We start from the raw sequence: 144,179 nt of genomic DNA, 5'->3' as shown, positions 1-144,179 counted from the left end.
CGAAGGTCGAAGTAGCCCATTCGATGGTCGAAGTACCCAAAAAATACTTCGAAATTCGAAGTATTTTTCATTCGAATCCTTCACTCGAGCTTAGTGAATCGGCCCCTAAATAAACCCAATAGGCTGGGTTCACTTCCAATACGGGTTCATTAAATCGTAGTTTGAATCAAGTAAAAGGTACTGTTGTATTATTACAGAGAAAAGGGAAATTATTTTTAAAAATTTGGATTAATTGGAAAAAATCGAGCCTTTACGTAATTTGGAGCTTTCTGGATAACGGATCCCATACCTGTATTACAGAATGCCCTATTAATGCCAAATTTTCAATTTTATAATTTGGAATTATTTGCTTTCCTCCTCTGCCTTGCCATTCGAAATGCTATCGGGTTCTTGGGGAGGGTCAGTGACCCTGGCAACCGAAAAACTGTTGTGAGGTTAAAATTGTATTTTTACCTTTTATTACTTAACCTTCTATTCGGAGCCTCTCCTATTTATCTTATTCGTTAATGGGACTCTAGCGTAGCTGCTTGATTTCCAAACTGTAGAGCTGCTGAACCAAAAGCTAAATTACTCAAAAATAACACAAAAAATAAATGTGAAGCCCAGTGTGCGCCAGCCCCCCATCCTCCCGCCCACTTCCCGTCCCACCTTTGTCCCGCCTCCACCCTGCCCACGTACTGCCCCAACTCCGCCCACTCCCACCGACTTGCTTCCTAGCCGTTAAGAGAGAGCAGCTGGGGAGGAGGAGGGAGTTGATTTTTAAATATAGAGGGCGCAGACCCCACAGTCAGGGCTCCCCTGCGACTGCGGGGTCTGCTTTCTTTTTAGTTATGGCACTGGTGATGGCCAGTTTCCAATTGTCTTAGAAGATCTACATCATACTAAAATTTAATTTCAAGGTGACTTACCCCTTTAATAGGTTACCAGTTATTACTTTAGCGTTTGTCTGATTACAAGTAGATAGGAAGTGAAAGCAGAACTATAAACACAACAATTATCCATAGTGTGTATGTGAACATGTGAGTAAATGATGTATAAATGACTCAGAGCTTGAGAACTTCCCCTTGATAAGAGCTACCTTATATGGTATTTCCCGGGACGAGCCCTACCATATAGTAACTCTGCCTCCTGAAAACGTGGGTAAGTGCATGGCTGCTGCTCCTGGTGTTGTGCGCTAAGGCAGGTACAGGAACTGACTGGGTGAATCACCCTGTGATCATGAGTCGCTCTGAAACAAAGGATGACCAACCTAGTTATGGTATTTAAGATAATAAGGGATTCACCCAGTCAATAAGGGATGAACCCAAGCATTATACAGACACACACAATGCCGGGCACACCTTCTCTGTCTGGTTTTGCTTTAATTAGGAGGCAATGTTTTTATATTAAAGGTTACTAAAAAAAATAAACTCAGAGGGAAGCCTCCCGTGTTTTAATTGCCCAGAATGACTGGCAGGACAAATATAGTGCCATAGACAGCATAGCGATAAATGTCATGTATAACATACAGTAGTGTAAACGAAGTGCCAAGAACACACCGAAGAGTAATTGTAGTGTCAAGCCTTAATTCAAATTCATCATGGTTACCCACTAAAAATAGTATTTTCATTTTTTTTTTTAAATCAGTTGTTTCTCTTGAAAAACATACAATACACAGGGATACGAATGTTATAATTCCTATTCACCCAACTGGTTTAAGGCTCACTTGACTATAAAAGCCAAAGAGACCCATTGACAATACAATTTGTCACATTTCAATAATGTCAACTTTCCACCAGAAAGTGCTTTGCAGTTACCGCTTGATAGGAAACTCTATTGTCTTTGGTCTGAGAATATAGCGGTTAATCTCCTCTTCTTCGGGGCGACAATCTCCCTAGCCGCTGGCTAAAATGAAAATCGCCTGGGGGAAGGCACATGCGGCACGTCGTTTTCCGAAGCCGCCCGAAGTTGCCTCACGAGTTGCTGGGGCGACTAATCTCCCCAAATCTGCTTGTGTGGCCAGACCCTTAAAGGGCGCCTGTTGGGCAAAAATATCATCCCCGACCAAAGGTGACTCCAGTTGGGGGTTACAGTAGGTTTTTGCCAGCAAGTCATGGCACTGGCTCATTATGCTTATGCACGTGCCACAACATTGTCGCTCGCATCTGGAGCTCCCTCCCGGTGTAGGTGGCTTAGCGCTGGTGGGAGGGATAATATTTTTGCCCAACAGGTGCCTTATAAGGGGGCCCGGAGTGCAGAGAAAAGGGCAGGGCTTCTCTTGACCTTGAACAGGGTCGGACTTGGTTCGATCAGGGCATTGATTGAGCAGATTGTGGTCATGGTTTGAGCAGATTGTGGCGTGGTCACATGGGTGTACAGGGTTCCCCAAAATTTATAATGACAAACCTGGTAACTGAAAACAAAACTTACAGCAGTGTAAAAGCCATATTGGAAAGGGGTGAAAGCTAAATAATTAAACTACTAAGAAAGAAATTAAAAATGAAATGCAATTGCACAAAAACTTTGTCTAAAATTGAACTTCAACTCCCAGCACCCCTTGAGATCCTTTGGGATGCTCGCTGGTAAAATATTTTTTTTTTTGGCATTTTCAGTATCTTTTGTTGTGTATAAACATATTATTGACTGACCAGATGGCAGACAGGGCAAAATAAAAATAGGGACGCACTGAATCCAATATTTTGAATTCAGTCGAAACCCTGAATCCTTTGTGAAAGAATCAGCTGAATACTGAATGGAATCCGAATCCTTCCGGGTGAGAAGTGGAAAACATTTTTAACTTCTTTGTTTTGTGACAAAAAGTCACGCGATTTCCCTCCTCATCCCTAATTTGCATTTGCAAATTAGGATTAGGTTCGGCCAAACAGAAGGATTCGGCCGAATTGAATCCTGCTGAAAAAGGCAGAATCCATTACCGAATCCCAAACCAAATCCTGGATTCAGTGCATCCCTACATAAAAATAATAACAGGAATATTAACCATCTGAGAGCTGTGAAACTCTCTAGCCCAATTGGTATTTATAACAGTTTTATTGTCCTGTTTGTAACTGATGTAGCGAGAGGTTTGGAAGGTCCGTTTTGCAGATTAAACAACTAAAAGGGCTTGTCATTTTATCTCCTGGCAGAACCAGCCTGACAGGTTCTGTCCAAGGCACTTATTGAGATATAAGCATCAGAGTGATGTAACATACTGGTATACTGTAATAAAGAAAGGGATAAAACTGCAAACAACGGAAGGGCTTTCCCTTTCTCGGCAATAAGAAGGTATTTTCTAACTAATCAGAAAGCATTACATTAGGTTTATTTTCAGTGCACATAATTATACCTAAAAATGATCATTAAAGTCTGCCAGAAAACTATAATAAATGCAAAAAAAGGGGGAATTTGTACTAGGACAGGGGTTCCACCATCAACCCTTTCAATTGCAATATATTTTAAATGAATAATCCAGAGAAATAGAAGACCCCTCATCCACAGATGTGCCGGATTAGCCTATGATAGGCCTATGCACACCTCCTGGAAGAGGACGGCATCAACAACCTGTTGGGATTCTCATGGATTTTCAAAGCTGCCTGACAGATGTTAGTTAATCAGACTGGGTCCCAAAAAGTTGCCAACTCATCTGGAGTCACCAGACAACTATGTCCAGCTATAATAGTGAGGGTGCAGAATGAGCCCCTGAGGGACAGCAGGTGGCACCAATATAAGGAGAAAGGAAGAAGCAAGAATTTTACCTACAATGGAGAATACTGGCAATAGTGACCGTATTACATGGTTCCGTAGCATTCGCTTGTGCCAGAGCAGGCTGGGCAGGTGCAACTTCCCACGAATATCTTCAGTTTGCCAAGAGCATATACTGTATGGGTGCAAGTACGTTCTGAAAACATGTCAAGGCATGCTTCATTTTGCTTTCAAACTAACACTTTGCACATACTTTTTATTGTATAAATGAAGCTAAAGTACTCAATGACAAGAGCCCGCTGCAGAAGATGCTGGGAAGTCTAAGGTCAAAGTATGAAAGGGACACCACCGGCAAAGGTCAAGGGAACTAGATAAGAATGAAGGAACAAGTACAAGAACTGGGGTAATGGAAGGGGATCAAGAACTAGATGAGATCTCAGGACAAAAAGAACAAGAAGGGGTTTAGTTACGTTACTGGATAAACTCTATTACCAGATTTGTCCTGAGAAAAATAGACATTCCAAAAACCATTGCCCTACTCTTAATGACCACCTCGTATCAGTCCCATCCCTTGCGATACATGTGGGTGTTATTTGAAAACTGAATGAAACTGAAAACTGTACAGTAAGAGCTTCTGTTATTCAAGAACCTTAGAAAAGTCACCATTATTGCAGCCTGTGATTAGGCTAAGGTGATGGAGGGGTGAATTTCTGTGACACCCACTCGCTGCTATTGAGTTAATTATAGTTTATATGAAGAATAAGCATCAGTAAATAGGATAAACAGCCAGTAACAGAAACACTTTAATAATAGCCTCCAGAAAATAGCTTGTTATAGAGTTATGTCTCTCGGCAGCTCGCTAACACAGTCTCTTGCAGTTCCTTTTTTAAAAGAGTACAGTGTTCTATTTCACCAGCTTTACAAGCCCACAAATCGCAATTTTCTTAACCATAATGCAGCAGCGCCCAAACCCCCTTCCCACCCCCATAATTATAGTGTGATTTTGGGCTCTTGCTAAATAGCAGGGGAGACAACTCATCATCAATGCACAAATAGATTTGATAAATTGCTCACAAGTTGTGATGTCCTACCTTAGGTTTAAAACTGCTTTCTGCACAAGATCTCGGCACAGCTAGAAGCCAGTAGTAACTCATTGTGAGTCTCTTGGTGAGTCTACCCCTCTGGCTGAACCTTCTCATGGTTCTCTTATAACCCCACTTAACTTGGTCATCACTCTTCCAGCTTTCTGCTTCTCTATCCAACATGAATACTACCAAACATATCCTAAATTTCACCTATCAATACTAATTTCAACCCTTAATAAATCTGCCCCCTAAAGTTCCCACTATATATATTGTATATTTTATAAAAGACATGACTTCAAATTGGCTGAGCATTCAGTACAGTCTGCAACCTTATGTGAAGGTTACAAATCAGCCCTGCAGCACATTGGGTTTCATGGGTGTTTGGTCTAGCAGGCATGAGTTGGCAAGCCTAGCCATAATTAGGGTGTGTTTTTACAGACTATGAGCCATTGTTGGTATCACACCAAAATGATTTGAATTAAGGTTTTAGCCCTGATAATATGCACGTCCACAGCAGCTTGCATTGCAATAAGCCCATTGCAAGTACAGAAAGGCCCAAACAGCCCCACAAAGGCCCAATAAATAGTAACTGTCTATGGCTGCCCTTCTGGTATTGGCCAGCTGGGGACTGGGCCGCATCATCCACTGCTGATTTTTCCAGCACCTATGGAAATGAGTAGAACTATGACCTAATATTCACCAGGACCCATTCAGGCCTACAGTGTACAGCTTCAGCATTGCCCGTCTTATCAGAGCTCAACTTACTGCTTGGTCTGCTGGTAAAGAAATAGCAATAGGGTTGTAAGGGGCTCCAGATATTGGGATTTATTCTGGAAACATGCTCCACCTTTGTATAATAATATGTAGGAAAAAGCACCTATTGACATTCAGTTGTCATCACTACAAGTTCAATCAATATTCCTTCTCATTTGGTCTGTTAAGACTATTAACACTAGTAGGTGCACATTTAAATAACGCTCTTGGTCTTGTGAATTGACTGGATGAAGAGACCTGGGTGGAGCTTTGGCAGATAGTTTGGCCATAGTCCCTTCAACATTCATCCCTTACTAGGACTGTCCTGAAAGCCACATGTAATAACCAACAGCCTCTAAAACTTAAGCTTATCAACACCCTTAGTTTACAATGATGATAAAAGTCATAGATGAAGTCCAGTCAAACATTGGTGCAATGTAAAATTTACTATTACAATGGCAAAAAAAAACCCCATAGGCACCTCATGGGTTCCTATCACATATCTATTTTCCTTTGCAACTGCCTAGATGTCTCCTAGGAACCTTCAAGCAACCTCTGGAATCTCCTCTATTATACAAGGTCACAAGTTGACCTCTTTCTCGTATTGTCCATTGTGAAATGTGCTACCACTTCAATTCCCTCAATCACCCATGCGTGCTGTCTATGCATTTTAAATCAACGAGGCCTTTAACATTTCATTAGCCCAATCTTGCTGCTGGCACCTGCACTATCTATTTTCTCTACCTCAGAGGTTAGTGTAAAGGACAATTTAATATTTGCATGTTCATGCTATCATTAGTTTACTGTCCAGGTATTAATTACCCAACCTTACATTCATTGTTCTAAATTTGCTATTTTACAACTCTTTGTCTTATAAACTGTTACACGAGTAAGGTCAAAGCACCTGGCAAAGTTATTTTGTACAATGGCCTTACATTCCTTTATATATAGGGTTTGTATAAAAAGGTTTGTGTTTGGAAATCAGTTACTACACTTATATTAATACATGAAATACATGACGATTGCGCTGAAGACCACCTTCTGCTTAGACTGGATCCCACACCTTCAGAGCAATGGCAGGAGGAGGAAAAGTTATCAGATCCCCTAAAAATGACACCCCTTACATTGAGCACTTCTCATATTTTTTGTTTTGACTATTCTGCATCATTTCAGTTGATTTCTAAAAAAATGTTGATGAACTTTTCAATAAAATGTTCAACGAAAAGGTTCTCCACCAGATTTGGCGAGGCTACCAGGGCAACCCTCCCGTATGCCATAAAGAAATACATGAAAATATACCAACTCTTGTCAAGTCAAGCTCATTACAATGGTATAAAACAGTAGGATATCACATAGAATATTTATTTTGATGTAATTTGCATTGCTCTGCCTACTAATCTTCCACTTTGCATTAGCAAACCAGGTACCCAGAGAATCCAGATTGAATCCCAAGCATTTTTTTAAATGGGGGCATTAAAGGACAAGTAAAGTCTAAAATAGAATAAGGCTAGAAATGCTGTATTTTGTATACTAAACATAAGCATGAACTTACTGCACCACAAAGTCTAATCAAACAAATGATTTATGCTTTCAAAGTTGGCCACAGGGGGTCACCATCTTGTAACTTTATTAAACATCTTTGCCTGACCCTGACCCTGCACATGCTCAGTGTGGTCTGGGCTGCTTAGGGATCGTCATAAACAAAGCTGCTGGAATTCTGCACGGCTGGGAAGTAAGGCATGGGCTCCCCCTGCTGTTCATAAGTATGATTGTTTCCCTGCTCAGCAGTTAGGGACCGTCTGACAATTCCTATCCACAGCAGTAAATGAAGGGAGAATTTCACTGCATACAGTCAGGTTTCTTATAAAAACGGTACACATTTTATCATTGAAGTATATTGGAGATAGGTTTCTCTTTAATTAAAGAAAGTAAAAATTGGATTTTTTTTTTTGCTTTTCCTTATCCTTTAATGTTACGTCACTTAAAAGCATTGGAAACGTTTCAATGAATTTATTCTAAATATTTGGCATTCGGCCAAGTCCAAAAATTACAGATTTGGTGCATCTTTCATTACCATCAATTTTATTTCTCAAAAAAGTGCTTGGAAGTAGATTGAGCTTATTCTGAATGCTCATCATTCCAAATGTATGCTTGCTAGCACAGCTATGGGGGTGATTTATGACCTTCGGCTCAGCTGTTTGAAGGATCTGACAATGCCGTTCCATTAAAGCCAGCCTGAAGCTGGTAGAAACCTATATTAAGGAGAAAAATAGCTGGATTGAAAAAATATGAGAAATGGAAAATGCAATTTTAGGTGTCATCTCTTACTGTACTGTACCTGTATCTCATTCATGCACGGACCAAGTGTTCAAGTCCAAGGTTAAGGAGTCAATATCTGGAACACATAAGGCTGACCTCTTCAGTGTTGTCACACTGGGTGTCCTTGTCACATAATCTAGACACAGTCTGGCTGAAAAGCATAGGGGTTTGTCATTTTTTTCCAGATCATTTTAAGTTTTTGTCTCAGCAACAAAAGAACAGCAAAAGCTTAGCATTCCTGGACCCTTCTCCAGCCTCGGTTTTGTAAACCAACCCAACAGATAATGCAAGTTAAAATATCAAATTCATTATATGCTGTATTTATATAACTGTAGGATTTTAAAAAGGCATATATATGCCTGTAAATGTATATATCTTTGTCATAAAAAAATCTCCTCTCATTTCAGAGAAAGGAAAACAAAATACCTACTAAAGATGGCAAATCAGTGATAAGAATCAATACTTTCCGACTCAACAAAGTCTGATATAACCCAGACACCATATACTTTTATTACTTGCAATGGCAATAGATTTTCATAAGAATAATGTTACAAAGGTGACGTCTTACAATAATATGAGATGCATTCTACAACTTATCTTCTAAATATGATACTTTTTTGTCCAGTGTACCACAAATTCTTGATGCAATGTAAATCACAGTCAACCATTAGCACATATTTATATATATATATATATATATATATATATATATATATATATATATATATATATATATATATATATATATCTCTCTATCTCTTTGCACCATAATGATAAACACACTTGCAATTGGTCTTTGACATGGGTTGACTTCATACATTTCCCAGGACCAACAATGACCACGTTCAAGACTTAGTGTGTCAATGTTAATTTACAGTACCCTTGTGTCTGAGCCATTCTTAGCACTAGTAAGCTCCTGAGAAATGATTTCTTGAGTTTGTAAGCTTCCCTAACATCTGTACTTTTCTCTTAAGCTTCTAATAGAACAAATACTGTCTTACTTCCAAGACTAATATAACCTTATCCCTAACCAGTAGACCCCAAAATCATCTGACATAGAGAAAGGTCTATACTTAGACTCAGAGCCTCTATCTATCTATTTACACACACACATATATTTATATATATATATATATACAGTATATATATATATATACTAGTATATATAATAGTAGCCAATTTGGCCTAAGTCTGGTAGCTCATAATATCCAGTCAGCAATAAATTTTGATGTGTCTAATGCTAATAGAAGAATGAAAGCAATTTTTTGATTGGTTACAATGGATTATTGTGCTGGGATCAATCTGACATCCAAGTTTGACTTGAATCGAAAACCAAAATTACTGGTCTAGGGGGTCAATTCTGGTTGAAAGGACCTAATTTCTGTACATTGTACCCTCTTATAGCTAGCCATACTATGGCTGACCTTCCATGGTATCCATAACAACCAGGTCAGACATACAGATAACTTATGAATGACCAGACACATGAACATGGGACAACAACTAATTGGAGCTGAGGGTAGTAATGAGGAGCTGTGACTCTTTGCCCATGGCTGTGTCAACATGGCACCCCAGCAGGTGACATTTTCAGTTTTGGAAGGATAAAACTTATATAAGCTTAGAAAATTCTCTATGATCTTTGGCTCATAAATGAATAGAAAAAAAATACACTGAAAACCTAGAAATCAGCTGTGTGGGAGATATTTGTATCTGCTTCCCTATTTTATGTGCTGATGCAGAATCTGATAAAGTTCATGGTGTATTTATATCTGCACTTTCTCTGCTCTAACAGATCTATGGGTGAAAAAATCTCATCATGTGTGAAACGATACTCCAAACAAGTTGATAAAGCATTAACACGCAGACGGATGCCTGCACCCTCGTTGACTCCATTTTTTTTCCCCTCCGAATCAATCATCCCATGGAGCCGACAAAAATATTTAAATTCAAACGAGTCAAACCGCAGAGTCAAACGATTACATGCAACATTTACGTGTTTAATACTTACAGCCCTTATTGTCTGGTGCCGGATAGCAATCTGCTGGGTGAACAGCTCAAGAAATATATTCATGTATCATGCATTTGTTGCTTGTTAATCAACCGGTGAACTCACCCTGGATAAGAGAATAAAGACTCCAATAAATACATCCAAGAATAGAACAAATACCTATAAACTAGGAAGGTTTGTCTTTATTGCCGATAAGGGAAAGTTGACCTTATCAGAGTCTTTATTGAAGGAAGAAAAATAAGCAGCTTTGCAGTTGGTCTTAAAATTTGCATTTTTTTAATCAGGTCTGGACTGAAAAAATTGAAATAGGCCGTGGCATTTCAGGTACACAGACAGTGGCGTAACTAGAGTGTGCCTGGCCCCCCTGAAAAAAAATCTTCAGAGGGGCCCACAGAACCCACAGATTGCCAGTCCGGGCCTAGTTGTTTTTATAACTCTCAGCAACCCCCAGCCTGGGCAACTTCTGTTGTTGGGAAGATTTCTGGAACTTTTAATCCAAAACAGCTAGAAAGTACGTTAGACATACTCACCATAAGTGTATCTGTCAAATGGGCATTTTATGAGGTTAGGAACTCAAGACAAATAGTCTCTTTGGCTACATGTTTTTGCCCAAGTTTTGAGACTAAGAAAGGACTCTGGCCCTTCAATAACCACAATTATCTCAGGGTTATTCAGGTAGTGATGGCCCCATTCAATTTTCTGACCAAGGTGACCAAGCCTCGATCATATATTGGTTAGAAAGGCCATTGATTTGACCATACACCTAAGCCAGTAAGCCGGAAAGTCACTCAGAAGTGGCAGAGGTAGCAGCCGTTATATATAGTTGGGTTAAAACCCGTGTAAATCCGTCTCACTCAACCCTTCCAGAAGACTAGATGTAAATCCATCTCATTCAATCCTTCCAGAAGACTAGATGTAAATCCATCTCATTCAACCCTTCCAGAAGACTAGATGTAAATCCATCTCATTCAATCCTTCCAGAAGACTAGATGTAAATCCATCTCATTCAACCCTTCCAGAAGACTAGATATAAATCCATCTCATTCAACCCTTCCAGAACACTAGATATAAATCCATCTCATTCAACCCTTCAAGAAGACTAGTTGTAAATCCATCTCATTCAACCCTTCCAGAAGACTAGATGATATTCATAAATGTGTAGATATGTTTCATTATCACTTTAAGTAGGAGCCCCAGCTGTTTGAGTGCATTGCCCCAGGGCCCTAACCCTGGCCCTACATTCCACCTCTTATATCATCTGAGTGATATATTGTATAGCAAGTTGATCTCCAGAACGTAAGCATATCTTATGTCTCCTCAATGCTCTTTGATTATTTCTTTACATTCTCAAAGAAATGCCTCCCAGGTCTTATTTAATGCAAACATCATCCTATTTATTGAAGCTTTAAAGGGGCATTACCCTGGGCTCTAATGGACTTTGAAAACAATGCATGTTTTGTACGGCTTTCCGTGAGAGCAACTCAACCCATGTATCTTAACCTATTTTTCAGAGACCAGAGAGTGAATCATGTTTCTTTTTATCATTTTCTATTAATTTCAGGTATTCTATTGTTATAAGACAAGATTTCACTGCCATAATGGAAATTATGGTATTGCACAATAAAAGGGGATCTAAAACCAGAAAATTAATTGATGTATAGTCAGTGTATCTCAGAGACATTGACTACGTGACTTTCAGATGCAGCTTTTCAATCAAAAGCTTGGCTTTGGTAGCCTAAAACTGCTAATATCTTATGAAACACTGGGAGAAATCACATCGCCATTCTCTTCCAGTGTCCAAGTATCCAGTAAGCTGCCCTGGGCATGCCCAATGGAGTACAGAAATGATTTTGCTGATTTCTGTATTGGGCTAGCACAGAGCTTGCCGGAGGTCCAGTAGAGTATGGACTGACTATAATCACTGGGGGTGGTGCCTAAAAACTTTGCACCTCATAGTGATTCTACCTTTTCTTGTTCTTTCAAGTCAAATGGGTTAATGGTTTGGATTTGGTTTGGCTGTACTCTCAATTCAGCTGAGTCCCTAATTTATATTCCCTTTGATCATAAATAATTGACCAACCTTGAGTAACCCTGAAACTGAGTCACCTTTCTATAATTATACACGCAATGCCAGGTTTCTACAAGAGACGCATTCCACCTACAGGAGATATACATTTTATAAATAATCTTTCCCTCCCAAGAGCTTCCTTCCAGGTTTACTCACACTATGATCACATGATTGTGCCATAGGGAAATGACTGGGATGCCTTGTTGTAGCTAAGATGGAAGATTCTGGAATGTTTTTGAGAAAAGCTTTAGTGATGGGCGAATTGGCGCCGTTTTGCTTCGCTGAAAAATTTGCGAATTTCCCGCGAAATTCGTGAAACGGTGAAAAAATTCTGGAATGTTTTTGAGAAAAGCCGGGCTTTAGTGATGGGCGAATTTGCACGGTTTTGCTTCACCGATATATTTGAGAATTTCCCGCGAAATTCGCGAAACGGTGAAAAAATTGCGAAACGGCGATCTAAACCATTTTTTGCCTTATGACAAGCAACATGGACAGGGCTGAGTTGTACCTCCTAACACTGTGCTCTTCACTGCGTGCCAGGCTTTTCAGCCTCCAGGCTCTAACATCACCTTGGTGCTCTTGCACATAGATCAAGAATGACCCCTAGTAACTTCAGCAAAAAAATATACATCCCTATATGTATCATGCTGTGATATCATTAAGTGAGGAATGTATGATAATGTTTCTGTGCCAATCAACAGCGTGCTGAATGGAGAACATTCCTTGGAATAAACACACACTATATTGTAAGGCATAGAAGTAAAACAAGGTCCCAGATGTTCCAGGGATTAGAGCAATATTAACCCCTTTGCCGGCAGATGGCTGGGTCCTGTTTTGCCGCAGTAGTTCTGGGTTAATCCCAGTTACAGTAGAAAGTCATGTCATTAACGGTAATCGGTGAGCATCAGAGATCCTGTACATTGTCTGCGCTGCGCAGCACTGACAATCAGCTTTGCTATTTATAAACTCGGCTTGAGCCCTCGTCTCTGCTGGATATATCTCTAAGCACGGCCAAGCCAAAGTGAGGTTAGTATTCTAATAACTCCTCTCTTACCCTCAACGAAATTTACTACAATAGCCAAATGAAATTATCAATGCATGCCGCTGACGTCGGCTGCTTTCTTTATCCGAGCAGACGGCCTCATTGAGTGCAGATCACAATGACCTTACTGGCAGCAGCGGAAGCACAATAAATAGCATTTACGCATCTGCAAGTTTCATGCATCAGACGAACAGCCTTGATTAAGAAATGTAGGTAATAAGGAATGAAAATGGTGGAATCCTGATTGATTTTACAAATATTCACGGCTCTGAACTTCTTTTAATCCGTTTCAGTGGTCTGTTTAGGGACCATGCATGTGCCCTTTAGGCTAAGGTGACCCTTAATTGAAAATTCTTTGGAGCAAGCACTCAAATAAAGGCAATATTTCACCAGGCAGTTGATCAAAGTGAAACAGTTTATTATGTCCACAGCCTTACGCGTTTCGTGTTACAAACACTTAGGGGCAAATTCACTAAGTGCCGACGCGCCTAACGCTAGCGTCAATTCGCTAACGTTGGGCATTTTCGTTACTTCACAAATTCGCTAACGAACGCTGGCGTAACTTCACTAGCGTAACTTCGCACCCTTACGCCTGGCGAATTTGCGCAACGGACGTAACTACGCAAATTCACTAACACGCACATTGTACTGAACGCTACCTTTTACGCTAGACTTCCTTCGCCACCTCAGACCAGGCGAAGCGCAATAGAGTAGATAGGGATTGCTTCAAAAAAAGTTCAAATTTTTTCCAAGTCCCAAAAAACGCTGGCGTTTTTTCTATATTATGGGTGATAGGCTGAAAAAGATCGAAATTTTTTTTGGGGCTCCCTTCCTTCCCCCCTACATTTCCTAACTCATGGCAACTTAACTATACAGTGGGCACATGTGTAGGGCAAAATAAAAATTTTATTTGATGTTTTGAAGGTTTCCCAGGCATTTGTAGTGCTGATACATATTCCTCCATTGAAATTTGAATTTGGCGCCGTATGCAAATTAACCATCGCTAGCGTAACTTTGCTTCGCTTAGCGAATCAACGCTAGCGCAACTTCGCAACCTTACGCTACCCCTGAGCGCAACTTCAGATTTTAGTGAATTTGCGGAGCGCTGGCGAAACTACGCCTGGCGCAACTACGAATCTTAGTGAATTTGCCCCTTAGTCCTAGGCACTTAGTAATGTGGCCCTTAGGCTTAAACACAGCAGCCCCTAGCTAGTTCCAGCCCCTCATGCATCTGCACCGGAGCCGCTGTGTTGGCCTGGGTGTAGGCACATGGAGTGGATTTTGGCACTAAAATGCGGATCCAAGCAAAATTGCAAAGGATACAAGAAGCTAATATGGCCCTTAATTGAAAATTCTTTGGAGCAGTCACACTAATAAAGGCAACCTGTCACCAGGCAGTTGAATCAAAGTGAAACCGTTTATTGTGTCCACAGCCTTATGCGTTTCGTGTTACCAACAATTAGTCGTAGGCACTTAGTAATGTGGCCCTTAGGCTTAAACGCAGGCTGAGGATCAGCCCCTAGCTAGTTCCAGCCCTCATGCAACTGCACCGGAGCCACTGTGTTGGCCTGGGTGTAGGCATATGAAGTGGATTTTGGCACTAAAATGCGGATCCAAGCAGAATTGCGAAGGATACAAGAAGAAATGTTGGAAGTGGGGGACACATGGGCCTAAAGTAGGGGAAGGTGGCAGAAGATGTATTTGCCTAGTGTCCCTCCAACTTTGCGCCTAAACCTATTTCTAGCCCTGCTCACCAGTTTCGGCATTGAAGTTCCAAGTGGTTGTGAGCAGTCAGGTTTTTCTTGGCCTGCATCTTTCCACAGGCCTAGAAACAGCCTGTTGTGATTGTAGCTTAAGAGCTCCTTCCACTAAAACAGTGGTTCTAAAACTGTGTCTTTAGTTCCCCTTAAAGGAAGACTAAACTTATTGCTCTTCTAGATGCACCTGAAGACCCAGCTTGGAGATCCGATCCGAGTGAGAGTTGGGGTAAAAACGGTATGTATTTGCAATCCTAGATATTCTTCGATTTTTGTATTGAAAAAGAGCAAGTACTTCCAAAGACCAATCTTCCAGACTTGTAAGATAATTAGTAGTTTATTTCGGTAAACAAGGATACATCCTTACGCATTTCATATCTTTCAGAAACTTAACCATAGTCCTAAGATAGTGTCCGAAAGTTACAAAACGCGTAAGGCTGTATCCTTGTGTACAGAAATAAACTACTAATTATCTTACAAGTCTGTCTGGATGATTGGTCTTTGGAAGTACCTGCTCTTTTTCAAAACATTTATCGCCTCCCTCAGCTGAAGGTTCAGGTCGGTGCACCTGGACCTCTTCTTGCAATTGGTGAGTTTTTACATTTTGAAACTTGAGAACTTCATTCTAACTGCAATCAACTTGTGTTCATTATATAATTTGAAATTCTTGGATCTTTGGCTGAATGATATTTTCCAATATCTGTAGCAATTTCATGGGGTAAAAGGGGCCTTACCAAAGGTCAGACCTTCATGGGGGGCCTCACCAAAAGTTTGGATCTTCAAAAAAGTTTCTAAAAACTAGCCAAACTCCCTGCCTTGACCCGGCTTAATAAAAACATAAAACACAAGCCACATTTCTCTCTTTTGCATGCCATAGGCATCCTGAATGATAAGCAAATTAGTCACATACCAGAGGACCCATCTACTGCCTAAATCTCATCCATTCTTTATGTACCTGCTTAGAGACAGAGGAACAACTCTGCAATTCAGGTCTCTGGGCTGGAAGAATATTTTTCTTATTGTCAGGAAATTGTTACACAAATTTGATCAAATTTAAACTGCTGGATCCCTAAGGAACCCACAGCTTGATATAGGTGGACATCCAGGCATTTGCCTATCCTATATAACAACTGTGTAGGCAACCGCCAGGGGCCTACCTGTTATAAATATCATGGCACTTTCATGCCTGGAGTTGGCATCTGGTTTGTGCAATATTCCCTGGGAAATGTTGGGCAAATGAAGAATCCACATTAACATCTGTTCAAGGGACTGTGTAATCGCACAAGTGGTTTGTCAAGCTTTCAGGTGTGACAAGGACAAATATCTAGAACATTCTGTGCAAATATATTTGACTACATCAGCAAAAGTGGACAACAAACTGGCAAATGAAGTTCAATGTAATGAGCTTTGGTAGAAATGAAATCATTGCTAGTTAAAGACTAAATAGTAGTATTTTGGGGGCCTCAAAATGTGCACTCAGGGTCATTTGGAGGAGTTGAATTTGTCTTGACTTGTTTTACTATTGTCTATGTTCAACCCAAATTAGCTTTGTCACCACCCAGGCCTCGCCTAATGTAATAATGACTTGTGAAACTCTAATTGGCTTTACAGATGTCTGCAGCTATTAATGACAATTATCCTCTTTATATATGCCAAAATCATAAGCAGAAGGGGAAACTTGTTATATAAGTAAAAATATAACGGGATGAATCTTATAATAAGCCACTGATGCCTAATTCACTGGAAGAACTTTTTGGAGGTCCCAAGACCTTCATCACTTGAGATTAAAAGGATTGAGGTTTTATCTTAAGGTGTCAAATAAGTGTGTAGAGTTACAGTATATTGGAGGATACATTAGATAGTTTGAAGAAGGGATCCGCAACTTATTTCACCAGTGAGCAACTTTCAGATTTAAAAAGAGTTGGAGCAACAGCAGCGCGGAAAATGTGGTGGTGCCAAATAAGGGCTGTGATTGGCTATTGGTAGTCCCTATTTGGACTGACAGCCTACAGGAGACTCTGTTTAGCAGTACATCATGTTTTTAAGCAACCAAAACTTGCCTCCAAGCCTGGAATTCAAAAATAAGGCCACTGGAAGCAACATCCAAGGGGTTGGAGAGCAACATGTTGCTCACGAGCTACTGGTTGGGGATTACTGCTAGAACAAGTAAGAAGATATAAGGCTACCAGCATTAACACTGTCTTTTCTTTTGGATTCATAAAGGGACTGTCCCTTCTGTTTCACCTACAGTTGTTTTGTTTTCACTTTCCTCTTGAAAATAGGGAGAATGTAACTGAACTACGTGGATGTAATTTTTATCATAGAACAGGGTTTGTCTTGCCTGCCAGAGGTTACTGACCCTAGTGGGCCCCATTCAAGATCAGTTCTTTTCTATTTCAACCACAGACAACATCTATTACATTTATCACTGTCTACATCTAAATGTCATGAGAGTGGGCCTCTTATGGCTGTGTGAGAGCAATAGTTCAAACCACTGCTCTAAGGTGAAATTGTATGAGTGTAGGTGTGGCCTCCAAAACTAATAAATTGGCCAATCATCCTTTGGAACAATGACATCAAAGTTGATCAACGAAACAAAATTATATCAGCCCAAGGCTTTACTGGTGACCATACGTGGAGTTATTGATCAGTCCAAGTTGACGACAGACAATCATTGGGGTTTTAGATCCTGAGACCAGTCAGATACAGTGGAAACTGGAGTGCTGGATGCTGCTCACTGTAATTGTTTGGCATGTTACATGAGAGTCATGGGAACATTATGGCACCGTGAAGCCTTTTCTCCAACAATGGAGACGATGCTGCTCACCATTGTCGGACTGGGATGCCAGGGGTCCACCAGAAAACCTTAAGACCATGAGCCCACTTTCCAAACTGTTATTTCTCCTCTCCTCACTCAACCTCTTTATTCTCCTAGTATTTTATATCTACTTACTATACTCTATTCTTCCCATAAAGAAATAGGGAATGACCATGAATTTGGCCAAATGTTTAGAAGCAAGAGGCCCACTGACACCTGGGCCCACCGGGAGCTTTCCTGGTATCCCAGTGGGCCATTCCGACACTTCTGCTGACTGTTTTTTTTGTTTTCAACACATTCTCATAGGCATAAAACTTCGGTGACACCTATTCAGAGCAGATAAAGTCGTCAAGGAGCCTCATCAACCCCATCAGTGTCATAACTGCAAGCCAGGGCCGATTTCATTGCATTAGGTCACTTTGCATGTGGTTGATTCTTCTGATGTTGTTGGGGGTATCAGCAGAACAAATGATTTGCTCTTTTCCACTACATACCTTTCTACGTTGTTTAACCTGTCAGTGCCTCTAATAAAATGTGAATCCCTGCTTCCTCCTTGGTCTGCACATCAAACTTGGACTGGGCTTAGGACTATATGGATGTTGTGCATCAATCTCTATAGTTATGGTCCCTAGATCTACCCTATGTATTTTTATACTCATTTTCCCTGCCCATCATGCCTCTCTGGCTTGGCACTGGATACTAGAATACCTGTGGTCATTTCACCAGTTGCTGCCCATTATTAAAGAAAACCCTTGAATAGCAGTCATGAAATAAATGGCTGTCACAAGGGAGCAAATATCATGTGGTGTTTACAAATTGTTGGCATTTCTTGCTGCAGATGAATAAGTTCATATTGAGTCTATGCATGTGGTATATTTACAAAATATTTATGAAATCTGTGTTATGCCGTGACTCATTGTAAATCTAAATGCAGGCAGGGTTGAGAAGTAACTGATCCAGTTGATCTGCTTTCCCTGCTATACCTTACACCAGTTACCAATTTTAACCATTTCAACTCCACTAGGGCCACACACATCACATTTTCATAGTGAATGCAGCATTATAGCACTGAGTTAGTGAGTGAGTGAGGCGATGTGCATTATTTTGCATTATGGGCATGCATATATGCATTTCTCTGCGGTCCATATCTTTAATGGAGACAAGAGCATCTAAAGGGAGTTCTAATAAACCAAGGGATAATGAGTGTGTCCTGCAGATCCAAAATACTCCCTCCAGCCAGCACACATATAGTAATTTTTTTATTATAAAACAAACTTACATGAATTAATTAAACAGAACATGTCAGCAAAAAATAAAAACAAAACAACAAACACCACAATAATACAAATTCCTTATACCCACCCCTACCCCATCCTGTCCACCTTTCTGTCCATAGGCAACATTCCAAACCTTCACCACCACCCAGGGCCGCCATCAGGGGGGGACAGGGGGGAGAGTTGTAGGGGGTCCGAGGGTAAGGAGGCCCGGCCAAGCCACACTTACTTGATTAGCCGGGCCCCCCATCTTTCTGAGAGCTGCTGACTTTGGGAAGGCATGGATGTTTAAGGGGCCCTAGCCACCAATTTTCTTATAGTGTGGGGGGGGCCCTGGCCACCAATTTTTTTTACTTATGTGGGTTCCTAGCCACCTATATTTTTAAAAGGGGGGCCTTGGCCACAAATGTTTTTTTTATGGGGGGCCCTGCCCACCAATATCATATATAAAATATTTTTTATTAACATGTGGGAACCCTAGCCACCAATATTTTTTTTGTTTTTTTACTGTGTGGTGGGGGCAGACCTGTGGGGTGGGGAGGGCAGACCTGTAGGTGGGGCTTGCGGTGGGCGCAGCCCAGGGGGCCCAGGAAATGTTGTCGTATGGGGCCCTGCGATTTATGATGGCGGTCCTGCCACCACCACCAAACCAGGCCTGGACTGGGAGTCAAAATAGGCACTGCCATTCCAAGTACACAGAGGCCCAAACAGCCCCCTACCAGCCCAAATAGCCCCCTACCAGCCCACTATATGGTAACTTTCTATGGAATCATACAGCAGGGCCTGCACCAAACCCCCTATTCCAAAAGGCCACACTTACAAAGTCTCGTTTTTGTCCATACGGCCTTCCAACACAATTCAATATCAAGTAAAACTCATCCTCCAAATTTGCATGAAAACCAAACCAAACCAAAAATTTGCTGGACATATCTCTCCTTGCCAGCACACATAGGATAGGTTGTATAGAAACTTGCATAGAAGCTTGTGTAGAAGTTTTCAAACAGTCTTTTACACAATGGACCAAAGTGTGTTCTATATTAGAATTTAGGTGGGCCAGTTCAGTGGAATGGGGGTGCAAATTATTATGTAAGAATAAAAGGCAAAGGCTAATTGTATTGGTCATGTTTTGATATATCTAGAATCTTGTTATAAATAATAGGGAACCACAAAGCAAGGGCCTGAAGCCAAAATATCTGAAAACATCTATACAATCACCATCAGTCATGTTTACAGAGCCAGTACCAACAAATGTATATGTAAATAATATGTCTGCATCCTGATCACAAGGGAAATGTATTATACAACATTCCTTGGTATGCCCATGACTCATTTATGGTCTAAATTGACAGAGCATAGGGGTGCACCTGGCTTGGATCAACTAAGTCCAAATTGTTTATTTACTTTGAATGGTTGAATGCTATCTGGGTGACGGTGGGGCGATGTCCTCAGGTTGGTCGGCATCTCTGTTTTCACTCTCATTCCTAAATCAGCCACAATACTGAATTACTGTTGAATGTCAGGAAACAGAAATAGTCACATGACTCCCAGAAACTAGATTTTTTCCCTGTAAGCACAAAACTTGAAATTTGGTCTGGAGAGTTGAAATTCTGCTTAGGTGGGTCAGTCATCCCTGACTTCACAATACTTATTAGTGAAGAAAACATTGTCTCATCAACTCTCATGAGGGTGCCACTACCTTTACATCATCCATGGGGTCCCTGCTCCCATGAATTTAATGTTTTCCGTCTAGGACTCAAAATTTGGTACTGGGGCCTTCTTCAATAGGCTTCCCCACACATTCACTGATACTAGGTGGAGACCAGTGAAACCCACAGGACCCTCAGGTTTACCCACAAGACAGGGAGGCTGAAATTTAGGTGATCATTTATGATTCAGGTTGGATGTGGGTCACACCAGGAAAGCACTTTACCTCTGCTCATGAAGATTCCCTGTCTTGGAACCAGAGGTACAGGCTAAGTAGCAGAGAATAGAGTGGGAAGATGTGGGGGTGTTGGTCCCACAATGGAAATATTTTGTAGATTAGGGTTAGGTGGGGTTGAGTTTTTCTGACCTGCAAATTATTAGTGGAGACTAATGAGGGCAATGTACCTCCCTGTATACTGTATATACGAGTAACAGGAACAAGTCACATTATCTATGGCCCAACTGAGAAACCTCTACAGGGAACTTCATGAACTGCAGGGAAAGATAACCTTTGTATCCCCTATAATGGATTCTTCTCCCTCAGCACATTGAAGGGGGCACTGGAGAAGGGGGCAGAAAATCTATGTACAACCTGAACTGAAAGCTGAGCAAAGGGTCAGCTTTAAGAAACAGACCTCGATTTACAAGCTTAAAAGGGCCAGTGAAGCCTATCAATCCTTATTAATAAATTTGGCTCAAAGGAAAACCACCTTAAGTCCATTTGTTCCTTTTATTAAAAAAAAGACTTGCCCATGTGCCAATTGTCTTCTTTCCAAACTGGTTTTATTGGATTGCACACAACATCTTGCATTCAGCATTCTCAGCATCAAGAAAACAACAGGATTCAGTAATGAAATACCAGCCAAACTGGCATTAAATCAAAATAAGGGCTCCGGGGAGAGACCGAGAGACTGTTGGTATAGTGGTAGCTTGATAGGAAAAAAAGAAAAGGTCTCAGTATCAGATGAGCTGCTTACACAAGTCATTTCCACTAAGTGGCAGTTGTTGTTACTGTAATAATACAATAAATAAAACAGTTATGACTTGTGAACCTTTTCACTGTGCATAGGTACAACACAATCCATCTGTGGTCAAACCAATGGTTGTTCAGATCAGCAGTACCCAATAGATTAATAATGGGGGGGCTACCCGATCCACAGCCTTCAACTATTGTTGACTTTTAACAATAGAAAGATGTTATAGAAAAGAAATGGGCATACTGGAATGCTGCTTATAAGGGATGAGCAAAATATTTTGCAGAGAAAAAAGTAAAAAAATGCAGGGTTTGAAAAATGTTGTGCAAAAAAAAACTCCCATTGACTCTAATGCGTTTGGTGAATTTACGGTGAAGCAAAACAGGTCAGATTCGCCCATCACTACTACTTATGTAACCTGGATTGCACAAGAAAGATATGTGGGTCCCCGGCATTGCAGAAAGTCTGGGGACACTATCCAAGGGGGTGGGGAAGTAAACTTGGGGATGTTCATCTTTGAGTTAAATTAGAATGATACAGAGAATCTGTCCCATTTCACTTCGCTGAAAAATTAGCAAAACTCAAAAAAATTAATGAAACTACGTAAAATTTGTGAAACGCATTGAAGTCAATTGGCGTCAAAATTATTTTAACGTGCATCAAATTGTACACGCGACTTTTTGCAGCAGTTTCAGGAACAATTTTGCAGGTGGAGCAATATGGAAATTCGCTGCGAATCCATGCCTGCCGAATAAATTTGCCCATCGCTAGTAGAGAGTGATATTGTGAGACAATTTGAAATTGGTTTTCATTTTTTTTTTTTTATCATTTGTGGTTTTTGAGTTGCTTAGCTTTCTATTTTAGTGAATAGAAATAATAATAAAAAGTAATATAAAAGCATCAATAACAATACATGTGTAGCTTTACAGAGCATTTAGTTTTAGACGGGGTCAATGACCTCCCATTGGAAAGCTGGAAAGAGTCAGAAAAAGAAGGCTAAACAAGTAAAACAAACTATATCTAAAAAAAAATAATAAAGAAGAATTGAAAAGTTGCTTGGAATTGGATTTTCTATAGCATACTAATAGTTAACTTAAAGGATAAGTAAACCTTTAAAATAAGTGAATGTAAAATTGATGAGGGGGCTATTCTAAGAACTTTTGCAATGTATATTCTTTATTTATTTTCTTTTTATTCCAAGATATTAAGGGATACATGTACTGTTAATATGAATGAATTTTGTTACAACAGCGCCACCTGCTGGTCAGTTTCCCACCAGTCTGACCACCAAGTAGTCAAGGAAGTTGTCAGGAGAAAGAAAGAGGCTGCTCTGATGTTCTTCTGCTTAGGAAAACAATTAGAAACCTTTCTCAAATCTTTCCTAAGCAGAAGAACATCAGAGCAGCCACTTTCTTTCTCCTGACAACTTCCTTGACTACTTGGTGGTCAGACTGGTCAGAAATTGACCAACAGGTGGCGCTGCTGCAACAAAATTCATTCATATTAACAGCACATGTATCCCTTAATATCTTGGGATTAAAAATAAATAAGTAATGAATGTAAATTACAAAAGTGCTTAAAATAGCCCCCTCATCAGTTTTACATTCACTTATTTTTAAGATTTACTTATCCTTTAAAGGTGAACCACTCCTTTAAAAACCGACAACCAAAGTCAGCAGTAATGTTAGGGTCCCTAGTCTAAAGCTGGCCATAGATGCAAAGATCTGATTGTACGAATCCTCGATTCGTACGATTTTCGGATCATATGTGGAGTGTCCCGACATTTATCTTGCCATGCCGATCGGTCGTTCAGTCGATCGGGCAGGTTAAAAGATTTCTGTCGGCTGACGATCTTATCTCTGCATGTATTGCCGATCTGACGATCTTCAGTGAGAGACTGTCACGGACAGCTTTGTCGGACAAAAATTTTCCTATCATTGCTGTCAGGGGCAGAACATCGGCTGTTCTGTTCTTTACTGCTTTGTTTGATCTGAATGGTTAGTGGCAGGTCGGGAGATGAGGACGTATGATCGTTCGTCCGATATTGCAGGGAAATCTTTGCTTCTATTGCCAGCTTAAACCTACTCTAAAACAAACAGCCTGGCCCACTGGGATACCAGGAAAACTCTCGGTGGGCCCAGGTGTCAGTGGGCCTCTTGCTTCTAACCATGTAGCCTATTTCTGGGTCATTCCCTATTTCTTTATGGGGAAAAATGCATAATATCTACTAAAAGTAGATAAAAGACTAGGATAATAAAAAGGTTGAGTGAGGAGAGGAGGAATAATAGTTTGGAAAGTGGGCCCATGGTCTACGGTTTTCTGGTGGACCCCTGGCCTCCAAGCCTGGAATTGAAAAATAAGCACCTGCTTTGAGGCCACTGGGAGCAACATCCAAGGGGTTGATGAGCAACATGTCGCTCGTGAGCCACTGGGTTAGGGATCACTCAGGCCTGGATTTGTGGAAAGGCCACCTAGACCCGGGCCTAGGGCAGCAGGATTTTAGGGGGGCGGCATGCTGCCCAACCACACCCACATTGGTTCAAAACCACTGGGGATGCTCAGGAGATATGTAACCCTCTGTTTCTGTCACACCGACCCACGTGGCCCTCTATTCCACACACTCCACCAGTGTAGGGGTTGTTACTGCAACAGGCATAAGGACTCGAACACAGGCAGAGATATCATAACTTTACAATGCTTTATTGATTGGCACTGTCTGCTGGGGACCTGTAAAACAGTAAGGAGAACGCTGCCAATTTCAGGTACATCACAGGCCACCAGCCCACCTCTTCTGTGGAACTAAAGCACTCAGGAACAGAACAGTGATCGTATAGTGGATTTTACATAACAGAGGAAGTTTAACATAAAGTATAAACATACCTGTAAAACAGTAAGGAGAACGCTGCCAATTTCAGGTACATCACAGGCCACCAGCCCACCTACATTACAACAGGCAGTTAATTCAATACACCCCCACTGACATATTACAGGAAAATGTAAGGAAAAGCAACATAGCTAATATACATAGCACATTAGTACATAACAACCTCAGCATAGTACAATAAGCAGTTTATAACTGTGAGGATTACAGCATACAGGTTTTCTCATGGCAGACATTTTAGATCCCATGTGCTCTGCCTGTCTCCATTAATCACTTTGGGAATATGCTACACACTACTAAACCTGATAAAAGCATAAGGCTGCTATAGCTGGAGGTAAGACAAGTTGATTCACCAAAAGAATAACTCTTAAAATCAACCATAAAACTTTTGAGGTGATTAGAGCAGTAACAGACATCTTACCTCTTCTGTGGAACTAAAGCACTGAGGAGGGACCAGACCAAATGGTAGGATATAGACAGGGGGTAAGGGAAAGTCCATTAAGGATTATGGTCTGGTAAAGATTCTGTTTAGAGTGTGGCTATGATCTTTCCCACAGAAGTTAGCTGCTCTGTTAGAACTATTTATTTCTTAACTAGAACATAATTAACAGTAAAACATTCAAAGGTATATTCTGCACTTTTGGTCAGTATTTTGGTACAGTCCAAGTGATTCTTCCTGTCAGGAATTTAACCTCTTGCAGATCTGAGATATTTGGCGAACATTTATATATTTAAGTTAACTGTGTTAACTGTGTTACATTCACCCCTCCTTAATTTCGCCAAATATTTGTTACACTACCTGAATCAAAACTTTACATAGTATGTTGTGAGACTTACCAAAATTCACATCTACTCATTAAATTGGAATAATATAACATAGCGTTCTTATATTACAATAAGCTATATAGGTATCTGTGCTTACAATATAAGGTAATAGAGCCTTTTTCTCAGCCCTTTAGCAAAGGTTCATTTAAGAACTACTTAGAGGGTGTGCACTACCCTCGTACAGTAGGTAACACAAAGTGCCATTTACACAATGCTTAAATGAGGAGATACTATTTACATATGGTACTAAACCCCTTATCAATTTCTGGTTTTTATGCCACTAAACTATGCATACACACACCATTTGTCTTGCCTTATTTTTGTAAAATAAGCTCTTACATATTCCTATCAAAGCGCTAGTAGAGTGATAGTTTGTTCTATCCTTTATTTGTTAAGGGCATTGCCTAGCAATTTAAGTACTTCTAGCAACTGACTTTCAGTTTGGCAGCTAGATATTATGGCATTCATTGAGCAAATAAGTCTGTCCACTGGCTTTACAATCCTACCAGACCTTGTTTGAGTTACACCTTCTACTGGACTTTGTGGAACTCTGGGTAAATGGGAAGATTCTTTGTCACTTGAAGCGTGAGTAACATCACTTTGCCTATCTGACTGGAAAACAAAGTCACCTTGTTGGTTACTAAGCTGTGAATCCGACAAATCATTGGGTACTTGTAGGTCAAATAAAACTTCATTTCCAATGCCTTCTGTTTGTGCTGTATTTATATCATTACATGACTGTAGTGAATCTCCTCTCTCTGTATTGTTTATTGGGCTACTACTCTCTTTATTTTGCAAAACCCAATTCAGGGTACTTTCAGTATCTCCATCCTCACCAAAAGAGTCATGATGCTCTTCTGCTTCCAAACTGGACACAGTAGAAGAATTGTCTGATGAATCTTCATCAGGGATCTCTAGAGGCAGAAAATTAACTGGTAGTATTAAGTTGCGATGCACTACTTGGATCTTTCCAGTTTTTGGATCACGTATCTGAAAAATGTGTATTTTTGGATTGGCCTTGACAACTTCATACACTGTAGACTCCCAAATGTCAGCTAGTTTACGTTTTCCTCGTTCTTTTCTGTTTACAAGTAGAACATGATCACCAGTATGAATTTGAAAGCCTTTTACTTTTTGGTTGTATTTCCTGGCCTGTCTCTTTTTTTCTTGACTTGAATGTTTCTGCGCTATACTTATTGCTTCCTGCAAACATTTCTCCATAGATGCAACAAATTCATCATGGCTTGTAACTGTCTCATCCTTTAATACACTTCTGAACAAGATGTCTACAGGCAACCGTGGGGTACGTCCAAACATAAGAAAAAATGGTGGATACCCTGTGGTTTCATGCACAGTGCAATTGTATGCAAAGGTCAGTGTTTGGATCATCTGTGGCCATTTACTTTTTGCTCTCGGAGTTAAGGACCTTAACATATTTCCTAGAGTACGGTTAAAACGTTCTGCTTGACCATTTCCCATAGGATGATAGGGTGTTGTGTGAGATTTTTCTACTCCAGCAATTTGTAGAAGCTCATTGATCAGTTCACTTTCAAAATTTGATCCTCTATCTGAATGTAATCTTTCAGGAAATCCATATATACAGAAGAAATTATCCCAAAGTTTACGGGCTACTTGCTTGGCTGTCTGGTTTAAACATGGGAATGCATGAGCTATTTTTGTAAAATGGTCTGTAACAACTAGAACATCAACACTTTCATTATTTCTGTCCTCAGCGGACCAAAAATCAATACATACAAGTTCCATTGGGTGGGTAGTAAGAATGGATTCAAGAGGCGCTCTTCCTTCTGGTTCTAGAGTTTTACTGACAACACATCTCTTACATTGTCTTACATATGTTTTAATATCGTCTTCCATCTGAATCCAGAAAAATCTTTCACGCGCTAGAAAGTTTGTTCTGTCTTGACCTTGGTGTCCAGCATCATCATGGATTCCTTTCAGAACTTCCTTTTTTAGAGAAGAAGGGACCACAAACTGGTATCTCTTAATTCCAGACCTGTTCCTTGAAACTCTGTAAAGAATTCCATTGTCCAACTTGAGCTTATCCCAGTGCTTTAGCAATCTCAAAGTCTGTTGGGATTCATAAGAACGTTCCCTACGGGATGGTCTTCTCCCTCTTTGGACAAAGTATATGGCCCTGGAAAGGTCATCATCTTCACTCTGCTTAGTTTGAAGATCCTTTAAGGAGAACTTTGGAAGTGGAATTGATACTTGCTGTATCAGAGTATTCACTCTTGGTTGTATCAGTACTGTGTGGCGTATTTGACCATATGCAGGTTGCAAGTGGTTTTGCATTACTGCTTTAACTTCTTCACTTGTCATCAAACAGGAATTAGGGACTGTATGAAGTGGCGTATGCTCCACTCCTTGGACACTCACTGAAAGTCTAAATGATTCCTGAACTGCATCCTTATCAAAAGTTTGGCAAGTTTCCAACAGATCTTGGTAGGGTTCTGCTACGATTCTGTTGTTGATTCTTGTCTTTACAAATGGTTGACGACTTAGGAGATCAGCTGGTATATTCTGTGTTCCTGGCACATATTTCAAGTCAAAATCATACGGTGAAAGTTTGGCAACCCACCTCTGCTCACAAGCATCCAACTTTGGTTTGCTCATTATGTATGTGAGGGGGTTGTTGTCAGTCCATGCAGTGAAGCGGTGTCCTTTTAACCAGTGGCTAAACTTGTCACACACTGCCCACTTTAGAGCTAGGAATTCAAGGCGATGTGCTGGGTACTTTGACTGGGACTTAGTTAGAGCCTTGCTAGCAAATGAAATAGGCTGAGCCCTCTTCCCGCATTCCGACATCTGACTAAGTACTGCGCCAAGTCCATCCATAGATGCATCTGTTGACAGTATAAAAGGCTTGCTAAAGTCTGGGTGTGCTAGCATCACCGTGTTTTGGAAATCTGCTTTCAAATCATCAAAAGCCTTCTGACACTCTATAGTCCAGTCTTCAGGGCAAATTTTCCTTATAATGGTTTTTCTTTGTCCATTTCTCTTTGACATATGCCTGCCTTGTTTTGGCTCAGCTGTTAACTGGTAAAGTGGCTTAGCTGTTTTCGAAAGTCCTGGAATGAAATGAGAATAATAATTTGCTAGTCCTAAAAATGACCGTATTTTCTTTACTGATGGTGTTCTCTTATCCATCTCCATCAGGTCACTCACAGCAACATTGGTTATTGCTGAGATTTTCTCTGGGTCAGCTTTTATTCCTTCCCTTGTGATGAAATGTCCCAAAAACTTGACAGATTGCCTTAATAGTTTACATTTCTTGGGAGCTAGTTTCAGGTTATGTTCACTAAGCCGACTAAAGACCATCTCGATTCTGTCAATGGCTTCCTGTTCAGTCTTTCCAAACACCAAGAGGTCATCCAAATAACATAACAAACTTAGGTAATTTTGGTCACCGAAGATTGATGTCATCATACGGGCAAAAGTTGCAGGGCTATTGCATAATCCCTGTGCCATTCTGTTATACTCAAACAGTCCAACAGGTGTAATGCAAGCGGTGTACTTCTTGTCATCTTCGTGTATTGGAATGTTATAAAAACCTGATGTTAAGTCCATAGTGCTAAACCAGCAATTCCCACTAAGAGAAGCTAGAGCATCTGTTTGATTTGGTAAGGGATATGCATCCTTTATTGTACGAGCATTCAGCCACCTGAAATCTGTACAAATCCTGGGTTCCCCAGACGGTTTCCATGCTAAGACAAGTGGTGAGGCCCACTCGCTATTGGATTTCCGAATAATTCCCTTCTCCTCCATTTCATTCAAGACTTCTCGCATTTTTTGAAAATGTGCAGGAGGGACTCTTCGGTATGGAAGGCGAAAAGGTTGGTCATCTGTTAGTCTTATACGATGTATAAAGTCTTTGGCATCACCACAGTCCAACTTCCCCCTGGAAAAGATCTGTTCATAATGAGTAATTAGTTCTCCCAGTTTTTGTTTCCAGAACTCTGAGACCTCACATAAATCTATATTCAACTCTTCCAAGCCAAGATTTTTCAGTACGATCCTCATATCTTCATGAGGTTTATACTCCTCAGGTATGGAACATTCTCTTTTCATAGAATTACCAGTGCAAGTATTTTCATGTACTGTGTGATATTGTAACAGCTTTGCTTTTTCCTGACAGTCCAGTTCAAGTCTTCTAAAGCAATACAAGGGTGGACATCAGCAATTTTTGCATTTCTCCGAATGGTTATTTGCTTATCAGATGTATTAATCACCTTCATGGGAATCCATCTGTCACCCCATAATGATGTAACTGAGCGCCCTACCAATACATTACGTGGGCAAGACTTGGAAGTAGTAGGCTCTATAATAACTGTGCTCCCAACTGATAAGCTACACTTCTCTGGGAGTTTACCCCATACTAAATGTTCCTGATGGGGTTGTAAGACAATACAAGTATTAAGCTTTACGGTGCCTACTTTCTCTGGGATCATGTCACCTTTCCATCGGCTTACATTAGCTAAAAGGTGTAAAAAGGAATTTGAATCTTCATTGCTATGCTTTTCAGGAGCCGCTAGCACTTTCCAAAAATTGTCATCTTTTTTTAGCTGATGGATAATATGTTTGATAACATTTGTACCAATAATTATATCATCAGTTTGCCCTGGCACCACTAGTATTGGCACAATCATTTTACAGTTAAACATTTCTAACAGTATTTCGTACTGAGCTCTTGGGTTTACTCTGTTGCCACCACAACCTACAAGTACAATACCACTTGGTGAACCAGAACATTGTTTTAGTAAATTAGCTTGCACTAATTTCTCCTCTACTTGTTCACTGATTGTACAGGCCATTGAGCCACTATCAATCATAGCATTTAGTTCACATTTTTCTTGAACAACAACAGTAGTATAGAACAAGTTGTCATATGGTGCGACCCTTTGTGTTCGTTGAAATACTACCAATGTCTTGTCAGTTATGGATTGAGCATATTCCCTATAGCAATTCTCTAGGTCATGGACATCATGGGAAATTGGGGTTTGTGAATTTGTGCCCACACTACACCCCTCTACATGCAGGCTTTCTAGTTTAACTGATGTGTCAGTTTCCTTTTTTGGACATTCCTGCCTCTTATGACCTGATTGCCAGCACAGGAAACATAAATTGTTCATCATACAGTGTGCTTTTGTAGAGTGTTTGCCATCTTTGCATATATCACAAGTATTGTGCCTCCTTGAATGGGTTAACCCAGCTGTTACAGGCAGCACCGGGTGCTGATAGGCCCCTTGAACTGGGATTACCTTCTCTAGCAATGTAATTAATCTCTCAACATTTGTATTATCTTCCTCTTTAATATAAGATGGAAGGTTCTCTTTTACTGGAGGTTCAGAAAAGTGGGAATCAGTTGATACATTTAAGATCTCCCCCTTCTTGCTAGCTATGGTTTTGACTGGCTTACATTTGGGCCTCAGTCTCTTGTCTCTATGATAACTATCCATCATTTCTTGAACCTCACCCACAGTCCACTTTTCAGCGGGTTTACACCTGAATACACACTGCAAATCTGGCTCTGGGCAGTGTCTAATAAACATCATTGCCACCTCGTGACCTGGGTCTTCCACACATTTCCCTTGCCTTTTTAAACACTCATTGGCAAGATCAATGACTTGATTTAAATGAATCCAGTAGTCTAGACTACTCTCACCAAGCTTTGGGAGTGTGGAATAAAAGTCTGCTAATGGGGTTGCGGAGGATATGGCTTCCCCAAAATGTTGCTTCAAGATACTGTAAATCGCTCTTGGGTCACGTTTAATATCTATAGATGGGTTATTTCTGACCCCAATTTTCACTAGTTCTTTTGCACGACCCATAAGTCTATCCATTATCTCTTTACCATGCTCAGCAAGTTGGTAACCCTTTTTAGTAAGGTAAGACTGCATAATTTCCTCCCATTCATATACAGTACATTTATCATTTTCATCTCCCCTAAATACAGGGGGTTCCTTTACTTTTGCATTGAGTATCCAATTTAATTTAGCCCACTCCTCAGTTTGCTTGTCACTCACTGGCGCAGTGTCACCAAGTCTGGTGTTTTGGGCTGCTAACCCTGTTATAATTGAGTGGCTAATCTGTTGTCCAACTTCTTTTATAAGATCGGACAAAAACTGAGGGTTTTCAGATGTACCCTGCATGTAGCTAGCTGCACCTCTGCAATAAGGGTCACTATCTTGTATTATTCCTCCTACCTGTGCAGCGTGCTGATGTTGCAGTTCAGCTACACCATGACTAGTTAGTGCAGGTGAACCAGACCTGGTCAGTGAACTTTCAGGCTGAATTGCTGACATGCCAAAACTTAAATTTACATTACTTATTTTGTCACGTGATTGAATACCTCTTCCCCGTGGTGCAGGGGTTGATTGTAAGTGCCCTGGAGGTGTTGTGCGACGCTCAGACATATTGTCTTTCTATACCACTTACAGAGTCCTTGTAAAATAGTCTCTCAAACCTTTGAACAAAGTCCACTTATTTGTTTATCAGCTGCAGTTACCACTGGCGAATATGAAAATCCTCACTGGTCACCGGTGCAAATCGATGAAATCCGAGTCACGGCACCAAATGTAACCCTCTGTTTCTGTCACACCGACCCACGTGGCCCTCTATTCCACACACTCCACCAGTGTAGGGGTTGTTACTGCAACAGGCATAAGGACTCGAACACAGGCAGAGATATCATAACTTTACAATGCTTTATTGATTGGCACTGTCTGCTGGGGACCTGTAAAACAGTAAGGAGAACGCTGCCAATTTCAGGTACATCACAGGCCACCAGCCCACCTCTTCTGTGGAACTAAAGCACTCAGGAACAGAACAGTGATCGTATAGTGGATTTTACATAACAGAGGAAGTTTAACATAAAGTATAAACATACCTGTAAAACAGTAAGGAGAACGCTGCCAATTTCAGGTACATCACAGGCCACCAGCCCCACCTACATTACAACAGGCAGTTAATTCAATACACCCCCACTGACATATTACAGGAAAATGTAAGGAAAAGCAACATAGCTAATATACATAGCACATTAGTACATAACAACCTCAGCATAGTACAATAAGCAGTTTATAACTGTGAGGATTACAGCATACAGGTTTTCTCATGGCAGACATTTTAGATCCCATGTGCTCTGCCTGTCTCCATTAATCACTTTGGGAATATGCTACACACTACTAAACCTGATAAAAGCATAAGGCTGCTATAGCTGGAGGTAAGACAAGTTGATTCACCAAAAGAATAACTCTTAAAATCAACCATAAAACTTTTGAGGTGATTAGAGCAGTAACAGACATCTTACCTCTTCTGTGGAACTAAAGCACTGAGGAGGGACCAGACCAAATGGTAGGATATAGACAGGGGGTAAGGGAAAGTCCATTAAGGATTATGGTCTGGTAAAGATTCTGTTTAGAGTGTGGCTATGATCTTTCCCACAGAAGTTAGCTGCTCTGTTAGAACTATTTATTTCTTAACTAGAACATAATTAACAGTAAAACATTCAAAGGTATATTCTGCACTTTTGGTCAGTATTTTGGTACAGTCCAAGTGATTCTTCCTGTCAGGAATTTAACCTCTTGCAGATCTGAGATATTTGGCGAACATTTATATATTTAAGTTAACTGTGTTAACTGTGTTACAGATACAATCTTTTTTTAAATTTGCCACGCACCAATCTCCATTGCTCCGGTTCAGATGATGAAAATTTGCACAAATAAAGTTGAGGGGACAGGGGCGGGCCTAGGGGTGCCCACTATGTAAATCAGGCCCTGGGATCACTGGTCTAGATACTTAAGTCTCCCCTCTATTGAGGTACACACATTGTATGTTATTGCTAAGATGGGGTTTCACACAAATATCAGAAATGTTAATGAAAAGCACACCGCACAAAAAAATGTTTTTTACCCAAAGTTCAATATCCTTTCCCAACATACCATGAGAATTAAATCATCTTAAATTCAGCACAAATTCGTTGTGCCAAATAATGGAGGCATGAAGATTTGTGGTCATTTCCATGATCTCTACATCCATTGAGTAGAACGTGTGGGTCGTGCGTCGCAAGTGAAGATATTTCAGTTGCTCTCCTGGATCGATGACAAATCATAACGCGTTGTTCGATACTTTGTGTTGAGCACATAAGGACAGACCTATAAAGAAGTGCGTTGGCTGGCATATGACTGCACTGTGTGCATTTATAAAAGACCAGATAGAAGTAGCCGCCATCTATGCTTTAGTAGAAAAAAATAAGTGTAAAGTCTACAAAGGTCCCATATACCTCTGACTATACTGTGGCATCAAGTACAGGATCCCTCAATCTCATTCTAATTTAATTGCTTCCTCATACGCTGACACATCATTCTGCTTTTATGGATTATCCTTGGTTTCCCCCCACTCTAAATTAGTTCAAGGACAAGAGAACCGACAACAATTCAGCACAAACGTATTGTAACACGCATGCGATGTTTATGAGGTTGTAAACTCCTGCAGAAAATATTATTATAACAGGCAATAAGCATTAACCTAAATATTTTTTATAGTGTTTACAACTGTCCTCAGCAGTATTTCTAGAACAAGAATTCCAGTAATGACAAGAAGCAGAGAAGGAATGCAGGAACGCAAGGGAGGGTACAGTATTTGATTGAACTGCAAAACAATTATTACCAGGGAAGGACCCTGGTGGGGAAGTAAAAGTATTTGGGCAGAAAATTGCTACTATTTTCTATTAAAAATTTGGGTTAAAAACATAGAGGCTGGTTTCTTGACATTAGAAGAGGTAAGTGGCCTTATGGGTTCACAGGTTCCAATGAGTCCTGTGGTAGAGTGGCCACAGAGAAGTGTAAAAAAGGGGTGTGTTGCCTTTAATTTCTCCATAGTGGGACATGTTTGCTGTCTGGCCCTGGAAGCTATAAGGGTATATTTATCAAAGAGTGAAGTTAATAGTGAAGTTCCGCCACTAGAGTGAAATTCCGCCACTCTCCATTCATTTCTATGGGATTTTTATAGGCGTATTTATCAAAGGGTGAACTTTCACTTCACCCATTGATAAATACGACTTTCAAAATCCCATAGAAATGAATTGAGAGCTGCGGAATTTCACTCTAGTGGCGGAACTTCACTCTTTGATAAATTTACCCCCTAGTGTTCTGGAAGGAGCAGATGAGCCAGGTAACCCATTCCAGTGGTCCAGTTCAAATGTTGGAGCTCACTTTCCAGAGGAAGGCTGCCCTGTGGAATGGTATTTAATGAAAATGAGAGCGTTATAAAGGTCTCTCAGAACAGGGCACAGAATAGGAAGGTTACCTGTCTGTTTTAGGAATTCCCAGAGGGGCTGTGGGTGCTGTCTGCCACTGCAAGGAGCAGAGGGTGATGTGACCAGGTGATTGAGTCTAAAGTGACAGAGGTGCAGCCAGAAGGTGAGACAGGCCAGAAGCTGGTAAATTGGTGCCCCTGGAGGGGAGAATCAGAAGGGATTAATGAGAAACCAGAATATTCTAGAGTGTGGAAGCCAACCTGTATGGTGAGAACCCCGGAGTGGAGAAAAAAAATCTTGAATGCATGCTGTTGAAATGCTAATGAACTGTGTTCCTGTAACACTTGTTGTGAAGAGTTTGCCAAAATAAACCTGTGTTTTTGCCTGAAGATGCAGTGTTCCTGATCCTGCACTGATCCTACACTTTCCTGTCTACCATAGCTAATTTCCCCCCAAATTACATGTACAGGCGGCCAGCTTGTCACAGCCCATACTAAATAAAGCTGGCCATAGATGTTGAGATTTTTAAAAGATCAGATCCTGATCGTGAGACCACGATCTTCTCGGAACGATCGTACGATCGTACGAATTTACCATCAACTAAAAAGACCAATTTGCCAGGAAAACAAAGGGGAGCTGCCTGCTTGGCCCTGCAAACATAGATACATTGCACTGGGACCGACAAAGATTTTTTGACCTGGCCGATCCATTTCCTGACAGATGTCGGCCGAAAAATCGTAAGATGTACGATTGTTCGAATCCCACTAACCGCACGATAATTTCGAAGGATTGGTTGGGCTTCCCTAAAATCGGTCGTTCGGCAAGAGAAATCTTTGAGTCTATGGGGACCTTAAGGAGCACATACTAAAATAATCTATCCCTGTCTCTTATTGCTATTTGCTTCAATGTATCCTCTCCCAACCTACACCATATGGCCAGAAGTACCCAGGCACATTGTTGGCCAAAACGATGTAGTCGCTCCATGTAAAATGACATCATCAGTTGGATTGGAGTTGGATGCATGAGGAATAATGGTACTGGGCTGTTTTCCATGGTTTGGGCTATGGCCCCTGATTCTGTTCAATGCAAACCATAAGGCTACAACATACAATGACATTCTTGAATTTTGTGCTTTCCAGTTTCCTTTTCCTTTTTTTCTGTCTCAGTACTGTTTCTGTTTTCTGTCCCCATGCACAAAGCCAGGTCCATAAAGAATGGGTTTGCCAAGATGATAGTGGAAGAACTTGACTGGCCAATACAGAGCCCTCGCCTTAACCCAACTGAACTCCTTTGGGATGAATTGGAACAACATGCAGGTACAGGAAGAACCTCCAAACTCATTACAGATAAGGTCCAGGTTAGAATTGGATTGGACCCCATCATTCACTAACTGACACATGCATGGGGCTGCTAAATTGCACCAATGGGATTAACCCTAGCATCCAATAAGATATTTATATATATATTCATATACTAACTTGTAGTAGACTGTGCAAACCCAATTGCTGATTGATTGCTAGTTATTCAGTCCCATGGTCTCTCAACTATTTGTGGAAGTAAAAAAATAAACATTCACTACAGTTTTTTTTGTGTGTGTGCATCTCAGGGAAACTTCCCCTTTATGGTTTGGGAACTGGTTACAGGGATGTCAAAACTGAATGCATGAGGCTTGGGGCAATTATGTGAGGGTTGTGGTCATGCCTGTGATGTCATAAAACATGACATCATAAAATGGTTGTAAGAAGGTGGCCGGCAAGTTTGCATGACTTTTATGCCTTTTATTATGAGACCATGTGTAAATGAGTTACTAAAGCTTTAAAGGATAAGTGAACCTTAAAAATAAGTGGATGTAAAACTGATGAGGGGGCTATTTTAAGCACTTTTGTAATTTACATTCATTATTTATTCATTTTTAATTCCAAGAGATTAAGGGATACATGTACTGTTAATATGAATACATTTTTGTTCCAACAGTGCCACTTGCTGGTCAGTTTCCAACCAGTCTGACCACTTAGTAGTCAAGGAAGTTGTCAGGAGAAAGAAAGAGGCTGCTCTGATGTTCTTCTGCTTAGGAAAGATGTGAGAAAGGTTTCTAATTTTATTCCTAAGCAGAAGAACATCAGAGCAGCCTCTTTCTTTCTCCTGACAACTTCCTTGACTACTAAGTGGTCAGACTGGTTGGAAACTGACCAGCAGGTGGCGCTGTTGTAACAAAATTCATTCATATTAACAGTACATGTATCCCTTAATATCTTGGAATAAAAAGAAAATAAAGAATTTAAATTGCAAAAGTTCTTAGAATAGCCCCCTCATCAATTTTACATTCACTTATTTTAAAGGTTTACTTATCCTTTAAATGCTGGATAGACGTGTATGCTAGGCCCAACCACATTTAAAAAAAATGGATCAATGTGGCTACAATACTATAAACAGAATATACAGCGCTGACCTCTGTAGAAATAGGAAAGAAATATTCACTCGGTCGTCTTTCAATATTGATGAATTACTGCTTTTTCTGTTGTTCCCTTTTTTGACAATGGGTTTCTATTTAAAGGTTCAGAAACCACAAGAACAGGTATCGGTTTCCAAGAGCCGAGAGGATGCATCAGATCCTAACATTATCCTATTAACCCATTCTGTTTAAGAACCTTCAGTGCAGATCAGCCAGTGGTTTTATACAAGGTGGAGCTGATTACAAGGATTTATTTTATAGAATAGGATTTACTTAGCTGTACTTAATATTAAATCTAATGACTTATTACAGCCATACCTAATGCAGTATTCATTAGTATAAATACTCTAAAAAAAAGTAAAGAATCCATTTTTCCTCTTAAAGAAGCAGAGTTTTTATTTAAATTGTTTTAAAAGTATGGGATCTGTTATCCAGAAACCTGCTATCCATAGACTCCATTTTAACCAATAATTAAACAATTCAAACTAAGATATAATTAATCCTTATTGGAAGCAAAACCATTGGGTTTATTTAATTTTTACATGATTTTCTAGTAGGCAAGTTATGATCCAAATTATAGAAAAATCCCTTATCTGGAAAACCCCATGTCCCGAGTGTTCTGGATAACAGGTCCCATACCTGTATTTAAAAGTTTTTCTAATTTCTTCTTATAAAATTTTAAAGTAGACATAGATGGAATCGGTCAGCCACATAAATATCATGAAAATGCCCTGTGCGTCTTCCAAGCTTGTAATTTGGTCACTGTTAAGGCCTCCATACACGGCCCGAGTCGGCAGCTTATTAGCCCATGTGTGGGGCCATCCGACGGGCTTCCCTGATCAATATCTGGCTGAAAGTCGGCCAGACCTTGATCGGGCAGGTTAAAAAATCCCGTCTGTGTGTTTATGCGGACCCTTGATCTGACCACCCATTTTGGATGCATTATGATCCCATCGTTTGGTGACATCATCAAACGAGTGGATCTCTGCATCTATGGCCACCTTCAGTGTCAGACTGGGACACCAGGGGCCCACCCAAAAACCTTTGAGCAGGGGCCCGCCAATTAATTTTAGACAAGGGGCCCACTTTCAGTATTATTATTCTTCATTTCCTCACTCAACTTCTATTCTCCTAGTCTCTTCTTTACATACTATAATCTATTATTCCATCTATTTAGCCTCTTTGTTCTTATAGAAATAGGGAATGGCCATGTAATAGGCCAAATGTTTAGCAGCATGAGGGACCACTGACACCTGGGCCCACCGGGACTTTTTCTGGTATCCCAGTGGGCCAGTCCAACACTGGCCACCTTTACTGAGTCAGATGGGTCACCTACTTTAAATATTCGGTGGCCTTTGGAACACAGAAGTACTGGTCTCTGTATGATATCACACGGACGAGTACAGCTTTAAAACAAAGTAGAAAATAGGAAAAAAGCTCGGTATTTTTTGATTGATAGTTTCTGCCTTAAGAAATCTAATGACTGTTGTCCTGAGGAAGGCACTGAGGTCACCATATTTGCAAAAATAAACCAAAAATAAACAATCACCTTCTTTATTGCTGTTAATTAGTCTGTGTTGATTTAGCCTAGATAGGGAAGAGCAAATATCTATTGTCCTTAAAGCTAATGCCACACTGGGCTATTTTGGCCTGTGTATAAGTGCAGGTTGCAGCCGCTCCACTCCTAAAGGTGGCCATATATGCAAAGAACTGCTTGTTTGTAGAGGTTGCCGAACAAGCAGACATTGTTGGACTGGGGGGTCTGGTCCCATTGGGGCTCCCACATCAGGGGCCCACACACTCACTCCAGCCCCCTACTTCAGGACAGCCACTTGCAACCAGCCTCCACCCCGCTAAGAACATCGAGCACAGGCCCGGACTGGCAATCTGTGGGTTCTGGCAAATGCCAGAGGGGCTGCTATAAGTTGCCATAGACAGTCACTATATTTTGGGCTGGTGGGAGGCTGTTTGGGCTGCTGTGTGGCCTATTTGGGCCTCTGTGTACCTGTAATGCCAGGGCCTATTTTGAATCTCAGTCCAGGCCTGATCGAGCACCTGCAATTTTCTTCATGGCAGCGACCTTCTAATCTTGTGCCACTTCCACCTGAATGCCCTCCTTTTTATATACTCATGCTGACATGCCCCGCCCCTTCAGTGATGTCACAGCGTGGCAGGGGCAAAGGTGCAACGAGTTAGGGCCGGGTGCGGGTTCTCTAGGGTTGAGTTGTCTCAACCTGCACATCACTACTGCTTGCCGTTGACTCTTTGCCTGGTTAACCCCTTGTGTACTGCAAACTGGATGGTCCCGACTCCAAACTTCTACAGCCACTAGGCCCTGATACTGGATAATTATCAGCCAGATAAAAATCGGGAAAAACCGAGGGTCCCCTACATGGGCCAATAAGCTTATGTCTGTCTGTTGGCAGCTTTTATTGGCACATGTATGGCCACCTTAACTTCTACTTTCTTTGTCTGCACTTGGAGCAACTGTGCTGGCCCAGGTACAGACACACAGAGCGGATTTAGGTGCCACGTGAGTGTGAACATAGAACATTATACCTGTAACAATTGTAAGATATTTTCACTGTACACATTAGGTTGTCCCACGTCTTCCATTCCTGTATAATTGCGCTCGGGGTGTCTGGCAAGTGCAGTTGACACTTCCGTTTCAATTGCATTGGATTACACTGAATTCTGGGTAAAAATATGGCTCATATTTCCTATGTGGATTTCCTATTCCACACTCTACTCTGCAAGCACTAGAGTGATTAGTACTTTATAGTTCCAAAAGATTCTGAAATGAAATTCAGGACATTTTATACCTCACCACCTGGTTCTTCCATGGTCACACTCAGCTTCAACCAAATCAGTCTAAAACCCTTACCCTTTCTAGTACCCCCTCATTTTATGTTTGCAATTAAGGTGTCCATAAAATCAAGGCAATTTAGACAATTGCAAACTATGATCTCACTGTTGCAATTTTCTTTATCTAAAACCCATGTATTAAGGCTCAGCATGTGCAGCACAAATATCTTATCCTACACTGATCAGCTAACAAGGGTAACGCTTAGTCTGTAGGTGGATTCTGACTCAGCATTTTCTCTAAAAACCTCCTTGCCATACCCTTCCTTTTGTCATGAGAAAACTTAATTGAACATTAACTGAACCGATAACTCATTAATTTTGTTATTCAATGTAACTGGCAGAACGGCTCCATCAGCTTTCCAGAGAACCATCTTTAAGGGGCACATTTACTTAGGGTCGAAGTAAAATCCTTCGACTTCGAATATCAAAGTGGAAGGATTTACCGCATTTCCTTCGTTCGTACGACCGAAGGAAAAATCGTTCGATCGAACGATTAAATCCTTCGAATCGAACGATTCGAAGGATTTTAATCCATTGATCGATTTTCCTTTGATCAAAAAAAGCTAGGAAAGCCTATGGGTACCTTCCCCATAGGCTAACATTGATGCTCGGTAGGTTTTAGGTGGCGAAGTAGGTGGTCGAAGTTTTTTTTATAGAGACAGTACTTCGACTATCGAATGGTCGAATAGTCGACCGATTTTTAGTTCAAATTGTTCGATTCAAAGGTCAAAGTAGCCAATTCGATGGTCGAAGTAGCCAAAAAAATACTTCGAAATTCAAAGTATTTTTTATTCTATTCCTTCACTCGAGCTAAGTAAATGTGCCCCACAGTGTAGGATCACCCAACCTCCGGCCCTCTGGGTGTTGTCTAAGTGCAACTTCCAGCACCATTTGACCATAAATGTTTGGACAACACTGATACTTGAAGTTCTATTTGAACAAAACTTAAAGTTTGGACAACACTGCCATGGAACACTGATATATGATACCAATTTGTTTTGCTCTACTTCTGTCTGGAGAGGCCTTATTCTTTCATAAACAAAAAGTTGCCCATATTTTCTATGTGTTAACGTCAGCTGCAGATCTGATGTTCATGGACCCCAAGCTTTGCCCCAGAGCCCCCCGCAATGTGTCCGACTTCCCTGACTCCGTTAACATAACAAGTCCCACTTAAGGTTGCATTTGTGCATTCTTTTTGCCTTTTCATCAACTAGTCACTTCATAAATCTGATTAGCCAGGAAAATATATATATATATAATAATATATTATATATAATATATATATAATGACAAGCTCACATCATTAATATTACTACAAATTCTCATCTACAGTTTCTAATTGCAATCAGTTCCATTCAAAGATTTTCAAGTAGTTATTCAAGTAGTATATATATATATAATATATATTTTTTAAGAAGAATGGCATGGCAAGGACCCTGTGTGGACCGAAACGTCACGTCGGCTATTCATGCAAATTTGAATACACTTCTAACTTTGATGCACAAGATATCTCAGTGTTGCTGGTCTTTTTCGTGAATATATATATATATATATATATATATATATATATATATATATATATATATATATATATATATAATTAGAAAAGAAGTCTGCACACTCAGGTCTTAAAGAACAAAAAATATATTTAAGTTTATTACTGTGAGACTAATGTTTCAGCAATCTAGCCTGTTTATATATATTTATTGTTATGTCAGCAGGTATAGAGCACGTTAACCAGGTCAGGGTTATTTTTCTCTCAGGTAGGGCACAGCCACTCCTTCCCCAAGTGCCGTTCACAGGGAAATTATACTTATTATGCTCTTCTTCACACATCTAGGTTAATCTCTCTAACTTCATTCCAAAGAATAAAGTCTATGGCAGGGGAGACGCAGATAAGGTGAGGCAGTTGCAGGAAGGGAAACTGACAGTTTAGGGGAGGGGTGGCTGTGGGTGTGGCTGTGGGAGGGAGGTGTGGCCTGATGGCTGTATAGGTGAGAATTGCTGAGCTATTGTAAACAGACTGTCCAGGATCCAGGTGAAGTGAGGACCTGCTGACCCAGAACTAGTTCTACACAGAAGGTAGGATTTCCCATTACAGGGTTCAATGGGGAGTTGAGGAAAGGAAATGAGACAATGTATAAGAACTTTTAGTATAATATATTGTATTCACACAAAACCAATAAACCTGCCTCTGTAACTTGTGGGAGGAACTGGAGTACCCCGAGGAACCCCCCACGCAGGCACAGAGAGAACATAGAAATGTTTATATTTAGCAAAGCATGGCCCTTTGGCTGCCATTAAACTACTCTCCTCTGGTGTCTGGGAGGTCAGGGGCCAAAAGTATTCAATTGTAACAATGAAGTTATAATGTAAGGAATTCTTTCTAGGGAAACAGACAAGTGTTGTCCCCAGGGTCAGTAAAGCTGCCAGGTATGTAGGAACCTGCCTTGAGTTTATTGGGGGGATATGCCTGAGTGAGCCGGCATGCGGTTAGCACCATACTGCATCTATCTCTTTCTTTGGGGTACATAGCTCACTAGCAATTGCCTTAAATAGTGTCTGATCCAGCCCAGCTACAGGTTGTATATTACTATTGGAGGCTGGAATTCTTAAAAAGTGTCTTAAGACTGAAAGCAAACTAGTGCAGTGTTTAGCAGTGTCCAGGTTCAGTTCCAGCCAGGGATTTGTATTTTCTCCCAGTGTCTGCATTAGTTTTCTCCAGGTACTTAGATATGTCCCATACCCCAAATACAGGCAGGTTAACAAGCTCCTGATAAAGCAGTGCGTGTGTGTGTGATAGATAGATAGATAGATAGATAGATAGATAGATAGATAGATAGATGATAGATAGATAGATAGATAGATAGATAGATAGATGATAAATAGATAGATAGATGATAGATATATGATAGATAGATAGATAGATAGATAGATAGATAGATAGATAGATAGATAGATAGATAGATAGATAGATAGATAGATAGATAGATAGATAGATGATAAATAGATAGATAGATGATAGATAGATAGATAGATAGATAGATGATAGATAGATAGATAGATAGATAGATAGATAGATAGATAGATAGATAGATTGATAGATAGATAGATAGATAGATAGATAGATAGATAGATGATAAATAGATAGATGATAGATAGATAGATAGATAGATAGATAGATAGATAGATAGATGATAAATAGATAGATAGATAGATAGATAGATAGATAGATAGATAGATGATAAATAGATGGATAATAGATAGATAGATAGATAGATAGATGGATAATAGATAGATGGATAATAGATAGATTGATAATAGATAGATAGATAGATAGATAGATAGATAGATAGATAGATAGATAGATAGATAGATAGATAGATAGATAATAGATAGATAGAAAGATAGATAGATAGATGATAAATAGATAGATAGAAAGATAGATAGATAGATGATAAATAGATAGATGATAGCTAGATAGATAGATAGATAGATAGATAGATGATAAATAGATAGATAGATAGATAGATAGATAGATAGATAATAGATAGATAGATGATAAATAGATAGATAGATAGATAGATAGATGATAAATAGATAGATAGATGATAGATAGATAGATAGATAGATAGATAGATGATAGATAGATAGATAGATAGATAGATAGATAGATAGATAGATAGATAGATAGATAGATAGATAGATAGATAGATGATAGATAGATAGATAGATAGATAGATGATAGATGATAGAATAGATAGACTAGATAGAAATGATAGATAGAATTGATAGAGTATGATACTGATAGATCGATGATAAATAGATAGATAAAATAGATAGATAGATAGATTAATAGAATAGATAAGATAGATAAGGATAGAATAATAGATAGATGGATAAATAGATAGATTGATTAATTAGATAGATAGAATAGATAGTAGATATGATAGATGATGATAGATAGATAGATAATGAGATAGATAGAACAGATAGGGATTAGATAGATAGATAGTAAATGAGATAGATAGAAAGAAGATAGATGCTGATGAAATTAGATAGATTGATAAAGATAGATAGATTAGATAAGATTAAGATAGATAAGCCATAGTAGATGATATATAGATAGATAGGAATAGATAAGGATACATAGATAGATAGATAATAGATAGAAGATAGATAAACTAGATAGATAAGGTACGATAATAGATACATAGATAGATTGATAAATTAGATAGATAGATGATAGATCCGGATAGATAGGTAGATAGGATAGATAGATAGATAGATGATAGATAGATAGATAGATAGATAGATAGATAGATAGATAGATAGATAGATAGATAGATAGATAGATAGATAGATAGATAGATAGATAGATAGATAGATAAATAGATAGATGATAGATAGATAGATAGATAGATAGATAGATAGATAGATAGATAGATAGATGATAAATAGATAGATAGATAGATAGATAGATAGATAGATAGATGATAAATAGATAGATAGATAGATAGATAGATAGATAGATAGATAGATAGATAGATAGATGGATAATAGATAGATGGATAATAGATAGATTGATAATAGATAGATAGATAGATAGATAGATAGATAGATAGATAGATAATAGATAGATAGATAGATAGATGATAAATAGATAGATAGATAGATAATAGATAGATTGATAATAGATAGATAGATGATAAATAGATAGATAGATAGATAGATAGATAATAGATAGATAGATAGATAGATAGATGATAAATAGATAGATAGATAGATAATAGATAGATAGATAGATAGATAGATAGATGATAAATAGATAGATAGATAGATAGATAGATAGATAGATAGATAGATAAATAATAGATAGATTGATAATAGATAGATAGATAATAGATAGATAGATAGATAGTAGATGGATAGATAGATAGATAGATAGATAGATAGATAGATAGATAGATAGATAGATAGTAGATGGATAGATAGATAGATAGATAGATAGATAGATAGATAGATAAGAAAACATAAATCCAAATTAAGCCGTACAAAGGCCCATTAGTGCCTGCTAATTAGACAGCATAATTATGACAAAATCAGTGACACACTGGACTTACATCCATTCATTATTGCAGCACTTCCCTAATAATCTGACATGCCATTTAGACACAGTATAGTCACAGTATAATTGCACCATAAAGGCAATCCTGGAGTCGCAGACAAAATTCCCTGTATGATTAACACATTAGCAATTGGTGCCTAAATGAATGCAATGCTGAACAGCCATACCATAGATATGATCTAATACACGGCAAGACTCAAGCCACACTCCACGAACAGGTTATAAAACTCCATAACTGAGACTTGCCACGTTTGCTGCTTTCAAACACAGTATATTAATCTATGTTGCGGCAGCAACATAGATTGCACATTTCTGGATATCACTGAATGAAATGCAATCCGGACTGCTGGCAGAGTAAGGGTTAATTATTGGCGTTATTAAAAGAGGAGAACTGCAAGATTGTCAGATAATAGATCAACGCCTAGCACCGGAATATACTGAGTTGTGTTCGCGTGGCTACAGCATATGGGGGGTTACATTGGGCAGGAATAAGATGGGTACAGGTATATTTGCTCTTCTCCAATATCAGAGGAACAGAATTGTGCAGATCATATTCGCTCTACTCTGATATCACACAGGGACAAATATAAGGATGTATATTCATGACATTGTGTGCACTCGTGTATAATATTCAATGCTGCCATAGCACAGACTGTTCATTTGTACAGAAAACACTATACTGTCTTTACCTTAAAATAGATATAAGCTATTTCGAGCCCACCGCAAGGTTAATGTCAATGCTTTCCATCTCCTTGAGCCGTATTTATTCTCCATAGCTCTTAGAACATAATCTAACATTCTGCATTATCTTTACCCTTTCTTTCTGCATAGTTAATTAACCCCAGGGTCACCCGCACTTTGGTCATTCTTGATTTCTGCAGAGTTTTTCATGATCATTTCTTAACACCTAATTTAGCAAATCCCCAGACGCAAGTGCAAGAGCACAATGGGGTGCAAAATGAAGACCTTGTATGTCAATTACACAGCACTTGCCTCGTGGGCTCTGCAGTCTTGAACTTACCACCTGCCATAGGCAATCACTGCATTGCACCCAAATAACCCTCAGCAATCCCCAGACAGCACCCAACTCTACAAATGTAGTTCAACAATAGCTTTGGGGGGTGCTTAATTAAAGCATTTGTCTTTAGCTGAGGTTCCTCTATCTGATGTCATGCAAATACCTAGAGAAGCAGGTTCCATTCACGCTGTTAGATTTGCAATCATATATAATTTTCAGCGAATCGCCAATACGTCGATGTTATTGCAGCATTGCTGAGCCAGCGGCTAAAATGCTATATATAATGCCTATATTGATTGTTCAACAGATAAACATGAGAAATCTGTGCTGAAACTGACGTGCAAGCTTTTTATTCCCCTCTGTAGGGCGACGTCGTAAGCAACTTCGGCAAACCTGCAAAGCAATGAGAAATGCTCCTTTAAACCATTAATTATCTTTGTTGCTGTCTAATTAAGCAGAACATAGTAAAGTCAAGCGGAAATGCTTAAATAATATTATAGGAGCCTAGTTCTAGTATCTAGAACAAACAATGTCCCCCCTCACTCACTCTAGATTTATATTTATAAAACACCAACATATTGTGCAGCTCTGTACAACAGAAGGGAGTATACATCAAAAACGTCAACTCTGATTGATACTAGATAGATTTCTTGCTGACGTTTGGGCCTCGCATTGAAGTCTGTTTGCTGAAGTGAAAGCCAAGACTTGGCTAAGGTACCTGGAGACTCAAATTATAAGTAGGTCAACAGACAGGCAACAAAGCATCCAGAATTACATCCTATTCACTTCAGTGGCAATTTTCTGGACCCTGGCAGTTCACTCACTGGTCAGGCCAGTTGCCCTTGCAGAAAGTGGGAAGCAATTCTGGGATGGGGAGTCAGCAAACACTCCAAATTGATTCAATAAAGAACACCCATATGTAAGAGCTCTTAGTGGGCTCCTGCCCACTGAGTTTGCTCACTCTATAGTTATGACAATGTGTTATAGATATTATGACTCCTTTTCTTAGAGCCCTATGAGGGAGCTCCTGCACTGAACAGCCAGAAAAAGATATAAAGTTTTTAACTTAATTGGCTTTTGGCAGAGAGCCCAGAATAGATACTTAGATAAGCAGGTCTCTTGGGAGAACTTAGACTCACAGCTTAAAGGGCAATTCACCTTCATTAGCAACACTGTTATAACACATAAAAGCCACAGAAACCTGCCAATTTTTGTAAAATGGACATGGGAATTAGGGGGTGTGGCCACAAAATGGGCATGGTCAAAAAAATTGCCGCGCAAATCTTTTTGTCCCTCTTTCTATTTTCAAAATGTTGGGAGGTACGCATTGGGGTGTCAGAACTTGACGGTGTGAAGGGAGTGAGGCCTAGGGATCACAAGTTACCTGCCCACCCCAAAAAAATCTTCAGCAAGGCCTGGTAAACTCAACAAACCCACCATTGCCACTACTCCCACCACAGCCACCCTCTACCTGCTCCTGCCAAGGTAGGAGAACAACTGGAGAGATCGAATTTTCTTAACTATAGAGCAGGGATCCCCAACCTTTAGAACTTGTGAGCAACATTCAGAAGTAAAAAGTGTTGGGGAGCAACACTAGCTTGAAAAATGTTCCTGGGGTGCCAAATAAGGGCTGTGATTGGCCCCTATGTGGATTGTCAGTCTACATTGAGGCTCTGTTTGGCAGTGCACCTGGTTTTTATGCAAGTAAAACTTGCCTCCAAGACTGGAATTAAAAAATAAGCAAGTTTTGAGGCCATGGGGATCAACATCTAAGGGATTGGAGAGCAATATGTTACTCACAAGCTACTGGTTGGGGATCACTGCTATAGAGGGAGCAGACCCTGTGCTCCAGGCCCCTCTGTCCCCCAGACTCCCCTGTGACCACAATGGGGTCTGTTTCCTCTATAGTTAAGCCAATGCCCCTGCCAACGTGTGCCATTGCCTTTAGGCTAATGGAATTGCTATCCAGAATTTCCTGCCTTCCATCCCCTGTATGTGTCTGCATTGACATAACAGTGGCACAAATATACCGTACAGGCAAGGCAGCATTTTGGGTTTTCTCCGCATGTGTATTTACCTTATCTGCTGCCTTGTGTCCCTTGAATGTGTATTTACACCAGCAGTGAAAACAACCTGTGTGCCACTAGTTTTGTATCTGTCCGACCAGCTAGAACTGAAGTTTGTATTCTGTAGTTCTATAGAGAGCTAAAAAGCATCTGGCTCTTGCAAATGTCCCTGGCTAAATGCTAAAACCATTGTTTTCTACACAGCTTCTCTGTTACCTGCTGTCTCTGGATTCAGCTTGAATTGTTGCCCCCACAGCAGCTTATTTATATAAACCATATTCAAGATCCAATTTGTACAGGGAAGGGTAAAACTACATTATACTGAAATACTCTTGTTGTTGTTTTTTTTTGCATCAATGGTCCCTTTAAGAGCAAGGGCATTGCTGGAACCGCATGTGACAACCATTATCCTTGGCCAGTCAATAATAATGCAGGAATGCCACAAGGAAAATAACAGAACCATTAAAGAGTAACAAATAAAAGAAAGTCAATTGCCAGCAAACCATTAGACATTTTAGGGTTTTAGGGAAATAAATAATAGACTATAGTAGCTGTTTGGCTTTTCTCTGCGCAGTATTTAGGCAGGGTCAGAGATAGAAAAGCTTCCCCCATCAAACAATCTGAAAATAAACAACATTTTTTTCCTGAATTGGACACGAGCTTAACAGAATATTATTGCAAAGTGGAATTTTAGAGGTTAAACCTCAGACACTGAAATTCATTAGTGAGCAATCCTGCTATGCATGGCATGCACAACTGCCAGATAATTGCGCTGATTTCTAGACAATGTCTTGTGGCTTCTGACACACCCCATGCACAGCTCACGCCCTGATATATGTTATAAAACTTGTACGAAAAAATGGTCATATTTTATGTAACCCCTTTCATTGCCGCTGTTGGCTCTTTGATGCTTTTATAAAATGCTGTCCAGAAATGTAGAACCTATGCCACTGGCCCTATTATTCATAGGTTTAAGGTGCATTTGTATTCGGATGGTCATTGGTTGAATGGGAGCAGTTTTCTACTGCATGGGGAAGTTTGTTTTGGCTTTTAATATAGTATTTTATATATATATATATATATATATATATATATATATATATATATATATATATATATATATATATATATATATATATATATATATATATATATATATATATATATATATATATATATATATAGGACCAGAGAGTAGCACGCACACCGAATCTTCTTTACTCCAAAAGATTTATTAGAATACAAAAAGCATTACATCGGATTGTATGCTTTTTGTATTCTAATAAATCTTTTGGAGCAAAGAACATTCGGTGTGCGTGCTACTCTCTGGTCCTGTATATATATTTATATATATATATGTATATATATATATATATATATATATCCTGTACAACGTTCAACTACAGCATAGCACCCGACACATACTCAATACCAGATAGTGTGTGCGGATATTGGAGTCCTTTATATATATATATACACACACATACATATAGGTATGGGACCTGTTATCCAAAATGCTCGGGACCTGGGGCTTTCCAGATAACAGATCTTTCTGTAATTTGGATCTTCATACCTTAAGTCTACTAACAAACCATGTAAACATAAAATAAACCCAATAGGCTGGTTTTGCTTCCAATAAGGATTAATTATATCTTAGCTGGGACTGTTTTATTATCACAGAAAAAATGGAAATCATTTTTAAAAACTTGGATTATAAGGACAAAATACAATCTATGGGAGATGGCCTTTCTGTAATTCAGAGCTTTCTGGATAACGGGTTTTCAGATAACGGATCCCATACCCATATTTATTTATATACATCGGCATTTGCTGCTTGTGTGTAGATAATGAGTAGTTCATTGTACAGGGGTTTAATTTGAAAGGCGAATCTGATTAAATACCTTCTCCTCCTTCAACTGCTCTTGAGAACCATGTTGTAAATGAAAGTGCTTTACAAATGAATTCTTCTGCCCTATTTAGTCTGGCAAATGACCCAAATGCCCCAGCAGCAACAACTACTGCACAAAGTACAATGGGGGCCATGAATAACATTGCCTGACCCGCAACAAATAATGCGCTATAAATAATGCTGCGTTGTATAAACAAAAAGGTTGCATTGTTCTGTTACCTGAGCCATAAATAAATGCGCCGAAGGAACAATAGAGATCACTCCAGAAAGGCATATGATATTGCATCACTGTTGCGGCCAAGGTTACAGAGGTTAAGCGCATACAATTCCCGTATTGATATCAGATTGCCCAGTGACATCATAGGCCTCGGGGGTCACTCTCGCTCCCTGGCACTGCTTAACTTTAGAAAACTTATCTTGGCCAAGTGTTAAATACTAATGTGTGGTTTCTTTCTGTTTCACTTGCAGGAGGATTACAGGACAGAAGCAGAGAACTTTCTATTTTCACATTTCTTCTATCCCTTTGAGCATCATGGAGGTAAGAACATCTCTCTCTCACTATATATATATATATATATATATATATATATATATATATATATATATATATATATATATATATATATATATATATATATATATATATATATATATATATATATATATATATATATACTGTATATATATATATATATATATATATATATATATATATATATATATACACATTCCTGTATACAGTCCTGTATATGTAGAATGATTTTAATTCAGGTTAAATGTGAGTGATTTCAACATGCTGTATGATCATTTGGTGAGTCTGCCAGCTACACCGTTATTATTCCCAGTTGCCGATCTGTGTTGGCAGCTTTAAAACAGATGTGAGGAAAGACAGACGTGAAATATATTATAACATTTTCTACCCGGGGTTGGCCGGCCTGTGGCACACAATGCTGAATCTATAGTATTCAGCACAGAGGTAACTAATAAATTACCCCTTTAATAGAAAGCTCTAGGGGAGATCTAGGCTGCACTTAATCAGTAACTATTGCCATGTGTATAGGGCAGAAACAATGACACCCAAATATTGGGAGAGCTGGGAAATCCTGATTGCCTATGGGTTGCACGGACCCTGTGTAGTTTTAATGGGAATCAAGTTGACTGATTGAGATATTTAATGCCTATCCTCATCCATGAGATTGTGCCTGCTGTCCATGGTGCTGAACAGTGGGCAACAACCTAGTAACCCCCGATCAATGGAATCAAACCCCAAACTAAATTCAGTTAATGATTTGGTATTGCCAAATATTTAGTCTTGGTTTCTATTTTATTGTTTCCTGTGCATTGCAGGAATACCTCTTCTGTTGGTAAAGCAAACCCCAGCCTGTGTGTTTTACCCATTGAAGCCTTAGACCAGCTATGCATTGCCAGTGATTGTCACATATGACGTTGTTGTTGCTTGTTTCAGGCATTTCACTGTTTTAGCAGGAGAAAAAATTAGGGATGCACCGAATCTACTTTTTTGGATTCGGCCGAACCCCCGAATCCTTCACGAAAGATTCGGCCGAATACCGAACTGAATCCGAACCCTAATTTGCATATGCAAATTAGGGATGGGAAGGGGAATTCATTTTTTACTTCCTTGTTTTCTGACAAAAAGTCACGCAATTTCCCTCCCCGCCCCTAGTTTGCATATGCAAATTAGGATTTGGATTCGGTTCGGCCAGGCAGAAGGATTCGGCCGAATCCTGGATTCGGTGCATCCCTAGAAAAAATGTTCTGAGGCCACTCCATGGCCATGGGCTTGCCTTGCCCCCAAAAGTCCTGCAAAATGAAACCCCAATAGGGATTCCTGGTCAATGAAGGATGTTGTTAATTAGATTTCTACCATGGTATTTTCAGTGGCCCCTCTCAAGTTGTGTCTCCCAACCCACATACTCTTTCTACCTTGCCTTTAAATACCCTTTCTAACCATATTTTTCTTCTTAATGCCACATCCCCACCCCACCCAATCTGGTCCCTATTTTTGTCCTTCAAACTGCACCATCTTGGGCCCATTTTGCAATCTGGTGGCCACTATTAGAATTTTCCAACCTCAAATCATATACACGTGTTCAAGAGTTTCCTGCAAAGTTCCTCTAGGACTAGATGACCTATAAATGCATTTGATAAAGATTTTATAATATATTCAGCCTATGGTGACTGAAGCTTGATCTTCAGTTAAGACTGAATGCTTCTAGTGGCTGCATAATCAAATAGGTTTATCTTACTTTTATACGGAAGCCTTTCTCATAATTAACAAACAGCCAGTGGCAAGCTGTTAGAAACTAAGCTTGACTTTGAAAATACTCCCCAGCCTCTTATATTATTGTAGCTGTTTCACTTATTATAATTCTAATGAGAGACATTTAAAACAATAAGGGTTAGTTCACACGAGGAGATTCGGGGAGATTTAGTCGCCTGGCGACTAATCGCCTCGTCTTCTGGGCGAGAATCTCCCCGAACTGCCTCCTCGTTTCTTCCCATCCGCTATAATAAACAGTCGCCTGCGCTAAAGCCTCACGAGGAAACTTCGGGCGACTTCTGAAAATGCAGCACCACGTGTGCTTTAGCGCAGACGACTTTTCATTATAGCGGATAGAAAAACACGAGGAGGCAGTTAAGGGAGATTGTTGCCCAGAAGTCGAAGAGATTAGTCGCCAGGCAACAAAATCTCCTTGAATCTCCTCGTGTGAACTAGCCCTAAACCTTTCCTATTTGTTCTGCAATGTTTTTTACTCAATACCTAATAATAACAATTAGTGAAAGTCGTCTTTAAAGCAATTATAATGATATATAATAAGGTGTCTGAAACGAGGAAAGGTTGAGCTCTAGGGGGAGCTGTTACACAGTGGAGCTGGAACCTCTGGGCCACAAATATTTCTCTACAATCTGCCTGGAAACTAAAGGTTCAGTAAAATAAAGCTCTGTTTTTGACGCTGGTATGGAGTTATGGATGAAACAATAAGTTTAAGATTTTTCCATATCCCGTTATACTTATACTTAACTGGAGCAATAATTTTGTCTTTAACCTTTGCATCAATTAAAGTTTGCAGAACCTAAATTGATTCATTATTAAATAAACCACGTTGAGTTAAGACAGGAGACAAGGGTTCTGACTGATATATAACAAATCCTCCTGAAGGAGTAATTTCTTCTAATTGGGCATGCATGAAACATGGCTGCATTTGCCCTTTAAAAGCAAAGAAGGGAGAGCCAAAATTACAAGAAAAAAAAAAAAAGTCATGAAATTCTAGAAATGTGTTTGTGTCATTTCCCCCCCCTCCCTTGAACTGTTCCTAGAACTAGTGTTTACCTGTTACACATAAGCCGTTGTGTCCACACATTAGATATCAGTTGTTTGTTTCTATAAGAAGGCAAACTCTTTGCCAATGAGGAATATATTTCATAGAGAACAAACATAATTAAAATACTCTAAAGCAGTGATCCCTAACCAGTGGCTCGTGAGCAACATGTTTCTCCCCAACCCCTTGGATGTTGCTGCCAGTGGCATTAAAGCAGATGCTTATTTTTGAATTCCAGGTTTGGAGGCAAGTTTTGGTTGTATAAAAACCAGGTGTACTGACAGACAGAGTCTCTGTAGGCTGCCAGTCCACAAATGGGGCAAATTCACTAAAGGGAGAAGTGACTAAAGCTGGAGAAAATTCGCCAGCGTTACGTCATTTCGGTATTTCGCCGATTTACTAAACGGCGCTGGTGTAAATTCGCAAGTGAAGGAGATAGACTCTAGCGCTACTTCGCACTCTAACGCCAGGCGAATTTTCGCTCTGGCGAATGGACGTAACTGCGCAAATTCACTAAGATGCGGATTTTACTGAATGTTACCTCTTGCGCCAGACTTGCCTTCGCCACCTCAGACCAGGCAAAGTGCAATAGAGTAGATAGGAGTTCCTCAAAAAATAGTTGGCGACTTTTCAGTTTTTCAGGGTGATAGGCTGCAAAAGAGCGTAAATTATTTTTAGTAAATACACAAACAAGAGGACGGCACTCCGGTAAAAAACAGGTTTTTATTGCTGAGTACTGTAGAAATACATGTATTTCTACAGTACTCAGCAATAAAAACCTGTTTTTTACCGGAGTGCCGTCCTCCTGTTCGTGTATTTACTGTTGGCAGTGGGGACACTGCGGACTGAGCACCCGGCACTACAGGGGAGCAGCTAAGTGGTGTTGAGTTGAAGCGGTCCTAATTGGTTTTGTGTAAATTATTTTTAGGGTACCCGGCTGCCCCCCTACAGTTTCCCCCCCGAAACGTTGATGTTTGGTGGCTGAATAAAAGGGGACAATCCCCGACTGCACTAATCGGTGTGTGTGCGGATCCGTTTCTTTTACACGTTGGCCCCTACATTTTCTAACATATGGCCCATAAACTATACACTGGGCTCATGTGTAGGGCAATATAACAACTCTATTTTATTTTATTAAGGTTTCCTGGGCTTGTGTAGTGTAATATATTTCCTGCAACATATACGTCCATTCAAATTTAACTTCCCGCCATATGCAAATTAGCCAACGCTAGCGCAATTTCGCTTTGCTTGCCGAGTTCGCCATTGTTCGGCGCCCTGGACGCAACTTCGCATTTTTGTGAATTAGCGTTGTCCTGGCGAATTTTCGCTTGGCGAAGTGTTGCGATGTGAGCGAATCCGTCGCTGGCGAATTTTCGAAGGTTAGTGAATTTGCCCCATAGGGGCTACCATATAGCCAATCGCAGCCAATTTGGCGTACTTGTGTTGCTCCCCAACGCTTTTTACATTTAAATGTGGCTCAAAGATAAAAAAAAACAAACTTTGGGGACCCCTGATCCCGCCTGTAGTTAGTCTATGTACCCTCCTGAGACCCTTGAGCGTTGATAGTAGGATTTGACTTACTAAAGTTATTATTTCCGGTTTCTTCATCAATTCCTGAGCAAAACCCCTTATCACATGATTTTATAGGTCAGTTTCATCCTATGGGGGAGCCCCAGCAACTGAAAGGCCTCCCATTCCAATGGGTCAATAAAGGATATTTTATCAGCAGCGATTTCCTATATGATATTACTTGTTATACATTACTCTTCCCCCACACATGTATCTCTATTTGAGCATTCACGTAGGTGTATTTCTATGTTGACTCACACTGATAAGATCCTATGATATTAATAGAGTGGGCTACAATGGAACTTACTGACGGACATTTTTAAGGAGACGGAAGACTTATACAATACTTTATTAGCAACAACAGAAATACAGTGTGTATATATATATATATATATATATATATATATATATATATATATATATATTCAGTATTTTGTGAGTGTGTCACTAAGCTCAGCAAGTGACAGCAGCACAGAGCATGTGCAGTGAATCAGCAGAAAAGAAGATGGGGAGCTACTGGGGCATCTTCGGAGACACAGATCTTTACTGCTAAAGGGCTGTGGTTGCCTTGGGCTGGTACAGAAGCTCAAAACATCTTGTACAACTTTTCTACCTACTTCTTTAGTTAAGCTTTAGTTCTCCTTTAAAGGTGAACTTCCCTTGTAAAGACTGGATTTGTTCCTACATTGACAGTAATGCTCTTACACTGCAAAACAAATGGTCGCTGTGGCTCTTCTTGTAGCGAATGAATGCGTCGATTATTAGGACTTGGCTTCCCTTTGTTCTGCAATTATTTATAACCTCACCCTATTAACGTACTGTGTAAATGTCCAGTATGGCTTAAAGGGAATCTCCATTCATAAAGTAAGAAAATAGAATTCTAAGGGGCAGATAGCGCCTTTTCGCCAGAAATCACATCCGCAAGGACATCGCCAATTCACCAACAGACGCAGTCATCAATTCGCTAACATAGGAGACCGTCAATAGCGTTCTTTCACACTATATCGCCAGGCGACTTTTCGCTCTGGCGAATGATCGTTACTCCGCAAATTCATTAAAGTGCGGATTTTACTGAACGTTACATCTGATTTGACTTCAGACCAGGCGAAGTGCTTAAAAGAAGCAAGATCTTCCTCAATCTTCTGTCACTTACATCATATCCTGTCTGCCCAAAATACATTAAAGTTTAAAAAAAACGCAGGCGACTTTTCCTTTTTTTAAGCGGGATTGGCTGCAAAAGTCCTGAAACTTTTTTTGGGTAAACGGTTTTCTCCAGACATTTTATAACATATGGAACATTCATTTTACAGTGAGCTCATGTGTAGAGCATTCTATTAACTCTCTTGTCTTTATTAAAGGAAAACTATACCCCCAAAATGAACACTTAAGCAAAAGATAGTTCATATCATATTAAGTGGCATATTAAAGAATCTTACCAAACTGGAATATATATTTAAGTAAATATTGCCCTTTTACATCTCTTGCCTTGAGCCCCCATTTCGTGATGGTCTGTGTGCTGCCTCAGAGATCACCTGACCAGAAATACTGCAGCTCTAACTGTAACAGGAAGAAGTGTGGAAGCAAAAGACACAACTCTGTCTGTTAATTGGCTCATGTGACCTAACATGTATGATTTGTGGGTATATTTGTGAGTACAGTGAATCCTACGATCCCAGGGGGCGGCCCTTATTTTTTAAAATGGCAATTTTCTATTTATGATTATCCAATGGCACATACTACTAGAAAAGTATATTATTATGAAAATGGTTCATTTACATGAAGCAGGGTTTTACATATGAGCTGTTTTATGCAATATCTTTTTATAGAGACCTACATTGTTTAGGGGGTATAGTTTTCCTTTAAGGTTCCCTGGACATTTGAAGGAAAAAGTGATAACTTTAAGCATTTGCACCAACATTTATAATAAAGACGTCCATACAACTTTAAATTACCCGCCGTATCCAAGATCTAAGCGCAAGATCACTAGCGAATTTTTGCAAGGCACAAACGAACGCTAGCGCATCTTCGCTATGAAATGTTCACACTGCCGAAGCACTGTGAAAAGTCGCCATCGTTCGGCACCTAGGGCGCAACTTCGCATATTAGTGAATTAGCGTAGTGCCTGGCGAAGTGGTGCAATGTGTGCGAAGTGGTCGCTGGCGACAATTTGCTCTTTAGTGAATCTGCCCCTAAGCAATTTCCCAAAATGTACATTTTTTAAAAATGGCTTTAAAGTTATTTGTAGATGTAACTGCTACTGAAAGCAATGCTTTATTATACCTTTCTGTTCCTCCAGGGCTATTGAGCTGATGGCTTCTGATACATTCTCAGCTGAGAATATACAGTAAATAGCCAGACATAGACTAAATTAATTAACTATTTCAATTAAAACTAACTTACAAAACACTGAACATGTTATTGAATGTATATTGGAAAATTGCTTAGAGTTCTGTCAGTTACCCTTTAATGATTGATTATTCAGTTATATTAAGCCATTAAATGAAGGTTGATAAAAGAAAGAAATGATAAAGGGTCCCCTATCTGAAGAGGTAGGGAATATACAGTAGGTATAGGACCTGTTATCCAGAATGGGATTCTATAAACTGTCACTTGAATCGCAAGATTGGGTTCCTGTGCTTTGTAATGTTTACCTGCCTTCTGCGTCATGGAAATTGATAAATTATGGGTGACTAGGTATCTGATAATAATCTGTAACTGCTGTATCTTCCCAGTGTGGAAGCATCTACCTAACGGATAACAAGGAAAATGCTTAAGAAGGTTATTGAATTTCCCTAAATATCTGTTATTTGTTATGTATAGTAGATTGATGAATGCTAGCATCCCAGCTAATGTAATAGGGAATAATGGACTGACCCAGACACAAGGTTAACCGGTGTTGTTTTGTTCCAAACACCTGACAGTTGTTATTCTCACCTTGCGCTGGCCTGCAGCAATTTCACAAGAAAATGTAAATTGAGAGACAAACGTGACTTGTGTCTGTTCTACCCACTGTTACAAAAAGCACCGAAGAGGAAGGGTCAGAGATCACATTACCTCATTGTGTGGAGGATGTGCCCTTTAATCAATCTCTGTTACAAGAAAACTAAAGTTCATGTGGCTGTTGTTGTTTCAAAGTTGTTTTGCCTAAAGAGGCTTTCAGGTGTCTGAAATCTACACCTATGTTTTTAAAAAGAAAGTTCAGCTATACAATTAACTCTCATTGTGACAGTGATATTTCAGAATAATTTTCAATTGCTCTTTGGTTGTGTGTGTGTCAGTTTTGAATGATTTAAAGTTTTGCACCCTGCAATCCCCTTCTTTGGCATTTCAGGTTGCTAGGTACTATGGATTTTAACCTAACAAGCTTTCAGGCATAGAAGTATAGTAGGGAGAGAAGAACCTTGTAAAAGTATTTAGGAGATCCTTTAGTACCAGTGGGATAATAGTCTCTGGGAAGGGAGTGTGACTGTGGGATAGCAGGTATAGTAGGGAAAGATGGTGTCTATAGTAACAGTGGGATAATAGTCTCTGGGAAGGGAGTGTGACTGTGGGATAGCAGGTATAGTAGGGAGAGATGGTGCCTATAGTAACAGTGGATAATAGTCTCTGGGAAGGGAGTGTGACTGTGGGATAGCAGGTATAGTAGGGAGAGATGGTGCCTATAGTAACAGTGGGATAATAGTCTCTGGGAAGGGAGTGTGACTGTGGGATAGCAGGTATAGTAGGGAGAGATGGTGCCTATAGTAACAGTGGATAATAGTCTCTGGGAAGGGAGTGTGACTGTGGGATAGCAGGTATAGTAGGGAGAGATGGTGCCTATAGTAACAGTGGGATAATAGTCTCTGGGAAGGGAGTGTGACTGTGGGATAGCAGGTATAGTAGGGAGAGATGGTGCCTATAGTAACAGTGGGATAATAGTCTCTGGGAAGGGAGTGTGACTGTGGGATAGCAGGTATAGTAGGGAGAGATGGTGCCTATAGTAACAGTGGATAATAGTCTCTGGGAAGGGAGTGTGACTGTGGGATAGCAGGTATAGTAGGGAGAGATGGTGCCTATAGTAACAGTGGGATAATAGTCTCTGGGAAGGGAGTGTGACTGTGGGATAGCAGATATAGTAGGGAGAGATGGTGCCTATAGTAACAGTGGATAATAGTCTCTGGGAAGGGAGTGTGACTGTGGGATAGCAGGTATAGTAGGGAGAGATGGTGTCTATAGTAACAGTGGGATAATAGTCTCTGGGAAGGGAGTGTGACTGTGGGATAGCAGGTATAGTAATGAGAGATGGTGCCTATAGTAACAGTGGGATAATAGTCTCTGGGAAGGGAGTGTGACTGTGGGATAGCAGGTATAGTAGGGAGAGATGGTGCCTATAGTAACAGTGGGATAATAGTCTCTGGGAAGGGAGTGTGACTGTGGGATAGCAGGTATAGTAATGAGAGATGGTGTCTATAGTAACAGTGGGATAATAGTCTCTGGGAAGGGAGTGTGACTGTGGGATAGCAGGTATAGTAATGAGAGATGGTGCCTATAGTAACAGTGGATAATAGTCTCTGGGAAGGGAGTGTGACTGTGGGATAGCAGGTATAGTAGGGAGAGATGGTGCCTATAGTAACAGTGGGATAATAGTCTCTGGGAAGGGAGTGTGACTGTGGGATAGCAGATATAGTAGGGAGAGATGGTGCCTATAGTAACAGTGGATAATAGTCTCTGGGAAGGGAGTGTGACTGTGGGATAGCAGGTATAGTAGGGAGAGATGGTGCCTATAGTAACAGTGGATAATAGTCTCTGGGAAGGGAGTGTGACTGTGGGATAGCAGGTATAGTAGGGAGAGATGGTGCCTATAGTAACAGTGGATAATAGTCTCTGGGAAGGGAGTGTGACTGTGGGATAGCAGGTATAGTAGGGAGAGATGGTGCCTATAGTAACAGTGGGATAATAGTCTCTGGGAAGGGAGTGTGACTGTGGGATAGCAGGTATAGTAGGGAGAGATGGTGCCTATAGTAACAGTGGATAATAGTCTCTGGGAAGGGAGTGTGACTGTGGGATAGCAGGTATAGTAGGGAGAGATGGTGTCTATAGTAACAGTGGGATAATAGTCTCTGGGAAGGGAGTGTGACTGTGGGATAGCAGGTATAGTAATGAGAGATGGTGCCTATAGTAACAGTGGGATAATAGTCTCTGGGAAGGGAGTGTGACTGTGGGATAGCAGGTATAGTAGGGAGAGATGGTGCCTATAGTAACAGTGGATAATAGTCTCTGGGAAGGGAGTGTGACTGTGGGATAGCAGGTATAGTAGGGAGAGATGGTGCCTATAGTAACAGTGGATAATAGTCTCTGGGAAGGGAGTGTGACTGTGGGATAGCAGGTATAGTAGGGAGAGATGGTGCCTATAGTAACAGTGGGATAATAGTCTCTGGGAAGGGAGTGTGACTGTGGGATAGCAGGTATAGTAGGGAGAGATGGTGTCTATAGTAACAGTGGATAATAGTCTCTGGGAAGGGAGTGTGACTGTGGGATAGCAGGTATAGTAGGGAGAGATGGTGCCTATAGTAACAGTGGGATAATAGTCTCTGGGAAGGGAGTGTGACTGTGGGATAGCAGGTATAGTAGGGAGAGATGGTGCCTATAGTAACAGTGGATAATAGTCTCTGGGAAGGGAGTATGACTGCGGGATAGCAGGTATAGTAGGGAGAGTTGGTGCCTGTTGTTGAGTTGTAGCTGCTAATCCTTATACCAATTATGGCTGTACCCAAGTACTTAAAGCTGCAGAAAGCTATGCTCCCATATTTTATTCTTTCCCCACCACCGTGTCTGATTCCATCAAAGCATCACACCACACACAGGCTGTGCATCATGATAAGCTGTCTGGAATCTCATATATTCAGATAAGATGCTACAGAGATCCCATACATTAACATTTTAAATGTCAGGAGTTTCAGACCTCATTATTCTTGAAACCAAACATCAAACATGTTTTGTTTTTATAAAACATTGTTCTCAGGTTTAATCAACAGTGATTACAGTAATGACAAGAAACTGCTACAACAGTACTATACCTAAGTGACTGTGCTACAAAGATGCATAAAGATATATCCTGAAAGCTGTGTTTTTTCTGAGAAATGAAGAGGCATGATGACATTTCATTCTTCCTGTGTCTAAAATGAATTTCTCATACAGTACAGGAACTGAAACTTAAAGGAACAGCATCTCATTATTATTATTATCGTCTCTTAATTATATTAGCAGCTATGCATTGATGTGAATAAGAGACTGGAATATTAAAGGAGAGGCCCGAATAGAAAGTTGAGTAATAAAAAGTAGCAATAACAAAACATTTGTAGCTTTACTTTGTTTTTTAGATGGGGTCAGTGATCCCCATTTGAAAGCTGGAAAGAGTCAGAAGAAGATGGTAAGTAATTAAAAAAAACTATAAAAAATAGTTAATTGAAAAGTTGCTTAGAATTGGCCATTCTATAACATATTAAAAATGAACTTAAAGGGATTCTAGCATGATTTTTATAATGTAGTTTTTATTTCTAAATTACACAGTTTACACTGCAGATAATTCACTCTACAACAGTGATCCCCAACCTTTTGAACCCGTGAGCAACATTCAGATGTAAAAGGAGTTGGGGATCAACACTAGCATCAAATATGTTCTTTGGGTGCAAAATAAGGGGTGTGACTAGCCATTTGGTAACCCCTATGTGGACTGTCAACCAACATGGGGCTCTGTTTGGCAGTAAATGTGGTTTTTATGTAACAAAAACTTGCCTCCAAATCAGTAATTCAAAAATAAGCACTTGGTGTGAGCCCACTGGGAGCAACATCCAAGCAGTTGGAGAGCAACATGTTGCTCACGAGCTACTGGTTGGGGATCACTGCTCTACAATATAACATTTCATTCCTGAGCCAACAAGTGTATTTTTTAATTGTAATATTGGTGTGTAGGTGCATCTCAGGTCATTTTGCCTGGTCATGTGCTTTCAGAAAGAGCCAGCACTTTAGGATGGAACTGCTTTCTGGCAGGCTGTTGTTTCTCCTACTCAATGTAACTGAATGTTTCTCAGTGGGACCTGGATTTTTCTATTGAGTGTTGTTCTTAGATCTACCAGGCAGCTGTTATCTTGTGTTAGGGAGCTGCTATCTGGTTACCTTCCCATTGTTCTGTTGTTAGGCTGCTGGGGGGAAATGGAGGGGGGTGATATCACTCCAACTTGCAGTACAGCAGTATCACCCCCCTCCATTTCCCCCCTCCATTGTTCTGTTGTTAGGCTGCTGGGGGGAAATGGAGGGGGTGATATCACTCCATCTTTACTGTACAGCAGTAAAGAGTGACTGAAGTTTATCAGAGCACTAGTCACATGACTGGGAGAAGCTGGGAAACTGGCAATATGTCTAGCCCCACGTCAGATTTCAAAATTAAAATTAAAAAATATGTTTCTTCTTTTGAGAATTGGATTTCAGTGCAGAATTCTGCTGGAGCAGCAATATTAACTGATGGGGTTTGAATTTGTTTTCCGCTACAAGGGAAATGCCCTTGTAGCTGTGTGCCAATGTCACTCAAAGCATTTTACAGCAGTCAAGCAGCACTCTAGGACCTATGAAATGCATATTTGGGACACTATAAATTTTGACCTAAAAGGGGAGGTGGTGTCAAGGTTCTAAGAATGAAAAAAAAAAAAACCTCCACAAACCACTGCTTTAAAAACTTTATACGGATCCCTGAATGAGCAGCAGGACCAACCTGAGCTGTAACCAGTACATAGCTGTTGGGAATATTAGTTGCACACACCATTGTGAGCGAGGGACAAAAATAGCAACAAAAAGGTGTTTGCCTTGCTCCCTTTTCCTCCTCCTTAAATATTTAAACCTTTGTACTGACATTCATATCTAAGGTTACAGTCCTGAATAATTACATAGCGGCCCTTCCACAAGATAGCCTTGTTTCCATGTTGTTTGAGTTGTGTTAAAGTATTCATTGTAAGTTGCGTTTCAATGACACATTTGCACATAGTGTTGGGTGTGTAACTATGGTTCCCTGGAAGGTTCTTGAAAGGACAGATAGTGCGAGATTACTACAAGAAACTCAGGCCCATGGATAGCCCCCCGTTAGATGGTGGACATTTGTCCTCAGAAGAAAAAGTCTCATCTCTCAGAGTCCAGAACACTGAAAGACTTGATTAGCATTGCTTCAAAATTACTTTAGTGACTCAAAATTAAATTAGTGATCAAGAAGGCAACATAACTGGGCCCTTTATCAAGTCTGTCCAGTATCTGAGGGCTACAACTGCTAGTTGACAGTTGTATCCCTCAGATACTGGACAGGCTTGATAAAGGGCCCGGTAATGTTGCCTTCTTGATGACTACTTTAATTTTGAGTCAATCAAGTAATATTGAAGGGAGGCTAATAACAGGATTTATTGCCCAGTGCCCCCTTCTGAACGATCTTCCAACACATGTAGAATTCTATAATACAGGCCAGAATTATCTTTTTTTCATTTGCTTACTCAGGAGATTGATTTGTCCGTCTGTTTTCCATTGCCAGTTGTGTGAGTGCACTGCTCAGTACCTGCACATGACCTCAAAAATGACTTAATTAAATATATATAATGAATGACAAGAGCAGGTTCTGCCCTGGAGGAACTTTTGCAGCAGCAGCTTTGTCTCCTTGGGTAACAGTTTATCTCATATTTTTACAGACCTCTATTAATCTGCTTGTGGGAATAACCTTGCCTTACCATAATAACCCTATTTCAGTTCCCCTGGCACAATCTTGCCTTCCAAAACCACTGCCCTACAGTTGCAGCCCCTGCCTAGAAAGAGAACATCTCTGGGCAACTATGGAGATTGTTTGGTATACCCCATAGTATAATAACTGCTTACTTTGTTAAATCCCAGAAACAGTGGGGACTGGGGCAGTTGTCTCTCCTTGAACCTACTAAAGACATGAGTTTTAAACTAGACTGGAGATGTTGTATTCAAAACAAGATGACCTCTTTAGCAGTTTCCTGAAATCAGTTTTTGGAATGACTTAACACTGGGGGTATTGTGCATGTAGAATTCCTTTTCTTAAAAAAGTTTATCTCTTTGTACATATCAGTTGAAGATGCCAACTTCATCAATGCAGTTTTACTTTCCTTTCCACTCCCACAACCATAGAAATATTCTGCGTAAAATCCATAGTACCCTACACTCATGCATCTCTGCAGTTCCTGGCAAACGCATTCACTTTCAACTAAAAAATTCAGCAGAATTTGTGATGGTCTGATTTAAGTGTAAGGTAAAGTAGGCGTTGGGGTTTATGTTGTTAAAAGCACAAAGAGCAAAGTGCCAGGCAGCCATAGGCAGATTTTCATTAAGGCTTGGAGATACTAAGCCTCCCCAAACATGTTTGCCTAAAGAATTAAAAGAAAAGTTAAAAGAAAAAAATTTAAAATCCTTCTGTCTCACCAATGTATCTATTTGGGACAGATGGTGCTGCTGACTAGTGTCTTTAGAAAAAAATCCCTATCTGGTGACTTTAGTTATGTCATCATGAGATTTTGTGATATTTTGGATGGGAAAGCTTTTGATCTGATCTTTGTGCCAAGCACAGTAGGGAATGGGTAAGACTGAGCTTTATCCAGGATGGTTGTAGGTTCTGGGGATCAGGTCCAAGAGACTATGGAGCTGCTAATCCTCCACCTGCTTGTCTGGTATGTGCAACTTACATTGCATCTCAACTCATTCTAGATAAGTGGTTTTGGAAGGAGTTATTGAAAGGGGTCATTGGCACAAAACATAATGCTCAATGGTAGTTCCATTAAACTATTCAGGTAGGTGTTAGCTGAAATTGTGAAGATGTGATGCAGTCGTTATGGTGCCATTGAGACCAGATAACACTTTTACACCTATCTGAATTTCAGCCAAAACCTACCTGAATAGATCAAATGGAACCGTTGTGATTGGATATTGGTGACTTTTTCCTTAAAGGGATACTGTCATGGGAAAAAAAAAAATTTCCAAAATGAATCAGTTAATAGTGCTGTTCCAGCAGAATTCTGCGCTGAAATCCATTTCTCAAAAGAGCAAACAGATTTTTTTATATTTAATTTTAAAATCTGACATGCGGCTAGACATTTTGTCAATTTCCCAGCTGCCCCAAGTCATGTGACGTGTGCCTGCACTTCAGGAGAGAAATGCTTTCTGGCAGGCTGCTGTTTTTCTGAACTGAATGTGTCTCAGTGGGACATGGGTTTTTACTATTGAGTTCTGTTCTTAGATCTACCAGGCAGCTGTTATCTTGTGTTAGGGAGCTGTTATCTGGTTACCTTCCCATTGTTCTTTTGTTTGGCTGCTGGGGGGAAAAACGGAGGGGGTGATATCACTCCAACTTGCAGTACAGCAGTAAAGAGTGATTGAAGTTTATCAGAGCACAAGTCACATGACTTGGGGCAGCTGGGAAATTGACAATATGTCTAGCCCCATGTCAGATTTCAAAACTGAATATAAAAAAATCTGTTTGCTCTTTTGAGAAATGGATTTCAGTGCAGAATTCTGCTGGAGCAGCACTATTAACTGATTCATTTTGAAAAAAATTTTTTTTCCCATGACAGTATCCCTTTAAGGGATTCAAGGCCTTGTATCCTTAACTGCCTGCCAAATAAATATGCCATTCCTTGTTACTGGAGTGCTGCCTTCATTTGTATCACAGTTTAGACTGCAGCACCCATGACTTTAATGTATTTCCCCATTCCTCTGGGTCAGCTAGCCGATCAGTTACACTTCACTAAACAAGCAGTCACTGTTTTTTTGCAAGGGGGCCAAAATATATCTCTATTACTTTCTGCATGTAAGATTCATGTCTCATACATGAAACAGCAAATCCCTTGTGTTTTGTGTGGAAGTAGATCAATAAACATAGTTTAATGTTAAACAACCCAATGATTAGCCCTGATTTCCAGTAATGTGGATGAACTGAACTATTTCTATCTTTTTGATAATGAAAGAGAGCTAGGCCCGGACTGGCAATCTGTGGGTTCTGGCAAATGCCAGAGGGGCTGCTATAAGGTGCCATAGAAAGTCACTATTTAGTGGGCTGGTGGGGGCTGTTTGGGCCTCTGTGTGGGCAGAGTGGGCCTCTGTGTAGAGAGCGCTATGATTATTATTTTCAACAAAGTCCGGACTTCGTCCATGGCAAGTGGAAAATCACTTAGTACTTAACAATGCAGTCTGTGGAATCATCAGTTAGTTGCTTTAAGTCAGCCCGTGTATGGGACAGATTTCACATTGTAGTACATTTTTAGATAAAAATTCTACCTGTGTTCTCAGACAGGTGAATTACAAATCTTGCCATTGCTTATAATATGGTACGGAATCAGCTGTTTCTCTGCCAGTGGAAAATTTCAGGTAAAGAAACTGTTGTAGTAACATTAGACTAAAGATGGCCATAGACGCACAATTTCGTACGATTTTTGGGCCGTGTGTGGAGTGTCCCGGCATTTTTTGTGAGATGGCGATCGGTCGTTCAGACGATCAGACAGGTTAGAAAATTCCTGTTGTCAACCGATAGGGTTACCACCTTTAAAAAAAAAAAGAAAAATACAGGCCAGTGGTGGGGGCGGGTAATAAAGGGGCGGGCCGTGACGCAAAAGGGGGCAGAGCCGGCGGTCAGTAAAAAGGGCCGGGCCACATCGCAGAAGCCAAAGGAAATGTAAGTTTTTACTGGAGGACAAGGGCTTTTGTAAAGGGTATTACAAATTACCGGCAGCTACATTGCCGATAAATTTGTAATACCAGCCCCTGGCAGGTGTTTTACCGGCTAGGCCGGTAAAATACAGGCTGGGTGGCAACCCTAGATACCGATAATATCTCTGCATGTATTGCCGATCTGACGATATCAGTGGGAGACTGATTGTCGGACATAACTTTCGTACGATTGCTGTCAGGGGCAGAACATCGGCTGATCTGTTCTTTTACTACTTAATTTGATCTGAATGGTTAGTGGCAGGTTGGGAGATGGCACCAAACAATCGTTTGTCCAATATGAAGGTAAATCTGCACGTCTATGGCCCTAATAAAAAAAATCACCCTCCCCCATGCAGGCAGCATTTCATACGTAACATGGTTCAACTCTTTGTGCTCTTTTCCCCGAAGTGCAAATAGTCGCACCACTGGAAGCAACGCACGGGCAAAGTGTTAAAATTAGGATGAGTTCAATGTAAAAGTAAAATGAGGTTAAAAGACTGTGCAAAATAAAAATGTTTTCTATATATTTACTTAGCCCAGAAATGTAATCTATAAAGGCTAGAGTGAATAGAAACCTGATAGGTTACTCCCCTATGCCTGGATCCACCACCAGTTTAACCTGTACATAGAATACTTTTTATGCTGTATCGAAAAACAATACGGGTCCCATGGATCTGAGGCTGACCCTCATTTTGTGATTGCTTACATTACCCACATCTACTTGCAGAGCTGGGGTCTGAAATTTGATTTCCACCAGGGGAAAAATAGGTTGTATGTTCCTCCGGGTACACTGGTTTTAATGTCACACGCCAAATACAATAGGCAGCTTAACTGGCTCCTGATAAAACTGACCCTAATGTAAGATTGTAAGCTCCACTGGGGCAGGGAATGATGTATAATATATAAAATTTTGCAGAATATGCCGGCATTATAAAAATGAAATATGCTATTGTATTTTTGCACAAATGGTGATGTATCCCTTACAGCAATATATGTAGTTTACATGTGTGCCTGCTTGTATACAGGAATGATTTGCTAGGGGAAGGGTCATTTTCTACTCTAGTATCCTGGAGGCTGCTGGCAGGTGATCACACTTGAGTAGCATGATCTTCTACTCACATATGCATGAGTCTGTAGGGGGGATGCACATATTTTCCATCGCTGTCCTAGCATGGAGCGTGACATGCAACAGCTGGAGAAGACCAATCGGAAATTCCCTATCACGCCACCCATTTGTCAGTCAATATTTGCCTTTTCAATGCTGTGAGCACATAAACACATTCCCAGGTGTTCTAATACTTGCCTTAACCATTAGGGATGTCGCGGACTGTTCTGCGGCGAACTTGTTCGCGCGAACATCGGCTGTTCGCGTCCGCCGCAAGTTCGCGAACGTCGCGCGACGTTCGCCAATAGGCGTTCGCATCAAAATCGTTCGACCATTCGACCATTCGGTCGCTAAAATCGAACGATTTTCGTTCGATTCGAACGAAAATCGTTCGATCGAACGATTAAAATCCTTCGATCGTTCGAATCGAACGATTTTCGGATGTTCGAAGTTCGCGAACTGTTCGCGAACTGTTCGCATTTTTTGCCGGTGTTCGCGAACGGCGTTCGCGAACACATTATCGGCGGTTCGCTACATCCCTATTAACCATATATCTTCCTTGTTCATATCCTATATATTAGATATTTGGGTTACCATTATATGATCGTGCGGCTGAACCAGTGAATTCTTTGAAAGAAATGTATTGTGCCAAATGTTCAGTGAAATTATCTGTACATAGGAAGCTCCCAAAGGCCCATGCCTGAGGCAGCATGGGGTTGCCTATAGAGAAAAGATTGTTTAAAAAAAATAATAATAATAATATCCCACACCAGACCTAGAATTATGTCGTCAATGCGGTGCAAGCATGTGAATTATATTTGAGTGTTTTTTTTCCCCAGATATTCCCTCATTTGTTCTTTCTATAGTACTGGGTACCCTAACAAGCATTGTTTCAGGCCCTTATACCGACCTTTATTCAAGCTTGAGAAAAGGCTGGTATAAGGGCCTGAAACGATGATTGTCTGAGATCTGAAGCCATGTGATGTGAATAAAGTAAAAATCATAAAAATCATAAAATCGTGAATGGTGTTGCGCTAATTATTGCCTTGTTAAGGGCTCTTACTGACGAGCGGTTGAAGCTGCGCTCCCCTGCGCTCCTTTTTTCTGCGTTCAGCCGCAGGGGAGCGCAGGAATAGACGCATTTAGCTTTTTTCAATGGGGCTGTACTCACACAGGCGCGTTTAGGCGCAGAACGCAGGAAAAATGTTGCGTCTCAACCTGCGTTCGGCGCCTACACGCGCCTGTGTGAGTACAGCCCCATTGAAAAAAGCTAAATGCTTCTATTCCTGTGCTCCCCTGCGGCTGAACGCAGGGGAGCGCAGTTTCAACCGCTCGTCAGTAAGAGCCCTAAATGTTGGTTGGATTGGACACTGAGCATCGTAGCTCCCGTTTCTTTAAATTTAGAAAGACTGTTAGTGCTGACTGTATCTAATTGCTGCTGGGTAACCTAAACCAACCTGCTGTGCTGCCTTAGGTGGACGACAAATATTAATAATAATGTTTTTGCCAATAATTTATTCAGACAAAAACATAGTTTTTCACATTATATTCCCAATATTACGCAATATTGGGTGTGTTTGCCTCATTGCTTTTCTTTTTTCTTCAGGACAAAACAATATGTATTTAGTCTGAGTTATCATGTTTGTGTTACTGCATGGGTGCCATTCCTGTCATTCTCCACCTGCCCAGCCCAAGGGCTGAGGTCCCACAGAGCAGAACTGCTTAGGGTTGTGTTACAATTGTGTTACATGTCGTTCATGCCCCCTATCCGCAACCTCCTCCCCATCTATGGCTTTAGGGCTGTGCCCCAATTATGCAACATCTCCTTAATAGACTACCTGCGGCACAACAATAGACTAGGCATAAACCATGAGTATAGAGAATAAGTGGTGGGTTCTGACTAATGAACAGTTTTAATGAAACGGCAATGTTCATCTTCTGGATGGTGGGGCACATTAACTTCTGGTGAAGCCCAACTCTAATAAATCTAGTACAAGTACAGCTGCCTTTCTCGATCAGCTGGATCTAAACCAGATATGAGGAACTGCTCATGTACCATGACATATTCCTGAGATAAATGGGCCTGAAGATAAACCACTGAACTGCTATCATTTCCTGGGTTTACAATGGCATCCTGCCCAGCCTCTAGGATGTAATGTTCAGGCCAGATAGGATATCTGTAGCCAGACAGAAAGCATTAGTAAAAGGAAAGGGAAACTCTTATCTTACAGTTTCCTGGGCTTCTTTGTTTGACAGGAAACCATTTGTGATCCCAGGTTGCTTAAGGGCCACCATTTGCCACAGTTGTAACTTATGGAAGTAGCAGAACCAACCATAGGTCAATATGCAGACAGCACCACTTTATATTAGTGCTTGTTGACTTACATGTCCTCGCACCCAACTCGCAGAGCTGTATATGATTTTCAGTACGTGTAAAGTGACCCAGACAATTGCCATCTGGGCAGGTTTGAACATGCCATTTGTCAACGTGATGCCATGGTGCATCTGTAAATGAGCAGTTGGAACAGGAGTTGCAGCATCTTTGCTTTCTGCTGTTTTGATTGTTGGGGCTGTTGAGCTTAACGTGTGGGACAATAGAAAGACTGCCAGGTATCGGTCAATAGGTCAGATGGGACTGGCTACTGTTGAACTGCCTTAGGCGTTTAACAGTAGCTGAAGAACTACAGGTTGGATTTTCCCCACCGCTTTAGATGGTCAAGTTTCCACATATCTGCTTTTTTACCACTGGTTGTACGTGCAGCTCGGCATGCCTGGGATGAAGGAAATATTAGCTCGACCACTGAAAACAATGAATGTTTCTCACAGTCTCAAATGAAAGAAAGGAGTGTAGAGAGGTGCTAGTCCTTGCCATTAAATGGGTGGCAACGCCCTTCCCACGCTCAAGGTCATGGTTAATGAATTTTATTGAGAGCAATGCCCCTGTGGCTGGCATTGGTTCCTCGTGGAACCCCGTGGGTCGGGCAGGTTCAGGTCAACCTCGCTGTGCTGTTTGGGTGTGTGCGGGTTGAGCTCTTCTGCCTGCTCTCTCCGCCCATGACCTTACACTGCCGGCTTACAACTTCCGGTGATGTCATTGCAGGGCGGGTGGGTGCAAGTTGGGGTTCGTCAAGTTTTTCTCGATCCGCACATCACTAGAAGTTAACCAGATAACAGCTCCCTGGTAGATATAAGAACAGCACTCAATAGTAAAAATCCATGTCCCACTGCAACTCCTTCAGTTACACTGAGTAGGAGAAACAACAGCCTGTCAGAAAGCAGTTCCATAGTGGAGCACTGGCTCTTTCTGAAAGCACATGATCAAGCAAAAAGACCTAAGATGGCTGCCTACACACCAATAATACTAAACTAAAGGGTGGGCTCATGTCTAGGGCATTAGACAATCTCTTTTATCTTTATTTTGCTTCCTTGGATGTTTTTAATAATAAGTGACCACTTCAAGCATTTGCACCAACATCTCTAATAAAGACATATATATGACCAAGATAGGGTTGCCACCTGTCCGGTTTTGACCCGGACAGCCCGGTAATTTGAAGGACTGCCCCATGATTGACACAACGCTCGGCCAATTGCTGCATCATACCCCTGACTTCACAGCCTTGCCCCCTGGCAGATCTCCACTGGCAGAAAATGTGGCAACCCTACACCTCCATATGTATATAAGTACCCGTCCTATTCAAATTGACCTAAGCGCAAGTGTGTTATTGAAGTTTCACTAGGTAGGAATGATCGTTATTAAAAGTTCGTTATGAAATGCTCGCACTGACGAATTTATGTTAGCGAAACTTGCCAGCGTTTGGCTGCAGAGATGGAACTTCGCATTTTAGTGAATTAGTGTAGTGGTAGCAAATTTGCACCTGGTGAAGTGTGGCGGAGCCTTCTCTCGGACGAAAATTAGCCCTTAAAGGATAAGTAAACCTTTAAAATAAGTGAATGTAAAATTGATGAGGGTGCTAGTCTAAGAACTTTTGCAATTTTTATTCTTTATTTATTTTCTTTTTATTCCAAGATATTAAGGGATACGTGTACTGTTAATATGAATGAATTTTGTTACAACAGCGCCACCTGCTGGTCAGTTTCCCACCAGGCTGACCACCAAGTAGTCAAGGAAGTTGTCAGGAGAAAGAAAGAGGCTGCTCTGATGTTCTTCTGCTTAGGAATAAAATTAGAAAGCTTTCTCAAATCTTTCCTAAGCAGAAGAACATCAGAGCAGCCTCTTTCTTTCTCCTGACAACTTCCTTGACTACTTGCTGGTCAGACTGGTGGGAAACTGACCAGCAGGTGGAGCTGTTGTAACAAAATTCATTCATATTAACACTACACGTATCCCTTAATATCTTGGAATTAAAAATGAATAAATAATGAATGTAAATTACAAAAGTGCTTAAAATAGCCCCTTCATCAGTTTTACATTAACTTATTTTTAAGGTTTACTTATCCTTTAAGTAAATTTGCCCTTAAAGTCAGAGTGGAGCTGGTGCTAATTCCAGGGTTGTCTTACTGGCACCTATAATGACACTGGGGTCCTGGGGTGGAAATAGGGTTGCCACCTTTTCTGGAAAAAAATACCGGCCTTCCTATATATTTAACTTTTTTCCCTATTAATAACATTGGGATCAAGCATCATTTTTACTGGCCAGGCTGGTGGCAACCGTAGGTGGAAACTAAATTGTGAGCACTGCAAGTTGGGTCCATATTTTTCACATTTCTGTTGGGGGCCCATGAGGTAAATGGCCAGGGTGTGAGGCGCTTACTGACAAGCAGGTTATATGATAAAGACTATTGCCTAAGTTTATGTGGCCCAGTAGGGCCTACATCAGGGGGCACAGGGGTACTCCTGTACCAGGCCCAGGCCTGAAGCGGGGCCCAGCTGTGCCCGACCACGCTTCGCCTCTCGTGAATCACCGAACAGCCAAAGCCGCAAAAAGACCCGAAGTCATGAAAACACCCGTAATTGAAGTCCTGAAGCAGCGAAAAGACCGAAGTCACGAAAGGAGGCGAAGTTGAAGTCCTGAATACTCTATAGGCCCCTGCCGCCAATGTTTATTTAAAAAATATTCTCTAGGGCCCCAATTTTTTTTAAATTATTATTATGTTTTTTTTTTTAACTTATATGGGGGCCCTGGCGCCAAATATTTTTTTTAACTTTTAGGGGGGCCCTGACCACAGTTTTTTTTAACTTATAAGTGAGCCTTGACCATAATAGCTTTTTATTGTGTGTGTGTGGGGGGATTACCTTTTTTAGCACTGTCTGTATGGTCGTTTAAAGGTCCAGCAATGCCAAAAAAAAATTTCAAATATGCATTTGTATATAACGAAAAAAAACCCACCAGGACATATTTAACTTTAAAATCGCAAAGTCTCCGCTTGCTCTCCTCTTTAGAAAGCGATCGGACGATCCATCGTGCGGCCCACGATTTCTCCTCCTTACCTTCCTTAAGGAGATAGCCAGGGAGGAGAAATCAAGCGCCGCATGATGGATTATACTCCTGTCGCCTTTTCTGAAGAGGAGTTTCGGTAAGTTATTTCTTAATAAAGACTTAGCGATTTGAAAATTAAATTTGTCTTGTGTTTTTTTCCCCGATGTATTCGAATTTTTTTCGAAACGAATTTTTATATAAAAAAGTTTGAGGTTACTGGTCATTTAATTGTGGTGTGTAGTGGGCGGGATCTGGGTGGGGCTTGGGGCTGGAGTGGGCGGGATTTGGGTGGGGCCTGGGGCTGGAGTGGGCGGGCCTGGTGGAGCTTGGGGCTGGAGTGGGCGGGGACCACGTGGTCCCTTAAATTTTGCTGTAAGGCCCAATGATTTCTAATGGCGGCCCAGTAACTTCTAGTCAGGCCACTGTCTCTTTTTATTGTTTATTACCACAAGTTTGTGAGGAGGAGAAGCAGCAGGTGGGTTTTATAATCCCCAAAAATATGTCGTGTTCAGCTGAATGGTTGCCATTCCTATAACTCCACACAAAGCCCTAGGCCTGGGGCCCCTGTGTTGGTTGCTCCCTGGGGGACTGCACGTCTCTCTTTAATAAGGCAGCGTGAGCGCGCAGAGAGAGGACGCACGTCCCGAGTGAAGGAGGAGGGGCGAGCGCGCGCCTTTGTTGTTTCATGAATGAAATCCAATGGGGCAGACAGAAAGAGCAGGGGCGGCCGCTGACGTCACGGGGCGCGGCTACTGCAGCAGCTGGAATGGGGGGCGGGGACAGGAGGGAGGGAGATGGCCAGTGGCAGCGGGTAATAGAAATACTCGCACCCTGAGCTTGGATAGTGCAGGGGGTTCTGCTGTCAGACAATGGCGCTTCTTATCTGCCTCTAGAGATCCATAAGTGGGGAAGCGTCGCGCAGGGCTCCGGGGGAAGTGTCACTGACACACACGGTAGGTTCCCATGTGTCTTCTGCACCTGCCAGGGATGAACTGGAGCGGCTCCTGCATGTTATTGTCTGTGGCACGTGATCTCTGTGTCCTGCATCGCCCACATCCTTGTACATTTTATGTCTAACCTGGTGCTGCTTGTTAGGGAATGCTGGGAGTTGTAGTCTAAACTGCTTTTATTCCCCAGCTTTGTGTCATTGATGTACATTGCACAGTATGAGCTTGGCACATGACCTGCCTGCATGACTGTATATATATATATATATATATATATATATATATATATATATATATATATATATATATATATATATATATATAGGGTAAACTGCAGCTCTGGCTTTTAGGGGATGCTGGGAGTTGTAGTCTATTTCTGGGAAGCCTTGATCTGCATTTGTCAGATGGCACCCTCTGTGCTAGTGTTGAGCGGCCGTGCCCAGCAGCAGCAGCAGGAGGCTGTTAGAAATTAGTGGGAGTTGTAGTTAAGCAACAGCCGTGCATGTTTAGCTTTGGTGAGGTGTGTGGTGTGAGGTTGTGGGTCAGGGCGGGTGGTGAGTTGTAGTTCTGTCCCAAACAAAGGGAGCCACAGGTTTCCCTGTGTTATTCATCCCTACTTGCCCTGCCTGCACGGCTCTTCCCGCCAGCACTTGCTTTCATTATATATTCATTGCGTTGCATTTCTACGACTGGCATGTGCTGGAGGGCATGGCGCTGAGCACCCTGTGCTATTGTTATTATTGCCATTGTTTATGTATAAGGGGCCTGCCGATTACATTACACGAACTTCTGCAGGGAGGGGGTGCTGCTGGGAGTTGTAGTTCACTGCCCATGGCCAGCTGACAGTCTAGACACTTACATGTGTGTGTGTGCGGTGTATATAATGCTGTCACATCAAGCATGCAGCCTCCATCTGTCGTGGATTAATCCTCCAGCCGAGGATGCTGGGATTTGTAGCGCACAACAGTTGTTGGGTCACATGAGGTTAAACATTAATACATCCCATGCGGCAGGAAAGGATCATGGGAATCGTAGTCTTATAAACGGTACAAAGCACTCCAATAAGTGCTCCCCGCATGTATGACCATCACTGTATCACGCTATGTGCATGTCTGTGTAGCAGGGGATTTGAATGGATTCCGGGTACAGGCAACTGGTTGCTTTGATGGCAGTTGCTTTGATGGCAGTTGCACAGGGACGAGGGCTCTTTGATGTTGGCAGGTTGAAATAAAAAAAAAAAGGGGGCGGACGACAGGTTCATTGTGGGCTGCCAGGAAATAAAGGAGCTCAGCGCCGATGGAATGAGGCTTTGTGTGGCCTCGTTATCCCTGGCCGCCTCTAATGAGGCTCGTTACCTCGTGAAAGGGCAAAGGCTAAACGCCTGCTGTGATTGTGCAAAACAAAGGTGTGTGTGTTTGGGTGATGTGTTCACTGTATGTGTGTCAGGCGCTCGGCAGTTTATGCAACTCATCGCTCCCCTCGGGGGTTTGTTGGCCCTTGGAAGGGGCCACAATTATCAGCATTGCCTCAGCAGCGCCAGTCGCATCAGCTGCCTATGGAGTATGTGGTGTGTTACCATGGCGACAGTTGTAGGCAGTCAAGAAGGGGGGCATGTAAACAGACCCAGGACGGGCTGGGCCTCTGACACTGACTCCACTGGGAGCTGTTTATATAGTTACAGTGTTAAGTGCTGGCGTACCAGTGGTTAATTGAAAAAGCACACCCTGCGATCGATCGCTGGGGTTTTAAGGGGTCATGTGGGGAACTGACTGATAGAGCCGTCTCCAAATCTCTTATCCTTAAGGGTCAGGGCACACAGGCAGATTCGGGGAGATTAGTCGCCCGGCAACAAATCTCCTCTTCCTCGGGGCGACTAATGTCCTCGAACTGCCTCCCCTGCCTTCCCGCCGGCTAAAACGAAAATCGCCAGCGGGATGGCACTCGGCACGATTCATTTTCCGAAGTCGCCCGAACTTTCCTCCTGAGGCGATTTTCATTCTAGCCGGCGGGAAGGCAGTTCGGGGAGATAAGTCGCCCTGAGGAAGAAGAGATTTGTCGCCGGGCGACTAATCTCCCCATATCTGCCTGTGTGCCCCAACCCTCAAAGTTAGCGGGATCCTAAAATGAATTTGCTTTGGGGCCCGGTAACTTCTAGTTCAGCCACTGTATGAATCGTCTTTTCCTTGCTTCATTTGGGGGGCACTATGCAGAGAGCTGGAGAGACACAGTTACTATCCCACAGCACCGCTTGTCTACTACGGGGTCATGTTGAGAATAGGACTAAATACGCATAGTGGTGTAAATACGGATCCAGTTTGCATGAAAATATGGGGGGTTGTTTAAAGGAAGGGATGCACTGAAGCAGGATTCGGTTCGGAATTCAGCCAGGATTCGGGCTTTTTTAGCAGGATTCAGATTCGGCCGACTCCTTCTGCCCAGCCGAACCGAATCTGAATCCTAATTTGCATATGCAAATTATTATTGGTTGGGGGTAAATCGTGTGACTTTTTGTCACAAAACAAGGAAGTAAAAAATAGTTTTGCCTTCCCACCACTAATTTGCATATGCAAATTAGGATTCGGTTCGGTTTTCGGCCGAATCTTTCACAAAGGATTCGGGGGTTCAGCCGAATCCAAGCAAGGCCTGCAAGACTTTTCCCCTACAGGTGCATCCCTATTTAAAGGGTTACTGTCATGGAAGAACATGTTTTTTCAAAACGCATCAGTTAATAGTGCTGCTCCAGCAGAATTCTGCACTGAAATCCGTTTCTCAAAAGTGCAAACAGATTTTTCTTATATTTAATTTTGAAATCTGACATGGGGATAGACATATTGTCAGTTTCCCAGCTGCCCCCAGTCATGTGACTTGTGCTCTGATAAACTTCAGTCACTCTTTACTGCTGTACTGAAAGTTGCAGTGATATCCCCCCACCCCCCATTAGCAGTCTAACAATAAAACAATGAGAAAGGTAACCAGATAGCAGCTCCCTAACACAAGATAACAGCTCCCTGGTAGATCTAAGAACAGCACTCAATAGTAAAATCCAGGTCCCACTGAGACACATTGTTACATTGAGTAGGAGAAACAACAGCCTGCTAGAAAGCATTTCCATCCTAAAAGTGCTGACTCTTTCTGAAATCACATGACCAGGCAAAATGAACTGAGATGGCGCCAACACACTAATATTATAAATAAAAAAAAATACACCTGCTGGTTCAGGAATGACATTATATATTGTAGAGTGAATTATGTGCAGTTTAAACAGTTTAGAAATAGAAACATTAAGAAATAAAAACCACCATAAAAATCGTGACAGATTCACCCCCTGCCCTTTGATGTCCAATTCAGTAAAAACCCATACCCCACTCTAATCCTGTTACGCTCAAGCCATTCTCTGTGCATTCATATTCAAATTGCATTGGATTATATAAAAAAAAAACTGATTTTATTTTCATCTCATTTATTAAAATATATGTGTTAATCCTAACATTAAAAGAAAGCATTTTAAGTAAAAGCTTTTTAAACCAAGATAGAGTCTGGAAAAGCACCTGTTGCACTTATGACTGGGAGCCACATAGACTGCCATTACTACTGGATTTGTTAAAGGATAAGTAAACCTTTAAAATAAGTGAATGTAAAATTGATGAGGTGGCGGCTATTCTAAGAACTTTTGCAATTTATATTCTTTATTCATTTTCTTTTAATTCCAAGATATTAAGGTATACATGTACTGTTAATATGAATGAATCACCTGCTGGTCAGTTTCCCACCAGTCTGACCACCAAGTAGTCAAGGAAGTTGTCAGGAGAAAGAAAGAGGCTGCTCTGATGTTCTTCTGCGTAGGAAAAAAATTAGAAATCTTTCTCAAATCCTTCATAAGCAGAAGAACATCAGAGCAGCCTCTTTCTTTCTCCTGACAACTTCCTTGACTACTTAGTGGTCAGACTGGTTAGAAACTGACCAGCAGGTGGCGCTGTTGTAACAAAAATGTATTCATATTAACAGTACATGTATCCCTTAATCTCTTGGAATTAAAAATGAATAAATAATGAATGTAAATTACAAAAGTGCTTAAAATAGCCCCCTCATCAGTTTTACATTCACTTATTTTTAAGGTTTACTTATCCTTTAATGGGTACAAAATGCACCCCCTTGACTGGGGCCCATTAAGTTCCTATGGTGCTCTGGCAGGACAGTCCGAGCCTATGGGGCAGATTTATCAAGGGTCGAATTCGAAAATTCGAATTTTCGAGTCTTTTTTTATGGTCAAAACTGTCAAATTTGACTAGGGAGTTATTCAATTTCTATTAGAGTTTTTTTTTTAAAAAAAAAAAACAATTCAAATTCGATAATGGAGATTAATTATATTCAGAATTATATTCTGGCCCTGTAAGAACTCAAATTCGACTATTCGCCACCTAAAACCTGCCGTATTGCTGTTTAAGTCAATGGGAGAGGCCCATGGATCAATCTGGAGTTGTTTGCAGCCTTCCTGACATTTGAAGGGGGTTTTTCGGAGAAAAGACTCGAATTGAGTTTTTTTAAATTCTAATTGAGAAATTGAGTTTGAAAATTCAGATTTTCTTTTTTTTTTCATATATTTCGATTGGTTGAATTTAGGGTAGCTTTTAAAAACTTGCATGAATTCGAAATTCGACCTGTTATAAATGTGCCTCCCCTCGTATCGTCTGGATAGGCTCGGCTAAAACTTCCTATTATCCATGTTAGCAGTAACTGGCGGCTGCAGGGCAGTGCCACATGACAGTCGGTGTGACCATTGGGATCGGAGCTGCTGAACTGCTTGGAACTCACGTGGCACTTGTATATACGGTTTCATCGGTGGTGCACGTGGTTACTATAACTTTACTAATTCGGAAGTGGCCTGGCATTGGTATTAACAACCTTATTAAATCCATCCCAGGATTAATGTTTCTTGTACATTTTGTTGTTCTTGGAAGTATTGGATTAAACGCATAAGGAATTCCATGGAAGGTTTTGCAATTTTTATGTAAGGTTATTACACCCTGATCCCTTTCTTTGCTGGGCTCCTTCCAAAGCTGACAGTTCCTTCCATGTGTAACAATGTATATATTCAACCTTCCGTTTCATGGCTGGGTTTATTTGTTACATAAAGTCATTGTTCTTACAGTTATTTAAGTCTTAACAAATCCCTAACGTCCGCGTTTATGTGTGATCTGTAAGTACTGATTTATAGGGCATAAAATCCAGGATTTGGTTCCGGAGTTGGCACAGTCCAAGCAAATTTTGAAGCATATGGCTGAATCCTAAGTATTCACTGAACCCAATCCCAACCCTTAAAGGAGAACTAAAAAAAAATACCATGTTTTATATAGTGAACTTATTGCACGAGGCTAAAGTTTGAGCTTGTCAATAGCAGCAATGATCCAGGACTTCAAACTTGTCACAGGGGGTCACCATCTTGGAAAGTGTCTGTGACACTCACATGCTCAGTGGGCTCTGATTGGCTGTTGAGAAGCTAAGCTTAGGGCTCGTCACTAATTATCCAGCAGAAAATGAGCTTCCCCTGTAATATAAGCTGATGCTACAGGTTTGCTGATTATTAAATTCTGATGCTAATTGCACTGGTTTCTGTGCTGCCATGTAGTAATTATGTGTATTAATTACTAATCAGCCTTATATTGTGGCATTTCTATTTTATGTGAACTGTATATTGTGAGTGGCTCCCTAAGCTCAGTTTACTTTCCGAAAAATTACCAAAGAGAAGAAGATGGCCCCCGTGAGCGCCACTGCGCTTACTCTGTTAGGCGGGGTAATTACAGGATTAGGGGCAGTTACTGGAGTTATCACCTGTGCGGGTGGGAGCAGGGAGGGGGACTATGTAGGGTAGGGGGTAGTGGGTTTTATTATATGGGGGGTTGAATTCTCCTTTAAATTCATGTGACTTTGAACCTCCGGAACACTGAACACAAAAATTTTAAAAAAAAAATATTGGTGCAGATTTTGAAATCTTCTAAAATGTGCAAATTAGGGTTCTGATTCAGTTTTTGTTGCAGACTCTTTGGGTACATATCTGGGGGTACGCAACATGGGCATAACTAGTACAAGAGCAGTTGCGTTAATTTTACACGATAAGCTGCAGTTGTGTCCACCTGGCAACCAGAACACTGCACTCTGGGTAAAAAACATGCCAATTGCATCAGATTTTAAATGCTGGAATGCTCCAAAATGGCCCTCCCTTAACTTTGAATTCGTGCAGGTGAATACCACTCAAATACACGGCTACATTTTCAATGGTAATGGCTAGCACAAAACTGTACCGCTATTATGCGATTACAGTTGCATTTTAATAGAGGGCCAATTTGGACTATTTCGTCCTCCCAGTCTACTTAACATTTGCTTAATTGTAGGTAGGGATGCACCGAATCTAGGATTCGGTTCAGGATTCGGCCTTTTTCAGTAGGATTCGGCCGAACCAAATCCTAATTTGCAAATGTTAATTAGAGATAGGAAGTGAAATCACCTGACTTTTGTCACAAAACATACATTTTTTACACTTTTTCCTTTCCCATACCTAATTGCATATGCAAATTAGGATTCGGTTCGGTATTCGGCCAAATCTTTCACGAAGGATTCCCAAATAGTGAATTCGGTGCATCCCTAATTGTAGTGGGGGAACCTCATTAAGTGTTTAGTGGTTAATCCTAATCCTCACCTACTGCGGCCCCAAACTCCACTTCCCAAACTTCTATGTAGTTGCCACGACTGCAACTAACTAGCCTTGTATTTTTTTATTTATTTTTTTATTTTCAAATTCATAACTGTGATTTATAATTGTGCGTTATTTAATATCCGCTTAATGAATTAATAATAAAGGTTGGAAAGTGAAATTAAAACTTCAGCGAGATCCACCTAATGAAATGGAAGCCAGTGATTCATTGTTATTATACCTTCTGTATTCCTTTAAGGCACGAGTTATATCTGTACTGTATTGGGGCCGTTAGTGCCGTAGAGTTTACAATCTATTCCCAGCGCCAGTAGATCCTTCAGCTCACTTGCATTGCAGTAGGGAACATCTCTGGAGATTGAGCTGAAAATATACCGAGAACATCAAGGTTCAAAGGCTGCATTAGAATTACAGCGTCCTGTCTGTTCTCAACTTTGGTGAAGTAGAATTACAGGATAATCCCTGTAGGGCTGGTTGCTACTTTAATCTGATGGACGGGCATTTTTTTTATTTGGAAAACAGAGCTCAGGGACATGATATAGGGGGGGGGGTTCCTCGGGTTTAAAAAAATGACCAACCAGCTGAATTTGTTCTCTGCTTATCAGTATGGCAGCTCCGTGTCCCCAAAAAAATGAATTAAAGGGACTTGGAGAGATGTGAGTGTTTTGACGTACCTAGAAGATCACTGAACACCAAGGGATATATTTATGATGGTAAACGGATTGTAGGCACAGACCAAACACGGGTAATCCCGCGTATTTGTGTCAGACGCAGGCACACATAGCTTTATCTATTGATCTTGTGCGTCTGACACGGGAATTACCTGTGACCATCTGGGTCCGTTTTCTGCTCGCTCGCCATCTTGAATATTCACAATAACGTGCGTGGGCAGAACGGAGCGCACAGCTTGTGTTGCTGGCCCCTCTAACGGGACCCAGTCGATAGGCCTGATGTACATTTAGGGGCAGATTTATCAAGGGTCGAATTTCGAGTTCATGGAAGCTTGCAAAAACTCCCATGAACTCGAAATTCGAGAAAAAAAATGACCAATTGAAATTTATAAAAAATAAAAAAATCAAATTTTTCAATCTCGGGTGACCCATTCACCTGAGATTGAAAAATTAGATTTTTTTTTATTTTTTACCCAGGGCCAGGCCGGCCGGGCACCCCAGGCAACCTAGCCGGCCCCACCGCAGCGAGCGATTACATGAGCGTGCGCACAGACCGGCGGGGTCACCCCCCTCACAGCTCGTACGTTCATGCAGGCGCACAAGTAGCCGGACTTTGCAGACAGGACTGGGGTAGGCAGCAGTGAAAGGTACGAATTCGATTTTCAAAATATATCATGTACTGGCCCTTTATGAATTCGAATTCGACTATTCGCCTCCTTAAACCTGCCAAATTGCTTTTGTAACCTATGGGGGCATCCAATTTGGAATTGTTTGAAGCCTTCCTGGTCAATCCAGGGCCGGAACTAGGGGTAGGCAGAGTAGGCACATGCTCAAATTTTAACTATTCCCTAGTCTAATTCCACTTAAAAAAACTCGAAAATTTGAATTTTCACTTCGCCCCTTGATACATCGGCCCCTTAAAGTTCCGGATAGTCTTGAAACCATAGTAGAACTAAGATTGCATTGAGAAGGGTCCAACAGAGGAATGGGTTGAATGATGGTGAAGGTTAAAAAAACTGATGATTATGGGGGGGCAGTGGGAGCCCTTGGCTCGTCTTTTAAGGTGGCCATAGACATTACAGTTATGATCTTTTCTGGAAAAGATGTTTCCAAGAAAGATTGTTCGTTTCAATACACACGTGTAGAGCTGAATGGTCAGATATACAGATAGAAACAATAGAATTCTACCTGTATCTGATGATTCAGCACTAACAATGGCCGATGTTCAGGTGCCTTCAAAGGTGCTCAATCAAAATTTTCCAGCCTGTCCGATCGACGAGCCAACCGATATCCAAATCTTCTGCCAATATTGGTCGGCTCTTCTCCCACCAAACACGCACGGAATATCGTATGAAAACTCGCTTCATACCATATTATCGGTGCATCTATGGCCACCTTTAGGCTTTCGATGTTCCTCTTAGTGATGTGTGGGTCGTGCTTTTCCTGACCGATGCCCACCCTCCCACCACCTGGGCCCGCCCAAACCTGACTTCCGGGTTCCGTTTTATAGACCCGCTCCGCCGATGACGTCACAAAAGGGGCGGGGTGAGAGGCGCACGTCTATAAAAGCTCAACCTGGAGTCCAGAAGCCGGCATTTGAAAGGTCGGAAAGGAGCGTGAGAGGTCAGCCTGAACCCACCTAACCCGCGGGTATCTGGCCCGGCCCGCACATGGCTAGTTCCTCTAATATCTAAACACAGTCATAATGCTTGTGAATCCAATAAAAATCCAATATAAATTTAAGGGGCTAATGTAATAACTTAAGCAAATTGGGGCTCATTTATCAACACTGGGCAAATTTGCCCATGGGCTGTTACCTATAGCAACCAATCAGATTGCTGCATTCATTGTTCTTCTTGTCTGGCTTAAAAAAGCTAATCACTGATTGGTTGCTATAGGTGACAGCCCATGGGCAAATTTGCCCAATGTTGATAAATGAGCCCCAGTGTCTGGCAACTCACAGCAACAAATTAGATACTTGCTGCCAACACCAAACCTTCTTTTGGTTTCTATTGGTTACTAGACCTGGAAAAAACTTTGCACCTGTTTATTACCTTACACCAGTGGTTCCCAAGTTCAAGGGCTGCCCCCCTAAGCAGCCTAAAAGCCAGTTAAGTGACATTTGGGAAGACTTTTCAGCTAAGGCCAGCATGAAGGCCAATTGAGTTGAGATTTGGGGTGAAAGCATATTTCATCCAGTAGAGAAGCACCAAATATTACCTGCATTCCCCCCTCTCATTGACACAAATGAAAACCGCCTGTCACCTTCCAATACTTCGAATTACACAAAGGGACATCAAGTGTATCACCGCCAGCAAACGTCAAGGTCCATTTTCCCATTAGAAATGTCAATCTAACCAGGTATCACTCGCTCTGAAAAAAATTCCCTCCTGTAAGCAAATAGTAATATTCAGCATCAGCTCTCCTGGCGCCGTTTAACAAGCTCAGAGAATAGATAAGTCCACTAGAAAGCAGAGGCGCTGAAGTGCTATAATAGAGCGTTTCCCTTGGGAGAAGAAAGCAGTAGGAACAGGTATCATTAGCTGCACTGCAGTAAAACACTAAAGCAGTGAATGTACGTTGGGGGGGGGGCTTGGGTTAATGCATGACTGTTTATTCTACTCATATTCTACCTTTATATAGGAGCAATGTTGTACAGGTATGGGACCTGTTATCCAGAATGCTCGGGACTTGGGTTTTTCCAGGTTAATGGATCTTTCCATTAGGTGGATCTTCATACATTAAGGGGCAGATTTAAAGGGTCGAAGTGAAAATTCAAATTAAAAAAAAATCGTATTTCGAGCTAATTTTTGTGGACTTTGGAATAGTCCAAATTCGATTCGAATTCAAAAATTAGAATATCGAAATTTGTACTGTCTCTTTAAAAATTAGACTTCGACCATTCGCCATCTAAAACCTGACCTAATTAGCCTATGGGGGATCTCCTTTTGGAGCCAATTGGTTTTTTTTTTTTTTTTGGAAAAAGAATCTAATTCAATCGATTGCTTCGACTTCGATACGTATGATTAGAATTCGAAGGAAAACAGCCTGTTCACCAGAAATATTGATAGGTTTCGGTTGGCCTTTTTTTATTCGAATTTCAAAGTTATGGGAGTTCCCGTTAGTTTGAAATTCGACCCTTGATAAATCTGCCCCTAAGTCTACTATAAAATCATGTAAACATTAAATAAACCCAACTGTCTGTTTTGCCTCCAATAAGGATTAATTCTATCTTACTTGGGATCAAGTACAAGCTACTGATTTATTATTACACAGAAAAAGGAAATTATTATGTGGATTATTTGATTACAATGGAGTCTATGGGAGACAGCCATTCCGTAATTCAGAGCTTCCTGTATAATGGGTTTCCAGATAACGGATCCCATACCTGTACTTTTATTTGTGCGGTTATCTGTATACATGTATAGGGTGTTGCTGTAATACAAATCCCAGCATCCCCATGCAGCTCAGAGAAGTATTCTAAGGGGCAGATTTATCAAGGGTCGAATTTCGAATTTGAAAAACTTTGAAATTCAAATTCAAAAAGAACAACCAAAATTAAATCAAAGGTTTTTTTTGTCCGAATAGGTCCGTTTTCGATCGAGTACGAAAGTAATAGCGCATTCGAATCATATGATTTGACGTTTTTCCAAAAAAAAAATTTTTAAAGTCCACAATTGACTCCAAATTGGTTCTAGGAGGTCCCTCATAGGCTAAAACAGCAATTCGGCAGGTATAGATGGTGAACGGTTGAAGTTGAATTTTTAAAGAGAGTACATGATACATTTTCAAATTTTTTTTTAAATTCGAATTTGGACTATTCCTAGTTGAAATACACAAAAATTAGTTCAAAATTCTTATTTTTTTTATCGAACTTTCACTTTTTAAATCTGCCCCTAAAAGTTCTGGTTCCTTCTAGATATGCCCTCATTCTACTCCTTATTGTGTATAGTGAAAACAGGGGCAGGTGGGAGGTTTGTTTATATGAAAACAACCTTCAAACTCTTGGAATGTCAGTTGGTGTAAAAGGAGAAACTTGCTTTGGTCTGGACGGGTTCAATCAGTGTGAAACCTAAAAGGATTGTTGCTTCTGTCTCTAAGGGGCCAAATCGCTGAATTCTCTTTCTTTCCTTTCCAGGGCTGTTTAAATGGACACTGATATGGATTACGAAAGGCCCAACGTTGAAACCATAAAGTGCGTGGTGGTGGGAGATAACGCAGTGGGGAAGACTCGTCTGATCTGCGCAAGAGCATGTAATACCACCTTAACGCAGTACCAGCTGCTGGCCACTCACGTCCCTACAGTATGGGCAATAGATCAGTATCGAGTCTGCCAGGAGGTGAGTCATTCTCTAAACATGGTTTCCTGATGCATTTCATGCACATCTGTCTTCTCTGTAGGTTCTTGGGCCTTTGTTTGTTATAGAAGGTATAGGTTGTATTTATTTCTAGCTGTAGCAATGCGTTGTATAATAATCAATAGAGCTTATAAAAAGGGGGTGTTCAGTTTCGTATACAGTGAAAAATGGGGTGAACTTACCCAAAAGGACAGGGGGTCCAGAAGCCCCAGACCTTCAGCTCAGGGAGGCAAATATTGCAAATCGACAATGAAGGGCTGGCACATACCAGACCACACTCTGTGAATTGAAGTTCAGGTATAGGATCCCTTATCCGGAAACCCGATATCCAGAAAGCTCCGAATTACAGAATGGCTGTCTCCCATAGACTCCAAAAATAATCCAAATTTTTAAAAATTATTATTTTTTTTCTCTGTAATAATGAAACGGTAGCTTGTACTTGATCCTAACTAAGATATAATTAATCCTTATTGGAAGCAAAACCAGCCTATTGGGTTTATTTAATGTTTGAATGAATTTCTAGAAGACTTAAGGCATGAAGACCCAAATTACGAAAGATCCATTATCTGGAAAACCCCAGGTCCCAAGCATTCTGGATAACAGGTCCCATACCTGTAGTAAAACATCACAGCAAAGCCTAACGCGTTTCGTGCATTAGGGGCACTTAGTCATAGGCTGAATGAGTAAGGCCATCTTGGGTCATTTTGCCTGATCCAGTGCTTTCAGAGAGAGCCAGCACTTCAGGATGGAACTGCTTTCAGGCAGTGGCACTCCAAGGCTGGTGCAAGCAGGGACAACCCTTGCATATTTATTAGCAGAAACCCAACGTTTCGGGAATATACCCCTTTGTCAAGCATTGACAAGATGCTTGACAAAGGGGTATATCCCTGAAACTTTGCTGTTTCTGCTAATAAATATGCAAGGGTTGTCCCTGCTTGCACCAGCCTTGGAGTGCCAGTGAATCTTTTTTGGAACTCCATTTTGGAGGGTGCTGATCACCGTGCACCAGGCGTCCATTACAGAAGGCCAGGGTGTGTGAGCGGTGCCTTTTATCTGAACTGCTTTCAGGCAGGCCATTGTTTCTCCAACTGAATACCATTAAATGAGTTGCAGTGGGACATGGATTTTCACTATTGAGTGCTATTTTCATATGTACCAGGCAGCTGTTATCTTGTGTTAGGGAGCTGTTATTTGGTTACCTTCCCATTGTTCTGTTGTTAGGCTGCTGGGGGGAAATTGGTTGGGTGATATCACTCCAACTTGCAGTACAGCAGTAGTGAATGAAGAGTGAATGAAGTTTACATGACTGGGGGCTCCTGGGAAACGGTTAATATGTCTAGCCCCATGTCAGATTTCAAAATGAAACATACAAAAATCTGTTTGCTCTTTTGAAAAACTGATTTTAGTCGGGAGCAGCACTATTAACTGACGCGTTTTGAAAAAAAAACATCCTTTCCAGTGACAGAATCCCTTTAAGAGCAGAGACTCATGGTGAGATTTGGGGAGATTAGTCGTCCGGAGACAAATCTCCTCTTCTTCGAGGCGACTAATCTCCCCGAACTGCCTTCCTGCCGGCTAGAATGAAAATCTTGAGGCAACTTCAAGCGACTTCAGAAAACGAAGCGCTCAGAGTGCCATCCCGTCTGTGATTTTTATTCTAGCTGGTGGGAAGGCAATTCAGGGAGATTAGTTGCCCCAAAAAAGAGATTTGTCACCAGGCGACTAATACCCCTCTGAATCTGACCGTGTGTCTCTGCTCTAAGGCAAGTGGCTGTATAACAGGTATAGGGGCAGTGTAATGCTTAGATGTACAGCAGCCTGATGAAGGTCTGAACTGTGATCTCTCCCACAAGCAGCCTCATCGCCTATAGTAAAGTGGTAGGTTTGTTGGGGAGATCGAAGAGCCATAATTTCCCATTGAAAATCGTAACAAATCCGAACTCATAACTTTTTTTTTTTTTTTTTCATGTAGGTCCTTGAACGCTCTCGGGATGTTGTAGATGAAGTGAGCGTCTCTCTTAGGCTATGGGACACGTTTGGCGATCACCACAAGGACAGACGCTTTGCTTACGGAAGGTAAATAACTGCACGGCACATAAAGATGTATGAGTAGTGGTATAGATGCAGTGCAGATATTAATAGAACATTGTGTACAAGCCAGCGGCTTGTATCACATTACGCAACGTATGCATGGCCATTGGCACAACTTTGAGAATTGGACGGGGGAATATTTCGGAATGTTTTTCAAAACTGTGTGCATTAAAGGAGAAGGAAAGCTACCGAAGCAGTTTACTGCCAATAGATTAGCCACAATAGTGCAAGCTATAACACTATATTTATTCTGTAGAATGCTTTACCATACCTGAGTTAACCGCTCTAGAAGCTCTCTGTTTATTTAGGATAGCAGCTGCCATATTAGCTTGTTGTGACATCACTTCCTGCATGAGTCAATCCCTGCTCTCTCATAGCTCTGGGCTCAGATTACAGCAGGGAGGGGAGGAGTCAGGGGGAGAGGAGCAAACTGAGCATGCTCAAGCCCTAGCCCTGGAGGTTTAAGCTGAAAACAGGAAGTCTGATACAGAAGCCCATGAGTACACAATAGATGGAAAGAAATGTGGTGTTTCTTTTGACAGAGGACTCAGAGCAGCATTACTTTGAGGGTTTACTGGTGTATTTAGGTGGACCTTTCTGATAAAGCTTACTTAGTTTTAGCCTTTAAACCATGTCACTGTCCTTCCTAGTCCATTTGCTGTTGGTTGCTTTTAAATGCAACCTCCACTAGCCATGTCTGTGCCCCTTGAAGGGCCCCTCCAGGGCACTCAAGGTTCATACAAAATGCAGAAAACTATATGGTTGTAGCTAGGTTTAGTTAATGAATTATAACTCTCAATATTTTTGTCAGGTCCCTGCTGCATGATGCTTTCTACAAATGCAACACTTTGGCCTGAAGTGTAGAATATATGGCAGATTAGGATTCATTGGCCCAAATCTCTTCCCACCTCCTGGCACAGCACTCAAGTAAATCTCCATATGTCAGGAGCTGGAGTAAATCCTGCAAATCAACTATTAACAGAGGCTGTCCCTACCCAGGGTCACTTTCCTCGAATGCAGAGTAGCTTCACAGTTTAATGATTTAACACAATTTACCTAGGATTAAATTATAGGCTGGGAAATGGTTCCTTCCCATAGACAATTATTCCACTGCTACTATAGGCACATTCTCTCCCTAGAGACTATTATCCACTGTTACTATAGGCATCATCTCTCCCTACTATACCTGCTATCCCACAGTCACACTCCCTTCCCAGAGACTATTATCCACTGTTACTATAGACACCATCTCTCCCTACTATACCTGCTATCCCACAGTCACTTCCCAGCGACTATTATCCACTGTTACTATAGGCACCATCTCTCCCTACTATACCTGCTATCCCACAGCCACACTCCCTTCCCAGAGACTATTATCCCACTGTTACTATAGGCACCATCTCTCCCTACTATACCTGCTATCCCACAGTCACACTCCCTTGACAGAGACTATTATCCACTGTTACTATAGGTACCATCTCTCCCTACTATACCTGCTATCCCACAGTCACACTCCCTTGACAGAGACTATTTTCCACTGTTACTATAGACACCACCTCTCCCTACTATACCTGCTATCCCACAGCCACACTCCCTTCACAGAGACTATTATCCCACTGTTACTATAGGCACCATCTCTCCCTACTATACCTGCTATCCCACAGTCACACTCCCTTCCCAGAGACTATTATCCACTGTTACTATAGGCACCATCTCTCCCTACTATACCTACTATCCCACAGTCACACCCCCTTCCCAGAGACTATTATCCCACTGTTACTATAGGCACCATCTCTCCCTACTATACCTGCTATCCCACAGTCACACTCCCTTCCCAGAGACTATTATCCCACTGTTACTAAAGACAGCTCTGAATTAAACACTTACATCCAACCAGTCACACTAACTTCTTGCTTTCCTTTCATGCATCTGGGTGAATTGGTTAACATAAATACATAATACATAAATAAATGAGATTCTTCCACTGATGCCAACTCCTGTGGTCTCCTGGGCATCATAATAAGCCACATCAGGATATAATTGCATTTTGATATCTTGGCAGAAGCCATTGCTGGTTTCTCTTGACTTTTTGAAATTGTTGCTGGGTTTGAAAATACGCCCACAAACCATTTCTGGTTTGGCACAAAAACCTGTTTGAGATAAAAAGGCAGATTTACTAGCATAGGTGCTGACTTGGCCAAGCAATATATTTTGAAAAATCTTTGGAGTTGTAGTCCAGAAATATCTGGAAATCCAAGATTAAAGGGATACTGTCATGATTTTTATGGTGTAGCTTTTATTTCTCAGTTACGTTGTTTACTCTGCAAATAATTCTACCATGTGAAATTTTATTCCTGAACCAACAAGTATATATTTTTACATGTAAATTGGTGTAATATTGGTGTGTAGGTGCAAGCCGAAGGAAACGTAAGTTTTTACTAGAGGGCAAGGGCTTTTGTAAAGGGTATTACAAATTACTGGCAGCTGCATTGCCGGTAAATTTGTAATACCGGCCCTGGCAGGTGTTTTACCTGCTAGACCGGTAAAATACTGGCCGTGTGGCAACCCTAGTCATAACTATTTGCTTTTGAATCTGAGCTGAATGCTGAGGATCAATTACAAACTCACTGAACAGTTATGTCCCATGTGGCCCTCCTTATAGTCACTGACTAACTCAGAGTTAGAGAGCTGAAAAGCAGGAAGTAGTGTTCTGGCTATTATGTTACACATCCAGTCACTCCAGCCTTTATACATTAAATTTTTGCCTAAGAAACTCTTTATTTTGCACAGCCTGTCTATTTACCCAGTTTTTATTTTTACACTGATCTGTTCCTTTAATCAGAGACAAAGTTCCAGTACTTAGCTTTGTTTTATCTATAAGTTATTTTTAGGTAAACTTGCCCCTTAATAGGATTTGACAGTGTGCCCTAGATTAGTGTCTAGTATAATGCGGGGGGATGTGTGTGTGTGTGTGTGTCTCTCTCTTTCTAAGGGCAGAGACATACACTCAGATTTGGGGAGATAAGTAGCCCAACGATAAATCTCATCTTCCTCGGGGCGACTAATCTCCCCAAACTGCCTCCTGCCAGCTAGAATGTAAATCGGCGGCGGGAAGGCAATCGTGCGCTTTGTTTTCCGAAGTCGCCTGAAGTTGCCTCACGAGGAAATTTTGGGTGACTTATGTGAATTCTTTATATTAAAACATCTCAGGGCCACCCTAGCTGGCACATCTTTGAGGCATGAAACCCGTTGCTGTGCTTTATTTTTGGCACAAAGCGCGTTCTCTTCCCCATTGCGAGTAGCAACCTGCAGTGCTGTGGCATTAGCATATTATTTATAGAAACCCTGCGCCTGGCATGAAGTCCTTGTCATTCCGGAGAAAAATACAAAATGAGCAAATCTATTCGGGCTGTATGTTTTAGGGATAGCGGCACCAGCAGATACAATGCTTAGGGCAGAATCTGTATGTTTCATAAGCGGGGGTGCAATGAGGCTGTGACCACAAAATTCATTTAGACAAATACAAGAGTCCATATACAGGTTGCATGCAAACAGTGAATTGCTCTGTGTGCCAAAGCTCTTATTATGCCATTTCATGGCAATTTTAAACAACCAACTGATCAAAAGATGATCCTGTCTGCAGAACACTGGTTATATCCGCGTGCTTCCATTCTCTTTCAACAGGTCCGACGTTGTTGTCTTGTGCTTTTCGATCGCCAATCCCAACTCCTTGAACCACGTGAAAACCATGTGGGCTCAGGAAATAAAGCATTTCTGTCCACGTACACCGGTTATTCTGGTTGGGTGCCAGCTGGACCTGCGATATGCCGACCTCGAAGCTGTCAATCGGGCAAGGCGCCCATTAGCCAGGTATTGTTTTCTTCTGGTCTGGATTGGTTTATATAATGTATAATGAACCAGAATAAGTATAACCTGTACTAAGCACATTTCAGCAGATATTGGTATGTTCTTTAGCATTCCTTCTAGTTATATTGACATCTGTATAAATAGTATATTGCTTCCCTTTTAGTTGTATTTTGTAATAACTATTCTTCCCTGCCTATAGATAGACAGAAAATATGCAGAGTATGAATTGTCTTCCTATTGTAAAGGTGGTCATATACATAGAGATCGCGAAACAAGTGGATGTCTCCCCGATATGCCCACCTTGAGGTGGGCGATATGGGGCTGATCCGATTGTGGGCCCTAGGGCCCAACGATTGGATCATAATGAAAGGAATACGGGCAGTCGGATTGCAGGGCCGCATCAACGAACAGATGCGGTCTGGGATCCGACTGGATTTTTAGCCCTGTCCGATTGACATCGGCCCAACTGTCGGGCAGATATCGATCAGTGAAGCCCGTTGGAGGGCCCCATACTCAGTCTGTCGCCAGCTTTTATTGGCCCGTGTATTGCCTCCTATCGTCCACAGGCACATAACAAAGGCACTGAGCAGGCTTCCTCTTCAATCTAGCAGTGCAGGATTTTCCTTGACCAATGGCCTAGTGTTTGAGTAATTTCCGATTGTAGAATGGTGTTGGTAGAAGCATTCCACATATAAACAGGTGGGCAGCTCAGCGGAGAGCGGCATATCTGTCTCCTGCTGCCAAACCCATCAATCCACAGATAAATTCACGTATTTTCTGAACTCGATAATAACCAATTTTCTCTCCTTTCAAATGTGCCAGAGCTTTTATATGATCCCTCGTGGCATCTGTCCTTGTGAAAGTGCGAGAAATTGCATTGAAAAAAAAACAGAAATCACCTCTGGTTATCAAATCCAGAGCTGATAGAGATATTAGAGATGTATATTCAGACAGATACTCCCAGCTCCTAATTACAAAAAGCAGATGTCACTGCAGGCATGGCTGGGACCAGACATAGAGAATTAGGGGCCCCACATTATGCAAGGAGTTTGGGTTAACTGATTAACAGAGCAGTGAAGAAGAATGAAAGGCTGACTTATGTTATGCTGTTTCAACCACAATGAGAAAGGGTTCTGGGTTCAGTTTTTGCATGTGTATTTTCTCCCCCCTGTGTTTGCTTTGGTTTCCTCCAAGTTTAATTGGCCCCAGATGAAACTGACCCTAGTGAGTGTGATAGGGACCTTAAATTGTAAGCTCCACTGGAGCAGGGACTAATGCGAATGGGAATATGTCAGCACTATATAAATAATAATAATAATTGTGTTTTCTTGTTATTCTCATAATGACAAGCAATATTGTTCTTCTTTACCATTCTAGGCCTATAAAAAGAGGAGATATTTTGCCACCAGAAAGAGGGCGGGAAGTGGCCAAGGAGCTGGGGATACCCTACTATGAAACAAGCGTATTTGACCAGTTCGGCATTAAGGATGTATTTGACAATGCCATCAGGGCGGCATTAATTTCAAGACGGCACCTCCAGTTTTGGAAATCTCATCTGAAGAAGGTTCAGAGACCCTTTCTACAAGCTCCGTTCCTTCCCCCTAAAGCCCCGCCGCCAGTTATTAAAATCCCTGAGACCCCTTCTGCCAGTATGAACGATGCCGGTGACTTGCTGGACAATCCTTTGTGTTCTGATGTCTTATTTGTTCTGCAGGACCAAAAAAAGATTTTTGCTCATAAAATTTACCTTGCTACCTCCTCTTCAAAGTTCTACGATCTCTTTTTAATGGAACACGAAGAGTCCCGCCATTCTGTCGACAGGTACTGCAAGAAGCTCAATAAGGACTTGCTCATGAGGACCTTAAGCCTAGATACTAATGAGGACGGCGACGCGGCTAATTTGAAACCGGCAAATTCCTGTCTACGGACATCAAGGAGCGATGACACTTTGCTTACAACGGACTTTGGGGAGAACGGGTGCGTTTCTTTGTCCTCTTGGAGTAAAGGGTTCCACAGCTTGCACCAAGAGGTGACTGTCAATCCCGTATCAAACAGAACTTGTCCAATGACTGTCATACGAATGGATTCCTCTATTCAGTATGGGCCTTTCAAAACTGTCCTCCGTTTCCTTTATACGGGGCAGCTGGACGAAAATGAAAAGGGTTTAATGCGAGTGGCACAGATTGCGGAGATCCTGGAAGTCTTCGACCTGCGCATGATGGTGGAAAATATTACAAATAAAGAAGCTTTTATGAACCAGGAGATCACAAAAGCATTCCATGTCCGAAAAGCTAATAGAATAAAGGAGTGTCTTTCCAAAGCAACCTTTTCTGGTAAGTGCATTTCTCTAACTCAGTGATCCCCAACCAGTAGCTCGTGAGTAACATGTTGCTCTCCAACCCCTTGGATGTTGCTCCCAGTGACCTCAAAGCAGGAGCTTATTTTTGAATTCCAGGCTTGGAGGTCGAGTTTTAATTGCATAAAAACTAAGTGTAGTGCCAAGTAGAGCCTCCTGTAGGCTGCCAGTCCACGCAGGGGCTACCAAATAGCCAATCACAGCTAGCGTTGCCACCTTTTCCGGAGAAAAATACCAGCCATCTTATATAATTATAATTTTTCCCTATTAATAACATTGAGATCAACCATCATTTTCACCGGCCGGGCCGGTAAAATACCGGCCAGGTGGCAACCCTAGTCACAGCCCTTATTTGGCACCGTTGTTTGATTTGTTCCCAAAATCTTTTATTTGCAATGTTTATAGCAAATAGAGATTCCGAAATGTTACGATCACCAAACAATTTAACAAGCTGCCTGCAACAGTTATCCGCAAAGAGTAATTTGACCCCAGAAAACCATATAATTATGCAAATAATTTTTTTTTTGATAAATCCAAAATACGGCTGCTCCAAACTAGTCTTTACATTATATCCTTCTTAAATATGCCTAGTGCCGGCATCTGTTTCAGACAGATGATCTCGCGTGTGATCTCACATTTTTTAATTGATGTATATTGCAAAGTTGCTTGAATTTATGTTTACTTTCCAAAAAGCTTAAGTTATGTGTTTGTAGCGTTCCCCTTTAATGTCCTTGTATGTTACATCAGAGGGTACGCTACTATATTACTTCACCACACATTACTATATAATGGAAGTAGAGAATCTGGCTTTTATGTGGGAACTTTTTACTGTACCTAATTGCCTCCCCCGTGCCCATCCCTCATGAATACAGCATTGTCGACCCAAAGGCAGAGCTGTATTCATGACCCTGACATAGTTGTCTGTCCTACGTGTTTTAGTTAGAAGACCTAAGGCAATTCTATCTGCAGAACATGGCATAAAGTGCAAAAAAACATGGTGAATTACCTTGTCCTGCAGTTAGTAAAGGACTCAACATGTTGTTGCCCTACACACGTCTACTCAAGAATAGAATGGAGAGAATACAACAAAGGGAGGGCACCCATGTGTACAGTAAGCAGAGCATTGTATTATCAGTGCCTTAAGTTTGTGCAGCGCTGCTATTATATAAATAATGAGGCAGTGACAGAGGCTTCAGGTCCAGTTTGTGTTTATATCACACACTCGCCTATGAAATGCTTTACTGCCCTTCGCTGCTTGCTCGGTGTGTGTACATCTCATAGAGCTGCTTTGTTTTTGATCGGAGAAAGGTGGCACCTTCACATCGGTGCCCTCTCCTCATTAACACGATCAAAAGTCATTCTAAAAATACTCTCCTCTGAGATATAAAAAGACAGATTGCATTTTTAACAGCAGTGGGAGGCCAGCGCAATGAGGGAAAGCTAATGAAGTAGGGAGAGAGGGTGCTCACGCTGCACTCACAGACTGAAATGAATTTCATGAGAAATTGCAATAATTCATGGCTCTAGGCACCGACCCAACCAGCCAAAATGTACTATTGGACTATGTGCTATTTATGTGTGTACACATGTACTTGGCTGGTTACTGCTGATAGAGTCTTGCAGCGGTTCGGGTACAAAAACCTGCAGTACACGGCGGGTTGCGGGTAGAAGTTCCGGGTGCGGGTATAGTCGAGGGTCGGCGGTTCTACGGGTTTGTGGGTCGGGCCGCGGTTCTTCTCAATAGCTTTTTTTTTTTTCCTGATCACACCTACTTCTGATGATGTCACTTCCGGTTTACAATGACAGCACTTCCTGATTCTTGATGGTTAGCGGGTCCGGGTTGCAGATAAGGTCGGGTAGCGGGTCCAAGCTTGTAAGAATGCGTGTCCGGATTGCAGGTTGACTGTACGGGTGCCGGTTCCAAAAAACGGACCCGCGCAGGACTCTTAACTGCTGACCACTGAATTTGCTTTGCATAACTTATTCAAAAAGCTCATGCATCGTGGGTGAGACTGTGCTTTGGACCTAGCACTGCACCCCTCTGATCTTTACATTTAAACTCATCTCATACCTCCGCATTAAGAGGCACATTTAGCAAGGGTCGAATTTTTGAATTCATGTAAGGTTTTTTTTTTTTTTAAAACTCCCATAAATTAGAAATTCGACTTTATTAATAAAATTGAATTTTTTTTTATACTCGGACGAATTTAAACAACCGGAAAATTGTAAAATTCAATGCGAATTCTATCAAACTCGATTCGAGTTATTTCTCCGAATGTCAGGAAGGCTGCAAACATCTCCAAATTGAACCCTGCACCTCTCCCATTCACTTAAACAGTAATTCTGCATGTTTTAAGTGGCAAATAGTCAAATTTGAATTTGGAGTATGATGAAAATCTCGAAAATCAAATAACTTTTTTTTTTTTTAAACCTCGAATCGAATTTGGATAACTCCCTAGTGGAATTTGACAGTTTTGACCATAAAGAAAATTTGAAAATTGCAACTTTCAATTCGACCCATGATAAATCTGCCCCTTAATGGGCCTTTACCCCAAAATGAAATGCAGCCCCTATTGCCCTGTTTTCCCTTGTATAAATTCCATAATACCCTATCAACCCATGGGAACTGTGGAAAGTTCATCCAAACTTGCAGCCAATGCTTAATGGCAGCACCCTTTAGGGCAGAGACACACTGGCAGATTCGGGGAGATTAGTCGCCCAGCGATTAATCTCCCCAAAGACGAAAATTGCCTGCAGTATGGCACTCAGAGTGCTTTGTTTTCCGAAGTCGTCCGAAGTTGCCTCACAAGGAAACTTCGGGCGACTTTGTGTGTCTCTGCCCTAAAGGTCACAGTGATGTTTGGGATGGTGAGACTGTACTTCAGTTCCAGCTTGTGTATCCTGATACAAGTACATCTACACACAGAGTAATAACCTTAAATTCTATTTGTACCAAACCAAATTTCTGGCCAGGGTCCCCAATTAGCCTTTCAGGTTCCCAAACTGTAGGACATGGAAAGTTCAATTCTGGTGCGGTTTCATTCACTTTATTTTCCCTCCCCAGATGTGACGTTTAAGTTGGACGACGGCAGCATCAGCGCCCATAAACCAATTCTAATCTGCAGTTGCGAATGGATGTCCGCCATGTTCAGGGGGTCGTTTATAGAGAGTGCGAGTAATGAGGTATGGTTATGGCTTCAAACTAGGGATGCACCGAATCCACTATTTTGGATTCGGCCGAATCCTAAATGAAAGATTCGGCCGAATACCGATCCGAATCCTAATTTGCAAATGCAAATTAGGGGTGGGAAGGGGAAAACATGTGTTACTTCCTTGTTTTGGGACAAAAGGTCACACGATTTCCCTTCCTGCCCCTAATTAGCATATGCAAATTCGGTTAGGCCGGGCAGAAGGATTCGGTGCATCCCTACTTCAAACCTCCTTACTGTCATCTGAAACAAACCGCTGCCTGGTGCAATGGCGGGACACCATCAGATGTGATGTAATAAAAGATATAAAGTTTGCACCAGGTCTAGTAACCCATAGCAACCAATAAATGGTGTTTCATTTTATTAGTATAGTGACCCCCAGTGGTGTATAGCATAAACAGTGGATCTCGTAGAGTAATTATTTGTTTCTTGTGTTTATGTAGGTCGATCTTCCCAATGTGAGCAAAGCATCAATGCAAGCTGTACTCGATTACCTATATACCAAGCAGCTGACTTCCACCCCTGAAATGGACCCCCTTGAGCTGATCGCAGTGGCCAACAGATTGTGCCTTCCTCACCTTGTGGCACTTACAGGTAGGAGCAGGTCTTTAGTTTTACTATGCTATGGCAAGTCTTCCCAAATTGTATTTACCATCTGTTTCCATCTCACTTTACCATAGTTTAAAGGGTAAATATGCCTTATTTATAAATAGCATTTACTATCATCACGGTACATGGCTTTTCTACATATGTGCATGTGTTATATATATATATATATATATATAAATGTCTTCAGTGCATAAAGTAAATCCATAGACTAAAGTAGCAAGAGAGACACATCTTTACGGCCACAAGAACATCCAGTGAGAATATGTTATACTTCCCTTAGTAAAAAATAAGCTATAGGGCAGCACAGGGTCGGACTGGCGCAGTCGGGGCCTACCGGGTTGTGAACCTCGGGGGCCCCGTGCGCATGCGCAAAAACTAGTGCGCATGCGCGAACGTCAGGCCCAACGCGCGCATGTGCAATCGTCAGGCCCAATGCGCGCATGCGCAACAGCGTCGATCAACTTTAATTGCTGTTCGGGGGCCAATCTAGGAGCGGGACTGGGCCGGCGGGGGCCCAAGAGGGCCGGGGCCCACCGGGTTTTTTCCCGGTTCCCGCCGGCCCAGTCCGACACTGGGGCAGCATCAACCCAAGTATAGCTACTTATATTTATATGTACCTGAGCAATACCTTAAAGGATAAGTAAACCTTTACAATAAGTGAATGTAAAACTGATAAGGGGTCTATTCTAAGCACATATGCAATGCACATTCATTATTTATTTTTATTTAATTCCAAGACATTAAGGGATACATGTACTGTTAATATGAATGAATTTTGTTACAACAGCGCCACCTGCTGGTCAGTTTCCCACCAGTCTGACCACCAAGTAGTCGAGGAAAGTTGTCAGGAGAAAGAAAGAGGCTGCTCTGATGTTCTTCTGCTTAAGAAAAAAAATTAGAAACCTTTCTCAAATCTTTCCTAAGCAGAAGAACATCAGAGCAGCCTCTTTCTTTCTCCTGACAACTTCCTTGACTACTTGGTGGTCAGACTGGTCAGAAACTGACCAGCAGGTGGCGCTGTTGGAAAAAATTCATTCATATTAACAGTACATGTATCCCTTAATATCTTGGAATTAAAAATAAATAAATAATGAATGTACATTGCAATAGTGCTTAGAATAGCCCCCTCATCACTTTTACATTCACTTATTTGAAAGGTTTACTGCCCTTTGTATATTGTGGTCACGTAATTGCTAAGGATCATTGCAGTGTATCAACACTTTATTGGTTTAATCATTCATTTCTGGTAGGCTGTGAGGCATGAAGAAGCCATTCATATGTATCACCGGGTTATAATTAACTGGGTCAGTGTCTCGATGTAATATTTTTAATGACAGGTTATTAGAATAACACCTCTGCTCACTCGTGACTTAACTCCATGATTGCTGTTACTGTGTATTGGCTGTGGGCAGGTGACGGACTGTAATGCTTTGTCCTATAGAACAACACGCTGTCCAGGAACTGACCAAGGCTGCGGTCGGCGGCATTGATATCGACTATGAAGTGCTCACTTACCTGGAACTTGCTCAGGTTGGTCTCTTAAAACCAAGTCCATAATTAAAGGGAAGGTAAAACAATAAATCTCCTTACAGTATTCTACAATACATAGCCCTTCAAATCTTCAACTCCCCTTCTCTCTTCCACAGTCAGTGGAAATAGGAAAAAGGGGTAATAATTTAGACCCACTAGTTTGTGAGATCAAGTAACTGTTGTGTATGAAACTCTTTGACCAGTGGCGTAACTAGAGTGCGCCGAGCCCCCCTGCAAAAATATCTTAATAGGGGCCCAACGCACTCCAATACCCATCCTCCTGCCCACTTCCTGCCTCTGCCCACTTCCCATGCTAACTCCACCCACTCCCTGCCCAACTCCACCCACTCTCCGCCCCGTTTCAACTCTGCTTCCCCTCTGCAGGTAAGAGAGCGGCTGGGGAGGGGGTTCTTCTTAGCTAGGAAGGAAAGCAGACCCCCTTTTCCCGGGCTCCCCTGTGACTGCGGGTTCTGCTTCATTTATAGTTAGGTATTTTACCCTAATCCTTGTGCTGACTGTGTCTTAGAGCAATGGCATACTGGGTAGGATTTCCCCCGACCCTAGTCCGCCCTACCTTGGCTATTGCCCGCCAGCATCCGACTTCTGGGTTGCTTTTATAGACCCGCGCCGACCCACCCCGTCGCCTACAAAAGACGAACCCAGAAGCCGGCATTTGACGATGGCGGGCGGGGAGAGCAGTAGAAGAGCTCCACCCGCCCAAGCCCGATTTCCGGGTTCCTTTTATAGACCCGTGCCGCCCCTCCGGTGACGTCACAAAGGGGGCGGGGTGAGCAGGCGCAGCGTCTATAAAAGACGAAGTCGGAAGCCGGCATTTGACGATGGCTGGCGGGGAGAGCAGAAGAGCTGCACCTGCCCGCCACCCACGAAGAAGAGTGTGGGGTCGGCCCAAACCTGCCTGACCCGAGAGTATCAGGCCGGCCCGCACATCACTAATACTGGATGACTTCCAGCATTTGTCCCCCCAACCTGATTTCCAGTTTGCCAAATAGGAACATGCTCACAATTGCCCCTCTATTGAATGGTAACCCCCTGCACCCTGGCTGTGCACTCACAAGTTAGACATACAGTAGAGTCATAGGCACTTTCTTGAATGCAGCAGCAATTACCATTTAGGTAAATAGAAGGGCAGTTGGGGTAAAATGCCAGCATTTGCCCTTAGGCATAATAAAAAAAAAAAGACAAAGTTCATTATGCAGAGGGGGCTAAACAGACTGATCTAACCCACTACAGTTCTCTACAGTCCAGGTGTTTTGGTGAAAATTTAAAACACTTTGGCGCAGATTTGGCAGGGCCAGATTTATTTTCATTCCCCAATTCAAATGTAAATTCCTCGACCATGAAAACAGTCCTGACTCGAATATTCGCCGCCTAAAACCTGCCGAGTCCATTTACAAGTCAATAGCAGAGGTCCATTGATCCATTTGAATATATTAATAGCCTTCTTGACATTCGATTCGAACGAATTTTGGGATCGTTCCCGTTCGATCGAATTTTAGACGTTCACGTGTTTTCATAAATAACCTCCCATTCGAGTTGTGAGCACTTTCGAATTTATTAGAGTTAAAAAATTTGAAATTCGGCCTTTGATAAATCTGCCCATTCATAATTACATTTATCACCATGTAAATACTTGGTATCAATCATTGTGTTAATCTTTACAACTCTCTTTTTTTTTCCCCCCCCCACAGTTCCACAATGCGCATCAGTTGGCAGCCTGGTGTTTGCATCATATTTGCACCAATTACAACAGTGTTTGCGCCAAGTTCCGCAAAGAGATAAAAGTGAAATCGCCAGGTACGTTCGCTCTTACATGCGGAGTCTCGTTGGTTTGAGACAAAGGGTAAAGTCATTTGGTTCAGAGCAAAGACTTCGTTTCGAGAATTGAGGAGATTTCTGGGATTGCAGAGGAGGTTTTTTTGTAGAACAATATCAATTGTTTCTTTAAAGGGTAAGTAAACCTTTCAAATAAGTGAATGTAAAAGTGATAAGGGTGCTATTCTAAGCACTATTGCAATGTACATTCATTATTTATTTATTTTTAATTCCAAGATATTAAGGGATACATGTACTGTTAATATGAATGAATTTAGTTACAACAGCACCACCTGCTGGTCAGTTTCCCACCAGTCTGACCACCAAGTAGTCAAGGAAGTTGTCAGGAGAAAGAAAGAGGCTGCTCTGATGTTCTTCTGCTTAGGAAAGATGTGAGAAAGGTTTATAATTTTATTCCTAAGCAGAAGAACATCAGAGCAGCCTCTTTCTTTCTCCTGACAACTTCCTTGACTACTTAGTGGTCAGACTGGTGGGAAACTGACCAGCAGGTGACGCTGTTCTAACAAAATTCATTCATATTAACAGTACATGTATCCCTTAATATCTTGGAATTAAATAAAAATAAATAATGAATGTGCATTGCAAATGTGCTTAGAATAGACCCCTCATCAGTTTTACATTCACTTATTGTAAAGGTTTACTTATCCTTTAAAGAGACTCTCCGCGTATATGAGGAGGTCCAGGTGCTCTGCCCCGAGCCTTCAGCTTGAGGGAGCGGATATCACGGTGTTGTTTGTAGGGTAGGCACTCAAAGAGCAATCCTCCAGGCAGTTGTCGTTAAATGGATGGATTACGCGTTTCACAACACAGCCTATGATTAAGTGTTGTGAAAACACGAAACGCGCAAGGCTGTAATCCACACTTGTACTTCTATAAATACTTTTAAATACTAACTACCTGGAGGATTGCTCTTTGAGTGCCTACCCTACAAACAATACGGTGATTTCTTTTAGAACAGGCTGCTAACTTCCCAGTTCCTGGCCCTCATAATTTGGAGATATACAATCTCAAGAATTGCTGTGGTTGTGGGTGGTCTTCTTTATTAAAGGAATCTGATTCACGGCACTTTTTTCCGGGATCATCAGAACTGATTAATAATCAGCCCTGTAGCATCTGCTTCCAAGACAGGCAAATCTTGATGATTTCTGATGAGCCCTAAGCTTTAGCTTCTCAGCAGCTACCCAGAGTACACTGAGCATGTGCAGTGCCGCTGGCACACAAAATAAAGATTCAAAATGGGGTAATCACATGGGCAATATTTTCACAGAATTTATGCCTCCGTTTTAGTTCTCCTTTAGAGCAGAGACACTCTGCGATTCGGGGAGATTAGTCGCTAGGCGACAAATCTCCTCTTCTTTGGGGCGACTAATCTCCCCGAACTGCCTCCCCGCCGGCTACAATGGAAATCGTAGACGGGATGGCACTCGGAGCACTTCATTTTCTGAAGTTTCCCCATGAGGCAACTTTAAAAAACGAAGTGCCATCCCGTTTGCGATTTTCATTCTAGCCAACAGGAAGGCAGGGGAGGCAGTTTGGGGAGATTAGTCGCCCCAAAGAAGAGGAGATTTGTCGCCAGGCAACTAATCTCCCTGAATCGCAGTGCGTGTCTGCCCTTAAGCCCACCATAAATATTGATTAAAAGGCAGGTTATTAAACCTTGTGACTGGTTTCAAACTTTACAGCAATAACTTTATTTTATTGACCTATATAGAAAATCAGGAATATTTCGAGAGACACCGCTGGCCCCCCGTATGGTACCTGAAAGAAGAAGACCACTACCAACGGGTGAAGAAAGAAAGGGAGAAGGAAGATCACGCGCTGCATAAACATCGTTCCAAACGCAAGTGGTTCTTCTGGAACTCCTCTTCGGCTGCGTTTGCCTGAGCGAGAACATTCTTGCAGACTCCAGACGGACGCTTGTATATCGTTCCCGTGTCTTAAACACTCAGAACAACGCTGTACAATAATTTTAGGTTTCAAGCACTGATTCAAACCCACGCGTGCATTTACCGTCTGCGAATCAAAGCACAATTTCCAGTCAACGGATCACAACCTGCTCGGATGATCTGGACTGCGGACTTCCTGTTAATTGAAGAGCGAGTTTTCCGAAATCACCCGCGGCTACTTCAAGTATACGCAACACTAATACAGGGATACCTAACGCAGGAGGAAGGACTCCCGATGTAACATAAACCTCCGACAAAAGCCAATACAACAATCCGTGCTCTCCCACTGGGCGCAAACTCTGCTCCAACTGTTTCGACTGTGTACGGATCAAAGTCCATTGTGACGTCCAACAGTATTGTCTTAGCCATGGAAAGGTCGACAATCATGTTTAACAACTGCGTGCGTTATGTTACAGAGTAAAAATCAGCAAATTGTTACATTCAGGTACTTTATTCTGCACTGTTGGGGTGCAAGCTATTTTGGATGCAACTCAATGCAGGGGGCACCTTTTGTATCGTGGATGTCAAACCACTCCGCTATAACTCCCAGCACTCTTGTCAACTACCACTCCCAGCATTCTTAGCTCACAGCTTTAAGAGGGTGCGGAGAATCTATAGCTCACTACAGCAGGTTTGGGTCATATTCTTATTTATTCTAAATCTGTAATCCGCAATCTGTCATGTTTCATAGTATAATAATAATCTAAAAAATATTTATTTAAGTCTTAATCATTGGGTGAAAGAGAAACTGCATGGTGGGTGCAGCCTAAATTGTTTCTCTGAATTCAAAACTGGTTTAAAGGGCAACTGTCATAGTGAGAAAAGTTCACTAATTGAAAGCGGATGTTAAATAAATCTGTTTTATATTCGGTAGCAATATAATTCCTGTCCCAGATAACAGGAACTGTGGTTGCACCACGTAAAGATTTGGATATAAAGAAACACAAAATATTCAAATAACGGATTTACTAAACATCCTTGAAGGGGGCATTATGACCGTTCCCCTTTAAAGGGGAAATATAACCTGTTTGTTTAGTATGGGGTTTGTGCTGAAAATACTTTTTTTAATTGTTATATTTTGCACTAAACAGGGCTAACTGGGGGTGCTTTCACAACTTCCTGGTTCTTAAGAGCAATTATGGGAGGAGCAGGCAGTTACGTTAATTAACAGCTTCTTATCTGTAAACCTAAAACCTTGACTGCAGACAGGGGAAGGGACTTGTTTATACAGAGCTCATTATCTGTCAAACGCTGGTTGCAGGGGAGGTAGTAAAAACAGTAAAGGCAAAACTATAAGCTTTATAACAGAAACTATTTATTTAACAAATGGCACTGTTTTATCACGTGACTCGGCGTGTAGTGCCCCTTCTAATGAAATATATACTCTGCAACATTATTTTCCAGACATTTTCAGTGCAAGCTGAGATCTAAGCCCACTTCTCTGTGTGCTGTGCCTACTGTAGCTAGATAGACATATACACATTAGAAGGGCTGTATTCACAGTGATATTCAGGGCAAAACTGTCTAATGGACCCGACTTATAGGATATCGATGTGTTCCTCACTCCGATACCTTTACTGCATATATATATATATATACATATAAACACGTCTGTCCTGTTGTACCGCCACATGGTAATTCCGTCATCTTCCATTGTGTAGCTAGTGGTCTACCTAGTCTTGTGCTCCAGGTTCCCGTTGTATAAAAATACAGCTGTCCGGTTTAGCCTTAGAAACACACTATAGTGCATAACAAACTTCCTATCTAACAAAACACCCACAGCAGGATATGCAAATGAACTTTCCCCCCTTCGGTCGTGTTACATAAATGCTCCCAATCTGTCAGTATTTCTCTGAAACAACCACAAAACTTCCTTCCACAGGGCGAATGGCGTGACAAGTGGAATCTCACTGTACAGTTTCTTAGAAGGCGTTTCCTGGGCCGAGCAGTCATCAAATGCATAGAGAGTTGTTTTATTAGACGATTAGTGGTGTGGTTTAACAGTATTCTTCTATTAAATGTGGCTGAGGTAGAGCGTTACCAGGTAGAACGTCCAAATTGGAAAATATGGTAACATTCACAAACATATATGTAAACATTTCCAACCTCTATAAACTGAAACGTCTATGGGCCTCACATTGGCCCCACCTGATAACAGTCCATAACTATATAAGATACTCATAATAGACCTAGATTTATCATATTTAACAAACCTCTGTATTTGCCTGCAAACTGATTGCTACTGTAAGTAGCCATTTTTGTTTTGGAGAGGTCCACCCCCAAAGGTATAAATGCATAAAATGCATGGGAAGGCAAAATGTTGTCGTAGCATCCTAGGTGGTGTCTGCAGGTTAATCCTGTAGGTTGTCCCACTCTAACTCCAGCACTCTCCATCAATCAAAGGCTGTCACAGGTGCTGGGAGTTGTAATTTAATTAAATTAATTGTGCATTATCCCTATTTAAGCCTTATATTAAATATACTTGGCTCTGCTGAAACCTTTACACGTATATTTTTGAATGTTACTAGAGGGTGATTGGATATCAACTAGGGATGCACCGAATTCATTATTTGGGATTCGGCCGAATCCTTCGTGAAAGATTCAGCCGAATCCTAATTTGCAAATTAGAGGCGGGAAAGGAAAAAGTGGAAAAAGAATGTTTTACTTCCTTGTTTTAAGATGAAAAGTCACATAATTTCGCTTCCCACACCTAATTAAATATGCAAATTAGGATTCGGTTCGGCTGAATCCGAATCCTGCTGAAAAAGGCCGAATCCCGAATCGAATCCTGGATTCGGTGCACTCCTAATATCAACCAATTTGTATTATACCCTAAATCTGGAATTAGCCTTAAGAAACAGTGGGGGTCATTTAAAAACTTTGCGCAGGGCAGATTGGTTCGCAAAGTGAATATATTGGTTATATTTATAAAGCTGAATAAGAAGGTGCAAAGAAAACTGCGAAATCTTTTTTCACAATGCGAATGTCAATAGCAGCTTTTTAAATATGTCACAATTCGCAAATTGCGAATATTTATGCGCACACTCTGCGACTCAATTACGCCACAACTTTGGTGGCGGATAAAATATTCGCAAAACAGTTTCGCAAACTGCGCATTTAAGTTACTGTCAACGCTATTTTCGCGCACAACAATCGCGCAAACTCCCGTCTCATTTTGGCGCCATTTAATCACCCTGCGAATTTGCAAAAACCGGAAAGACGGGCAGAGCAGTGCAATATGTTAGCGTTCAGGAAAAAACATGCGCAATACAACGATTTGTGAAAAATTTGCGCTGCGCCGAACTTTATAAATGACCCCCAGTGTCTCCTGTCTGAGTATTATTACCTTTGATTCAGAAAATAAATGGGGTAATTAAAAAAAAAAATTCTTCTTACAAAGGGTCAATTTTTTTATATGGTTTTGTTTCTCCAGTACAGAGTCGCCAACTGATGCTTTTTATAAATATAGCGTATTAAATATGATTCATGGTGTCCGGTCTTGACGAGTTTCCTGTTCCTGTTCAGATGAACAGGAAATATTTTAGTTGAATTCACACTCGTAATATATTTGCTGCTATTGTGTATGTATAAAAAGAAATCGTTTGCACACTTAAGGTTTTCCGAGACGGAGACCCTAAATACTTTAAAGGTAACTAAGGCTAACATTGATGTGGGTATATATTTATACATGGATTCCTTTTTAAATCCTCAGACATCTTTTAAAAATATAATAATTTGTATATATCAAAGAATGGTCCTGCAACAGTGATGCTGGATTTTTATTGCATGGTAATGCATTTCTTATTCTCAAAAATAGCAAACTTAAAGGGATAGTTCATGTTAAAAAAAAATGTTGGCAGCATGTAGACACTGATATTCTGAGACAATTTGCAAATGGTCTTCATTTTATATTTTTTGCGGTTTTTGAATTATTTCATTCTGTTTAAGCAGCTCTCCCCTTTTGAAGTTCAGCCATTTTTCTGGTGGCTAGGGTCATATTGAAAGTGCAAAATGGAAAGTGGTGCTGAAGAGCAAGTAACAGAGAGCAACAATAAATCTGGAGCCTAACTTGCCATTCTGGCTAAGTCATAGGCTGGACAGTTTGGTAGGAAGCTTGATCGGTTTTCTAGAACACTACCTAGGATCTAAGGATTAGATAGACCCGTTAAATTTCAAGAAAAGTCACAGCAATGGCTAAAAATTTTCTTTTTCTTTTTCTTTACCCTTTTTGGAGGTTAAGTAATAATTCTGAAAATCGACAATGTCGAAGATGTACATCGTTTCTATACTGTAGGAAGTCATAAGGGGTTATTTACTAAACTCCGAATGCAAATATCTCAAATTTGTAATATTTTTTTTTATATAAAATCGGAGTTTTAAAAAAACACGAATTTGTCGGAATTTATTAAACCCCGAGGATGGAAATGTCCAAATCAGAAAATACGGCATTTAAGACCTGTCGAGGTTGCGTATAAGTCAGTGGGAGAAGTCCCAATGATTTTTGGGGTTTCGTGCAATACCCTGAAGTTTTCAGGCAAAAAACATAAGAAATCTGAGTTTTCCGATGAAAAATCAAAAAAAAAAAACCGTGGAAATTATATTTTTTTTCCCAGAAAAGCAAATTTTCTGGAAAATGTGATAATAAATAAGCTTAAAAAAAACCTGAGCGAATTTGATCGAAGTTTGCAGCAGAAAATGTTGAGAGAAAATCGGTCTGTGATAAATTACCCCCTTAGTGTCCTCTTTAACGGTCAACAGGACGCACTTTTAGCATCACAGGACCCATTGGGGGGATCTATGGGATTAGAATATAGTCACATGACCAAGGCCTGAAATAGTGAACACTCTAATCTTCAGTCCAGTTGGGCTGTTACCATTCTTTGATAAATACAAGTGTTTATTTGCTGCAGGAACACTCTGATGGTACTAAAGCTAACCTCTAGCCTAGTTTTAATAAGCAGCCATTTATGTAGAACCCCCGGTGTGGTAGATCCAGAACAAGTTCATGCTGACGGCCGTGTACCTTTTTCTGTTCTTCAGGTTCTCAGCAGGGTTCCTCCTTGGCAATGCCGATAACATTTCGCATTGTGGAGACAAGGTGCTATAAAACATACCAGCAACAATAACCCACTATATGGCACTTCACATAACTCAAAAAGGTAGATGGTGTCAGCTATTGTCTGGTGACTTCATATCCGTACAAAAAAAAACCCTAGTTTTAGGCAAAAAGGGCGATTGCAGGACCAGGCTGAAATCAATGAGATTCTAATGTCTACGTTGGCCCTTGTGGAATTAACAGTTGTCCGTTTAACACAACCAAAGTTCTGATTGCAAACTTGCCAAAATGTGACCACACATACCGATGCACCTGGGGTATATGCAATAATAACCAGTTGTAATATTAATGTCAGTTGTGTAACCAAGTGGCTGGTTCATTTGGTTCATTCAGCCTATGGCCTTTATCTTTGTGGTTATTTTATGTTTTTTATTTGCAAAAAAAAAAAAATGAAAGAAAATGTCAATAAACCTCTTTTTAATTATTATTGCTGTGTGCTCATTTATTTTGTCTGTGAGTCGGTGGCACAGGAGGGCAGAATGGGGAGTCTTATCTAGTACAGTGGTACTCTTTGGATTCAACCCCTTCTTTTAGGAACATTTAGTTCAATTTTAATATTACAGTTCAGTCACCCTGCTATAGTTCCAGGGGTACCCAGGGCACAAATAAACATTCCAAATCTCCCCCTAACTGGCCTTCAGGCTGGGCCCCCTTAGTTCATAACAAGGTTACAGATATATAGAAACATTGGGGTGTCACCCTGTTATAGTTCCAGGGGTACCCAGGGCACAAAAAAACACTCCAAATCTCCCCCTAACTGGCCTTCAGGCTGGGCCCCCTTAGTTCATAACAAGGTTACAGTTATATAGAAACATTGGGGTGTCACCCTGCTATAGTTCCAGGGGTACCCAGGGTACAAATAAGCACTCACCCCAAATCTCCCCCTAACTGGCCTTCAGGCTGGGCCCCCTTAGTTCATAACAAGGTTACAGATATATAGAAACATTGGGGGAACAGTCACCCTGCTATAGTTCCAGGGGTACCCAGGGCACAAATAAACACTCACCCCAAATCTCCTCCTAACTGGCCTTCAGACTGGGCCCCCTTAGCTCATAACAAGGTTACAGATATATAGAAACATTGGGGTGTCACCCTGCTATAGTTCCAGGGGTACCCAGGGTACAAATAAACACTCACCCCAAATCTCCCCCTAACTGACCTTCAGACTGGGCCCCCTTAGCTCATAACAAGACTACAGATATATAGAAACATTGGGGTGTCACCCTGCTATAGTTCCAGGGGTACCCAGGGTACAAATAAACACTCACCCCAAATCTCCCCCTAACTGACCTTCAGACTGGCCCCCTTAGCTCATAACAAGGTTACAGATATATAGAAACATTGGAATGTCCTGGAATGATGTGAGACAAGCTATCCGCGAAATCTTGCATTTCGACATCCCAGATGACCCGACTTACGTCCTGTTGTTTCACATGGATAAATCTCTTGGTACCTTTACTTCCACAATTGAACCATATTTACTTAATGCTGCTAAACTGTTAATTCCTTTAAAATGGAAACAAATCTTAGCTCCGACAATCCGTGACTGGTACTTAAAAGTGGAAGAATTGCATAAATTTGAGGAGCTCTCTCTTTATTTGTCTGATTCTTCTGATGTTTATGCCGCAAAGTGGTTGCGATGGCTCTCCTTTAAGGAGTCCGACTATTATAAACGAACCTCAGTATAAAGTGTGGGTTTTCCACCCTCTGTCTTACCCCTAACCTTGTTCACCCTTTTACTGCCTTCATGTATGACAATATTTTGGCCTATATTTTGCATTGCAGATTGTAACTCTGAATTGTATGTACTTCCCCCCCCCCTTTTTTTTTTCTTTTCTGTACCCCCTTTTTTATTTTATTTTCTCTACTTATTTGAAAACTTAATAAAAGTTTAATTGCAAAAAAAAACAAAAAACATTGGAATGTCACCCTGCTATAGTTCCAGGGGTACCCAGGGCACAAATAAACACTCCCCCCAAATCTCCCCCTAAATGACCTTCAGACTGGGCCCCCTTAGCTCATAACAAGGTTACAGATATATAGAAACATTGGGGTAACAGTCACCCTGCTATAGTTCCAGGGGTACCCAGGGTACAAATAAGCACTCACCCCAAATCTCCTAACTGGCCTTCAGGCTGGGCCCCCTTAGCTCATAACAAGGTTACAGATATATATAGAAACATCGGGGTGTCACCCTGCTATAGTTCCAGGGGTACCCAGGGTACAAATAAGCACTAACCCCAAATCTCCCCCTAACTGACCTTCAGACTGGGCCCCCTTAGCTCATAACAAGGTTACAGATATATAGAAACATTGGGGTGTCACCCTGCTATAGTTCCAGGGGTACCCAGGGTACAAATAAGCACTAACCCCAAATCTCCCCCTAACTGACCTTCAGGCTGAGCCCCCTTAGCTCATAACAAGGTTACAGACATAGAAATATTGGGGTTACCCTGCTATATTTTGCTGCTATTCATAAAAGTTAGTACATCCAAACACACTTGCAGTTGTGTGTAGTTGCTTTGAGTACTCTGGTTCTATCAAGCCTCTTCTGCTCAGGAGTAGTGATGGGCGAATTTATTCGCCAGGCGCGAATTCGCGGCGAATTTGCGCGATTCGCGCCGAGCGAATAAATTCGCGAAACGCCCGCGAAAATTCGCGGCAAAAATTCGCCGGCGTCAAAAATTTTTTTTCGAAAAACTGGCGCCGGCGTAAAAAACGGGCGCCGGCGTCAAAAATGAGACGCTGGCGCCGTTTTGCGAATTTTTCGCCGTTTCGCGAATTTCGCGCGAAATTCGCGAATTTTTCGGCGAAGCGAAACGGCGCAAATTCGTCCATCACTACTCAGGAGCAAGTGCATCCATTGACAAGGGGAACCCTGAAGACACTACCACCCTGGACATTGTGGTAAATCCAGTGTTTCCACACTTGGTTGCATCAATAGAACCTACAGATTTGCTTTCGGACTCCTCAAGTGCAATGGTATTTAGTGCTGAGGGAACCTAGTAACTAGTGAAATGTATCGACCTCCTGTTTTCCATACCCTGTTCATAGACTGTGGACAAAAAACATCATCTGACAGACGGAGGAGTTGGCGTTTATCAAACACGGGACATGCCTTCTTTTAGGATCATACTGGGCTGCCAGTAAAGTGTTTGTCATCTAGTTAATGTTTTATGTCGAGCAGGTAATATATTTTAAATCAAACAAGTGACAGCTCAACCTTCTAAACATGCCAATGACCTTGATACTTCTCATGAACAAAGTATTTGCTAGGTGGGGCCTGCACTGTGTTTTAACACTTCTAAATGAATGGTAGAATCCTGACTTAAATATACCCCTAGATTCTACATTTTGTCTTAGATGTAACACGTTTGCTGGTAGTCTTCTCCCTTTTCAGTTCTTTCATAATGTCCAGAGATAAGATTTCTTCTTGGATACTGTCTTGGGGAGCACCATCCTCTGGCCGTGCAAGCATGGAAGCTGCTTTGCTTGACACTGGAGAAACAAATAAAGTTTCTGTTGACCTCCATTCATAAAGGCTAAGGAATGCAAATCCTTCCTCTGAGTAACTATTTTCTTGGGTTGGAGAAGAAGGAGAGAACTAGGACAACCCCAAAAGGATTTAGATGTATCTGGTATGTACAATTTACATTTTCACACCCACTACCAGAGACCACTTGAAAAGGTATATACCTTCCAATGCTAGGGGCATAGGTCATCCCTGTATGAATCACAAGAGCTCCAGCACTTGATAGAAGTGGAAAATGAACCCTACAACCTTTCTCATGAAGATGCCCCCCTCAAGGAAGAGTGAATTACAAGACCCCAGTAAAATCAACACTATAAATCCTGTGGACAAGATATAGTCAGTATTAGAGCTAGACACTTTGATGAGGAACTCTAGGAGTACCAGATAGAGAGGCTTACTTAGTGAGTGGACTGTAGCCCCACCGAGGAATGGGCTTAAAGATGGCACCCTTATGATATCTACTATCTGAAGGACTTGAGTTGATCTGTTTGAGCTAGTGCCATGTAACTATTGAAAGTGTATGCACTCACTACCTAGTTTGTGTTCACCTCCATCCATAGAGGCTAAGGGATGCCTCACAAGGATAGAGCTAGGGCAGCCAATAGTTTCTTGAGCCTAGAGCCAATGTGCCCTGTTAATGTAAATTATGTGTTATAGAGCAGATTAAAGAACATAGCTCCTCCCTGCACCTGTGAATGCCAAATTGAAGGGAGGGGCATCACTGGAGGCAATAAATTCACATTGGGTCATCTCTTGCACTGTAATTAAGTTTGGGCGGGTGGGAGAGTTCTGGAAGGTTTAAGCCCCTTTAAGGTACAAATGAAACATTGTAAACAAATCCTGTCCTACTGCATTTTTTTGTCCTTTAGGAGCCAATTGCATGATCCTTCAAAGCAGCATTTAACTGGGCCGGCGCCAATGAAGATATCACCTTCAGCGAGCAATTTGTCTCATGTCTCCTCGCAGAATGTATTTATAGCTCGACTGTAAATCTTCAGTGTTTTTTTTTTCGTTTTATGTGGCTTCATGACTGACACATAAGCTCTTTGTTAAAGCGCCTGCCAACGTGTCTGTAAAGAAGAGGATTTCAGCAGATGGAGGCTACTAACAAACTGCGTGTGACCATAACATTAAAGGGCATGGAAAGGCAAAAAATATACTCCAATATACTTTAATTAAAAAATGTGTACTGTTTTTATAAGAAACCTGACTGTATGCAGTGAAATTCTCCCTTCATTTACTGCTGTGGATAGGAATTTTCAGACGGTCCCTAACTGCTGAGCAGGGAAACAATCATACTTATGAACAGCAGGGGGAGCCCCCGCCTTACTTCCCAGCCATGCAGAACTCAAGCAGCTTTGTTTATGATGATCCCTAAGCAGCCCAGACCACACTGAGCATGTGCACAGTCTTGGTCTTGCAAAGATGTTTAACAAAGTTACAAGATGGTGACCCCCTGTGGCCAACTTTGAAAGCATAAATCATTTGTTTGATTAGGCTTGTGGTGCACTAAGTTCATGTTTATATTTAGTATTTCTAGCCTTATTCTATTTTACACTTTACATGCCCTTTAAGCTGCATCCATGCATTATTTCTGCAGGATTCTAGATTTCCTTTCAGATAGATGTGGAAGATATTTAGATTCATGGCTAATAAATCTGTTCTCCTTCGTCCTGACCTTGGGAAGCAACATTTAATATGGAAATGTTTTTAATCTTTTTTGGCCACTTAAAGATCATCAGCCATGGGAAAAGCAACATCTAATCATTGGTCATTTTGGAGGCCTCTTTCTGACCAAGACAAAAAATGTTGGGGCAGCAGCATTTATTCTGCTGGATCTATAGAGATGTCAAGGCCGCAGGGAGCGCGAAGAGATGCGTCTGCTCCCGGTGGCTAAGAATCCAAAAAGGCGGCGCCCAGACGGCTCACGTGGGCGCAAGCACGCCAACGTAAGGACGCCAATGACGTCACTTTGGTGCCAAATTTGAATATAAAAGTGCTTCCAGGATGCCAGAATGGCGCCCAAGAATAGGATTTGCTGTCTGAGAATCCTGGGTTCCTGTTATTGCCTGATTCCTGCTCCCAACCTTGTTTCCAGCTTTCAGCCTGTTTCCTGCTTTGGTTTTGACCTTTTTGCCTGAACTCTAATTATCCACTTGCTTAACCCCTTGGACACCGCGACCTTGATCCCTCAAGAGGGCTTCCTCCTTGATCCAGACTACCTCCCTGGAGGGACCTCCCGGCTCCCTGACAAGAGAAGCCTTGAGGACTGGAAGTTGGACAAACTTTTTTTTCGAAAGATTATCTTTTTTGATTTTATGAACATAACATAAAGTAAGAGAAGGGGAGATAGATAGGAGGGCGGGCATTCCCTTTATGCAATAGATTGTATCTTACAATATAAAACCTGGTTAGCAGCTTTCATAATCCCTAGGTCATATGGCTGCAGTGCCAGTTTCTGGTTCAGTAAGCCACCTGTCCCAGATTTTCTTGAACGAGTCTGGGCATCCACACGTTATATATGTCAATTTGTGGCTCGGAAGAATGTCATTGATAATTTTTATCCAGAATGCTAGGAGGTTCCAGGGCTTTCCATGTAAGAAAAATAGCTTTCTTTGCATAGTGTAGGAGCTGCTGTAAACACAACCTGTCACAAGATGAAAGGGTAAGTTCCTCTAGATGTCCCAGAAGGCAGAAAACTGGTGTCTGAATAGCTGGGAGTCCCAAAAAGGTATTAATAAATGCAAGAATTGCAGTCCAGTATTGCTGAATTTTAGGGCACTCCCAAAATACATGCATATAAGTACCACTATCACCATTACATTTGAAACACAAGTCTGGGTACCCTTGGGATATTTGTGCCAGTCTGTGTGGGGTCAGGTAAACTCTATTTAAGAACTCTATTTAAGAATTTGGTGTGTATGTAACAGTCTCTTGCAGATATGTTAGTTTCTGATCTTTATTCAAGATTGTCTATCCAAGATCCTTCATCAATGAAGAATGGAAAGTCTTGAGCCCATTTTTGACAGATATGTTTCATAGGATCGAAGTTATCTTGTAGCAGAATAGTGTAGGACCAGCTTAGGGGTTTGGAGAGTTCTGGTCTAAGTAGGTAGCCTTTTAGGGTTGGGGTAGTGCATAGGGCGCCCTCTGGGATTTGGGCAGAAAATGCATGCCGCAATTGGAGGAATCTAAAAAGCATATAGTTCTGTAGCCCATATTCCTCTTTCAGTTGGGCAAATTGCTTGAGCTCCTGGCACTCACCAGGTAAGTTGGACAAACTTGAGTTTTCCCCCATAGAAACCATGTGATCCTGGAGGCCCAAGGCAAGTGGCATATCTATAATACCAGTCCTGCTCTTTCCCATTCATTGATGTGTTGGTCCTGCAGATATCTCTCCGTTCTACTGCTGATTCTTGTTCTACTGCTGTTGGGTGTTGGGCCCACCCTACAACCTGAATGCCCTGGGCCCACTCTCAGTAATAAGATATATATAGTTCCAAATGGTATAGGTTTTCATGATGTGCTAATGGGACTTGTCCTAGCCCACTGAGAGATCATTTGCTGATCTTGTAGACCTGGTTAGAAGGAGCCTGCACTAGGCTGTATAAAGTGCCCTCCAGCATCTCATGGGCATACTTTTACATGGTCGTGGAACTCCTTGGTAACTGTCCCCCAAACACTTTCTTCGTCAGATAAATGACCCACTACAAAGAAAAAGTTTGGTAGGAGCAAACGGGGAATAGAGATAAATTCATCTTTTCATACTTGCCCATTGGTTTGGCCCTTGCTAATGGCAGCCTCAAGTGTGACTATGGGCCTATGGGTTGTTTCGTGCAACTGACAGTTTTTGTTTCAGAACTTGTTTCAACCTCACCAATGAACATATGTGTAATTTCTCACACAGCCATGCAGTTGCTCGCTGATCACATTACAGTGAAAGCCTTAAGCTAGGAAGAAAGGGTGATGAAAGAAGGAATGGAATTATGTTGGCAGGGGTGGGGGGTAATGTATCAAACTTGCTGTAATGAGCTCTCGGCCTCTTAAAGGGATACTGTCATTGGAAAAAAAATGTTTTCAAAATGAATCAGTTAATAGTGCTGCTCCAGCAGAATTCTGCACTGAAATCCATTTCTCAAAAGAGCAAACAGGTTTTTTTATTTTCAATTTTGAAATCTGACATGGGGCTAGACATATTGTCAATTTCCCAGCTGCCCCAAGTCATGTGACTTGTGCTCTGATAAACTTGAATCACTCTTTACTGCTGTACTGCAAGTTAGAGTGATATCACCTCCCCTCCCCCTCCCCAGCAGTCTAACAACAGAACAATGGGAAGGTAACCAGATAACAGCTCCCTAACACAAGATAACAGCTGCCTGGTAGATCTAAGAACAACACTCAATAGTAAAAACCCATGTCCCACTGAGACACATTCAGTTACATTGAGAAGGAAAAACAGCAGCCTGCCAGAAAGCATTTCTCTCCTAAAGTGCAGACACAAGTCACATGACCAGGGGCAGCTGGGAAATTGACAAAATGTCTAGCCCCATGTCAGATTTCAAAATTGAAAATAAAAAAATCTGTTTGCTCTCTTGAGAAATGGATTTCAGTGCAGAATTCTGCTGGAGCAGCACTATTAACTGATTCATTTTGAAAAAAATGTTTTTCCCCATGACAGTATCCCTTTAAGTGCTTTGCCTTTCCATTTGCTCATATTACAACACAATGAAGAGCCAAACCATAATTGGGAACCTGAGAATGGACTAAATAAAATAGGAAGTTCTGGCCCAATAAAGGGAAACTGAGGCTGAAGTCTCTGTTGATCCCACATGGAGTATTTTGTAATGATCATGAATAGTCACCGTGCCATTAAAGTGAAAAAGCATGAGACTCCAGATACAACTTAATTAGCATGCAATGAACGACTCGCAATTAGGAGCCACATTGATGCCCATCGCAGTCATGTGAAACTATCTGTGCTCCACTCAGGAGGAGCAATAAGCTGCAGCTCACATCACTAGGTGCCACAAAGGAGGGGGAGAAACTGGTCTTATTTTAATTAAAAATATGTCACAGTGCATGCTGGGACTCCCTGCATGTTACAGCTCCTTGACAAGAAAGTGAGAATTGTTATCTGCCTTCCTATGGAAAATATCCCATGGTGAATCCTTCCAATTAATTTTCTCTTCTCCCGGCTTGTTGGGTCCTGCTGTAGCACATGATGTCGGATCCTGACCTTGAAAAAGAAATAAATACAAAGGAGAGACCCTTTGCACAGTCTGCTGCACTCTCACACCATCACATGATCTTTGTGTTTCATTATTGCAGGATAATTGCACTGTCCTGGGCCCCAGACAAACCTTGGGGAGGTGATGAAATGTGAGAGTTTGGTGAGTATAACGGACTATACTGTACAGGATACACATATAATTCTGGCTTGTCCTCTCTACACTCCATGGCCAGCAGCGACCAGCAAAATATGCAGTCCTACCCCTGATGTTTCCAGATAAATGGTCGCTTCCAGGGCCTGTTCTAATGTAGGGGCAGAGAGTATGTTTGCCCTGGGACCCCAGGATTTCAGGGGCACCTTCAGGAAATATTGCTTAGAACAATACAAAAAACATATCTGCAGTTGTGTAACTAGATGTTACTGGGCCCCACAGCAAATTAATTTTAGGGCCCCCAACATATCCAGAGGTTTCGCTTTTGTTACAAATATATGTTGAAATTGCTCATTAATTAGGGTCTCATGGGGCCCCCTATATCCCTGGAACCCCCTGCAGCCACAGGGTCTGCTTAGATGTTTCTAAAGCTAGCCATTATGTAAAGATGTTTGCCCAATTTTGGCACCCATGTTCGGGGCAAATTGGGCTGATCCAATTTTTGACTCAGGGGCCAAAATTGAGATCATAGCTATTAGGGATTGACCGAATCCAGGATTCGGATCGGGATTCGGCCTTTTTCAGCAGGAATCCTTCTGCCTGGCTGAACTGAATCTGAATCCTAATTTGCATATGCAAATTAGGGGTGGAAAGATAAATCACATGACTTTTTCTCACAAAACAAGGAAGTAAAAAATATTTTCCCCTTTCCACCCCTAATTTGCATATGCAAATTAGGATTCTAAAGAAAGAAAGATGTTGCTCTGATGTTCTTCTTTTTAGGATAAAATTAGAAACCTTTCTCAAATCTTTCCTAAGCAGAAGAACATCAGAGCAGCCTCTTTCTTTCTCCTGACAACTTCCTTGACTACTTGGTGGTCAGACTGGTGGGAAACTGACCAGTAGGTGTCGCTGTTGTAACAAAATTCTTTCATATTAACAGTACATGTATCCCTTAATATCTTGGAATTAAAAATAAATAAATAATGTAAATGATAAAAGTACTTAGAATAGCCCCCTCATCCGTTTTACATTCACTGATTTTTAAGGTTTCTTTATCCTTTAAGTGGGCTGGAGGGGGCTGTTTGTGCCTCTGTGTAGTAGGAATGGCAGGGCCTATTTTGCATCCCAGTCCAGTCCTGGGCCTCCTCAATACTCTGGTTACCCAAGGGCCACATGTACAGGGACACTTTTGCTGGCGCCTAGCTCCGTTGGACTGTTCGTTGGTGGGGCAATGATGTTGAAATGGTGGGTGATGCCATTGACTTCAGGGTACAGGGATTAGGCAGATCAGAGGTTCCTGCCAGGCACAGTTTGGTCAGGTCTTAGAAGCCTGAAACACAGACAGACAAACTTAAGATCTCCAGGAAACCTGGACAGGTGGCAACACTACTTGCATTGACCTCAGAGCACTTGGGACTAAGAGGGTAACAAAGGGAATCCATACCTGCATATGTGGCCCAGATATGTACTCAGCTTATTGGTCCTGCACGAGACAAAAAAAATGGTCTTTCTGATCAATATCTGATTAGGGCTCAGCCATATAATCAATTGAGAAGGCTAAAGAATCCCATCGGAGGAGAACATCTCCCAGCAAGTCTGCATGGTCCCCACATCTGATCGTTTCATTGTCCTGGGGGGTCCATTGAATCAGATTTGGCCACATTGGGCAAAGACTGGTCATTGAACAACCAGAAGCAACAGAAGTCTTTCATGTAGAATCACAGAGGAGTTCAATGTTACACAGATCAGAGGATCCCATTGTACATCTGTCAGGGAATAATCGCTCTGCTCCAGCAACTGCCAGATATTCGTGCTCTTTGTTCAGAGAGACAGGGCAGCAAGGCCAGGAATTTCTATTACAAGGGAATGTTTCCGACATATAAAGAAATGCATTTAGTAAGTCAAATATTTTCTTATTTAAATGAGTAAATCAGAGGCATCAGTGAAGCAGCTGGCACGGGGGGCACCTAAGGACACTGTTAATTGGTATGAAAAATACATGCGGAGGAATTTCATCAGATTCCGTCTCTAACCGGGTGTGTCTGTACCAATGGGACAGGTATCTCTGTCAGAGGATGAAACGGGAAAAGAATGTGCCTAAATGGGTCCTGAATGGTACCTAAAGGCTACTAATAATCCCACCCAGTGGCATAACTTCACTGTCCTCAGATCCTGTAAAGCAAACGTTTTGCTTTACAAACAGATGGGTACCCAGGCCAGGCCCCATCCATCCCCCAAACTACCATCAACTCAGCGACTCTCTTACCAACTCCTACAGCTCTACCTGCTGCCACTGCCCAACACTACTACTCTCTGCCCAACCTCAACTCTCACTGCTGCTGCTCCCTGACACTCTTCTCTCCCCCATCCACACTCGCAGGATCAGAGGTATTTGTCTAGGGTCCCCCCAACCTACCTCTACTTCCAGCCCTGACCCCCTGCACATCATTACACAACACCCTTCCTCTAGCACCCTCAGAAGCCATGCCGCCTCTTCCTAAACCGACAAAGTCACGAGCAGAGCCGAACTGCCGAAGCCGCGAAAAAGACCTGAAGTTACGAACAAAGCCGAACTTGATGTCCCGAAGCCGCGAAAACACCCGAAGTGACGACGAACAGAACCGAACTTGAAGTCCTGAAGCCGCGAAAAGACCCAAAGTCAAAAAAAGAGTTGAACTTGAAGTCCCAAAGCAACGGAAAGACCCAAAGTGACGAAAAGAGCAGAACTTGAAGTCACGAAGCCTGAAACACAGACAGACAAACCCAAAGTAATGAAAAAAGTGTCGATTGAAGTCCCGAAAAGAGCCGAACTTGAAGCCCAGAAGCTGCAAAAAGACCTGAAGTCATGAAAGGAGCTGAAGTTAAAGTCCTGAAGCCACGAGTTCTACTGAACACCAATGTGCAACAAATCCGTGGCCTGGGAAGGTTACAAACATATCAAAACATTGAGGTCACCTTGCTATAGTTCCAGGGGTACCCAGGGCACAAATAAACACTCACCCCAAATCTCCCCCTAACTGACCTTCAGACTGGGCCCCCTTAGCTCATAACAAGGTTACAGATATATAGAAACATTGGGGTGTCACCCTGCTATAGTTCCAGGGGTACAAATAAGCACTCACCCCAAATCTCCCCCTAACTGGCCTTCAGGCTGGGCCCCCTTAGCTCATAACAAGGTTACAGATATATAGAAACATTGGGGTGTCACCCTGCTATAGTTCCAGGGGTACCCAGGGTACAAATAAGCACTCACCCCAAATCTCCCCCTAACTGACCTTCAGACTGGGCCCCCTTAGCTCATAACAAGGTTACAGATATATAGAAACATTGGGGTGTCACCCTGCTATAGTTCCAGGGGTACAAATAAGCACTCACCCCAAATCTCCCCCTAACTGGCCTTCAGGCTGGGCCCCCTTAGCTCATAACAAGGTTACAGATATATAAAATAATTGGTGTAGCTCTTTGATATTCATTCCTGTGAACTTTAGCGACATCTTGTGGCAACAACCAATAAATGTATGGGCAATGATGAGTAAGAGAAAATTCCGTTTAGCATACATTTTCAAGAACCTGTTATTTGTAAATATGATTGCTATTGAGAGCCGGTCTTTACTCTTGAAACAGAATCTAGAAGCAGCCGGCATTTCTCCAAACGGGACTGCAGTTCCCATATTATCTTGTATGTTCTCAGATTAAGAGACCTGCAAAGGCAATTTCGACAAAGTGAATCTTGGCTGCAGGAGAGCTGATTTTTGTTACATTTTTTCAAAAGTCAGGACCCGCAGTGCAGACACAGAAAGGCGGCAGACAGATACTGCTTTCAATAGCAATCATTGTTAATGGTTTATTCCCCATTCATTGATTTACATTCAGGTTCAATTCTATGTGGCCCATACGGTGGTGTAACTAGATATTAATGGGCCCCACGGCAAATTATTTTTCAGGCCCCCAAAATGTCTTTTACCAATATGTATTTAACTTCTATATGAATTAGGGCTTCCTGGTGGCCCTATTCCTCCTGATTCCTCTGTAGTTACACCCCTGAGCCAATAGCAGAGGTAGGTCCATTGCAGATTGTCTGGGAATGGCACCAAAACGTACTTTTAAAGGTGAACCTCCCCTTTTTTTTTTTTACTGTATTTAAGGTTCTGCTACCCTGCTTAAAGGGATCCTGTCATCAGAAAACATGTTTTTTTCAAAACACATCAGTTAATAGTGCTACTCCAGCAGAATTCTGCACTGAAATCCATTTCTCAAAAGAGCAAACAGATTTTTTAATATTCAATTTTGAAATCTGACATGGGGCTAGACATTTTGTCAATTTCCCAGCTGCCCCTGGTCATGTGACATGTGCCTGCACTTTAGAAGAGAAATGCTTTCTGGCAGGCTGCTGTTTTTCCTTCTCAATGTAACTGAATGTGTCTCAGTGGGACATGGGTTTTTACTATTAAGTGCTGTTCTTAGATCTACCAGGCAGCTGTTATCTTGTGTTAGGGAGCTGCTATCTGGTTACCTTCCCATTGTTCTTTTGTTTGGCTGCTGGGGGAGAAGGGAGGGGGGTGATATCACTCCAACTTGCAGTACAGCAGTAAAGAGTGACTGAAGTTTATCAGAGCACAAGTCACATGACTTGGGGCAGCTGGGAAATTGACCATATGTCTAGCCCCATGTCAGATTTCAAAATTGAATATAAAAAAATCTGTTTGCTCTTTTGAGAAATGGATTTCAGTGCAGAATTCTGCTGGAGCAGCACTATTAACTGATTCATTTTGAAAAAAAAATATTTTCCCATGACAGTATCCCTGACGTGTGTCTTTAATTCCAGCTAAAACATCACCATTTGCAATAGACTCTTATAAGAGGGCATCTTTGCCTTTCTTTTGGATATTGTGCCAAGACATTATTTATCATACACCCAGAGTTCATTAACCTTTAACTTTAAACACATTTTGGAAAAGAAATACAAAACAAAACATAGAAAGCAATTTGAAAAAAAATAAAAAAAGTCTATATATCTGGTTAAAAATCTGAAAACAACTGAACTGAAAAAAAGCTTGAAAGGGGAACAACTAGTGATGGGCAAATTTCTCCTGCTTCTCCGAAAAATTTGCAAATTTCCCTATTTTGCGAAAAATTCTCTGAAAAATAGTGAAATCTGAAAGTTCACGAAAAAATCTTGAAATTCAAACATTTTCACTAAAAAATCGTGGATATCGGAAATTGACGCTGGCGAATTTTCACGGGATATTCATGAATTTATTCGCAGGCGACGCAACTCGGAAATTCGCAGAGAATTCGTGCCAGGTGAATTTAAGCACTATGAACAACCGCATTTAATGGGCATGTAAAGGCAAAAAAATTAAATCCCATTTTTACTTTCTTTAATGAAAAAGAAACCTATCTCCAATATACTTTAATAAAAAATGTGTATCGTTTTTATAAGAAACCTGACTGTATGCAGTGAAATTCTCCCTTCATTTACTGCTGTGGATAGGAATTGTCAGACAGTCCCTAACTGCTGAGCAGGGAAACAATCATACTTATGAACAGCAGGGGGAGCCCCCGCCTTACTTCCCAGCCATGCATAACTCAAGCAGCTTTGCTTATGACGATCCCTAAGCAGCCCAGACCACACTGAGCATGTGCACAGTCTTAGTCTTGCAAAGATGTATAACAAAGTTACAAGATGGTGACCCCCTGTAGCCAACTTTGAAAGCATAAATCATTTGTTTGATTAGGCTTGTGGTGCAGTAAGTTCATGTTTATATTTAGTTTACAAAATACAGCATTTCTAGCCTTATTCTATTTTAGACTTTACATGCCCTTTAAAGCCACTCCATTTAATTGTAGGAAAATTGAGCGGTTTCTGGCTTTAGTTCCCCTTTAATTAAAGGATGTTGAAAATAGCAACACTTTGTTATTCCCAAGCAGCTTTCGCAGAGGATCCTGACTCACTGCCAGACTGGATGTTAGGAGTCATTACTGCAAGTGATTTCTCTTGATCCCCCTGTGGTGTAAGAAAAGGTTTTCACATCAGACTAAAAAGCTTGACGTGTCCTGGACAACTCAGTGGGCTGGAGAGACTCTTTCCCTTCCCTGTGTAAAATAGAGCTTTGGTGTTTAATGGAAACCTATGGCAGCTTTGCGTGCACAAGAGATTTTACTTTTAAAGGTACAGTAACACCAAAAAATTAAAGTGTTGTAAAGTAATGAAAATCTCATCTAGCATTGCTCTGCACTCATAAAATGCAGCCATTTGAAGCTGATAAAGGCACAGGTTACACAGCAGATAACAGATAAGCTCCATAGAATACAATTGGATTTTATAGTGTGTGTGTGGTCTACGGTGTATCCTGTGCTTGAATGGCTGCCCCCATGGCTACACAGCAGCTTGTTTATATAAACTATAGTAGTACTTATCTGTTATCTACTGTGTATCCTGTGCTTGAATGGCTGCCCCCATGGCTACACAGCAGCTTGTTTATATAAACTATAGTAGTACTTATCTGTTATCTACTGTGTATCCTGTGCTTGAATGGCTGCCCCCATGGCTACACAGCAGCTTGTTTATATAAACTATAGTAGTACTTATCTGTTATCTACTGTGTATCCTGTGCTTGAATGGCTGCCCCCATGGCTACACAGCAGCTTGTTTATATAAACTATAGTAGTACTTATGTTATCTACTGTGTATCCTGTGCTTGAATGGCTGCCCCCATGGCTACACAGCAGCTTGTTTATATAAACTATAGTAGTACTTATCTGTTATCTACGGTGTATCCTGTGCTTGAATGGCTGCCCCCATGGCTACACAGCAGCTTGTTTATATAAACTATAGTAGTACTTATCTGTTATCTACTGTGTATCCTGTGCTTGAATGGCTGCCCCCATGGCTACACAGCAGCTTGTTTATATAAACTATAGTAGTACTTATCTGTTATCTACTGTGTATCCTGTGCTTGAATGGCTGCCCCCATGGCTACACAGCAGCTTGTTTATATAAACTATAGTAGTACTTATGTTATATACTGTGTATCCTGTGCTTGAATGGCTGCCCCCATGGCTACACAGCAGCTTGTTTATATAAACTATAGTAGTACTTATCTGTTATCTACGGTGTATCCTGTGCTTGAATGGCTGCCCCCATGGCTACACAGCAGCTTGTTTATATAAACTATAGTAGTACTTATCTGTTATCTACTGTGTACCCTGTGCTTGAATGGCTGCCCCCCATGGCTACACAGCAGCTTGTTTATATAAACTATAGTAGTACTTATCTGTTACCTACTGTGTATCCTGTGCTTGAATGGCTGCCCCCATGGCTACACAGCAGCTTGTTTATATAAACTATAGTAGTACTTATCTGTTATCTACTGTGTATCCTGTGCTTGAATGGCTGCCCCCATGGCTACACAGCAGCTTGTTTATATAAACTATAGTAGTACTTATCTGTTATCTACTGTGTATCCTGTGCTTGAATGGCTGCCCCCATGGCTACACAGCAGCTTGTTTATATAAACTATAGTAGTACTTATCTGTTATCTACTGTGTACCCTGTGCTTGAATGGCTGCCCCCCATGGCTACACAGCAGCTTGTTTATATAAACTATAGTAGTACTTATCTGTTACCTACTGTGTATCCTGTGCTTGAATGGCTGCCCCCATGGCTACACAGCAGCTTGTTTATATAAACTATAGTAGTACTTATGTTATCTACTGTGTATCCTGTGCTTGAATGGCTGCCCCCATGGCTACACAGCAGCTTGTTTATATTAACTATAGTAGTACTTATCTGTTATCTACTGTGTATCCTGTGCTTGAATGGCTGCCCCCATGGCTACACAGCAGCTTGTTTATATAAACTATAGTAGTACTTATGTTATATACTGTGTATCCTGTGCTTGAATGGCTGCCCCCATGGCTACACAGCAGTTTGTTTATATAAACTATAGTAGTACTTATCTGTTACCTACTGTGTATCCTGTGCTTGAATGGCTGCCCCCCATGGCTACACAGCTTATTGTTTAAAATACTTTAATTTTTTAGATGTTACCATTTCTTTAACTCCTTTGCCTGCCATTTTAATGCAATTTGTTTTACGCTGCGAGTTATACAGGGCCTGAGTCTTATTAGAGCAACAATAACCACAACCCCCTCACACCAGGTAAAATAAGGAAAGAGAAGAGATTTTCAGCAATATACAATAAAGCTTTATTGGAAATGAAATGTCAGTGTGGAGATGCATCTATACACAAGTTTGGCAAGTCCATATTTACATTAGAGTGTGGTGCATATATAAGTACTTAGGGTGCAGCAATATCAGCAGCAGAAGACGAGACAAACACACACACATATATATCACATACAGACAATAAAAAAAAAAGAAAGTGATTTACATCAAGATTCCCATACAGAAACTACGCTCGATGTGTTAGTTTCTAATCTGATTGTCAGGAAGGCTGGACTTATCCAAATCATCGAAGTAGGGGTGCAGCAAAGCTTTACGTGCGGAAATTCTCTTGGCTGGATCATAGATTAGCATTTTCTGTAAAGGAAGTTTCAAATAAGGTTTAAAAAAAAAAAAAAAACACAAAACAAAGGGATACAGTCTTAATTTTTATGATGTCGTTTTGTCTTAAATTATACTGCAAATAATTCACTCTACAATATAAAATTTTATTCCTGAACCAGCAAGTGTATTTAGTTGTAATATTACTGTGTAGGTGCATCTCAGGTCATTTTGCCTGGTCATGTGATTTCAGAAAGAGCCAGCACTTTAGGATGGAACTGCTTTCTGGCAGACTGTTGTTTCTACTACTCAATGTAACTGAATGTGTCGCAGTGGGACCTGGATTTTACTATTGAGTGTTGTTCTTAGATCTACCAGGCAGCTGTTATCTTGTGTTAGGGAGCTGCTATCTGGTTACCTTCCCATTGTTCTGTTGTTTGGCTGCTGGGGGGAAAAGGGAGGGGGATGATATCACTCCAACTTGCAGTACAGCAGTAAAGAGTGACTGAAGTTTATCAGAACACAAGTCACATGACTGGGGCAGCTGGGAAATTGACAATATGTCTAGCCCCATGTCAGATTTCAAAATGAAATATAAAAAAAATCTGTTTGCTCTTTTAAAAAAACTGATTTCAGTGCAGAATTCTGCTGGAGTAGCACTATTAACTGAGAAGTTTTGGAGAAAAAAATATGTTTTGCTGTGATAGTATCCCTTTAAGAACAAAGGGGGGCGAGGGTAGCATGTAGTGCACTCCTACACATCCCACCACTAAGTGAAATGCTGGTCTTGGTTCCTAAATACAGACCCAGGACAAAGACCTGCCCAATGAACTCCTCCAGTGCAATGAACAGCCTCCCTTAACAGGATTCCCCTCAAACTTACAGCCAGTAGGTCCAGCCCATCCTTATCGATATTTTTCACGTTCGCCGACAAGCTCCCCCCTTTCCATTTGGGGAATGAGTTCTTGTAATCTTGTAAAGATTCTACTTCTGGCCACACCTCATTGTTGGGTGTTCCCAAAGCTCTGCGAAATAAAAAAAATGAGTCTCTTTACTTGTGGGATAAAAAAAACAGACATTGATTATTTTGATGCATTTAAAGGTAATGTCAACATGAAAAAAAAATTCCTAATAAAATAAAACAATCAGAAGCAACTTTGCAATATACATTCATTTTATTATAAATATTATATATGCATTGCTAATGAAAGCAGTGTGCGTCTATTCTCTGCACTGGTGGTTCAGACTGTTGATACAATGTAAGACAAGGCAGCCGACGGGGAACCAAGACTTTTGCAACATTGTTTAAAAAGACAACCAGGAGTTAAGCAAATGTTGCTTTCAATTGCAATTGTTTTTACAAAGAACTTTAAAAGCACTGAAAATGGTCAGAACTCAAATTCGAATTATTCAAACGCAATTCGAATTTTAATTAAAATTTAGAGATCAAACCTTTACCCTTGGAATAATCTGAAGTCAACTATCCGCCACCTTTAACCTGCCGAGTTCACGTTCAAGTTATCGAGTTGGCAAACTTCGTTTGAGTTTAAGATGTTCGATTTTTAATCTTAAATAACCTCCCTAATTGAATTTCGAGTATTTTCAAGAGACTCACAGGAATTCGACCTTTGATAAATGTGCCTCCTGGTGACAATTTGATAATAGGACGTAGATCCCAGGGGACCCGTCACCCAAAAAAAAAAATATTCAAAATCCTATTATATCACATCAGTCAAGTAAAATGAACTTTAATTACACTATATAAATTTGTATCTGGTTTCCTCCAGTCTGGGAACTCATAATTATAACAAGCAGGCAGGAGCCATTATATGGACACTGTTATTAAGACAAGTCTTGTATCATCTCAGAATCTTGTTTGTGCCTCAGAATGGGGGACCTGATGTCCATCCCCATGTCCTGGTTACACAATTAACATGTAGGAAGTGACATGTAGGAAGTACTGAATGGAAAGTGAAAGTAATTGCCTAAGGCATAGAGGAGGGGCAGACAAAAATTGATTGACAGCTGAGATTTTTAAATGCACTTACAACAGCTATGAATGCTTTAATAAAAAATAGAAATTGGATTTCATGTTTATTTGAAAAGGACTTTTATTATACAGATGTGTGTGTCTGGGTGACCAGGTCCCCTTTAAAGGAGACATTGTGTGTAAAAAATAAGTGTACCAGTGCATTATACTCATTTAGATATAGAAGAATTGTGCTTAAAAACTAGTGTTTCAGGCCGATTTATTGAATATTTCTGCAAAACCCTAATAATCCCTCCCTTCTGTTCCACTTCCTGCTCCCTGAATTCCCAGGCTGTGCAGGGGAGCCAGTGGCTCTCAGCTCACTGCACTGTAGGACAGGAACCAATCAGCAGCTAGCAGGACCTGATGAGGAACTGAAGCCTGCCTGTGCTTGTGTGACTGCAGAGCTGTGATTGGCTGTCCCCCTCCTACTGTGCTTCTGGCAGGGACCGTTAGGACACGCCCACCCCTCATTTGAAACACAGGGACCAGAGGGAGCTCTAATAAAGGGGCTATTTTTAATGATACTTTTTTGGACCATGTACAACACCATATATTACTCATAATTGCCTACAAAATTAGGGTTTTTTCATTTATCCTATATGTCTCCTTCAAAAAGAATCAAAAGGGTCGGAGGCATCGGGTGAAGGCAAGAAGGTACCTGAATATCCTGAAGAGCTGGTCAATTTCAGAGTCACCGTGGAAGAGGGGTTTCTTTGTGGCAATCTCAGCAAAAATGGTTCCTATGCTCCAAACATCAACCGGCGTGGAATATCGGACTGACCCCAACAGCACTTCTGGGGCTCTGTACCATAATGTCACTACCTGTACATCAGACAACAGTCTTGATATTCCTGAAAGAGCTGGCAGCCCCCATACAAGCCCACTTTCCTCATCTCATATTGTTGTATAGAAGCAGTGTGCCTTTGCACCATTGCCTTTCAAAAGAAAGGCTTAAAGGGATACCGTCATGGGAAAAAGATTGTTTTCAAAAGGCATCAGTAAGTTAGCGCTGCTCCAGCTGAATTCTGCACTGAAATCCATTTCTCAAAAGAGCCGAGAGATTTTTTAGATTTAATTTTGAAATCTGACATGGGGCTAGACATACTGTCCGTTTCCCAGCTGCCCCCAGTCATGTGACTTGTCCTCTGATAAACTTCAGTCAATCACTCTTTACTGCAAGTTGAAGTGATGGCAATCCTTACTGTTGCCCGGGCCAGTGTACATGCACAACAGAGCTAAATCCAAACTTAAAGGGGAACCATCACAAAAATGTAATATAAGCTTCCTCATACCGAAGAAACTTACTAAATATAAATCAATAAAAAATTCTGCATTGTTTCTGAATTAATAATTTTATATTCACTATTCCTTATAGGGGGGCTTCCTTTCCTAGCAGATGAATTAGAACTCGTTCAAATAACTGATTCCAGTACAAACAAAATTACTGCCTTTTGCACAAATCCTGCATGTAGAGAGACATGAGGTCTGGTGATTTTAATAGAGTGAGATCTAATACATCTTCTAGGCAAAAGGAGCCCCCCTATAAGATATGTTGGATCTAACTGTCAATGAATATCTGACACCCAACTGCTGCATGAAGAGAAACAGATGCTGAGAGAGGAATAGTGAAGATAAACTTGATTATTTCAGAAACAATGCAGAATTTTTAATTGATTATATTTAGAAAGTGTCTTATATTAGTATGTTGAAGCTTATGTTAAATTTTCATTTTCACAACAGTTCCCCTTTAGAAACTGAAAGGCAAAGTTTCTGCTATATTGTGCGTAATCCAGAGGAGCAGCGAAGGTCGTAAAGGCCAAAATCAAGAGGGCGACATAGCGATCCCAACATTAGTACCCTGTGCTGGTTTGCTCCTCTCTCCCTTCTCTGCTCTGAGCCCAAAGCTATGAGTGAGCAGGGAGAGACTCAGGCAGGAAGTGATGTCACACCAAGCTAATATGGCAGCTGCTATCCTGAACAAACAGAGCTTTTTACTCAGATATGGTAAAACATTCTACAGAATAAATATAGCATTCTATCTTGTACTATTACAGCTAATCTATTAGCAATAAAATGCCTCCGTAGCTTTCCTTCTCCTTTAATAAAAAGGCATTTTATGGAGCCAGACTGTTGGACCACAAAGTCAAAGCAAAGTAGAAAGAGAAAGTGAAGGAAGGGTTAGTTAGGGACTGATTACAGATAACTCACCTCATGTGTGTAAACCCGAACTGGAATGCCGAAAGCTCTGGCTAGCCCAAAATCTGCCAACTTTATCACTCCCTTGCTGTCGATGAGCAGGTTCTGCGGTTTCAGGTCTCTGTGTAGCACTCTTCTGGAGTGGCAAAATACAATGCCTTGTAGGATCTGGTATAGGTAACTCTGGAGGGGAAAAATGTAAATAAACTTTCACTATAATTACAAAATCATAAGCAATGGAAATTATATTTATTATGGTGCCTGTTTAGAATCTATATTAAGAGATATTTATATTATAGATCCTAAACAGATAGCGTGCCATGAATAGTTGTAACTAGACTTAAGGCAAGGTCTGAGCTTATATGATACACAAAACACAGGCATTTTATTTGAATGGGCCGAAGTGTCATCCATGGATTATTATATATATGCAATATACAAGCACTGCATCAAATCATATCCCATTGCCTTCGAGCTGAGGCCCCTTCCATTGGTTTGGGCCATGCAAACACTGCACTTCATGGAGCAGCCTCACGATAAAAGAAAAAAGGTGTAACCGGTCTATTTTAAAGGATAAGTAAACCTTTAAAACAAGTGAATGTAAAATTGATGAGACTGCTATTCTAAGCACTTTTCTATTTTACAATCATTATTTATTTTCTTTTAATTCCAAGATATTAAGGGATACATGTACGGTTAATATGAATGAATTGTTACAACAGCGCCACCTGCTGGTCAGTTTCCCACCAGTCTGACCACCAAGTAGTCAAGGAAGTTGTCAGGTGAAAGAAAGAGGCTGATGTTCTTCTGCTTAGGAAAGATGTGAGAAAGGTTTCTAATTTTATTCCTAAGCAGAAGAACATCAGAGCAGCCTCTTTCTTTCACCTGACAACTTCCTTGACTACTTGGTGGTCAGACTGGTGGGAAACTGACCAGCAGGTGGTGCTGTTGTAACAAAATTCATTCCTATTAACAGTACATGTATCCCTTAATATCTTGGAATTAAAAGAAAATAAATAATGAATGTACATTACAAAAGTTCTTAGAATAGCCCCCCCTCATCAGTTTTACATTTACTCATTTTAAAGGTTTACTTATTTAAGGGTAAGACCATCTTTATGTTAGAATTGTAATAGGTTTTTTTAAATGGATCTTTCTTAGCAACTTTACCTTCTTCCTCTTTCCAAAAGTAAAGGGGGATTGGGGTCACCGACACCAAAAAACCTACGGCTCAGTGATGCCACAACATTTAGGCCCTCTGCTATTCATTGTCAAGTTGGTCATTTAAACAGATGCTTGGTTGCTAGAGTAAATTGACTCCAGCAACAAGCTAAAATCCTATACTGAAGAAATACTGTACAAAAAGCTAGTTCAATTTAAAAGGCGACCTACACTGTACTTTATTTATAAAAACAATACTGGCATGGGCACTGCGCAAAGAAACAGTATACCCCCTTGTTCTACAGTGAATAGAGCTTATGCCTAATATATTTTTGCCTGTTTTAATCACAAAAAGCATTACATTTTGAGCTAAACAGGGGAACTGAAGCTACTCCATATTGGGTCCTTGCAATGTAGATAGTTTACAGTATACAGCCCCCTCCCTTCACCCTTTGCTGTGATGGTTTTGTTAGAAAAAGCCCATTAGACAGAGGGATTTGAGCTCAGATAATCCAATTATATCTGCCTTGCAATATCATAACATGGAGTAGCTTCAAAAAAAAAAAAAAAAAAAAAAAAAAAAAAAAGAACCTCTGATTACCTTAACGAGCATCGTATCTATATACTGGCCGCTGGGTATGGAGTCCAAATACTTCTTTAGATCCATGGAGAGAAACTCAAAGATAAGATACAACCTTGAATCTTGCATGAGGACATCTAGGAGACTGGAAAGAAGAAATGAATCAGTGCCGCAACATATACATTTATGTTTGATGGAATTTACCCTCCCCCCAGCTGTTAAAGGAGAACTAAACCCTAAAAATGAACATGGCTGAAAATGGCATATTTTATATAGTGAACTTATTGCACGAGGCTAAAGTTTCAGCTTGTCAATAGCAGCAATGATCCAGGACTTCAAACTTGTCACAGGGGGTCACCATCTTGGAAAGTGTCTGTGACACACATGCTCAGTGGGCTCTGATTGGCTGTTGAGAAGCTAAGCTTAGGGCTCGTCACTAATTATCCAGCAGAAAATGAGCTTCCCTGGCTGTAATATAAGCTGATGCTACAGGTTTGCTGATTATTAAATTCTGATGCTAATTGCACTGGTTTCTGTGCTGCCATGTAGTAATTATGTGTATTAATTACTAATCAGCCTTATATTGTGACATTTCTATTCTATGTGTACTGTATATTGTGAGTGGCTCCCTAAGCTCAGTAAGTGACAGCAGCACAGAGCATGTGCAGTGAATCAGCAGAAAAGAAGATGGGGAGCTACTGGGGCATCTTTGGAGACACAGATCTTTACTGCTAAAGGGCTGTGGTTGCCTTGGGCTGGTACAGAAGCACAAAACATCAAGTACAACATTTCTAGCTACTTCTTTAGTTAGGCTTTAGTTCTCCTTTCATCATTGAGACTGGTTTAACCAAACTCAAAGCTGTACTCATGGGAGTCAATTCCAATGACTGCCATGTCACTGAGGAAATTAATTTTAACCCCATGTAGGGAATGGAGTTGAGAGAATGGCAGGCAGGGGCTGGATTTCCTTCCTTTGCACTCTGTAATAGGGTCTTATAGGGACTAGAGATGTATATTTTACTAAACATATACAGTTTTGGGATTCATTATCCGGAAACCCGTCCCATACCTGTATTATATCGCTATGCTAATGTCACACTCAATATCCTGCACTCGCCTGTTGGGCAACAACCCCATAAATAAGCCCGGCTAGTGCACCATAGGGAGAAAACCTGGGTACCACTTACCAAACTATGTTAGGGTGCTGAAGCTCTTTAAGTAGTGATATTTCTCGGATTGCTGTACTTGGGACACCTTCCTCTTCGTTTTCCAATCGAATTTTCTTCATTGCAACAACCTGGCCAGTTGCTTTGTGACGACCTTTGTACACAACCCCATATGTGCCTGAGAAAAACAGAAAGATATTGTTGACATGCTCCATACAGTGCCAGATGCCAACAGGCCTGGTCTATAAGATGCTGTTGGCCTGTGTGTGGAACCATCCGATGGGCGTCCCTGATCAATATCTGGCCGAAAGTCGGGCAGATGTCGATTGGGCAGGTTATATAAATCCTGTTGGATCGCGGCCGTTTTTTTCCGTTGATGCGGTCCTGCAATCCGACCACCCGTATGGCCTCCATTCTGATCAGACATCATCAAACAAGCGGATCTCCCTGTGTATGGCCACATTAAGACCCTTATCCATCCCACATTAAACTCATTTGCTTTTTAAAACACAGGCCCATGGTTGGAATATCTGACTATTTATATATCCTCAAGATTTTGACACATACAATAATGTTGTATGAAAAAAAAGCTTGGTACAATTTTTAGTATGTGCGTGTCTGAAAAATCATCCCAACCAATAACCACGCACTATGGATATCGTTCAGTATGAAGATTGGGAAAGGTTGGGAATCTCTGCCAGTGTATAGGGCGTTAGGAATTGATTGGGAAGAGGAGCTGCAGTTTATTTTTCTGCAGCTTTGATTATTGAGGGCATCTACTGGACCAGGGGTCCCCAACCTTTTTTACCCGTCAGCCACATTTAAATGTAAAAAGAGTTGGGGAGCAACACAAGCATGAAAAATTCCCTTGGGGTGCCAGATAAGGCTGTACTTGGTTATTTGGTTGCCCTAATGTGGACTAAGCCTCCAGGAGGTTCTACTTGGCACTAGATTTCGTTTTTATGCAAATAAAATGTGCTTCCAAGCCTGGAATTCAAAAATAAGCACCTGCTTTGAGGACACAGAGCAACATCCAAGGGGGTTGGAGAGCAACATGTTACTCACAAGCTACTGGTTGGGGATCACGGTTTTTCTCAGAACATTAGAAAGGCTGCCATGCTGTGTATTGTCCCTTGAACAGCCTCCATCCATGTCTTTAGACTAGAGCTGAAACCAGGTCTTTGGTTTAGACAAAGCTCTAGTTTAGTGATCCCCAACCAGTGGCTTGTGAGCAGCATGTTGTTCCCAGTGGCCTCGAAGCAGGTGATTATTTTTGAATTCTAGTCAAGTTATGGCCAGATGTACTGCCAAACAGCCTCCTGTAGGCTGCGAGTCCACATAAGGGCCACCGTGGGTGAACAGAGGCCTTCGTCTGAGCTTTAAGGTCTTGCTGTAGCTGGATAGAGGCACAGCCGCCCTCTGTACTACTACAAGCTAATGTGGATTTAGTTCCCCTTTAATGCCAGGTAAAGAAGAAGGGCGGGGCCATGGATTTCCCTCTAATGCTGATCGAGCCTTAAAATGAACTCCAGTAGCATCTACGGCTCTTCACCACAATGTCCAACTGCAGGGTTGGCAACTAGAAGAGTAAATGTGTCTTTACGTGGCCAGGTATGTGCCAAATTCCCTGTTTTAATAAAAGTTGTGCCCCTTGCAGGCAGTAAAGCATTTCATAGGCACAATGGGTTAAGGTCCCTAGACTGACATTAAGTTTTGCATTTAACGTCCTTCTCTGAATCCCCCACCCCATGGAGGAAAGAGATGTTAAAACCCAATAAGAGAAATGCCCTCCACTTACCCTCTCCGATCTTTTCTATTTTAGTGTACTCGTCCATGGCTGTTTCCCAAGGCTGGATTCCTGAGCAGAGGAGGAAAAACAAAAAAAATCTACAAGTCACACCTTGAGATACTGGAAAAACAAACTGCCAGATATAAAGAAACAGCCAAGCTTATTAATATCCAGAGAGATCCTGCATATTTGTACAGTAGAAAGAGCCATAACTGTAATTCAGCATCACCCCCCTCAGTAGCTGGATCCTGATCAGAAACCCGATAAAGCTGCTCCCTTGTTTTATACAATAAATTGACCACTGTACTGCACCCCTTTAAAGGAGAACTAAACTCTTAAAATGAATGTGGCTAAAATTCCATATTTTATATAGTGAACGTATTGCACGAGGCTAAAGTCTCAGCTTGTCAATAGCAGCAATGATCCAGGACTTCAAACTTGTCACAGGGGGTCACCATCTTGGAAAGTGTCTGTGACACTCACATGCTCAGTGGGCTCTGATTGGCTGTTGAGAAGCTAAGCTTAGGGCTCGTCACTAATTATCCAGCAGAAAATGAGCTTCCCTGGCTGTAATATAAGCTGATGCTACAGGTTTGCCGATTATTCAATTCTGATGCTAATTGCACTGGTTTCTGTGCTGCCATGTAGTAATTATCTGTATTAATTACTAATCAGCCTTATATTGTGACATTTCTATTCTATGTGTACTGTATATTGTGAGTGGCTCCCTAAGCTCAGTAAGTGACAGCAGCACAGAGCATGTGCAGTGAATCAGCAGAAAAGAAGATGGGGAGCTACTGGGGCATCTTTGGAGACACAGATCTTTACTGCTAAAGGGCTGTGGTTGCCTTGGGCTGGTACAGAAGCACAAAACATCATGTACAGCATTTCTAGCTACTTCTTTAGTTAAGCTTTAGTTCTCCTTTAAGCCATGGAAGCTGCTATACTGCGGTTTGGTGCATCATTCAACTATTTCAGTGCAACCAAACACACAAAGACTTGCGTTTAACTATCAGAGCCCTGCGCCTTTACAAATCCAAATAGAGGTCGAAGGTTTTTGGGGGTCGAAGTGGTCCGTATTTGTCCTACTTTGAATCGTACAATCAAAGGAATAGCGCCTTCGATTCGAAGTTTTCCCCCATAAAACTTCGATCTCTTAAACCCCAATTGCCTCCATACACGTTCTAGGAGGTTCCCCATAGGCTAAAACAGCACTTCAGCAGCTTTTAGGTGGCGAATGGTTGACGTTTTAAAGAGACAGTACATGATAAATATCGATATTCGAAGTTTTATTTCAACTTCGAATCGAGTACGCAAAAAAAAAAAATAGCTCGAAATACGAAGTTTTTAACTTCAAAAACTCACTTCGACCCTTGATAAATCTGCCCCTTCGTATGATGTAGAATGTGATATTTTCAGCTCTCCAGTTTGCAATTTCAGCAATCTGATTGCTAGGGTCCAAATTCCCCTAGCAACCATGCACTGATTTGAATAAGAGACTGGAATCTGAATAGAAAGATGCGTAATAGAAAGTAGCAATAACAATGAATGTGTAGCCTTACAGAGCATTTGTTTTTGTTAGATGGGGTCAGTGACCCCCATTTGCAAGAGTCAGAACAAGACAAATAATTAGGGATGAACTGAATCCAGGATTCGGCCTAATCCTTCTGCCCAGCCGAACGGATTCCTGATTTGCATATGCAAATTAGAGGCGGGGAGGTATATTGCATGAATTATTGTCAGAAAACAAGCAAGTAAACACATTTTTCCCCTTCCCACCCTTAATTTGCATATGCAAATTAGGGTTCGGACAAATCTTTCGCGAAGGATTCGGGTTGTTCGGCTGAATCCAAAATAGTGGATTTGGTGCATCCCTACAAATAATTCAAAAACTATATATAAAAAAATAAATAATGAAGACCAATTGAAAAATTGCTTAGAATTGGCCATTGTATAACCTACTAAAAGTTAACTTAAAGACGAACCACCCCTTTGACTAGTTACTAGCTGGATATTTAACAGCATTTCAACTTGGGTCCCCAGATGTGGCTGGACTACAACTCCCAGCATCCCCCAGACACACTCAGGACATGTTTCAGTTTGGGAGACCCATGGAGGGTATTTAAATGTCTGGGGATTTAAAGTCTGAGCTGCCAATGACAGACAGTCGCTGGACAATTACACTGGGGCTGTTAAATGCCTAAAAACAGACAGATGCGTCCGATTCCCTGTGTAGGGGGAGATCACCCTCGCACCCTGGACCCAAATAAACAGAATCAGCGGCTGCAGCCCCTTCCCCATTACCTGCCGCCACAGCCCACCCAGCAGCAACCCCAGCGGACGAACAAAGCCCTCGTTTAAGAGCCGGAGCCCAGGCGACCTTACCCCCTCGCGCCGCTCCGCTTCTTCCTGCTAAACTCGGCAACTTGCTTGAACAGAGCGATTTCAAATCAAACGCGTAAAGCGCCTGTCCCAGCAGAACCAATCGCTGCGCCCGTGGATATTTAAAGCAGCCAATCAGAGACAGGCAGTGGTGACGGCGCGAAGGAAGCTGGGAAGGGCGGGCAGCGGAAACAGCAGCGGGCGGGGACGTGATAGGGAATAAAAATCACAGGGAGATGTTCGCATGGAGCTGAAGCGGTCGGGCGGCTTTTATAATAATCCTTTTTCAGGGGAGCAGAGAGTGTCTGCAGCGGGACAAGTAATACAACAATTACATATCAAGGGGTCACTCATACACCAGCCATGTCTAACTTGTACCCCTCTGCTTGCTGATGAACTACAACTCCCAGCATCCCCTACTGAAGGTTTGGCTGGCAAGAGGGCTCCAGGAACAGCTAGAGGGCAGGCGTGTTAGTTATTATTACCATGAAATATCAACTCTTATCAAACCCTGTGTGATCATGTCACATACCTCCCAACATTTTGGAAGTAAAAAGAGGGACAAAAATTTTTTTCCCTCATGTAGCGCAGCAATTTTTGACCACACCCCTTTCTGTGGCCACACCCCCTACTTACCATATTTGTTTTACAAAATTTGGCAGGTTATGAAAGTTTGAAAATATTTCTCCTTATCTAAACTGTGTTTTTGTGTCTCAAAATTGTTACAAAGTATCTTATTTGCACCTGTTAGATGTTCTGGGCTCTCTGCTAAAAGCCAATTCAGTGAGAAACTTTGTTTCTTTTTCTGGCTGTTCAGTGCAGAGAAAAGAGGGACAAATCCAGTACTAATGAGGGACTGCAGGTTGAGCTGTCAAAAGAGGGACTGTCCCTCCGAAAAAGGGACAGTTGGCTGGTATGATGTCATTCCCTATGGGGGGGGTCATTAGTTAAATAAAGGGTGTTTCACATTCAAGGTAACTTAAGGGGCAGATGTATCAAAGGTCAAAGTGAAAATTCGAATTCTGAGCTAATTTTTGTGCACTTCGATCCGACTTTGCAAAAAAATTAGAATTTCGAAATTTATCATGTACTGTCATTTTAAAAATTAGACTTTGACCATTCGCCATCTGAAACCTGCCGAATTGCTGTTTTTGCCTATGCGGGACCTCCTAGAACCAATTTGGAGTCAATTGCACGACTTTGAAAAACCAACGTTTTTTTGGGGGGGGGGGGGAATTTCGAATCGTACAATTTGAATGCGCTATTACTTTGATTCGTACAATTCGAAATCGATCAAAAATTGACCTATTTGGCCAAAAAAAAAAACCTTCGATTTAATTTCAGTTGGTCTTTTTGAATTTTAATTTCTTCAGATTTCTTCAGATTCGAAATTTGACCCTTGATAAATTTGCCCATTAGTATTCTATTATTTGAATATTTTCAGTTGGTCTTCATTTTTTTAAAAAAAAGATGATTTATTCTTATTGCTACTTTGTATCTCTAAATCTTCAAATCTGTGTATGGTTACTAGGGGTAACTTGGACCCCAGCAACCAAATGGCTGAAATTGCAAACTGGAGAGCTGCTGAATAAAAACCTAAATAACTTAAAAACTACAAATTTGTCTCAGAATATTACTCTCTACATCATTCTAAAAAAAGATGTAAAAATCCCCTTTTGGAAGAACCCCATCCAAACAGACTATGAGCAAACTTAGGGGGCTGTTCCTGCTGAATTGTTCTTAGTACAGGGAATACCTATGCTGCCATAGTTTTATGGGATCTTTCTGTACAGACTATAAGCAAACTTAGGGGCTGTTCCTGCTGAATTGTGCTTAGTACAGGGAATACCTATGCTGCCATAGTTTTATGGAATCTCTCTGTACAGACTATGAGCAAACTTAGGGGACTGTTCCTGCTGAATTGTGCTTAGTACAGGGAATACCTATGCTGCCATAGTTTTATTGAATCTCTCTGTACAGACTATGAGCAAACTTAGGGGCTGTTCCTGCTGAATTGTGCTTAGTACAGGGAATACCTATGCTGCCATAGTTTTATGGAATCTCTCTGTACAGACTATAAGCAAATTTAGGGGACTGTTCCTGCTGAATTGTGCTTAGTAAAGGGGAATACCTATGCTGCCATAGTTTTATGGGATCTTTCTTTACAGACTATGAGCAAACTTAGGGGCTGTTCCTGCTGAATTGTGCTTAGTACAGGGGAATACCTATGCTGCCATAGTTTTATGGGATCTCTCTGTACAGACTATGAGCAAACTTTGGGGACTGTTCCTGCTGAATTGTGCTTAGTACAGGGAATACCTATGCTGCCATAGTTTTATGGGATCTCTCTGTACAGACTATGAGCAAACTTAGGGGAAAGTTCCTGCTGAGTTGTGCTTAGTACAGGGGAATACCTATGCTGCCATAGTTTTATGGGATCTCTCTGTACAGACTATGAGCAAACTTAGGGGACTGTTCCTGCTGAATTGTGCTTAGTACAGGGGAATACCTATGCTGCCATAGTTTTATGGGATCTCTCTGTACAGACTATGAGCAAACTTAGGGGACTGTTCCTGCTGAATTGTGCTTAGTACAGGGAATACCTATGCTGCCATAGTTTTATGGGATCTCTCTGTACAGACTATGAGCAAACTTAGGGGGCTGTTCCTGCTGAATTGTGCTTAGTACAGGGAATACCTATGCAGGCAATGATTAATGGTATCTCTCTGTTCCTGTTGAATTGTGCTTATTTCAGGGGAATACCTGTACTGATTTATGGTCGCTCTCTGTACAGACTATCCCTACTAGAGAAAAGGAATGAATCCATCTCTTCCTCACAGTTCCAGCACTGACCAGTACCTACTGGGCACACACAGTTCTGTAGGGATTCATCAAACTAGAGGCTTCTGCCTGATCCGAGCACTGATTCTGCTGGAAAGAGTCAGAAGAAGAAGGCAAAAGGTTCAAAAGCTATTAAAAAGAAAAAACGAAGGCCAATTGAAAAGTTTCTTAGAATTAGCCATTAAAATATACCAAAAGTTAACTTAAAGGCATGGGAAAACGTGTTTTTTATTTTTTTCAAAACACATCAGTTAATAGTGCTGCCCCAGCAGAATTCTGCACTGAAATCCATTTTTCAAAAGAGCTAAAAGATTTTTTTTATATTCAATTTTGAAATCTGACATGGGGCTAGACATATTGTCAGTTTCCCAGTTGCCCACAGTCATGTGACTTGTGCTCTGATAAACTGCAATCACTCTTTACTGCTGTACTGCAAGTTGGAGTGATATCACCCCCTCCTTTTACCCCCCAGCAGCCAAACAAAAGAACAATGGGAAGGTAACCAGATAGCAGCTCCCTAACACAAGATAACAGCTGCCTGGTAGATCTAAGAACAACACTCAATAGTAAAAGCCAAGTCCCACTGAGACACATTCAGTTACATTGAGACCTATGATAAATCTGCCCCAAAGTGTTACTGTTGTTATCTTGCCCTACTATACCTACCATTCCCTCAATTTTCCTACCTACAACTGTTTCTCTGCAGGACCCCATGTCATGTCACTTGTACATCCCAACTAGTTTGGTCAAATCTCCTAGTACTTCCCATGGATCATTATCTACCCACTTCCAACTAGAAATGACCCTGATGATCAGGCAGCACAAACGTGATATAAATGATAAGGAAACTTATTATGTAATTACAATAATTATCAGGAACATCCGGATTTCCTTCCTCTTCACCACAATGGCAATAGGAGATTATCCCCAATTGGATTATCCCCAAACTCATAGACCCACATCTGCCATTTGCTTTAAGAATCTTGTTTGTCCTGTTTTTAGACCAGAGTCAGACAGGATCCAATCTAATAAGACTATTTAAAGGGACACTGTCATGGGAAAACATGTGTTTTTCAAAACACATCAGTTAATAGTGCTGCTCCAGCAGAATTCTGCACTGAAATCCAATTCTCAAAAGAGCAAACAGATTTTTTTTTTATATTTTATTTTGAAATCTGACATGGGGCTAGACATATTGTCAGTTTCCCAGCTGTCCCAGTCATGTGACTGGGTGGCAGAGACAAGCATGCCCATGTTATTTCCAACAGGAGAGCACAATGCTGCATGCATTTCTCTTGGTCTGCCAAACTTCCAGTTATAGAGGTTCACCTTTAAATTAAATTTAAGTATGATGTAGAGCAGGGGTCCCCAAACTTTATTTACCCATAAGCCACATTCAATTGTCAGGGAGCAACACAAGCTTGAAAAACAGCCAAATAAGGGCTGTGATTGGCTATTTAGTTGTCCCGTGTGGACTGGCAGACTACGGGAGACTCTGTCAGTACACCTAGTTTTTATGCAACTAAAACTTGCCCTCAAGTCTGGAATTCAAAAATAAGCACCTGCTTTGAGGCCACTGAGCGGAATATCAAAGTTATATATGTTATCTATGTTGCTCACTAAGCATTGGTTGGGGATCCTGATATAGAGAGTGATATTCTGAGACAATTTGCAATTGGTTTCCATTTTGTTTTTTATTATTTGTTTGTTATATTGGTTTTTGAGTTATTTAGCTATTTATTCAGCAGCTCTCCAGTTTGCAATTTCAGCAATCTGGTTGCTAGAGTCCAAATTCCCCTAGCAACCATGCATTGATTTGAATAAGAGACTAGAATACGAATAGAAGAGGGGCTGAATAGGAAGATGAGTAATAAAAAGTAGGCAGGGGCGATCCTGGCCCCTCTGCCGCCCGAGGGGGTCCGGGGGGGAGGGTCCACCAGTGCAGCAGAGAGGGCCAGTGCACCGGAAATTCAGCTCTTAAAGTACCAGGAGCGGCATTTTTTGCTACCCCTGGTACCTAGTGGGGCGCTGCCGCTTGAGGCAACAGTCTCAAGTCGCCTCATTGGCGAAGCACCCCTGCAGGTAGGGATGCACCAAAGCCAGGATTGGGTTCGGAATTCGGCTGGGATTTGGCCTTTTTCAGCAAGATTCGGATTCAGCCGAATCCTTCTGCCGAACCGAATCCAAATCCTAATTTGCATATGCAAATAAGGGGCGGGAGGGAAATCACATGATGTGTTGTCACAAAACAAGGAAGGAAAGACATTTTTTTTCCCCTTCCCACCCCTAATTTGCACATGCAAATTAGGAATCGGTTCGGTATTCGGCCAAATTTTTGGCGAAGGATTCGGGGGTTTAGCTGAATCCAAAATAGTGGATTTGGTCAAAACCCTTTCCAGGGTCTGGCAAATTTTGTCTCTTTCAGCTCTGAGTCTAGAAAGGCAGGTAGAGAAAAGGTCAGTCCCCCTGGCTACTCACACTCCCTGTTCTTCATAGCATTGGATTGTTAGCACACATGAGCAGGATTTTGGCATGAAAACATGAAAGCTGCATTTTTTTGTTCATTACTATTAGGAGCCAAGACACAGGGGCATTTTGTCCTCCCCTTTCCTATCACTGGGGGGCAGCAGCGTATCAAAGTGGCACTTGCCATGAGTTTTTGGAGGGTCCTATAAATATTTTTACCTGGCATCTAGTTCTTTGGGAACCTGATCATGGGGCCCCTGAAATAGTCACCCCACCTTTAAAGATTGCATTTCTACATTAAAATAAAGTGTATTTTTAATAAGCCAAGATCTATTTTTATTTTTAGTTTGGGACGAAACTTTAGATTTATTTTAATAGGACAGTGGCCCTTTAAAATCAAAGACTTGCAATAATTAGAGAGATCGCTGATGAATTGGCAGTAGGACTCGTGTCCCCCACACACAGAGCGAGTGAATGGAAAGAGAATGGAACGTGATTATTCCTGTATGTACAGAACATTCTCTCTCTTCCCGGCGGAGCCTCAGCAGCTGCCACTTACCTGCCTGGCCACGCCCACCCGGCTCTGTGTAGTTGGCAATTGCGAAGCGACTGATCGCTGCTGGAGAAAGTTCCCTGCGCGCTGCTGCGAGGGGCGATTCGGGAAATCGGGCGATTTAGGCCAGTGTAGGAGCTTTTCAAAACAGTGGCCCGACTGGGATTTAATTGTGACAGCGACCCCCCAAGTCTTCTCTACTTTTTGGATTGTTCTGTACTTGGATAGGGAAAGTTCCCTGCTGGAGTTCAGTATGGCCTCTCCCTCTGGAGGAAGGAACCAGGTAAGCAGGGGGTCATTACTGTACTGTCAGTGGGTGGGCAGAGTATTGCAGCTTATGGGTGGGTGCAAGGTGGGGGTGTGGGTGGGAGCAGCTCACAAGTCACAGGGACACTTGAATAGTTGCTCACATTTAGATCCCTGTGGTGCTATAGAGACAGTTCATATTGAACATTAAGGGGCAGTTATTTTTTGGATACTTCGACCTACGAATAGGATACCACGAATTCGAATTCGATTTGAAGTAAAATACTTTTGAATATTCGACCATTCGATAATCGAAGTACCGTCTCTTTAAAAAAAAAAAATTAAACCTGCCGTAGTGCGATGATCCACGTTGTTAGAATTTCTCTTTTAAAGATTATATTATTGTGACTGCGTTTTAAATACAAGTCCCATTTAATTTGTTTAAAAGAATAATTTTCTTGTACTTCCCTGTTCACAAATCTGCATTCGAAATGCAAAACTTTAGTTTGATCCTCCGGGGAAAAACTCTGTCATGAATAATTTTTTTATGAATTCCTACGGATTTATTAGAAGCCTCATATCACTGCTAAAATAGCAATTGTTTGTAGGATTGTCCATTTATCTTATTTTGCGGCCTGTTTATCAAGGAAACTATTGAGAATGCAGAACCAGCTGTCAGCTGCGTAATATTGATATTTTATTGCGCTGAGAATATGCAGTGGGGTGAGTGGTTTCTATACACCAAGGTAATGCTCTCAGGTTTATGTCCCATTCTAAGTAGTTATAAGAATTTATAAGCTGTTCCAGGCCCTGTTAAGAAAAGGGTCCCATTTAGAACGACAGGATAGGGTGCACTGCAGTTAACAGAGCTGCAGAATGTCATATATAGATATATATTGATAATAATAATACTTGAGTATTCAATTGCAGGCCAACAGTCTAGCAACATCCCTTGTGGCATGAGAGCTTGACTTTGGTTATCTAATTTTTAATTAAAT

At 41.3% G+C, this 144,179-nt stretch overlaps 2 protein-coding genes across 5 annotated transcripts; one reads left to right on the top strand and one right to left on the bottom strand.

Annotated features, from left to right (window-relative positions):
• Positions 1–41,788: 41,788 nt before the first annotated feature.
• Positions 41,789–108,771, top strand: rhobtb1.S (Rho related BTB domain containing 1 S homeolog). Of its 2 annotated transcripts, XM_041570480.1 has the most exons (11): positions 41,789–41,862; positions 50,370–50,439; positions 85,547–85,748; positions 87,739–87,842; positions 91,542–91,727; positions 93,102–94,057; positions 97,145–97,263; positions 97,733–97,883; positions 99,340–99,428; positions 101,138–101,243; positions 102,994–108,771. In XM_041570480.1, the coding sequence occupies exons 3-11, from the start codon at positions 85,557–85,559 to the stop codon at positions 103,164–103,166; spliced, it is 2,076 nt and encodes a 691-aa protein (XP_041426414.1). In that variant the 5' UTR covers positions 41,789–41,862; positions 50,370–50,439; positions 85,547–85,556; the 3' UTR covers positions 103,167–108,771.
• Positions 108,772–125,447: 16,676 nt separating this feature from the next.
• cdk1.S (cyclin-dependent kinase 1 S homeolog) lies at positions 125,448–137,123 on the bottom strand. 3 transcript variants are annotated; one of them, XM_018226806.2, is made up of 8 exons: positions 136,998–137,019; positions 134,703–134,762; positions 132,926–133,082; positions 131,760–131,883; positions 130,010–130,180; positions 128,460–128,623; positions 126,653–126,794; positions 125,448–125,805 (listed from the first exon to the last, which is right to left on the bottom strand). In XM_018226806.2, the coding sequence occupies exons 2-8, from the start codon at positions 134,737–134,739 to the stop codon at positions 125,692–125,694; spliced, it is 909 nt and encodes a 302-aa protein (XP_018082295.1). In that variant the 5' UTR covers positions 134,740–134,762; positions 136,998–137,019; the 3' UTR covers positions 125,448–125,691.
• Positions 137,124–144,179: the final 7,056 nt, after the last annotated feature.

The sequence above is a fragment of the Xenopus laevis genome, chromosome 7S (assembly GCF_017654675.1).
Source record: "Xenopus laevis strain J_2021 chromosome 7S, Xenopus_laevis_v10.1, whole genome shotgun sequence".
NCBI lineage: Eukaryota > Metazoa > Chordata > Amphibia > Anura > Pipidae > Xenopus > Xenopus laevis.
Note: the sequence above shows the minus strand (reverse complement) of the source record. Positions and strands in the feature narration are given on the sequence as shown.

Excerpts from the sequence above, each read along its gene's own strand:
- rhobtb1.S (XM_041570480.1), top strand. The coding sequence starts at position 85,557 with ATGGACACTGATATGGATTACGAAAGGCCCAACGTTGAAACCATAAAG. Across the intron at positions 97,264-97,732 it reads TAGAGAGTGCGAGTAATGAG|GTCGATCTTCCCAATGTGAG; the intron begins GTATGGTTATGG and ends GTGTTTATGTAG. Across the intron at positions 97,884-99,339 it reads TCACCTTGTGGCACTTACAG|AACAACACGCTGTCCAGGAA; the intron begins GTAGGAGCAGGT and ends TTTGTCCTATAG.
- cdk1.S (XM_018226806.2), bottom strand. The coding sequence starts at position 134,739 with ATGGACGAGTACACTAAAATAGAAAAGATCGGAGAGG. Across the intron at positions 131,884-132,925 it reads CAGCACCCTAACATAGTTTG|TCTCCTAGATGTCCTCATGC; the intron begins GTAAGTGGTACC and ends TCTTCTTTCCAG. Across the intron at positions 126,795-128,459 it reads CAGCTCTTCAGGATATTCAG|AGCTTTGGGAACACCCAACA; the intron begins GTACCTTCTTGC and ends TTTATTTCGCAG.